This window comes from Centropristis striata, chromosome 17 (genome assembly GCF_030273125.1).
Source record: "Centropristis striata isolate RG_2023a ecotype Rhode Island chromosome 17, C.striata_1.0, whole genome shotgun sequence".
NCBI lineage: Eukaryota > Metazoa > Chordata > Actinopteri > Perciformes > Serranidae > Centropristis > Centropristis striata.
The window spans coordinates 27,812,610-27,945,205 of record NC_081533.1 but is presented as its reverse complement, the minus strand read 5'-3'; the positions used below and the strand labels follow the sequence as shown (position 1 = coordinate 27,945,205).

The 132,596-nt window shown below is 37.8% G+C and overlaps 2 protein-coding genes and 2 non-coding genes across 4 annotated transcripts; 2 read left to right on the top strand and 2 right to left on the bottom strand.

The window, feature by feature from the left end:
* Positions 1–37,800: 37,800 nt before the first annotated feature.
* On the top strand, positions 37,801–37,874 carry trnat-agu (transfer RNA threonine (anticodon AGU)). Its single transcript has one exon. It is a non-coding gene; the product is annotated as a tRNA-Thr (tRNA).
* A 220-nt stretch (positions 37,875–38,094) lies between these two features.
* trnas-uga (transfer RNA serine (anticodon UGA)) lies at positions 38,095–38,176 on the bottom strand. The gene has a single exon. It is a non-coding gene; the product is annotated as a tRNA-Ser (tRNA).
* A 14,471-nt stretch (positions 38,177–52,647) lies between these two features.
* Positions 52,648–96,619, top strand: zanl (zonadhesin, like). The gene is made up of 50 exons (XM_059354612.1): positions 52,648–52,854; positions 53,017–53,282; positions 53,431–53,515; positions 53,600–53,752; positions 53,947–54,114; positions 54,204–54,301; positions 54,395–54,473; positions 54,613–55,269; positions 55,705–55,898; positions 56,181–56,322; positions 57,641–57,885; positions 58,478–58,626; positions 58,720–58,848; positions 59,094–59,229; positions 59,803–59,944; positions 60,252–60,445; positions 60,590–60,728; positions 61,644–61,760; positions 62,279–62,403; positions 63,914–64,059; positions 66,155–66,298; positions 66,532–66,639; positions 68,941–69,110; positions 69,202–69,404; positions 69,545–69,689; positions 70,728–70,975; positions 71,851–72,028; positions 72,696–72,804; positions 73,957–74,051; positions 74,721–74,897; positions 76,297–76,505; positions 76,583–76,727; positions 77,721–77,818; positions 77,931–78,077; positions 79,438–79,602; positions 79,770–79,897; positions 81,897–82,168; positions 82,607–82,815; positions 84,579–84,723; positions 86,736–86,983; positions 87,068–87,197; positions 87,586–87,781; positions 89,702–89,863; positions 90,023–90,153; positions 91,165–91,367; positions 91,974–92,109; positions 92,751–92,888; positions 93,136–93,229; positions 95,586–95,629; positions 96,297–96,619. The coding sequence occupies exons 1-50, from the start codon at positions 52,713–52,715 to the stop codon at positions 96,350–96,352; spliced, it is 8,139 nt and encodes a 2,712-aa protein (XP_059210595.1). The 5' UTR covers positions 52,648–52,712; the 3' UTR covers positions 96,353–96,619.
* Positions 96,620–104,125: 7,506 nt separating this feature from the next.
* On the bottom strand, positions 104,126–124,898 carry trappc14 (trafficking protein particle complex subunit 14). The gene is made up of 11 exons (XM_059354614.1): positions 124,091–124,898; positions 120,924–121,007; positions 119,356–119,485; positions 116,788–116,874; positions 116,581–116,701; positions 112,862–113,009; positions 111,305–111,366; positions 110,983–111,155; positions 105,660–105,802; positions 105,378–105,550; positions 104,126–105,084 (listed from the first exon to the last, which is right to left on the bottom strand). The coding sequence occupies exons 1-11, from the start codon at positions 124,514–124,516 to the stop codon at positions 104,916–104,918; spliced, it is 1,716 nt and encodes a 571-aa protein (XP_059210597.1). The 5' UTR covers positions 124,517–124,898; the 3' UTR covers positions 104,126–104,915.
* Positions 124,899–132,596: the final 7,698 nt, after the last annotated feature.

The window sequence follows — 132,596 nt, the reverse complement described above, 5'->3', positions numbered from 1 at the left end:
AATTTATTTCCGTTTTTAATTTTGGAATTTATGCAGGGATGTCTTAATTTATATCTCTATTTATTTATGGATGAAATTATGAATGTCTTAATTCATATCTCTTTTTATTTATGAATGTCTTGATTTAAATCTCTATTTATTTATGGATTAATTTATGAATGTCTTATTTTATATCTGGATTTATTAATGGATTTTTTTAAATGAATGTCTTAATTTATTCCTCTATTTATTTTGACATTATTTATTATTTAATTTATTTATTTCTGTATTTTTTGGCATTATTTAATTTGTATGAATGTATTCCTGTATTTATTTCTGCATTTATTTAAGAATGTCCTAATTTATTTCTGTATTTATTCTGGAATTATTTATTATTGTATTAATTTATTCCTGCATTTATTTATGAATGTCTTAATCGATTTCTGTGTTTATTTATTTATTTATTATTTATTATTAAACATTATTGTTTTTATTGTTGAATTCATTTATTTCTGTATTCATTTATGCACTTATGTATGTATTCATTTATTTCTGCATTTATTTATGATTGTCTTAATTCATTCATTTATTTATTCATTTATTTATTAATTAATGCATTCATTTATACGTCTTTGATTCTCAAAACCATGTTTTTAGAAACACAGATTTTAAACATGTATATTTAGATCAACATTATGCCAATTTTACTTTATCTATTATTTTATCTTTATCTATAACTTTATGGAGTGCTCAAACAGCTTTAGTCCTTGTCAGTGGTGGAAGAAGTATTCAGATCCCTCACTAATTACTAAATCATTAAACTATTAAGTAAAAGAAATAATACAACACTGTGAAATGACTCCACTACAACAAAAAGTCCTGCATTCAAAACTTACTTCAGTAATAGTACAACAGTATAAGCATCAAAATGTATTGGTGATGGATGATTTCATTTTAACCACCAAGCAGAGCAATTACTGCTATTTAGCGAAGCTTTCACATTAGTATGTTCTTCATACAGTCACCCTCTTGACTCTCACTTTGGGGTCTGACAAATCAAAACACCAAATTTGGTCGTGGCTTCCAGCATTCCTGATCCCACTACTCACCAAGCATCTGCTAGAAAGAACAGAGATTGAGAATTAACACACTTTTTCCAAATCTACCAGGGATGAGGCCTCTGGCAGACCCACAAAAATCCTAATTGAAGCCACTTTTTCTCTCAGAAGTTCAAAATCAAAGCTTCCTGGATCTGATGTGTCAGCTATGGAGCGCTTGATGTTTAATTTTTGGTTTTCCATCAGTGAAAAAAGGACAAACTAATGTATTAAGAAGGCGTTAAGGCAGGACAAATACTAAGCCATAAGGGGAGGAACGGGCGGGGTCGCCCACATTACAAACAGACATGTTTTCTCATTTCTCTCTACGGCATCTATCCCTGCAAATAGTTCTTCATTTTATATGTCTAGGTTTTCTGATAGCTGTCTCGATGTATTCCTTCTACAATACTAGTGCGTGATGGCAGTCAAGGTTAAGGTCAGGGAAAGATTGTGGTTATGGTTTAACACACAAAGGCTAGATTGTGGCAGGACCACCCTGAACCTCCATACCCTTCACTTCTGCCATAAAGGACACAATAATTGTTACATTTGCACTAAATTTAGGCAAAAACGCAAATCTTGAGGGGCCAAATTGGCCAATATCAATATACACTACCGGTCAAAGGTTTTAGAACACCTCCATTTTTCCAGTTTTTTATTGAAATTCAAGCAGTTCAAGTCAAATGAACAGCTTGGAAGGGTACGAAGGTAAGTGGTGAACTGCCAGAGGTAAATAAAAAAAAGGTAAGGTTAACAAAAACTGAAAAATAATGTACATTTCAGAATTATACAAGTAGGCCTTTTTCAGGGAACAAGAAATGGGTTAACAACTTAACTCTATGGAGTCTTGGGCTATTTTGTCCATTTTTGAATGCTTTTCATGTCTTTGTAAGTCATTTTGTGTCTTTTTTTGGTCATTTTGTGTCTTTTTTTAGTCCTTTAGTCCAACATAAAATGTGATTTTGAATCTTTTTTAACTTTCAAAACACTATCATGCTCAATAAAGAATTTTAAATGTTGCAAATGTGCATTCATTTCAGAGTACACTGAGATATTAAACTGCATCATTTTCAATCAAATTCTGGAAAAGTTGGTGTGTTCTAAAACTTTTGACCAGTAGTGTATATTATGCAGATGCTGGGTTAGATGGTTAGATGGAACATTGTTGGAGATAAGAAAGAAATATAAGATATTCCTTTATTTGTCACACAATGAGGACATTTCTAGTTTTACAGCAGCAAGTGGATAGCAAAAATAGAAGAATCTAGTCTAAAGTGAAGGGAAACAAATTGTGTAGCCTACTTAGCAACTGCAATTTGGCAAACTAAAAATTATTAAAGTAGTTTATAACCCTAAACCTAGTGATGTTTGAATGCTGCAAGTCTGTCTCCTAACAATCACATTCCTATACATAAAACTGCATTGGTAATTACGTTTCAAAAGAAACACATTTACTCCCTGGTTATGGCCACCATTTTAATCCAAGCAACACAAGGGGTTTGAACATTGAAGCCAATGAAAATGTCTTTCCTGCTAGGTTCAAGGCTCCTTCAGTACAACATTTAGTAAATGATGTTCCCATTTAGAGTAAAATAGACAGAAAGGCATGCTTTAGCATGTGGCTACCTTGGGATCACTGCCACAGTGCACTTTGTGTCAATCATCTTAGAAATTTGAAAAAAAAAAAATCTTCACTTCAACAAAGTCAACTACATTTCATTAAAGATAACTTCAGTTCAGTTTTCTGTGAGACAAAAAAAACTCTATGGAGTCAGCTATTCATTTAGAAGAACTGTCCTTAGCTAGCCAAGCTAGCACTAGCGCTAGCTGACAACCTAGCATCATTCCGGCTCCAGATTAATTGTTTACATGTGCTAGTTGTAAAAAAAAAAAAAAACAATAAGTCAATGGCCAAAATATCAAACTGGAGGCTTCATCAGTAGTCCACAAATCATGGGTGATGTCACAGTTAGTGCATCCATTATTTTTATACAGTTTGTTTAATACATGGTCAATATTGTGAATTGAAACAAATGTTAGGTTATGTATGTAAGGTTCGAGAAAAGATTATGGTTTGGGTTAAAATTATTATTATTCATAACTGGTTAAAATATGTACTTTTGTTACAATACTTACGTTAAATATATAAATTAAGTACTTTATGTATGTTAACAAAGGTCAACATTGAATTTTGGTTTCAAAGGAACAGCCTGTTTGACTCATCCATCTTCCCCGAACTCCTCGATTAGAAACGTATTTGTGATACGTCAAAAGATAACGTAATCCAAGAGCAAATTTTTTTCCCTCGAAACATAATTGACAATGCAGTTTTGTTGCATGGGAACAGAATTTTTCTGAGAACAGGCTGTAATACCATTGTCATGCTGTAATATCAATTAGATTATCATAGACTCCAGATTGTCCAGAATTAAGCTGCCAGACTTTTAACGAGAACCAAGAAATATCCTCCTTACACAGTATGTTTTAGGATTGATTTTAAGATTTTACCAATTACTTTTAAGGCCCTTCATGGCCTCACTCCCTGATACATCCCTGACCTCTTAACACCTTACACACCAGTCCGTACTCTGAGATCCTCGGGCAGAGGTCTCCTGACTGCTCCAGAGGTCCGGCTGAAAACTAAAGGGGACAGATCGTTTACAGTCAGGGCCACGAGGCTCTGGAACAACCTGCCCGAGGAAATCAGGTCAGCTGAGTCAGTGATCTCTTTTAAATCTCTTCTTAAAACATACTTTTATCGGATGGCCTTTCCTGATTTTACCTGAACTTTACCTTCCCTTGAACTGTCTTTTAATTGCACAGAACTACAGTACAGACCAAAAGTTTGGACACACACCTTCTCATTCAATGCGTTTTCTTTTTTTCATGACTATTTACATTGTAAATTCATCAAAACTATGAATAAACACATATGGAATTATGTACTTAACAAAAAAGTGTGAAATAACTGAAAACATGTCTTGTATTTTAGATTCCTCAAAGTAACCACCCTTTGCTTACTAGACTATAAGACATGTTTTCAGTTATTTCACACTTTTTTGTTAAGTACATAATTCCATATGTGTTCATTCATAGTTTTGATGAATCTACAATGTAAATAGTCATGAAAATAAAGGAAACGCATTGAATGAGAAGGTGTGTCCAAACTTTTGGCCTGTACTGTATGTCATTTTTCTAACATTACTTTTATCTGTTGTTTTATATCTGTTTTCAACTTTGTCTTTGTAAAGCACTTTGTAATATGTGTTTTGAAAAGTGATTTATAGTCATCTAAGATTATATCATTGTTATTGTTATTATTATTATTATTATACAGGGGCTATATGAGGCGTGTTTTCTGTGTAAAACACAAAAGGACATTGCAAGGTAGCAATCAGGGCTGCTGATCGGTGAAGGTATTGGCACACTGACATCTGGCTTCAATAACTTAGGAACTGAAGGGGAGTTTCCAGTTATGAGGAGATGTTCAGTGCTCTCTGTGTTCAGTGACTTCTCTAATATCAAAGACAAGGACAAACCCAGGCTATAAACTGAGATGACAAGCTTTGAGAACTAGACTGCCCTGATGTCATTGTCTTCTGCCTTTTATCTCTGTTCATACAGAGACTACTATGTCTGTGAGGGACATTTATAGACCCGTTTACACTGTCTTGTATGGAGGACAGAATAAATGGGCGGTTTTCATTCTTTGTCTTGGTCACTGTGTTTGAGCATTGTTTCACTTTAACTGCCTTGTTAAACAAAATACTACAACTAATTTATTATCAAGCTTCAAGAGGTGCTGCTACCAGTAAATACCTTGGAAATGTAAGTGAACAAACACAACCACCAGCCAATGAGAAAACAAATGCTGTCACGGTGGGTCGATGACCCCATGACTCATCTTTGGAGGGTTTTGTTGTTCTTGCACTGTCATCCTGCTCTTTGTTTAAACAATGTTTCCAAAAATAGATGCATCAACACTTTTCTTTACAGTAACTTGGAATCACCCCCACAACCCCTGAGGACTTGGTTCATTCCATATACGGTTTTGAATGGAAATTTGGTGTGTACCACCCACCCAATTCTCTGTGGGGGCTTCAGGAACATGGGAACCATCTGTTGCCAGGACTACACACAACATCACACACACAGTATCACATCTGGTAGTCATTAAACAACAAACAAGGGGTAAACTAGTAGTTGTTACGTGACTTGTGAGTTGCATAAGAGCAATATAAAAAACAACAACATGAGAAATGAGAGCAAATAAGTACAAATTTGCAGTTGTTCTCATATATGCTATGTGGTAACTAATGACTTTATTATTGCTTCATATAAATATAATTTACTAATACCTAATGCTGATGAAAAGATTAGGGTTGCCAGGTTGTGAAAATGTATATTTGATTCAACTCCTTTTATGTATTGTGTCCATTTACTCCCAAAGTCAAGAGAGCCCGTTTTAAATTACGATCAGCAATATCCCCTTTTGGTGATTTGAAAATTGATGTAGAACCTTGCATCTTTTGTTCTTCAGAAGCTGGACCAGTGATTTTCTAAATGTCCATGTACTAATTTGTTTTTATCTGATATTCATAATTGGTTGGTGCGCTATCAGCAGTGATGCATACGTTGTACTGGACTGTTGTGAAGAAGGAGCTGAGCCAGAAGGGAAGTCCATCTATGTTCCAATCCTCACCTATGGTGATGAACTTTGGGTAGTGTACAGTGGCCCTGAAGTGCAAAACACACCAGCAATTCACACAGCACGCCAGCATTTCACCACAACACGCCAGCAATTCACCACAACACGCCAGCAATTCACCACAACACACCAGCAATTCACACAGCACGCCAACATTTCACCACAACGCGCCAGCATTTCACCACAGCACACCAGCAATTCATCAAACCGGAAAGGGTAGGTACATATTGGACACTGATCCTCCTCCTGATTGGTTCCTGCCGTCATTCACTTCTCCATAGTAAAACCAGTCGCCCATGTAGTGCGCCCGTATTGTGATATTTAAAGGACCAAAAGAATGAGATCACAGATACAAGCGGCTGGATTTAGTTTCCTCCGTAGACATAAGGTAAAGAGCTCACACATCCGGAGGGAGCTCGGAATAGAGCCGCTGCTCCCTCGTGTCAAAAGGAGCTAGCTAAGGTAGTTTGGGCATCTGGTAAGAGCGCCTCCCATTAGAGGTGTTCCGGGCACGTCCAACTGGCAGGAGGCTCCGGGAAAGACCCAAGACGGTTGAGAAGGCATATCTCCCATCTGGCCTTGGGGTCCCCCAGGAGGAGCTGGATGTTGTGGCTGGGCAGAGGGATGTCTGGAATACTTTAGCCTGCTGCCCCCGCAACCTGCTACCTGGATAAACGAATGAAAATGGATGAATGGCGTAACTGATTGTCATAAAAAAATGGATAACATACTGTCACTCATACTTAAACTACTGAATAGGTTGTTTGCAAGTGACTCTCAAAAGACACAAATTGGCTTACTTTTTAATAAGACGTTTCAAAGATACATATTTAACATCGTGAAATGGAAGTTCTTGGTCATGTTTAGGCAACAACACAGGAATAGATCATTGTTTAGGTTAGAATATGTCACTTGTGTCATTTAACCATGTAATGTAATTAACGCTTACTGTAAGGTAAGATAGGTCAGCTATGATTTTTGTTTCACATGGGACACAAACAGCATTCTCCTGGGTCAAAGTTCCCAATCATCAAACCCGAACTCCTCCCGATGCAGACCAGCATACTATAAACACAATCAATGTTCAATCAATCAATGCTTAATGGAAGGGCAGCATCTACATCTTCTTAGTATTATCTATTTCCTTGCTTTTTTTAATGGGTCATACCTTTTTTCCCAGTATACTGGTCTAACTTTATTGTATATTGTTTGTGTCAGATTTGGCGCGTTTCCATTAGGTACTTTTCCCTCTAGTAAGCCGCTAACGGGGGTGACTTGGGAGAGAGGACCCACCCAACTTCACCGGTTAGCGGCTCAGAAAGTACCTGCCTTGGTTGACCCTCGCTAGAGGGGTCTGAATAATCGCTAAATATAGAGACAAAGTCGCTAGGTTGGCAACACTGCTTGCCGCGTCGGTCTGTTGTCTCATTAACTCTGTTGGTTAGCTCCCAAAATGCTCCAAAAGTAACTGTATGGGAACAGAGGCCGAGGGGAACTCACTGAACCTGGTCTCACAGGAATCCGTGAAATAGCCACGGATTTGCTTAACTCAAAATCCGTGGAATAGCCACGGAATAACTCAAATTTCCGTGAAACTGACACGGATTTCGCTACAATGCAAGTTAATATTTTTTCCTATTGGTTTGTTCCAAGTCACGTGATTTTCAAGGTCCCGGCGGTCAGAGCAAAAAACATGGCGGACACTTCTCTCATTTTTAGTGAAAAAATCAATATTTTGACTTAGTTTCTGCATAAAAATGGATTTTGATCACATTTCTAGCGAGAAATATATGTTTTATTCTCTAAATATTCACTCAGTGAATGTACATAATCACTTTGTATGTTGGAATAGCCACGGGATATGACTGTCATTAACTTGCATCGTAGCGAAATCCGTGTCAGTTTCACGGAAATTTGAGTTATTCCGTGGCTATTCCACGGATTTTGAGTTAAGCAAATCCGTGGCTATTTCACGGATTCCTGTGAGACCATGTTGACTCACTGGTGGGCGTAGCCAAAACACTCATCCACTTTCCAAAAAGTACTCAGTGGAAACACACCTATTGTTTTGTAGCTTCATGTCCACCATTGTTGAATACCTTTTATCCTTCATCTTTGTATATTCATTTCCTGTCTTGTGTATATTTTCCTAATGCTAAAAATATATTTTTAAAAACTTACAGGAAACATGTGGCTCTTGTAACCACAGCCACTTTATTTGTAGTTGTCATAGAAACTTTACCGACCACATGCTGACATAAGTCCCACACCTTTTTTTCTTGCATTGGCTTGCATTAGGAAATAAAAGGAAAACCTTGTGCGAAACCTCCCACGATTTTCATAGCAACTGTGGTTTTCTCGTGACTTTTTTTTATATTTTTTTAAACGTACAACAGTAAAAATCACCCACGTATGATGCAGAGGAGAAAAAGTTGAACCAGTAAAGAAAGGCCAGTGAGCATATGGTGTCGGTATGTAAGAGAAGAGGGAATCCCCATGTTTCACTGGCTGACCTTTTGACCCTGGAGTTTTGGCTGTGTGGTACTGCGGTGAATGGACATTGTGGATTTGAGTTTTTGCTTCTGTGTCTGTCTTCTCAGCCTAACTTCCAACCATAAGGGCACACTTGTAAAAACACACTTAAAATCTACACTGAAGCAGGCAGAAAGGACCACACATGTGATGAGTGTGTCATCAGACCGGTCTGAACTGCTGAGCTTTGATTTGTATCAGCAATATTTTACTGTACTGCTGCAGTGTCTTTTTGCTAACTATGATGATGCTTTTACAAATTACATGGAAACACCATCAGACCACATGTCAGTGAGTGTTGGTATTCATGTGCCTGGATCAGAAAAACTGCAAAGACAGGACTGAGCTGTTTGTTAGTCATGTGTTTATTGGCCAGTTGGATGGATCGTAACCTGTAGTTTCACAGTCAGCATGAAGAGATTACTGCAATGCAAGATCCAGGAGCTGATGCACCTCGAAGTTCACCAGTTCAGACCACACTGTAAAAAAAAATCTGTTTAATTAACTGTAACCGTACTTAATGGAAAAAATATGTTTTGGGTTATTTAATCATTTAAGTTATTATTATATACAATAATTATTTCATTATTATTTATGGAACTTTCACTATAATTTATGTATTCATTTTCATGTGTTATATTTAAGTTGATTTTACTTGTCCCCTTGCCAAAGTTAATTAGTTCCTACCTGCCCTTGTTTTGGAGGACAAATATAGGTGAGGGGTAGTCAATCGGATGTGGTTTTTCGCGGGGTTTCTCTTGTGTTGTGACCCGTGAAGTGGAATGTTGTATGCTGTCCTGCCGATATTGGTTATTAAAGAAGATAAAGGAATAAGTGTGGAGTTATCTTGTAGCCCGCTCATCACCCATCAGCCCGAGAGACTGGAGAACGCTACCCCGACAAGAAATAAGGGTTACATTACCTTAAAATACCGGCAGCTGTGGTTGCCAGAACATCACCGTAAAAAATACAGTGAGCGTATGTAAATGTAAATATCAGCAAAAACTGTAATTTATACTGAATAATCCCATTACTTTTTGGATAATTGTGTCATTGTGGTATTTCTCCATTAACTTTACATGAAAAATGCATATTTTTACAGCAAAACTGTGTGTTTTCTACAGTTTATGGCGGTAGATTTTAAAGTTTTTTACTATTCTTTGATTGACAGTAGTTAAAAGTATCTACTACGGTGATGTACAATGTTTAATTTTACGACCTATTTCTGATGCAATTTGACAGTGTTTTACTGTAATTTCTACAAACATTTTTTACAGTGCAGTCTAATGCCTCACTCTTCACATGTTCATTATTTTTCTCTGTTTTAGTGTATATTTTCAGTGTTACTTTCAGGTGTATCCTGATGGAATGAATCGTCTCTAACTTACACTGTGCTTACTGGCCTTAACTCTTTAACTTTTATCCTTTACAACGGTTGCATGGTGGCATTATATGATTTTAGGACAGCATAACTACGGTGCGAGAGACATATGGAAGAAGTATGTACACTAAATATAATAAGTTGAAAGTTGAAAATCTTGATTTTAAGAAATTTAACTGGGAATGTGAGACACATCATCATAGTTCATAGTCAATGTAGATCTTTTCAGCTAGAGCAGCTGAATGATGAAATATTGGGTAATGATTGAAAGACAAATAAATGTAATCACAAAAAGGACATTTTAGAGGGTTTAAACATTTATTTTGTAAGCACAAATAAGAAATAATGACAAAATAATTAGACTAAATTATGCATTAGAATATTTAATGATAGTTCTTTCACTTTTTTACCAATAGTATTTTGAATTGCATAATTAAATCCAAATGTAATTCATACTGTTATAAATAGCTGATTTAAAAACTTGAAATACCTGATTATTGTAGGGAAGGGATCAATAGTATAATAATTCATCCAAAGGGGAACATGAATGTGTGACAATGCAACCTGTTGGTACTGGGGGAATCACCAAAGTCATCCTCTGGGGAACATGAACCTGTGTATACTGTCACGGTGATCCAGCCAATAGTGGTTGAGATTTCTGAGTCAGGACCAAAGAGGCGACAGTTTTACAGTGCGTTCAGACCGGACGCGTAGCGAATATTCGCGTCGCGTTACTCGCGCGAATTGATACGCCTGAGAATTGAATTGAATTCGCTTCACTCGCGCGAGTAACGCGACGCGAATTTTCGCCCAAGAGACTATTTAGCGCCAAATAATTGCCTCCATTTCATTCTGTCATCAACCATGGCTGACATTACAAGCATAGCGTCCCTGTACCTGCTCTGCCGTCGTGTCTGGGTGAGTGACATCATCCGGAGGCGCACTCAGCACGGAGAGAGGACCGCAGAGTACTTCCACCTTTTTCCTGTCCCTCCTGCCGACCCACTCCTCCTTCCTGCCTCTTTTCTCCTCTCTCTCATGTATGTATCTCGGACACTGTCGTCCAGAATCTCAACGCTGATAGGCTGTCCCGACACAGCGTCACGCGAATATTTCGCCAAAGTTGAATTTATTGAACTCACGCGAATTCGCGTTGTTTCATTCGCGCCGCGAAATTCGCGTCAATCGCGGCATTCGTGTCGCGCGAAACCCGCGATTCGCGCCGCCGTCAAAAATTCGCGTCTATTCGCGTGTTTGCATTGACTTTGTATGTAATCTTGTCGCGCGAAATATTCGCTACGCGTCCGGTCTGAACGCACCGTGAGTCCTCCATCCAAACTAAAACTGTGTTTTCTCCCCCAAAATGGAGATTTACTAAAACATTCTCCAGAGTGTAAAAATAATTTTAAAAGCGAGGAGAAATCATTTTCAAGTTTGGTTTGCACAACTTGAATTGACTATTGCCTGCATCAGTTTTTCACCTGATCTGGACATTATCACACTATTCAATAGTCATTTATCAGCACAACATTCAATTGTCTGCTCCACCTTCTAAGAGGTACAATATGTTGTTATCAGACCTGGTTTGGGCACAGAAAAAGTTTTGTTATGATCCATTTTGTTATGTTTGATTTGTTTAACCCTTTATCAGGCAAAGAACTATATTTGGTAACTTCAGGTAATATTTAGAGAAAAAAGTTGCAAATTTAAGCAATTTAAAGTGGCAAATATGCGCGAAAAAAGTTGCAGATTCACGAGAAAAAAGCAACTTTTTTCTCCCAGATTCACCATTTTAAATCTCATAAATCTACGCATTTTTTCTCGTAGATTTGCCACTTTAATCTTGCAAACTTTTTTCTCCAAATATTATTTTCGTATGTTTTTTTACACATTCTGGCTGTATAATATAGGGTTGAACTTTGGAATTCGCAAATATTTCAATGAGTGTCCTATATAAAGTTTTTCTCGTAAATCTGCGACTTTTTTGCGCAGATTTGCCACTTTAAATCTCTTAAATCTGCGACTTTTTTTCTTGTAGATTTGCCACTTTAATCAAGTAAATTTGCAACTTTTTTCTCGAAATATTACCTGAAGTTACCAAATATAGTTCTTTGCCTGATAAAGGGTTAACTGCAACATGATTGATCGATAGCATGCTAACGTTAGCGGGTGATCGCTAGCGTGCTAACGTTAGCGGGCTATCGTTAGTTTACAACATTACAACATTAACATCTTACATTCAGGGTTAATAAGAATGTATTCGATATCCATAGTGATTAAAATAAACAGCACAGATGTGTTGTAGAGACATAGTCTGCTGTTGTTATTATACTTGCCGAGAGGTCGGAGACATATACAGACGTTAACAGTGACATAATGACGTCCTGTGGAAAAGCAAAGCTGGGTCGCAAGTTAAACTTACTGTGAACCAGCACTAGCACCGACTCTGAACAGGACCTGAAACTGCTTTGGTTGGTATTAATGAGCTGATAATTACCTGCTCTACCTACTTGCCTATACTTATGGGGTGATAAGCACTAATAAAAAAACATTTAATAGTCTGACAACAGTATTTGGAGTGGAGCACCACCTTTGGGTTTGAAGCTCCAGTCAGCATAAAAATGCTCTGACGTGTTCCTTTGCAAGGTGCTAGTTTCTGGCAGTGAGGTGTTGGTACAGCTCTGTGGTAACTGTAGAACCCCCTCCTATGTGTAAGAGGAGGAACAAACAGGAACAGCTCTGCTTTTGTCAGGTTTTGTCATATCAGAAAACAGCACATCCCTCATGGGATTAAAAACAGGAAGTGAATCAAGGGGCGCAGAAAGTCACTTCCTGACATCCCAGCAGAGACTGACAAAAAAGGCTATCTTATTTGTTTTGGACATTCTTAGTACTGTGGTATGTTGGAAAACAAAAGACACTGAATAGAACTGTAGTGACGCTGTAGTTTAGGTGCAGTGAGGACTCAGGCTGTCCGAGGGGCAGGGGGAAAAATAAAAAATAAAAAGGGCACCAGCTGCATGTGGTTTTGTGGCATGTAGGGGATGGTATATGTTATATATGTGTGATATATGTCACTAAATCATGTTTTCTCCACTGGAATGACACCACTTTATAATCCTTAATGACGGATGGTCAGATCAGCCCCAAGTAAAAGAAAAAATAAGGTCTTAAAAAAAAAAGAAAAAGTAAAACTAAATAATTGAAACCTCATATACATCAGTATATATTCATTTATCTATTAATTTACCTCAAAGTTGCATATTAATTGTAAAATCCAGGTTATTACAGGTACAACTTAAGGTATATTTACCTGTAATGCTATTTTCTACACATTAAAGCAACATTATGTAACTATTTCAGCTTCAAAATAATCTTGATGCTCTTGTAATATGGAGAATGGTCATTGTGCACTAAATGTCTGTTCCGGCACCAACGCTTCTTTACTTTTTGATGTCCTCTGTCTGCTCTACCTCGACTCTCCGCGAGTTTCCTGATGGACAGAAATCATTGCTAACAGCTAACCATTAACTGAGCTGGACTTTTTCTGTTTTTCTGGACCAGTGAGTAATATTAGCTGGCTTGCTATGTCTTGTGTTAGTGCACTTGCTTGATGTTTGGCTGTGATGGCATATTTTTATTCATATTTACTTCAAGGGGTATTTTACATTTAAAAATAGGGTTTTATATTTTAAGGATGCAGGTTATCCATTAAAATGTACTGTATATTATGCCTCTCTGTTACCTGCAGTGTCAGAAGAACAATATTGATTTTTTACTGTGATCAGAAAACAGACAAAGGAGTAGGGACAGACAAACTGATCAGAGGTAGAGAATCATCAATACAAGAGGTCAGGTCAGGCACAAAAATATAGGCTGAAAGAAAAATAATAGACACTGCAGAAAGCAGCAGGGAAGTGCAAATGGGCTGATGTTTATACATACTACAGGACTAATGAGAGGAATGGGAATAAGGCTATGATTTCAATCAAAACATTAGTTAAGAAGGATCTTAGACGGAGGAAAACCGTCAGTCTGTAGAGTAGCATTCCTCTGCTCTGGGACTGATCCAGTTTAATGTGTCTTTTCTTAAATGTTTGTTATACAAAGATATGTATATGGACTGCTGTGATGTCAATTCTGTGACCCCCTGAAACATTAAGTATACAGATCTATTTTTTTGATTTATTTCAAGGTAAGAGGTTCCCTCATTTTTTGTTTTTAATTAAAAGTTACCTTCAGAAGTGGGGAAAAGGGAATCAAATAATTGAGACAATGATGATTGTTTATTGTTTATTGTATTAGTTATTACACAATTACATCATTACAGCATTTATACAGAGAATAACATGAAGTCATTCATCCTAACATGATTATAATGTATATTAACATGATTATAATATATATTAAGTAGTACAACATGATTATAAAAAGAGTTACATGATTATAGAAGAGTATACGAGATAAGCATAAATTTTACCATGACGTTCAATGCAGATGTATTAACATACTTGAGTTCAACTTAACATGATTTCATATTTGATTGATTTATTTGATGATTTCATGATTTCATATGATGAAAATGGCCAACAGTTCATCTGAGAGAGATATAAGAAATAATTTCTCTGTGTGGTGCCTGAGTCTTGAGAACAGTTGAGTTGAGAACAAAGGGGAAAAAAGAAGGTGATCAGGTGGGCGGGGCTTACAGAGGGCAGGAGGGAGTGGCTGGATCTGAAATGACTGGAGAGCTGCGATTTGACACCAAATGTAGTGGAAATGACCAGAACAATCACTAATCATTTATCAGCAATTTCCTAAACATTGTAGCAATCGCAGCAACTTCTGGTATTTCCAAAGGAACACAGTCATCATGTAAAGTGTTCCTGTATGAAGAAGGGGAAGTAAAAAAAGGGGGTCTGTGTTGTTGATAACAACACATGAAAGAGAAAGCTGTGAGCGGTAAATGCATCATCTCATTCTCAAAGAATCTGTCGAAATGACACATTCATTCTTGATAAGCAGTCGGCCATTTCCATGACCAACAATGACCAGACACCGTAGCATTATTCACACTGCTGAGTAAACCGCAACAGCCCACTGTGTGGCAAGAGTTTCCAAATAATGAAAGTTTATCAGGAAAGTGAAAAAATGAGTGAAATGAAATGAAAACCACAGTTTTTTTCGTAAATAAAACTGATATTAGATTCAAATTAATAAACCAAAATTAACAACAACAAAAAAGAAAAGATTTTGCTTACATGAGATTTAATAAACATTACATTTTGTTATCCGGCCTTTGTAATCTGTCTTTAGGCTGTATAACTTTTTATACACTCAAAAAAAGCAAACTGGGTGTCTGTTACCTTCTCCTTAGTCTAACATGTAGCTTCTACTAAATAAAATGATGTTTTGTGGTTGAACAGTTTTAAAACATGTAGTTTTAGCATAAAATGCAACACTTTAAAATGTACTAGAATACTTTATGTTAAAACAACCTAATGAAATTGCTGAATATAATACTCTTTAAAAATTATTTATTTCCTGAATAATTACTATTATGTTCATTTTCATATAATAAAGGTAATCTTTTAGGCTAAACCACTTCAACCTAACTTTGTTTTGTTGGCTCAGCACAATTAATTTATGTACTTCACTATTTTAAAAAGTAGTTGTAACTACCCTATTAAATAAAATAACTCTTAATAATGTCATACACGTTTAAATGGCCCATGAAAATTATGTTAGTATGTTACAATTACCCTTAGAAATCTAGTTGGACTGACCCCTGGTCATTAATTTACAGTAACGCAAATACATCATGTTGACCCAACATATTTACATTTTGTTCACTCAACAAAACTGTTTCTCGCTGAATTAAAGCATTTTATTTAGGTGGAAATTATTTCCATAATTTTATTTCGTTCTGGGAACAAGTTATTTTTTTTAGTAACTATCTCATGTGTGTATTTAGGTATCTACTAGTGGGAAGTAATAGTAATATGATAAAATCACTCAATACCATCTGTGATTTTTAAGAAAACATTGCATGAGACTTGAGGAAAGCCTTTACATTACTGTAGTTATTTCAAGTCGAATAGCTGACTAATCGCTCATTCTGATCTCAAACGACCATTTGCACACTAATTCAGCCTTCTTTGAATTAGTGGGCAAATTTGCATTGCTTGCATTGCAATTGCCATTTGCAATTTAGATATATTTACAGCTTAACAGCTCTACATCAGGAGAATATAGCATGTTGTTTAAAGTAAAGTATACTTTCCATAACAGATTTTAACATTTTTAACATGCCCAAGTAGTTTGGGCATGTGGAAAAGTTACAAAATATTTTTTCCTCTTTGACACCCCTCAAGCTCCTGGCACCAGCCCCGGTACACTCAAAAAAATAACTCATTGGATGAACTCAATTAAATTGTGGGCAGAATTTCCATCCAACAAATATTTGTAGCCCAAACTCAAAACAAGTGCATCGATGCAATATAATGTATTTGAGTTAATGTAGCTCACTTTTTTACATTTGGTCGAACTCAAATTAAAAACATGTATGTATTGTATTTAAATTGAGTTACCTCAACTCATTTATGTCAAGGAGAGCTAAAATAAAGAAATTGTGTTCGTTCAACCTAAAAACATAGAATTGGAAAACTGAAAGTCATTCTTTTTGGGTTGAAGGGAAGGACAGGGGAGTAAATTAATACATTTTAGGTTACACTTCTTAAACTACTTTTGATTTGATTTTAATTGATATATTTTCATTAGATAAACAATACATTAATGTGTCACATCTAAGAAGGGCTTCAATCATTTTTTTGAGTGTATTCCAAATAAAGAAAAATCTGGTGACTGCTTTGTGTGTTGCAGTTGCAACTCATGTCCGCTGCTTCCTGCTGACAGTGACAGCAGTGTGAGTAGTTAGATTGATGACAAATTTTCGCAGCTAAAATTAAAATATAGACATCACTGACCACCAAATGACAGAATGACAGTTGGAGTTTCAGATAAAGAAGTGACGTCCAGCCAAATGTGTCGGTGGTTGCTTGTAGTAACATGGTGGGCGTGGGTAATAAACATAATAAAGATAATGTATTTAAAGTTGATTAGTGTAAAATTAAATGATTTTACGAAGACACCTTCATGTTCTGTTCATGTTTTCAACTATGATTTCAATAGCTAGCATCACTACGAGTAACCACGGACAGATAGGTGTAGTCAGTATTTATGGGAACATCAACGACAGCAAGGACTCTATATAAAACATGACACCTTGTTGATGTCAAAATGTGAGTTTAAAATCTGCACTTAACCCTCTATGGTATGCATTGTGATGCCAGTTAGGAAAAAACTGGAATGTTTTTTGTCTTAAAATAGACTAAATAAACAATATCTGAAGAATTTCATAATTATTTTTTGGGAAGTTTTTGGGGTTTGTTGTTCGAAGGCAACATTGTATCATAACGGTGCACAAGTGAAAAAGAGAGTTTTTTAAAATAAAATTTAACATCATTAATTTAATAAACATTTGTAAAAGATTCAGTAGCTTCAACAGGGTACAATACATACACATTTTAAATTTAAAAACATTATAAAAGGAACTTTTTTAACCGGTTTCTTGTCTGAATGTTCCCTGTAGGCATTGAACCAACGACCCATTGGAAAGAATGTCTTGAACAGTGTATGAAACTATCAAAAAATGAAGGTTTACTCATCTATCAGTAGGAATATATATTTTTTCCAGATGGAAATGGGCCAGGAAATTACGTTTTAAGTGATTTTTTGTGGCGCAAAATAGCAAAGCTGTTTCCTTTGGAAAAGTCTGCAAAAAAAGGTTTCAATATGGCCTCCTGGAGGTCATGTGAAAAATTAAAGAATTGCTAGTGGTTCCCTATACTCTTCCCTCTTTTTTAAAGTATCGCATCACTGAAAAACATGCATTGTTTTATAACGCCCCCCAACTAACAAAGAGACAATGACTGTATCTATAGCTGCCAATTAACACAGTTCACAGAAACACCAGAGAACATAATACTGTTCTGTTTGTGGAGCTGACTGAATAATAATCACATTGCAGTCATTAGGTTGTCCTAGCTAGAGCAACTAACGTTATATTTCATTTAGTTTATTTATTTTGTCGGACCACAGCAGCCCCAAACATTGTGCTCGCTAATGTTAGCTAGCTAAGCAGTGTTAGCTTAACTGATGTTACTTGTTATTTCACTAGTAGCCTTAAATCATGAACCAACTCCTAGAAATTGATGTTAAAAGTAAAATTTTACATAAAATAAAGGTTAAATAACGGAATTGTACACTTCTCAGCCAATTTGCATTCATTTTTGATTATTGCAGGGAATCACAATTGCAGTATTAGCAACTTGATGCCTTCCAGTATTTCGACATCGATAGTGTACAAACGATATACAAATAATACAGTGACACTCTGTATATCATCCCTGGTGGTTATTTCAGGACAGACAGAGTGAAATCTGTGTAGTAGACATTTAAAACCCCCATACAAAATGTTCATGGATGACTGAGGACCTTTACCGTATAATTATCCTTTGACTGGTACAAAAAGTAGTCTTTATTTTTTCAAACCCATGAACACACACACTAAAAATCCCAGTTTGCCACAAGTATTTTTCCCAGTAAATCATATCAGGCATAGTTTCTCACTAAAATCTTAATCATCATCTGTTGTTGAATTTATACTGTTGTTACATAATCTTTCTATTTCTATGAGTAGGATCATGTTCAAAGAAGTCGGTGTGTAGCAACAGGATGTAGAGTATGATCTGTGATGGTGAACCACAAAGTAGGAGTTGAAAGGAAAAAGGAATGGAAAACTCTACTGGTTGGCCTGTGGTGACCTGCATGCGGTTAGAGTGAGTAAGTGGGTGAGGTTATGGTGAACCAAATGTACAGACAGAATACTGGCAATCATGAATACACTTGGATTAATCTAGACACCTAGACATGCAAAGTTATATAACCAAGCCAGATCCTGCTGACCTCCATGAAACCAGACCAAACAGGCACCTCACATACCTGCTCTCCAACACCGTAACAAGCATAAATCTAGATAAGCCCTGCAGTGATCTACAGATAACACAGACTGGACTCTTGGCATCTTGGCCCTGATCGGGACTTGGCCTGGAACCACCCAGTGTTTCCTTAGTTGGCTGGGTTTCTTCACAAAATAAACAAACATTACCAGAAACCTTTCAAACTTCTTCAGATGATGAACGACAACATGAATGCGCCAGAGGAAATTTTGCTTCATGCCTTTAGTTCCTGAGGGAATTTAGTTCTGATGACTAATAATTGACCAAATGTAGATTCTTGGTAGAAGTTGGTGACCTGTTTCAGTAAAATTATCTGGGTTGTTTTATCAAATCAAACCCTTCCAAAATAAACCCTTCCTTATAAATCTGCAAAAATTGCAAAAAATATTTATATAAGCATTGTCTGATCTGCCCCCCAACTTCAAATGTTACCCTTCAATTCAATATGCTTTATCAGCCTCATAGAAATGAGTTAGAGGGGATTTTCTACAGCAACTAGTAGGTTCAGAAAGCCATTATCATCTTCTTGCATAATAATGGTTACCGTTTTAACCCATTGAGGCCTAAAACGCCTGGAAAACCTATGGGTGATTTTGAAAGAACCCCCTAAAACCTGAAGTTTTTCTGGAAATTCAACAGAAGATTTTTCAGCCTCTGTAGCAGATAGAAATGAAATTCAAAAAGTATTTGAGAGCTTATACCCGTGGCTTTCATGAGAAGTTGAGTTTATTTGTCCAAACCTTCAATAAAGTTTTTTAAAAAATCAACAAACAAATCCTATGCATAATACTAATACATGCCATAGACATAGTTCTCATTACCCTACTGTAATAAAAAAAAATAGGTGGAAAAAAAACCAAATACTACAAAATGACATATCCGCTGTCCCGGCCTTAATGGTAGAGTGACGCAACATCGCTCCCGGTTTCAATGGTAGAAATGCGGTAATGCTTTCCCGGCGTAAATGGGTTAAACAAGTCTGTTCTAATCCACTGTTCTTATTTTTACCTACAAAGAACAATGCACTATGATTCGGAGAAAACCTATGTAATATTGAGCCAGGAGGCTCCACTTATTATGACTCATATTAACATATGTTGTCAGGCGGCAACCTCTAGTGGCTGTAGAAATTATGGCGGAAGCAAAGCAAGGAGTGAGGTGACGTAGTATAAGGAATGATAAAGTCCGCAAAGAGAGGAAGGGGAATGGATGTCTTGTAAGTTAACTACCGTACGTAACTACATCAGATTTTGTTGATCTTTACACCGCATCATCTCATTTATTTATTTCAACCCAAACCATGAACTTTTTTCTAGACTTATTTAAGCAGTTTTGTTACCCAAACCTAACCAAGAAGAAGAAGATTACTTTATTAATCCCACAATGGGGAAATTCAACCTCAGCATTTAACCCATCCTTGTTTACACACAAGTGAACACACCATGCAAGGAGCAGTGGGCAGCACATTACTGTGCCCGGGGTGCTGTGCAGGGGGGTTAGGTGCCTTGCTCAAGGGCACTGCAGTCCTAGACCTGTCAGTACTGGGATTCGAACCGGCGACTCTCCAGTTATAAGCCCGATTCCTAAACTCTAGGCCACGGACTGCCAAGTAGTACCATTTCACAATGTTATAATTTCTTTAAAATCGTGACCATGCAACTGTTTTAAAACATTAAATAGAACACTCATATTTTGATAGAGGTTTAAATGTGGTAAATGTTGTGAAACAAAAAGTACTTGGTTAGGTTTAGGAACTTATCATGATCTGGGTTTAAAAAGAAGAATGTTTGTTTGGTGAATGTCCTGTGTTTGTCTCAACCATTCCTCCACCCCGCCAACCTCTCCATATGGATTTAGTCAAACTTCACACTACATCACCTGGTGTCCCCACTGCCCCTGTGATAATAACTATGGCCAGTAGTGGTTTCCGCCCAAACTATTATGAACTTCCGAACCTGGTCTCACAGAAATCCGTGAAATAGCCACGGATTTCGCTTAACTCAAAATCCGTGGAATAGCCACGGAATCGCTAAAATTTCCGTGAAACTGACACGGATTTTGTTACAATGCAAGTTAAAGACAGTCATATCCCGTGGCCATCCCATTGATTTTTTTTCCTATTGGTTTGTTCCAAGTCACGTGACTTTCAAGGTTCTGGCGGTCAGAACAAAAAACATGGCGGACAGTTCTCTCATTTTTAGTGAAAAAATTAATATTTTGACTTTGTTTCTGCATAAAAATGGATTTTGATCACATTACTAGCGAGAAATATATGTTTTTTTTTCTAAATATTCACTCAGTGAATGGACATAATCACTTTGTATGTTGGAATAGCCACGGGATATGACTGTCATTAACTTGCATTGTAGCGAAATCTGTGTCAGTTTCACGGAAATTTGAGTGATTCCGTGGCTATTTCACGGATTTCTGTGAGACCATGTTGGAACTTCCCTATGGTGATCCAGCTTATCAATGGCTAATTACGGCCGACTGTGCCAACAAGGAGGTAGAGTAGGGCCCTACCACCTCCCATTTATGGTAATTATAATCACCGATAACATCCGTTCAATGAGCTGATAACATTTAAACCAGGTGATGCTGGTAGAATTGACTGTTGACTGGCATTAATAAGCAGTGGTCTCTAGTGTCGCAGGGTTTCTGCGCCCATAGATCAACTGCAACCTGAAGTGGCTTCATAATGCTATAACACCATCACGATACATCAGGGGTGGCCAACCTGTGGCTCCAGAGCCTCATGTGGCTCTTTAGGCCGCTGCAGGGGCTCCCCGTGGCTGAGACATAAAAAATTAGAAACATATTTTTTACAATAAAATGTTCATTTATCAATGGTGTAGAGACCAAAAAGCTATTTGTATTCCTCAATTGTAAACTTGTATAGCTTTTTTTTTTTTTACAGCATATTAAAAAAGTTTTGACATTTAAGTCAACTAAAATGTGCTTCATAGCTTACGAAAGTCTCCGGCCCGGCGCCTTAACCTTTAAGTTTTGCCAACTTTGAGTTTAGTTTTGAGTTCCCCGAGATAGACTAGTTTTCAAAACCATATTAATAAATAATCAATATGACTATTAATAATGTTGGTAGGCTAATTTAGACTTATTAGGCTGTTTAATTTTCATTTTAGGCTCAAAATAAGGTTTGCGACTCCATTTCGCGTTTTTCTCTCTTTTTTTGGCCAACAGTGGCTCTTTAGTTAGTAAAGGTTGCCCACCCCTGCCATACATCATCCCTTGCTTCAAAGAAATAACAATACTCACATGTTGTTTGTCATTTAAGCATCAGTTGATTTAGGATCTTAACCCAATGGCAAATGCTGATGTTTTTTCTTGTTCACTCCTCAGCGGAAATGCTTGAAATACATATTACCGTAATTGACTTGCACATCAAGTTCGTACTTACCTCCACCCCACCCTTTCCTTCCTACCTGCAGAAGAAAGTGACTCACTGTCTCTGTTGACCACATTTGCACCTCCAATGAGGGCCTATGAGTCAGTGTTAAGCGTGTACAGTTGTGCACCCTCATCTACCATTACTCTGATAACAGTGTCGTGCAAGAAGACAAAACAAATAGTGTGAAGTCTGGTGCTCTGTAGCCCAGTGGCCTTGGGTGTGTGTCTGTGTGCACAACCAAAACACATACAACAACATTTATATTGCCTTAGAGAACTTTCCACTGACCTCATTGACCCCGAACCCATCCCCTGCTGAATTTCTCGTCTAATGACACACCTAATCCTTACCACACGTAAATACAGGAAGTTATGTAACGTTTAAATGAATCAAAGTGCTGTTAATGGTACGATGTGAAAGAGTGAAAGAGTCCGGTGATGCAGTGGGTGTGTTGCGGTCAGAAGTACGATGCATTTCGTTGGAAGAAGCACGGAGAGGTGACAAATTCAAAGATAAAGTATGGAGTGTTAGTAATGTGTTGGTCGTGTTGGCTCATATCTCAATTTTAATTAAAGGTGTTGGCAAATTTGTGATGATTTGTCAGACAGGTCAAGTTGTAACAACAAATGTATTGCTTGGCAAAAGAAAAAAATTTGTATGATGGCGTATTAGGGCCATTATAAGTTTTGAAAAAAAGTAAGTTTTGAAAAAAAAAATTCTTATTCTTTTCTCTTCTTTTCTTCTTTAACATATAGCACTCCTTTAGCGATGACAGTTAGCTCTTAAAGTTCTGTACTTACTTGATTCCTGTGGTCTATGTCTAGTACCATCAGGTTGAATGCACTTATTGTAAGTCGCTTTGGACAAAAGCGTCTGCTAAATGACATGTAATGTAATGTAATGAGTATAATTACAAACACTTCTGATTGCAAAGTTAGGTCGCACAGCAAACTGTATGTGGTGTGATGAGGTTGATCCAACTTTGCAAAGTGCAAACGATGATGACGTCAGAAGAAATACCATAAATATAGCTGCCATACCATAAAAATACATATAATACAATAAAAAATACAATAATAAAGTAAAGAGAAGAAAGTAAGGAATTATAGATTATAAAGTCTTATTATAATATTATAATATTATTATATATTATATAATAATATATATATAATATAATAATAATAATAATAAATATATAAATAAAATAAAATAAATAAATAAATAAATAAATAATAAAATAAATAAATAATAAATAATAATAATAATAATAATAATAATATATATATAATATATTTTATAATAATATATATATAATAATATTATATATTATAATATATATTATAAAGTTTATTATTGTAAATGTATGACAATAATCTTAGTTGCACGGCAGCTGGATTCTCATGATATCACAAGTTTTTGAAAGTGTCTGACCTTTTCCAAACAGTTTCCAATAACAGCTTCTTAGACGGCTCTGACAGCATGGTTTGTGACGCATGCAGACAGAATCATATTTTTTTTTTTTTTTTTTTAAGATGCATATGAAATTAAGTTAACATTTTATTAATACAAAGAGCAGGGCGGTCAGTTTAAGGCACGTGGGAGTGAGGGTGGATGAGTCAAACGTTGACTTTGACCCAGGAGACTGGTCCTAGCATGTAACTAACAGAACACTAACACGTCCAAAACCAACACAAGACGGAGCCTTGCCCATTGGTATCAGACACCAAGGACCGTGACAAAGCGTCTGGTGTGTTGTGATGAGAATGCTTGGGACACGTGTGCATGCTGACCTTAGCCCTGGGTTGGATAAGAAGCATCCTTTTTTTTTTTTAAACTTTGTTTATTAAGTTTTTTCACAATAAAACACAGACATACAGGAACACTCAGAACAGAATCCCCACCCCAGAAAGCGAAAACAAATATATAGATAAATAAACAACAATAATAATCATGATCAATAGATGACTCAATCTAAGACAATGTAAGTTAAGTATGTTGTAAAAGAGGACATCTATGAACATAAAGGAGAGAATTTTACAGGAAAACAAAACAAAAAAACAAGCAAAAAACATTAGAAAAGTACAGTACATACTGAATAGTATTTAAGCGGGTTGTCATCTAAGCACAATGAAATCTGTGGCTGTCCTAATTAACTTGAGTCATGCAGCTCTGATATCTCTTCCACATATTTCAGAAAAGATTGCCAAATCTTATTGGATTTGCCAGCTGAACCTCTAAGTGTGTGTTTTATTTTTTCCAATTTCATATAATATAAAGTACTTCTGATCCAAAGTGTGTGGCATGGAGGGATGGCATCTTTCCATTTCAGAAGGATTAGGCGACGGGCGAGCAAGGTACAGAAAGCCAGAAAGTCACACTGGGAATTGTTTAAACTGTAAACAGCGGACGGCACTCCAAAAAGAGCTATGATGGGGCAGGGGGCTATAGTAACCTGCAGAACCTCAGAGAGTGGGATGAGAAGCATTCTTACAGATATTCCCTCGTTCGGTGTTTCGCTTCAGCCTTTGCTTTTGGAAAATCACTGACTCCTTTTTCAGATCTCGATCTCAGAGCTCCACCACCACAGCACAGCTGCTGTTGTGGCTCCAAGTGACTGTGCCTCATAACAGTGTTACATAAATGGACATGATTAGACAATAGACTCAGCAGAAGCCAGTCAGACTGATAATGGTCCCGGCTGTCTAACAGGCTGCTGTTACCACTGAGGACGCAGATGTTATGTCTGACTTTTTCTGGGAATTTGAAAACTTGTTGACATTTTATGTTCTTTCATTTAAAGATACCAATGGTTTTTACACTCCTTAGATATATAATAGAGACGATACAATACAGAATAGTCTGGGAAAACGACTTTCAGAGCATCTTGTAGACCAGTAGTTCTCAACCTTTTATAGTCGCGACCCCCAATTTAACATGCATGTTGTCCGCGACCCCCGCTCACTGAACATAATCTCACACGCACAGTTCAGATCACCCAAAAAAGAAACAAAATGAGCAAAAAAGAAAACAAAATGAGCAAAAAAAGACACAAAATGACCAAAAAAGACACAAAATTAGCAAAAAAGACACAAAATGACCCAAAAAAGAAATAAAATGACCAAAAAAGACACAAAATGACTAAAAAAGACTCAAAATGACCAAAAAGGGAACCAAAATGACCAAAAAAGACACAAAATGACCACAAAATGACCACAAAATGACCAAAAAAGACACAAAATCACCAAAAAAAGACATTAAACGACCAAAAAGACTAAAACACATGAACACTTTAACACAGTGGAGACAGAGCTGACTTCCAAAATGATTTGGCGACCCCCAGAAATCATCTCGCGACCCCAATTGGGGTCCCGACCCCAAGGTTGAGAATAGCTGTTGTAGACAAACAATGTGGAAAAAAACTCTTTTTTGGAGGCAGGGCTGCTGGCTACTGAATGACAGTTACCTGAATCACACGGTTTTTCATGTTCCAGCAGGACCCTCAGCCTTTCATTTTAATTTTAACCTGGCCTGGGTCCTGGTTTTCTACCTCCCTGCAGTGATTCACTCCTCACAGCTCGATGACAAACATGCCCCTTCACCCTCAGTCAACTTTCCCCTGCTGTGTTTCCCATCTCCCTCTGTGCACCGGTGAAGGTTCAATCCCTCAGAGTTGTCAGTACAAGTCGAGGCTCGACCTTGAGCACATTCTTCCATTTGCGCGATTCACAGTTGGGCTCAACAAACGCCGCGCACTTCCAGTAAAGCGAGAGCTTTACGACAATAACAGAAAGAGAGAGAACAGAGAGCTGCTTCTAATAAATGGAGCACACATTCAGTCCAACCTTCCTGCTGGTTGTAGGGTAAGTGTTAACCCAGCCCAGCCCACACCACCATCACTCATCTGTGCATGCTTGTTCCCCAAGGCATGACATGGAAAAACAGTGTGCACTCTGTTTATTTATAAAATCTTACTAATGTTTCCCATGCAGCACTTTTCTTAAGGAGAACCCCTCTGTGGCATACGTATTACTCACCGCATTCTGCTCCCTTGTCAATTCATATGAGCAACACGTGAAGAGGAACACGATCAGAAATCAGATCCAGCTGTTCTGCAGCTTTAACTATCATGAGAAAAGTAGCAGCAGCAGTAAGGGAGGCCCTGATCAACTGACTCAAATACAAGAATGATAAATGAAACCAACAAACTAACACTAACATAATTAAAAAATAATATTTCACTGCATTTCATCTGTTAATACTGTAAATATAACCATATATTAACACAGTGTATCTATATTTATATACATATTCAAGGCAGGAATTTCACGAGGGCTAAGAGGGCCATGGCCTAGCAATTTGGCCTCGTGCCCTTAAAAAACATATCTGCCCCGAGGCCACGGTGGCCTTGATGCCCCGCCCTAACTGCCCCAGTTAGTTTTGGGGTTTGCTAGTCTGCCTCTTTCCTGTCAACACAGCTTTGACACCTGCAACTTTTGAGAAAAAAAAGCATCTTTTGATGACATTCATCATCAGCGGTGGGTTTGATTTGAGCCTGGCATGAACCGCTCGGACGGGACGGGCTATAATGACAGTTTGACACGAATCTATCACCAGCAAAGCAAGGAGACTTCATCAGGCGCTCTAATCTGTCCCGCCACAGTCTCATGTGCTGCGTTAACATCACATTTCAAGCTAATGAAGGTTTTTTTTACATGATCTATAATATAAAGTTATTTTGCGTTGTGTTGTGTCACCCGTCAGTCAGTCAAACCCCGATCCACCTCTCGGTCCTCCGAGACATGCGAGCATTTACACACTTACACACACACACTCGTCCCCACATGATCGCTCCGTGTCTCACCGTCACCGCGCGCCAAACTAAATACTATCAACCTGTCCGGGCCGTCAGAGGTCCAAACGGTCCAAACACACTGTTGCATTATGCCGTTCGGTAGCTGCAAGCTAACGTTAGCTAACAGTTAAAGTTGTTTTAATCACACTAAACTGTGACCTACTGTTTTTAATAACTTTCTATCGCTAAACGCATGCAGCTTTCAAAATAAGAGCGCAGTGTGTTAACAGAATCGACCACAGAATTTACAAGAAGACTGTCAAAATAAGATACCTTAAATAAAATATACAAGAACCTTTATTCTTCTCTAAAATAATTCTTAAAATATGCAATCATTAAGATCAGTGTATATGAATGAATAGTTGCATTAGAATGTGTGAGAGGCACCAAATTTGGGCTTTTATCGAAAAGATTCTAGCCAGCTATTTTCCCACACTGGCTGGCTGCTCCATGTCCTAGTGGAAAGCATGTTGACAGTGATTAAAAATGACACAGTAGGATAACAAAGATTCTATAATACGGTATCTCCTGACTGTGAAAAATGTTACGTGAGGTGTTTGCTCTCATTTAGCTCTCAAAGAGCATGAGATTGATGCATTTTACTTTACAAGGAGATGTTTCTTTACCTGCTTGACAGTTTCAACTGAGACTCCAATCTTCCTCAGAAGTATCATAACTAGTCCTTAAATTAGTTTCAATATGAACATGGACTTAAAATCATTGTTTTATTTTATGGCCTTTGTGCCCCCCAAAACACAATGACAACACAAAAGGCCAAGTGGCCTTGTCCCTAAAATGACGAAATTCCAGGCCTGGTCATATTATATTGTTATTTTTAATATTGGTATTATAATTGCCTTGGCAACAACACAAGCCATAGTATAAAGCTTTATTTAAATTACACTATTATGCTACACTATTAAAATATGCCTCAATATAACAATTCAATAATATCTATTATATATTATAATGCATAATTTGTACTTTTACTGTATGTTTTTCTACTGAACATATTGTACTTATTTTCACATTCACATGTTGGTTTTCTTCTAGAACATGTTGACAGAAATAGTGCTCACTCACTGAGGGGAGACACTACAGGCCAACACAGTTTTTGAATGCACTGGTTTAATTTTGAGATTTGGCTTCCATAACATGTTGCTTTTCAGTCTAATAGAAAGAAGAAAAAAAATGCTCCTCTTCTTCTTCTTCTTCTTCTTCTTCTTTTCTCTTCTTTTCTTCTTTAACATATAGCACTCCTTTAGCGATGACAGTTAGCTCTTAAAGTTATGTACTTACTTGATTCCTGTGGTCTAAGTCTAGTACCATCAGGTTGAATGCACTTATTGTAAGTCGCTTTGGACAAAAGCGTCTGTTAAATGACATGTAATGTAATGTAAAAGAAAACATACATTTGTCTTTTTTATTTTACTACACTTTGTCTATTTGTGTCTGTGGATGTCTTCGAATTCCACTAATTAGAATTAGATAAAAATAATAATAAACTTTATTTAACTTAGCACACTATAAAACACAGTTACAAAGTGCCCCCTTTATATAGGATTGGCGGATGTGGGCAGTGGATGTTAAGGGGGAGATAGCAGGTCAACAATAAATGCCACATAGAAGTGATGGACATCATCTGAAAGCTGCAGGTCAGTGGTCTAATAAAATTATGCAATTAATGTATTAATTAAACCTTTTAAGGTGTATCAGAGTTCAGAACAATAATTTCTGTCTTTCTAAAGTCCATTCTGCATACCATTTGTAACACGAATTTGGTGCAGGATCAGGTAGTAGTAGTAGTAAATATTACAACAATACACCCATACTGAACACCATAAAAAATTGCCTTGCAAAAAAACCAAAAAACAGCAGGACATCGGAACATCAAGGGAAAGAACAGAACACATATCAAACACCAGGAGAATGGGATGAACTGAAAAGCCAAAGAATTAAACATAATAAAACACAAGAGTAAAACAAACTACAACGTTTTTAAAAGGGATTTGAAAGCTCACTTTAATTACTCATCTTGCTACAAGAAGTTATTGTCTGTATGTGAGTAACCAATGGGAGAATTTTAACGGTGCTATGTAAGTAAAATAATCTTTATATTTCACCTGGATCTGTTAGTATAGTTTCATAAGTGTTCTGTGTAATAACTGCAGTTTTCTTAAACTTTATTGACATGTAGAAAACATTCATGTTGTACAAATCATTGAATAACTACACTGTAACAAATTTCTGTAAGAAAACAGCCAAATTGTGACAGTAACATACTGTTTTCCATTAAAAAGGTGTTATACTGTAGAAAACAATGCATTCTGGGCAATATTTGTAGGTAGCTTGTCGTTTCCCATAAAATATAAGTCTCTTCTTGTCCACATTTTAATGGCTGTATTTTACTCACTAACTCATTCAGTATATGGTATATTAAAATGACTAAGGTTACAGTGAAGACAGCGCTTAATTCATAGTAATTGGCTATCAGACAGTAATATGCTCTATTTACAAAAAATGACTGCATTGTATACTGCAACAATATTTCAACTACTTCAGCTCTATACTGTGTTTTAGTCTACTGTAAAAATCAATGAAATGCAGGATTTTACTGTAATTCAGTATGTGGTTTTATCACAGTAACATACTGTAAAGTAGATAACAGTAGAAGAACTGTAAAATTAACAGTAGAATGCTGGCCACCCTGCTGGTATTGCCAGTATTTTACTGTTCATTTACAAGACAATTGTTTACAGTGTAGTTTATTAGTGTCACATTGTTTTAATATATAATGGGTGAATCGTTGTTGATTCAGTGTCAGTCATAATTAAAGTTAATGCAACATTAGAATGAGCACTTTTAATGTGGTTTCAACATCAGGCACCAAAATAGATGTAGTGAAAACTCCACACCAGAGAAGAAGAATGATGGATGATAAAGATGTGGGTCACATCATGATTAAAGATGAGTCAGAAACATGTTGTGTCACATTTATCGTCGTCTCCAGGTCTGTATTTTAATGACAAATGATTCCACAGAGTGTCTGACAGATGTGACTCATCACTTCCTGTGTGAAAACATACTATAGATTATATTTAGGTTGTTACATGATACACATGTGCAGGAAATAGCTGGAGCTCAGCTGTGGGACCAAACTAAAACATGCTAAGAAATGACACACATGCTTCACAACTCAGTTTTTGAATTCTGTTGACAGGATTTTAGAAATTCTGCTAGCTTAAAACTTAACCCTCTATGGAGCGGTGTTGCCCTCAGGCAACATACCCATTTTTGGCCTGTCAAATTCCTACAATGCATGTTTTTGAGTGATGCAATACTTTAAAAAAGAGGGAAGAGTATAGGGAACCAGACAGATTTTGCAGATTTTTCCAAAGGAAACAGCTTTGCCATTTTGCGCCACAAAAAATCACCCAAAACATAATTTCGTGGCCCTTTTCCATTTGAAAAAATATATTTCTTCTGATAGTTGAGTACAGCTTCAGTTTGAATAGTTTCATACACTTAGACTGTTCAAGACAATCATTTCAATGGGTTGTTGGTTCAATGCCTACAGGAAACATTAAGACAAGAAACCTGTTTTAAAAGTTCCTTTTATAATGTTTTTAAATTTAAAATGTTATGTATTGTACCCTCTTGAAGCTACTGGATCTTTTACACGTGTTTATTAAATAAATTATGTTTAAAATAATTTTAAAAACTTTCTTTTTCACTTGTGCACCGTTATGGTGCAATGTTGCCTACGGGCAACAAACCCCAAAAACTTTAAATTATAAAATTTCTTCAGATTATGTTTATTTAGTCTATTTTAAGACAAAAAAAACACTCCAAACATTTTTTTCCTAACTGGCATCATAATGCATACCATAGAGGGTTAAAACAACAACTTGATGTTTGGTTCACTAGGGACATGAAAAACTGGTCTCCTGGGTGAAGTCCTGTGTTTGTTTGACTCCTTACAGTTGGGACTTACAGTTTTTATACTGCGTATCTTCACTTACGCTATAGCTACGCACTTTTATCATCAGTCTAACATGTGTTAATATGCTATTTCTCTCCACAGTCGTGTTATTTTCTGGCAAATTAGTTGTTTTTTTGCCAACCTGGTAGCTCTGCAGTCACTAGCCAAAGTCTTAAAGTGGGCTCACTGGTTTCTTTAGGCTAACTCACTTAGCTTAAATGTTAGCTTGGCTAGCAGTAGGTAACTAGCTTTTACAGTCTGGCAACTCTGTGGTGAAGAATGGTCGGGAAACGTCATTATAAATGGAAAATGGAAGGAAAATGTCTAGATATCAGCTCTTAAATTAAACTCTTATGAGCTATTTTTGTTGATATCATTATAGTTGTCCAAAGCAATGTACCTTTAGTTGTACTAGGCATTAAAATGAACAAGAAATTGAAGAAAAAGGGTGGTCTAATAATTTTTTCCATGACTGTATGTGTGTGTGTGTGCTATTTTTAAAACGCTCTGCAGTACGGCGAGCCCTGAAACGCTCATATGGGTCATTTTGACTAACACCCATATGTGTAGTTATGGGCGTTATTGACATTAGTCTATTGTGTCGTTTAGGTTGGAGATGTTGCAGAAAGGATATATCCTGCAGCCTTAATCAGCTGTCTGCAAATGAAACTAAAAATAAATTAAAGCTTAGTTGGTGCATTAGACACATTTGTAATGGAAAGAACATACAGTTTGTATATATAGTGAGTTTCTTTTATCGGTTTCTTCGCAAGTCAGATGATTTTCCTTCAAGATCATCACTCACACAACAGATGTATGCCAGCTGGCAGTTTGACTCAGCATATTTTCAACAGCGTGCGTGTTCAACAGGAGGCTGAAATATGTGCTGTTCTGACACTGACGCCTGTGGCTTCTGAGTTTGACATCAACAACAGCTTCACTAAGTGTGAAATGTGATCGCTAACGTCAGCTGGCAGAATATCTTATATTTGCATATTTGAGGATGGATGATCACTGTCACCTACAGTACAGGACGTTCAACAACATAGAAGGTTTATATTTGACACCATGACATGCACTGCTGCATCCGCTGCCTGTTTACTGAGTTTAAAAGTTCATTCTTAACCTCAAAAAGACGTTTAACCCTTTATCAGGCGAAGAACTATATTTGGTAACTTCAGCGGATATCTAAAATGAGTAATAAATGAGTAATAAATAAAATAATATTTTGAGAACAAGCAATTAAAGTTATGGATAAAAAACCTAGGCACTATCATCACTGTGCAATTTTAAAAAAAAATACAGTATTTTAAATTGGGAGAGTCTTCAAACATTTGCAGACTTAAAACTGACCTATAAAGTCCTGCATAAACTGGCTCCAGATCCTCTACAAGAGTTCATCAGCCAAAGAAACAGCCTTGAGCGTGTTACTGGAGGCTCTGTCAGAGGTGACCAGGGCCGGCTCTAGCCCATTTGGTGCCCAAGGCGAGATCCATTCGTGTTGAACTGTAGGTGGAACTCCTGTTTTTGTTTGTCCATGGTGCCAACCAGGCTATATAATACAACTGTCTGTCTATATAATTATTAACTTACAAGTAAATTCTCAAAGAAGCACAGCTGGAGGCGCTAACAAAGTTAGAGACAAGAGAGACAATGGAAGTGCAAACCGTGCGAATAATGTGCTTAACTGTGTTAAGCTAGCGCTGCTTTATTTCAACCTAGCTAGCAAGCTAATACAAATGAAATGTCTTCACACAAAACAGCATTTAAAAAAAGATTGGGACTTCTCCTCCTCCTCTTTTCTTCTCTTTCGATACTGAGCACCGGAGAGCTTTGACGGTGTTTCATCTTGAAGATTTATCAAAACATTACGTGTCCTGACCTCTGTGACAGCGATCTGACCGTCTAAAGGGGGGCAAGGCAATGACCACACGTCACATGCCTCAGCACCACAAGTGACTAAATGTCATTGTTTATCTGTTTCTTTATTTTGTTAATATTTATTATTTTCAAGACAGAACACGAAGGGAGGGCGACAATGGGCATCGAAAATTATTATTGTTTTTTTTTCCTCCCTCGAGGGTAAGTGGCAGCGCCCCTCCAGCAGATGGCGCTCTAGGCGACCGCCTATGTCGCCTATGCCCAGAGCCAGCCCTGGAGGTGACGGTTATATTCCTCTGCGCAGGAGCACTTTCAGTAAGTCGGCCTGGTCAGTAAGGAGTGCAAGTGTGTGGAACTCAGTACCTGAGGAGGTTAAACTGCTAACAACATACAAGGCCTTTACAAAAAAGCTGAAATTGTGGCTTATCAACACCTACAGCTGCCAACACTAAAAGATAAGACTGTTGTGTTGTTTTGATGTTATGATAAAATGTTATGTTGTGATGTTGTATGTGATGTTGTATTTTTTCTTAATCGGATCGTAAGTGTTTGTATATGTATTTTGTATATTGTACGTATTTTTTATTTTTTATTTGTTTTTTATTTTTATTTTTTTGTTTGTTTGTTTTTTGTTTCGTAATTCTCTGCTTTTTTACATCATGGCCAGGGGACTACAGATGAAAACTAGCCTTCTGGCTAATCATGTGTTTTATGAAATTGCACTGTCCCCTTTTAAATAAACTAATAATAATAAAGAAAAAAGTTGCAAATTTACTACACTGTAAAAAAAGATAAACAATAGCTACTCAATAAAATTGAGGCAACAGATTGCACGCACTATTTTTAATTAAATCTAACTACGTTACAAGTTGAGTTAATAACTTAACAGGAAGTGCCTGTCAATTAAAAACTGACTAATTCTATTGTGTTGGATTCGTTCTTGATTTAGAATTACATACACATAAAGATTATATTTAATGTGGTCAAAATAAGTAGATTCTATCTCAAACATTTTTATATTAAAGTTACTTAAACAACTGCTTCAACATCAAGGACGCATTTATATTTAATACATTTTTATCAAATATATTAAGTCAAATAAAATGACTACAGAATACATTTATTACAGTGTAGATTAAAGTGGCATATCGACAAGAAAAAAAGTTGCAGATTTAAGAGATTTAAAGTGGCAAATCTGCCCGAAAAAAGTTGCAGATTTACAAGAAAAAAGTGGGGGAAAAGCAACTTTTTTCTCGCAGATTCACCACTTTAATCTCATAAACTTTTTTCTCAAAATATTACCCCCCTCCCCCAGGTCCGTATGTTTTTTTTTTTACACAGTCCACATTCTGCCAGTATCTAATATCCTCCAATATTCTCTAGTGTTGAAATTTGGAATTTGCAAGTATTTCAATGAGTGTCCTATTAAGGGTTAAAGCAACGTGAACAAGATTTTTCATCACAACTAAGCATCTCCGCCAGCTGATGAAGACCATATTATGCAACATGGTCTCACAGAAATCCGTGAAATAGCCACGGATTTCGCTTAACTCAAAATCCGTGGAATAGCCACGGAATCGCTCAAATTTCCGTGAAGCTGACACGGATTTCGCTACAATGCAAGTTAATGATAGTCATATCCCGTGGCTATTCCAACATACAAAGTGATTATGTACATTCACTGAGTGAATATTTAGAAAATAAAATATATATTTCTCGCTAGAAATGTGATCAAAATCCATTTTTATGCAGAAACAAAGACAAAATACAAATTTTTTCACTAAAAATGAGAGAACCAGAACCTTGAAAGTCACGTGACTTGGAGCAAACCAATAGGAAAAAATATTAACTTGTATTGTAGCGAAATCCGTGTCAGTTTCACAGAAATTTGAGCGATTCCGTGGCTATTCCACGGATTTCTGTGAGACCAGGTTCATATTATGTGACCAAAAGATTCAGAAAAGCTGCTAAATTGAGATTTTTGTTGTAACCTTGGCTGAAAACAATGCTGCAGGAGGGTTTTTTTTAAGCCTGTACACACTTTGTGTTAAGAGACAGTGAACATAGCGTTCATTCCAAACAGTGCGTGTGTTCAGTAATGTGGTCAGAGAGGAGGAAGCTGAGTGTCCTGCTGGTTGGGGGTGATTAGTAACAGGAAGTCACTCATGGAAAATGAAAGTTACACACACGAGAAAATATGCTTTCTATTTTTGGAATAATAAGAAATGTTGAAATATTTGGACCACTCAGTCATAACTTAATGATGTCTCTGAGGTATAAAATAACTCTGTAGGCAGAGAAGACTACAGCTACTGGAATCAGACACAGATGTGCATTTGATTGCAGCTACCAGGACATAAATTATGTTTTTTATATTGTTTTATTCCAGTTTCCAGGCATTGTCGTGGATTGTGTAAGGATGGGCCTTTTGCAGTTATGCAACTCTGTGATGATGAATAACACATTTCAAGATATAATGCCAAGGACAGACAGTGATTTCTGAAACAATATTCTAGACCAGTGGTGTCAAACTCTGGCCCGCAGTGTAATTTTATTTGGCCCACGAGGCAATACCAAATTATTATCTTATTATTGTACTATAAAAGCTGATATTTTATTATACGGCGCATTTGCAGCTAATACTACAAATCCCACAATGCCCTGCTGTTGTTTTGGCGCGTCAATCAGGACAGGACCCAGAAACGCTCCTCTGTGACAGTCGTCATAGCAACCTCAAGCTAGAGCTGTCTCCGAGCTACCCCTTCCCAAAAATGGTGAAAAGAAAGGCAGAATTTATTAACCTGTTGAAAAAGTTTATTTTGATATTTAAATCAGAAGGATGCAAATAGAAAAGAGGCATATGATTTATATTTAATTTTTATTTAATAAATTAATGACACTGATGTGTTTTTTATTTGAAATTTGATTTTGCATGTCTGCACTATTTAGTTATATATTTTATGTTTATAAGCGTTGCTGGTTCCATATTTAATGTTAAAGCAAAACATGTTTGGTATATATTAAAAGGTTTATTTGTTCAATGTTGGCCCGCGATTTTATTCAAGTTTTAAATTTTGGCCCATTGTGTATTTGAGTTTGACACCCCTGTTCTAGACCAATAATTAAAACAAAAATACATAATTAAAGAAATTACTCAAGGTCCACGTATTAGCTTTTCATTAAAAAAGAAAAAAGAAAGAAAATTAAACACTTTTTTACTGTTTTAGTAAAATTGTGAGTGCACCTTGTTTGCAAAAATGAACACCTCTCTATAGCATCACAGAAGTATGAGATAAAACCATCTCAGCTTAATTTTCCTGAGCTTTCTATTATTATCTCATGGTCTTCAGGTGGAGTGACGTGTGTCATCATGTGGCCTATAGTGTGGAGAGTTGGATTTGATATTATTTTGTCATATATAGTCTTATCAGGGTCTAGAAATGCCTTCATTGAAATAGAAAGTTTACAAACAAATGGGTGACGACACAGTGGAAGCATTCACTATTTTTCTACAATGGGGAAAATGAGGCAATCCTAAAAATGTATTTAAAAAGTTGAATTTCTCTGGAATGCAACCACCTAACATAACTACTGCATCAAGAAAACAAAAGAGGAAAAACAATTCCTAAACTAACATTTCTTCCATTTTATTTTATAATAATAAAAGTAAAGAGAAATTCAACCAACCAAAAATAAATCATGTAAACAAATATAAAACTGAGATGTGATTATAATTGTGTAGGAAATGCTTGGAACTTTTTTCAGTTTTTTTGTTTTTGCATCGTTTACACCTATGGTTAAAGTGTTCCTGTTTATGCTATATAATTTTTCCCCTTTTTGATTTAATGTCTTTTTGTTATTTATTTTTTATTTTGTACATTCATTTTGTAAATGAGAGGACCAAGATAAGTGACTAAAACTATTGCAGCTACGGTTAACAATAGGTATGATAAGCAGACTATACTGCAGTAACGACATTTTTGGTCAAATTTGAGTAATATCTAAAAATGAACTCTTTGATGTCTGTTTTATCTTGTGACAAAGTTTTAAATTTAAATTTTTCTTTTTTCAGATAAATAATTATATAAAAACCACAAAATCCAACTCGAAACCAATCAGTAATTGCACTTATCACAGTCTGCTTTGGAAATATATATACAGATTTAAACATAAAAATAATAGAAATTATAAGTCTATTTAATAGGGAAATTATTATCTAGATAGTGATGAAGTAAAAAAGTGAGAAAAATGTTATTAAGACTAAAATATAACATTCATTTATAATATTAAGTCTAAAATATGCACATCTTTGAATAGAGTTGTTAAACACTTTTAAATACACAAAATCTATTTGAAAATGTTTATTCTCTGAAAACTAAAGATAAAAGATGAAATAAGACAACAACACTGTAGTTACTGCACTCTGTTTTTGCATTACTAATATAACCTTTTACAGAAATGCAGTAACTAAGTTTTTGGGGTCAAAGGTAATTATTATTATTATAAAAATTAAATCATCATAATTTTTTTTGCATAAAAATATCAATACAGTAGAAATAAGTCTCATATCACTTACCTACATATAACCCATTTGGCTGGCCAGTTAATGGTTCTGTAGGGCAGTATAAGGTAATGAAAAGCTGCACATCTGTGATTCCGACGTTAATCTTATGGACTCTTAGCGCCACTCTGTGGTGTCATATAGTTACTACAGAAAATCAAAGGAGCCATTCAAGTCGAATTTCATCGATTTCTGTACAGTCTTCTGTAATATATACAAACCAAACCTTGGAAATGACTTATTACAAATAAAAATACAACTGCGAATTTACAACACGGTGACGTCACTGCATCTCTTACATCATACATAAATGATTATGTCAGCGGTAGAAGATAGGTGGCGCCGTGGCTTAGTTGGTTAAAGCGCCTGTCTAGTAAACAGGAGATCCTGGGTTCGAATCCCAGCGGTGCCTTTTCTTCAGGCAACTTCTTTCAAATGTTCCTGTGAGCGTACTGTACCTTAAGTAATGTTTAACTTTTGAATTTATTCCAGAATTCATTTATTGATTTTGCGTATTTAATCCAGTATTTATTTATATTTATTGAGTGGTTCTCCACTGGGTTTATCAACTACCCGTTTTAAATTTCCAAGAGAAAATTTCAAATCGGCCATCGTGTCTTGAGATAAAACATCGCTGCGAGCAGGGTTCGAACCTGCGCGGGAAGATCCCATTGGATTTCAAGTCCAACGCCTTAACCACTCGGCCATCGCAGCCAGTGAGTACATGACAGTATACCGTTTCTTCTTGACCCTCACAGATGATCCGAAAATGTCGGCGTGTTGTTTTGATTTCTTTAAAGAAAAGTGTTTCCAGAGGACACTAAAAAGTGGTGCACACGTCTGTACACACTTGCGATATCACGTGGTCATCTTCCTCTGATGACTCTGTAAGCTCATCCACATTGTCTCCATCATCGGCTCATGGTGTAATGTCCATGATGTCTGCTGCCACTACCTCTACAAATGTCTCTGCATCTGGGTTGAGTCCTACAGTTCTCTGACTTTGCTTTGCTCTGTGATTGCTGGTAGTCTGGGAACCGACACATCAGGTTGACATCCTCACTGCTCTCACTGTCAGAGCTCTCCACTCGCCAGTTTGTATTGCCTTAAGGTGCGTTCAGACCGGACGCGTAGCGAATTTTCGCGTCGCGTTACTCGCGCGAGTTGATCGCGCGAGTAGTTGAATTTACTTGCGTCACTCGCGCGAGTAAATAACTCGCGAATTTTCGCCCAAGAGACTATTTAGCGCCAAATAATTCCCTCCATTTCATTCTGTCATCAACCAAGACAAGCATAGCGTCCCTGTACCTGCTCTGGAAGTCCGAGATACGTCGGAAAACACGCCGTCGTGTCTGGGTGAGTGACATCATCCGGAGGCGCACTCAGCACGGAGAGAGGACCGCAGAGTACTTCCACCTTTTTCCTGTCCCTCCTGCCGACCCACTCCTCCTTCCTGCCTCTTTTCTCCTCTCTCTCATGTATGTATCTCGGACACTGCCGTCCAGAATCTCAACGCTGATAGGCTGTCACGACACAGCGTCACGCGAATATTTCGCCAAAGTTGAATTTATTGAACTCACGCGAATTTGCGATGTTTCATTCGCGCCGAGACATTCGCGTCAATCGCGGCATTCGCGTCGCGCGAAACCCGCAATTCGCGCCGCCGGCAAAAATTTGCGTCTATTCGCGTGTTTGCATTGACTTTGTATGTAATCTTGTCGCGCGAAATATTCGCTACGCGTCCGGTCTGAACGTTAGTCTCTTCGGTGTCTGATGCCTCTTCGTTTCCTGTTTTGAGTTGATCGTAGGCTCATTTAGAGGTAAGCTGTCACATGGGAGCAAGAGATTTCTGTGTAATACACGACTTTTGCCACCTCCTTCTGGAACCACTTCATACACAGGACTGTCACTCGACCTCCTTTTCACAACAACATGAACTTTACTTTCCTAGTAGGACCGCAGTTTACCACTACCTCCCTTTTCCGACAAGTTGCGAACAGCACTCTCCCACCAGGTTGATGGTCAGCCCCATTAACCTTTTTGTCATACCCCTTTTTCCCTCTGGATGCCTCTATGGCAGCTGTTTTTGAGGCTATCTGATAAGCTTGTTGCATTTTGGTTTGCCAGCTCTGGACATACTCTGCATAACTTTCCAGTTTCTCACTGGGCTGCAGGTTGATCAACAGCTCTATGGGCAAACGAGGGTATCGGCCATAAAGCAGGTAATATGGAGAGAACCCGGTTATTCTGCTGCGGGTGCAGTTACAAGCCTGCACCATCTTAGCTAGAGAGCTCTTCCAGTCTGCCTTTTGTGTGTTTGCCTTTATCTCCTGATTGCCTGTACAGGATCCCATCGTCATTTATTTTTTAACAGTTTTGGCCACTTTCTCAATCAGACTCTTACATCTGCAGGGTCTGTTTTAAGAGACTTTCTGGGAAATTGGTTGTTCTCTTTGTACTGCAGAACTCAACCAATGATAGGGTCTCTCTAGGTAAATATGCATCCCTCAGGCTGGTGGATAGTCTCTCTGCATCTGAACTCCCTGAACAGTTGCACTGATCATCTCCTGACTCACTTCCTCTGTACACTGCTTCATGAGTTCATTTATATCCAGTGCCATCCGAGAGAGAGACCATCTGGCATCTGCATCAGCATTGTGTTTACCAGGTCGGTACTTGATAGAAAAGTTAAAATCGGCCAGCTGGGCAACCCACCTATGGCCCGGAGGTGGGAAAACAATAACAAACATTAGCATTAGTACTTGAGCAAACAAGCACTTTTACTATAGTTAAGACAACAAATATAGCCACTAATATATATGACAGAAGAAAATAAACTTGACCAAACCTTGTGTCCTGTCAGTCAGCCACTACAGAAACCTTTTTGATACTTTAGATCAACTTTATATGAATTACTATGCACTCTTTATTTACCGTTCGTTTTTCATTTAACCGTTCTACCTGTTACTTCCTGTCACTACCTTTCAAAATTAAAGCACCCGTTTCACACTGGACAGCACCTTTTCAAAATAAAAGCATCACAACATTGTAAAACACCTAGAAAATGTACAAACATGAAAAACAAGCTATATAATACAAGAACACAAATAGGAAGCTTACTAAAGGACATTTACAGATGTGTTTAAAATAAATGGAATAGTGATATAGTGATTGGAGTATTTACTACTTTTTAATGATATATTTCATTTACTCCACATTAACAGTCTTATCATAACATGTATTGTTATCAATAGCAGCTCAAAACCAGATAATTTACTGTATTTCATAAAGTGGTTAAATTAATACTGAGCAGAATTTAGTTCAGAGTTTTGGTCCGGCCCCCGTAACCTTCGTGGTATTGGTCATGTGGCCCCTTAGGAAAATTAATTGCCCACCCCTGGTGTAGCGTCTGCTGGTGGCTAGGTGTCCAGTTAATGGGAGTGTTAGGTGGAAGCTTACCTTTATTCCTGGTGACAGTCTTTTTCTTGTTTTTGGTATCTTTGAGTGGCATTTTCTCAGGGGGCAATGAGAACAGCTGGTAGAGTGGCTTCGCTATCCTGGGGAAGTCTGGTATGTATGTTCGGTAATAAGAGAGGAATCCAAGCATCCCTCGCAAATCCCAGCAGTTGTGGGCACTCTGTTCTTTAATGCTTGTACTGGGGCCACTTCCACTGGGTCCATAGTCTACCCTTCATCAGACACCACACGTCCGAGGGACTTTTGTATAATGTAGTAATGTAAATGAAAGGTTGATTATTGAAAAAAACATGTCACTTTTTGTTCATCCGTGTTTTGATTTCCAAACGGATATGGATTGAACGGAAGGTACACAGATTTTGTGTGAACCTTTACCATAACTTGGGATTTATTTACAGACACAACCAAGAGTACAGCTGGAGCTGTTGAACCTTATTTACAGAGATTCATCTTGCAAGAACCGACAAATGGCGGGAGACTGAGGGCATTTTTACATTTTCCTTCAAAACTCAAGTTATCTTTTAACATAAGAAACATATATTTGTGCTCTTACTTACAAACCAGTGTATATATTTTTACTAATATTGAAAATAATATATTAAATGTAATGTTAAAAGTGTTACAGTGGTTTGGGGCAATAGTAACATTGAAAATTAAGTAATATTAACCCATTAAATCCAATACACAGACAAACTAAAGGAACTTTGTCTTTTGCAGATACAAATTTTTTGTCAATTAATCTCGTATGATATCTAGCAGCACCTATATTAGCATATGTTGTTCATGTTAATTTTTAACCAATAACTTAGAGATAACATTCATAACAACATAGCATGTTTCTGATTGGAGTCCTACAATTCAGGCCCTAACTGCACTCAATACATTTATTGCTTTGACATGCAAGAATGATGACCCACCCTCCACGTCCCTCTAGTTTAAAGAAATAGCCTCATATTTAAAAACGAATGTTTTTTTAAAGGAAGCAAAGTATTTTTGAGTATTTGTTTGAGAAATTGTGTTTCTGTCCACAGTGTCTCTCCCTCATCATTTTCACATTCACTTGCACTTTGCTTAAACACTCACACACACTTCAGAGTCACACCCAGTCTGTTGCTACGGCGCTGTTGAGGTGCAGTGTGTTGTATGTTGGTGCAAAGATCAGTGATTCATCTGCTGATTGGCACTCCCTTGGGGTGTTTCCATACATGTACATTATGCAAGAGGCTTATCATACTTTCTCTATATATAGAATGTTGATATATGAATCTATATTGCAGAGAGTGGTCGGAGCTTATTCAGTTCAATATGTACATCATGTTTTACGGTAAATCATGGTCACTTCTGAGTCTAGCCAACCCCCCAGAACAGCAAGGCACCTTAAGCCAGCTATTCTCAACCTTGGGGTCGGGACCCCAATTGGGGTCGCGAGATGATTTCTGGGGGTCGCCAAATCATTTTGGAAGTCAGCTCTGTCTCTACTGTGTTAAAGTGTTCATGTGTTAATGTGTTTTAGTCTATTTGGTCATTTTGTGTGCCTTTTTTGGTCATGGTGTCTTTTTTTGGTCATTTTATGTCTTTTTTGGTCGTTTTGTGTCTTTTTTGGTCTTTTTGTGTCTTTTTTTGATCATTTTGTGTCTTTTTTTGGTCATTTTGTGTCTTTTTTGATCATTTTGTGTCTTTTTTGGTCTTTTTGTGTCTTTTTTTGATCATTTTGTGTCTTTTTTTGGTCATTTTGTGTCTTTTTTTGGTCATTTTGTGTCTTTTTTTGGTCATTTTGTTTCTTTTTTGGGTCATTTTGTGTTTTTTTTATGTCATTTTGTGTCATTTTTGGTAAATTTGTTTCTTTTTTGGGTCATTTTGTGTTTTTTTATGTAATTTTGTGTCTTTTTTGGTCAATTTGTGTCTTTTTTTGGTCATTTTGTTTCTTTTTTGGGTGACCTGAACTGTGCATGAGATTGTGTTCAGTGAGCGGGGGTCGCGGACAACATGCATGTTAAATTGGGGGTCGCAACTCAAAAAGGTTGAGAACTACTGCCTTAAGCAAGCACACAGGAAGAGCATTAGGCTTGGATCCCAATTTGACATCATGGCAAAACAGTGGATTTTCTAATTTTCGGGTGCATCACAAGATGCCAGTGGCCCAGAAAGAAATTTCCCATTGACTCACATTACTAAAGAAATGTTTGGATATTTTTTTTTTTTTTTTTTAAACGTCACAACCCCCCCACGAAAAAACCCTTTACTAGCAGAATTTGATCTGTTATGTACGATAACAGTTAGAAAGTTTAGAAGAGCCCTAAGATTAAAATGTTTTATTCACATTCAAGTTAGCGGAGCACTAAACAAGAAGCAGCCGTCTTTAGAGCGCATGTGCCCAATAGATGCGGAAGAGCTGTGAAAGATCTGGATATTTTTATGCACAGAAGTCAAACTTCTTGGCTTCATGCACCAATGTGCAATAATAATAAGCAGGAAGGTAAGCAGGTAATAAGCAGACAACACTGTATCCACTTCTCCTCATACATCCATGGCTTTAAGGCCAACTTCCTAGTCTGTCATGTGATGCCATTGGGCATTCCTATCTATTTTTATTGTGAAAGAGGTTTCTGTAAATCACCAGATATTTTTATTTTTTTTATGTTCATCAACTTCCCAGATTCTACACGGTAACACTTTACTTGAAGGTATCGTCATAATAGTGACATGATACTGTCATAACTGTGACATGACACCATCATAAACGTGTCATAAACATTATGTCAATGTCATAAACGTTTATGACTGCTGTCATTAAGTGTCATTCAGTTTCTAGCAGTTTTGGGTATCTTGTCAGTATTCTGTCGAACATCTATGACCAAGTGCTAGAATTGGTCTGTAACCTTGCACATGTAATTATAATAATCATTATGCCAACTTGCCATAAACACAAATATAGAAACATATTTTGTTTATGTCAAGTTGCCATGACAAAGACATTTTCTGGTAATGTCACTTTGATTAAAGTCAAGTTGTCATAATCAAGACAACCCAAGGAATGTCAACTTGTCATGACAAAAACCGAATGACACTTAATGACAGCAGTCATAAACGTTTATGACATTGACATAATGTTTATGACACGTTTATGATGGTGTCATGTCACAGTTATGACAGTATCATGTCACTATTATGACGATACCTTCAAGTAAAGTGTTACCTTATACAAGCCTTAAACAAGCCTTACTTAAATTATTGTTTCCAAAAAGTTGTAAAGTTTGCAAAGAGCCAAATCCAATCCAGACTTATTTTCCTTCATCTGTTCATGTGAATGAACTTAAGACTAAGTATCTCGGTATTGGAGGTGATTTTAAAGGAAACAAAAGCCGAAGATCCAGATCATTTTATACATGCGAGTTGAGGCCCCAGGGGAAGACCCAGAACACGGTGGAGGGATCATATCTCTCGCTTGCCTGGGAACGCCTCAGGGAAGAAATGGACGTTGTGGCTGGGGAGAGGGACGTCTGGAATGCCCCGCTTATCCTGCTGCCCCCGCGACCCGGCCCCGGATAAGCGGAGGAAAATGGATGGATGGATGGATTTGAACTTTTTTGGCAACTTTAATAGGAATGAAGAGGGCCCGCCTCCAGTGCTGTAACCAGTTCTCTTTTTAGCTCTATGGTCCTAATCTTCAGTTTTCCCACTTGTCACTTGACTTAGTTGCTTGCTAGCACTAGCATGAGCTAGCAATGAAAAAAAAAACCCTACGTGCATAGTGTCCTCGGGTTCTAAGTCAGAGCCCCCCCTCACTCTTCATTAGCTCGACCCTCTCGTCCATATATGGTCACGTCTTGGCCAAACCAATTGGCCAAAATGCCAAACTCAAGGCTTCAACATTGGTTACTTGATTCCTGTGGTCTATGTCTAGTGCCATCAGGTTGAATGCACTTATTGTAAGTCGCTTTGGACAAAAGCTAAATGACATGTAATGTAATGTAATGTAACATGTTTATCCAAACACCAAGAGAGAGGGAGAGCATACTGTATGTAATTGACTGATAAGATAATGGGTTTTTAAACCAGTTCAGTGTGCAATATAACAACACACACACACACAAAATTCCTCTAATCTTGTGAGCTCCAAATATACATTTTGTAGCCAACTGCTTCTTTCCTCAGCACAAAAAAAAAATTGAAATTGAATTTTAAAAAAGCAAATCATTACTAGAATGCAACCACACCCTTTGGAAAGAAAACGGACTTGTCATGATGAGAACCAAAGCATATGTCCTCACCTCAGAGGAGTTCCCTCCTGTCTCAGTATCTTTATGAGGACTTCCACACGCATGTAGATAAGTGACTCATGTTGATGATCTTTTTATGATTTGTGAACTCCAGTCACCACCTACAGAAAGTTTACGAGTAAGGGTATTTTTATGTTTCATTTTTACGGGCTGCCAAGTAAAAACAAAACTGCTTCTTTATTACTTTCAATTCTTTCTTTTTTTAAATTTATTATAAATGATGCACATTTATGTTATATGACTATAGTATTTAGTTGGCCAATACATGAAATGTCATCAACACAGCGTCACTGTGAGCTCGAGAATTTCCAGCATTCATCAAAAGCACTTTGCACTCACACTTGTTCAAACATGAGAAAGTGCAGAATGTGACTGCTGCCATTTATTACACCAACGTGACACAAAGGGAGTCAAACCATCAGAATAGCTCTAAGGCCAGAAAAGAAAAAGAAAGAACATTCTTTTGATACACACCCTATAATCAAATACTGGCTACAGTGTACCAAGAGTTTCAGACTGGATTACCATCTTCACCCAGGCCCCTGGGAACCTGGGCCCCTGGATAAGGCTTTGTGGTCATTTGACTTATTCAAATTCAGTGTAATCACATAACTTTCATAACAACAGTGACTTAATAAAGCTGTTTGTGTCTGTGTGTTTAGTGCTGCCATAACCTTCTATGGCAGGTCCTTTAAACATTCCACCAGTTGGGCTAACTTGTGGATATTTTAGATTTTGACAAATATATTTCATAGGGTTAAAACTAATTTAGGATTTACAGACAAATTTTAAACAACTGCACATGCCACATTACATTGTTGATATCAACAGTTGGCATTTCCACAAGTAAGAATAGAGTTGTATTTTTAATTAACTCGGATTGTAACTAGCCAAAATGACATTATGGATAAGACAACTTGAAATAATAACATGCCAAAGTTGGCGTATAGTGATCTGTATTTGAGTTTGAATTGAAGTCAATGGTACAAATGTACTTGTTTTCTTAAGTTGGATATATCTACAATATCTACAATGGCACTACTAAGATGTTAATTGTTGATATCAAGACTTTACATTTTGACTAATTAGAAGAATTGCTACGACTTAAAATGACATTATGGCTTGGAATGTTCTCTTTGCGTAATCAAAAGCAATTGTTGTTATCTTCAATTGCTTTCAGGTACTGATTAAATGTTAAAAGGGCTTAAAATCAAAAACTGGTTGGAAACTTTTCTCGCAGCCAAACATCAAGCAAGTCCAACAACACAAGACATACCAAGCTAGCTAATATGATATACTAACGTTATTTCAGGAACAAGAAGACAAGCCCATTTATTTCGCAACGTTCTTGTCAACAACTAAAAACAAGTCCAAGATTATTACTCTTGTCTTGTAGCCTCTTCTTCAGTTACTTTCTCCTTTTCTGTAGCCTTCTCCTTCTACGCCACTATGCATAGAAAAGTTAACAAACACAATATATTTAATTAATAAAAACTGAAAAACTTAAAACTTAAGTTAATAATCAATTATCTGAATTCTTAATTATGCATTCTGTTTTAATTTACATTTTACATGGCATCCAAACTTTTATTAAATTTGGGTCATGCCAAAAACATTACCACTAGAATTACATTGTTGATATCAACAGTTGGCATTTCCACAAGTAAGAATAGAGTTGTATTTTTAATTAACTCGGATTGCAACTAGCCAAAATTACATTATGGATAAGACAACTTGAAATAATAACATGCCAAAGTTGGAGTATAGTGATTTGTATTTGAGTTTGAATTGAAGTCAATGGTACAAATGTACTCGTTTTCTTAAGTTAGATATATCTACAATATCTACAATGGACATTTCCACTACTAAGATGTTAATTGTTGATATCAAGATTCTACATTTTGACGAATTAGAAGAATTGCTACAAGTTAAAATGACATTATGGCTTGGAATGTTCTCTTTGCGTAATCAAAAGCAATTCTTGTTATCTTCAATTGCTTTCAGGTACTGATTAAATGTTAAAAGGGCTTGGCGGAATGATTTCTCCTCAAACATTGTATTCCCAAACTCCAACATCGGAAAGGTGTGGGTGGAGGAAGCTCCAGACAATCTGGCAGAAAAAAAACCTCACCCTACATGCCTCGTAAAGATAATTATCCACAGTTAGGGTTTGTTTGTTTTTCAACTTTCAACTAAAATATATATCTATCCAATATGTTTAATTTTCATATTTAAAAGCCAAGTGTCTTGACTGGATGCCTGTAGTGGCTACAAATGGCTGTGAAGCAAATTAAGCAATTTTTCTCTGATGTCCAGGCTACAAATTGTGTTTTAACATTGACTTAGGGAAAGTATTATGTCAGAGAGGATAAACACAAGCAGAAAAGTACAAACATGCCATCAATTTACCAATCAAATATCAAATCTGTCAAAGCTAAATTCCTGAGTTTACTAAAACTATATACTGTATAAAAGAAGCAGACATAGCCTCCGGATCTGCAAAAGTGAGGTCACTGCAGAAATGGCTTAAACCTGCATTCTTTCTAATGGCCAGCAGGGGGCGACTCTCCTGGATGCAAAAAAAAGTCAAGGTTAATAGAAGTCTATGAGAAGATGAGCCTGATTCCCACTCCATTTATTACCTCGGTAAATATTTTCCCAATGAGTTTATGGTTTCAATCTCTATGGTTTCAAATATTCTTCAAAACACCAATATTTGGGAAATTTTGGTTCCATTTAGACTAAAATAGACAATAAAGCAGTGTATGTGAGATCTAAATTATCTTAACAAACACAATATGATATAATATATGATCTGAATTCTTAATTATGCATTCTGTTTTAATTTACATTTTACATGGCATCCAAACTTTTATTAAATTTGGGTCATGCCAAAAATATTACCACTAGAATTACATTGTTGATATCAACAGTTGGCATTTCCACAAGTAAGAATAGAGTTGTATTTTTACTTAACTCGGATTGCAACTAGCCAAAATTACATTATGACTCTCCTGGATGCAAAAAAAGTCAAGGTTAATAGAAGTCTATGAGAAAATGAGCTTGATTCCCACTCTATTTATTACCTCAGTAAATATTTTCCCAATGAGTTTATGGTTTCAATCTCTATGGTTTCAAATATTCTTCAAAACACCAATATTTGGGAAATTTTGGTTCCATTTAGACTAAAATAGACAATAAAGCAGTGTATGCTTAAGGGTATAGCAACAGTGTTTCCCGTGTTTTCAATTGGATTTTCTGTCTTCAACCCTGTCACAGCGTGTTTTCACTTCAAGGAAAAGTTAATTGTAACATTTTTGTCACCTAAAAATGTCTTGTTTAGCATTTTGTTGTACAAAAAGACACTCTAAGCCGGTGACAACAGGTGACATCAGTCAATGACTGATGTCGTATCCTGCAGGCAGAAGGTAAATGGTTTCAAATGGGCTTACACTTGCAAACAAACAGCACAGCCCTTTAAGACAATGATTAGATCTCACTTTCACAGATAAAGCTCAGCAGTGTGAGCGTCACTGATGATGGAGCGAGTCTCTGCTCAAAGTGCACATGGAAAGTTAAATCAGCCTGGTTGCTATGGAAAACAAAGTTTAACAACAATTTTCTCTGTGTCTAAGTAACGTGTAACAAACATGATGATGCTGAAAATACAAGAAGGTAAAGATGCCAAACTAAAATTGCACATATATTATCTCTGTTTCTATAACTATTATATTATGGCATGAATGAATAAATCAAAAGTCAAAAACATAGTATAAATTCATTTACAATTACAATCACCTTGCTAATCCAATGTTACTGTATCATACAAATATATAAATGCCAAAACGTACATACTGTGTGTGTGTATATATATATATATATATATATAATCCAAGAGAGTACATTCTGAAAACCTTTATACTGTATATATATATATATATATATATGTATATATATATATATATATATGAGATAATCCAAGAGAGTACTTTTCTCTGAAAAGGTGAATCCATGTGATCAAAGTATTCTTTTTATTTATTGATGGGCACCCCCACCCACCATGTGAACTGCTGAGAGGTCAGAAACACACACACACACACACACACACACACACACCCAGAGAACACACCCTGTCCCTATCGATCACAGTTACTTATTTACACATTTTGCAACATCAAGTAATGCAGCAGCAAGCATCATGCACACCACCCACCCAACACATCCACCCTGGTTTCCACACATCACCCCCACCCTCACCCCCCGCACCTCTGACCATGGTGTCCCACTATATAAAGTCCTCAGCTCCGTCCTTCTGTCTTCCTCTTCTGCTAACCAACAGTTAGCCATGGGTACATTAAAGTTTCTAATTCTGCTCTTATGGATGTGTGGCTGCAGAGCTGGAGGACAGGAGCAGCACAGGTGAGTCACTGCCCCTAAATATCATGCTTAATCACTCTTTTTTAGATTTTTTTTTTTTATACAAACACGTTAAAATTAAGTGTCAGTTTTCAATCATGTGGAAAGTAACATATTTCTAAATATGACTAAATTCAATTGTCAAAAGGGTCAGTAATTAATTCAATTTAATCAATCCGCATTGATTTTTTTTTTTTGATACGTCAAAATATTCAATGATCTCTCTTTGATCAGATCCTTATATGACTAAGGAAGATGGTTAAAAAGAAATTTATGTTTCAGAACAAGACATTGCCTTTACTTTTAATAATGCTATCAGTATTCCTTAATTTATAGATCATTTTTCTTTTGAATTTGAATTTGTTAAGTCTAAGATCTATTATTGTACTGTTCTGTTCTCCATATTTGTCTGGGACGCCCTTTAAAATGAGATGATGCATGTCATAATGGTTTATCGTGAGATAATAACATTTCGGAGAATGAATTTTGTTGCAAATTATTAAAATCTCTGCATTTATCATCACATTACTGATTCAGAAGAGTGCCGACCACATTCCTGAGTATGTCTAAAATCCTGCCCGCGGCCCTGCATTTCTCTCGTCCTCAAGTCGGTAGTTGTTAGATTGTTGTTTCATTCTCTAGTTGATTCAACTGAAGCTTTTCAATCTTTAGTGTTTAAAAAATCTTACCTTTTTTTTCTCAGACTCTCAAATTGGGACCTGCTGTTCTGTGGTATCAGTGTGAATCCCTATTAAATCCCCATAAAGATAGTGCTTTAGTAAGAGTGAGTTTATGGGGACTTTATTGTCCTAAATTATGCTTTTATATGATGCCATATTACACAGAGGGCGGTGGTGACAGTGTCCAGTTTTACGCGTCCTATACAGCTCTCACATGCTCCTGCATGATGTTGGTTTTGTCATGTTCCTGTTGACGGACTATTGACATATAGGATTGTTCAATAGTTGCACTTGTTTCCTTCATCTTTAATTACCTCTGCCAAGGATGTTATGTTTTTGGGTTAGTTCAGTTTGTTTGTCTGTTTATCAGCAGAGTTATAAAAGCCCACTGGCCCGATTTATATGAAACTGGATGGAAACTAGAAACATGAATTATTTGGTACTTTTATTTACATTTCCAATAGGGCATTTAGCCTTCGGCCCTCTGTGGGTGCTCTTCTGGATACGTATTAATGTTAACTGCCCTTTAAATAAGAGTGCTTTAGATAAACCTACACTTTACATTTTAGCCATATTGAAATTCTTGTATCTTATATTTATATCATCATAATCTTATCAGAGTTATAGAATGGCACTCAGAGGCCTGTATCACAATGTTAATAAAAGTTTAAAATAAATAATTTGTGTGTTGCCCTGTGATTGGAACCAACATCAAAATTTATTGGGTTCTCCCTCGGGCTACGCTACACCCTTTCCACCTAAAAATTGAGCCGGTATTTTTCCATATTCTAGCTGACAAACAAATAAATAAATAAATAAACAAATCAAACACCAAAAGCATAACCTCTATGGTGAAGGTGATAATTCAGCCTTGGTAATGTTTGGATATCAGTGTTATACATCAAAAACAATAATCTAAATCTGTTCATGTGTCTTTCTCTATTTTACAGCCTGCAGAAAACACAAAGAGATGAAGGTGGGTTGGTTTTAATCATGCAATAAAATCTTTATCTTGAATCAGTGATATGTGAACATACAGTATGTATAGGTTGGTTGGCATGCTCCCACACGGCTGAGACAGTAGCACAGCACGTGACTCTATGGCGCTGTCCTTGGCATGAATGTGGACTTTACCTACCTCTTTACAGCTTCTTATCTTCACTATCCATAACCAACAAACACTGAGACGCTGTGCAGATGTGTTAACGCAGCCAAAACATACACACAGCAGCGCACTACAGAGAGATACCAGTCCTCGATCTAAGCATCAAAATCACTGTAAAATCACTCCGTTAGAAGAAGTGGTGGCTATGCTAGCATAGATGCTAACATTACTAGCCTGAGGTTTCTCCACGCTTGAGCACATTGACAAAATCCAATTAGTTTCAAAGTTTCTATCTTTCAGTTGTCATGACAGCAATACGTTTACATACAAGGCAGCAACCATAGACTATATATGAGAAGTGGAGGTAGCAATTGTGACATCACCCATTGGTTTGTGGACACAAATGCTTTGAAGCTTTGAGTTTGGCATTTTGGCTATTGCCATCTAGGTTTTTTGGTGCCAGAAGTGAGCAGATTTGGATGACTTCTCATCCAAATATGGTGATTTCTGTTTCGTGAAGTTATCAGCTAATGCTAGTGAGCTGGCTAGCTTGTTTAGCAAGGTGCAGAATGAACAGCCAACTTACACCTTAACAAGGTATTGCAGTTAACTCTCGTTAACTGAAAACATTGGAAAAAAGGAACACCATTGTAGTGACTTTTCAATCACAAAGGAGCCACTCTGCATTATCTTCTTTTTAACTCTGAATAGGACCATGATTTTAAAAAATAACATCACGCTGTCTTGAAGAAGACTTGAAACAAGCGATTAAGATCATAAACTCATTAAGGAAATGTTTATTATGGTAATAAATAAATAAATAAATAAATAGTAAAAACTAGGGTCAGTCTCCTTTTTGCAATCAGTGGAGTCGCCCCTTGCTGGCCATTCAAAAGAATGCAGGTTATAGGAACTTCCACATTGGTTTAAAATTTCAGACCAGGAAATTTGCAAATGTTTTGTGCCAGAGGTTTCACCTCTCAGGGCGACATGCAGACTGTCTCTGATTGGTGGAGGTTCAAGCTGTGCATGCTACTTCAGACACCACCAACGGCTGAAAAAAGGTCTTCTAGTGAAATTAAATTACAGACAGCAGTCATCCATTCATTATCGTATCTTAGACTGTCTCAGAATCCTTCAATGTAAGATCTTTCTAATAACAACAGTTTACCACAATGACCACAGATTGGTTGTAAATTATATTACATTGCTATTCTTTACCTAATTGACCTCAACCGATTAATTTGTCTTCCCGTCTGTCTGTTTGTGTTTGTGTTTGTCCAGCAGTAGTGATGGCGTCCTGTGACTTTAACCAGGACAGTGCACCATTTTGCAAGTTCAGTCAGGACAGCACTGACAATGGAGACTGGACGAGACACAAAGGTCCAACCCCAACACCTGACACCGGCCCAAGTGGAGATTACCCTAATGGAGGTCAGTCCTGAATGCATGGCCTATTTTAAATGTTCAATTTCTATACAACAAGCTCATTCTTAACCAGACCATAAATGAGGTTGATGAAGATTCCTAAGATGGAAACACAGAATTGTGACTCTTCACATAAAAGTCTTCTTTTTTGTCTCAATCTGCCTGCAGAGGGTTTCTATATCTACCATGAGTGTGACAATGTGGCTAATGGACAGAAAGTTCGTCTGCTGAGCCCTGCTCTCTCGTCATCAGCCTCTCAAGTCTGTGTTCAGTTTCGATACTACATGTATGGAGCAGACAATAACAATGTGTTGAGGGTTCTGTCAAAGAGGCATGGCAGTGAAAGCGAGGTCTGGAAGAAGACAGGTATCCAGAGTCCATCCTGGCTGAAGGGTACTGTCACCGTGTTCAAACCCAGCAGCCAGAGCATCAATGTGAGTATTAGCAGATCACTGTAGATGTTGCTTTAACAATCACAAACTGGAATCATAGAGTAAGAGAATAGAAACTGAGATTTTTATTGATGTATCAAGTTTTCGCTTCGTATTTTGTGGTGATAATGTTTGCTCTGTGTCTCTATAGATTGTGTTTGAGGCTCAGAGAGGCTTCAGTTCGTCCAGTGATACAGCCCTGGACAACATTGTCATCACTGAAGGAGCATGTCCCTGTAAGCTTACACACTAACACTCAAATACCACCACAAAAACAAATACTGCACTATCTTTGATTGTCCAAATGTCTTTTTTCACAGCTTGTGTGTCTGGCTGTGACTTTGACGTTATTGATGACCTGTGTGGATGGACGACTCAAACTGACAATCCTGATTTGTTTGGCTTCGAACAGTGGAATGGGCAAACAGACACTGAAGGCAGTGGCCCTAATGATGACTTCTCCAAACCTGGCTGTAAGTGGTTCTTCTTTTCGCATATCATGTATTTGGTAACAAAATGCATCAGCGCATGTACCATTTGCAAGCTTAATGTTAACATTGTTCTTCTCCAGACCCTGGGTTCATGAATCAGTGTCAGAACCTTCAATATAAACATGTTTATTTTTTATCGAAATGGCAGTTGTTAATTTTGGCCCTTCTATATGTAGTGGGCCTCTACATGTTGATGGACTCTTTTGAGGCTGTCCCTGGAGAAACGTCTCAAATTAGAAGTCCTGTAATGACCCCTTCCTCTGGATGTCTGGACCTCACCTTTCACTACTACTTGTACGGCACCAGCACCACCATGGAGCTCAGTGTCCACACCATCACCACAGGTAGACTGCAATTTATCATAATGTACACACAAGAACACAGAGAGCATGAAAGTGTCTGTTTCACTTGAACGTGTTACTTAATTTACCAGGTGGAAGCCTTGGACCTGCTCTCTTCACTGTCAGAGGAAACCAGGGTCAGGGCTGGAAGCCTGCAGAGGTCCGGTACGTGGGAAATGCTGCAATTCAGGTAATTATATAATTTTGTGTGTATGTATGTATGTGCATATGTATGTGTGCTTAGGTTTACAATAATCTTCTTTTCACATTTGTTTGTTTTCAGTTTGTGATCGTGGGAACCTTTGGAGAAACTCCTGAGACGGACATTGCTGTTGATGCTGTGTGCGTCATGGCATGCACAGGTAAGAAACTGACTATGTTCGATAAAGTAATTTAAGCTACTCTGCACCATAAAAAATATGTATGATGTGTCAGTGAAAGATGTGTTGACAACACACTATTTTTCCATTATAGCACTGCCAACAACTCCTCTACCACCAGTGACAACTCCTAAACCACCAACTGCCGGTCCATCAACACCTAAACCACCAACTGCCGGTCCATCCACACCTAAACCACCAACTGCTGGTCCATCCACACCTAAACCACCAACTGCCGGTCCATCCACACCTAAACCACCAACTGCTGGTCCATCCACACCTAAACCACCAACTGCCGGTCCATCAACACCTAAACCACCAACTGCCGGTCCATCCACACCTAAACCACCAACTGCCGGTCCATCCACACCTAAACCACCAACTGCCGGTCCATCAACACCTAAACCACCAACTGCCGGTCCATCCACACCTAAACCACCAACTGCCGGTCCATCAACACCTAAACCACCAACTGCCGGTCCATCCACACCTAAACCACCAACTGCCGGTCCATCAACACCTAAACCACCAACTGCCGGTCCATCCACACCTAAACCACCAACTGCCGGTCCATCAACACCTAAACCACCAACTGCCGGTCCATCCACACCTAAACCACCAACTCCCGGTCCATCAACACCTAAGCCACCAACTGCCGGTCCATCCACACCTAAACCACCAACTGCCGGTCCATCCACACCTAAACCACCAACTGCCGGTCCATCAACACCTAAACCACCAACTGCCGGCCCATCAACACCTAAACCACCAACTGCCGGTCCATCCACACCTAAACCACCAACTGCCGGTCCATCAACACCTAAACCACCAACTGCTGGTCCATCCACACCTAAACCACCAACAGCCGGTCCATCAACACCTAAACCACCAACTGCCGGTCCATCCACACCTAAACCACCAACTGTCGGTCCATCAACACCTAAACCACCAACTGCTGGTCCATCCACACCTAAACCACCAACTGCCGGTCCATCAACACCTAAACCACCAACTCCTGGGCCGACTACACCAAAGCCATCAACTCCGAGACCAACAACAACTAAGCCACCAAGTATGCCATGTCCCTATCAAAGTTTGGTTCAAATATAGGATACTAGTGAAGGATACTTCATTCAATAATTTCTTTCTTTCTTTCTTACATTTGCTTTCATCCATTTTTTATCAACAAAATTCTTTTCTTTCTATTGTACAGATCCATGTCCTCCTAATGCTGAGTATATAGAATGTGGTCCTGCTTGTATCCCTACCTGTATGGAACCTTCCACCAACTGTTCTGGTTCCTGTATCACTGGCTGTTTCTGCAAACCAGGATTTGTCTTCAAGGGACGGCGCTGTGTGCCACTAGAGAAATGTGGCTGTCTTGATGACCATAATAATTATTACGAGGTGAGATGTCCAGTTAATATGTCCATATGCATACAGTCCTGCTATATAATATCCAGATTCATGTCCATGTCCATCGTGGGGATCAAAGAACAGATGATGTCATACCCTGTACAGTCTGTAAAGCTATTTGAGGCAAATCTGTGATTTGTGTTTCAGGGCTCCATAAATAAAATTGAACTGAATTGAAAAGACAGTAACTAGAGGATTGAAGATCTACTATGTTATTTGAGTGGCACACTGTACATTCTGCCAATATTAATCCCTTGTTTAATTTTGTTTTAGCCTGGCGAGATTATATTTGGAGATGGCTGTTCAAAGCTGTGTCGCTGTGCAGGGAACTACACCTTGGAATGTGTTGATAACTCTTGTGACCCCACTGAAGAGTGTCGTGAAGTCAATGGTGTTGCAGGCTGCTATCCTAAAGGTAATAATGTCTGGTAAAAGGTCAAGGAATTGCTAGAATGATTTAGTTCTAACAATGTGTCGTCCAACCACATCGAAAGGCAAAGGTTTTTTAAATAGTTCCTAACAGACACACTCACAAGCAGTCTTCCAAGTCTGCCTTCATAAAGATAAAATATGGACGTAGTCTCCGTGAACTTACCCAAAGGCTTGGGGAATTAGCTTTACAGACCAAACAGGGGTTTTTTTTAATACCAGGCTGTAAACAGGTTGGTTTTTTTTGCTGTAGGTTTGGGCATTTTAACATGGATTCGAGGATTGACTCATTTTGGAGACAACCTTAAGTGTCAGTAGAGGAATTGCAGTTTTTGACACTTCCGCGTTAGCTTAGTTGTCAGCCCCAGAAGTGAGAAACGTCTAACTGAAGTTGTCCATTTTACTACAAGACACACCCCATTTACTATCTAAAATATCCCCTTAGAAAACATCCAGTATAACCTACTTTTATCCAAACAATGATCTTTTCCTAGACCTAACCAAGACTTGGCCCTGAACCTAACCTAATAGTTTTTGTGCCTCAACCTTACTAAGTAGTTTTGGTGCCTAAACCTAACCAAACTGGTACTGTTTATGAGGCATGTCATGTAGTGAGTGTGTCCTGTCAAGATCTCCAATCCAAACGACAGAATTGACTGTTATATATAACGACATATGAGCGTTTGTCAAAATGAGCCTTTCACGGCTCACGGTACCGCGGATCATTCTAAAAAGAAGCAAACACGTCATTACACATACACCACTTACAGTTCATGTTTGTAAAAAAGAAAGCCAGGGAAGTTACGTGAAAAAAGAAAGTTAAGTAAAAAAACGTGCATCACAAACTCGGAGCCACGAAAGTTATGTAAAAAACAGAAGTTATGTAAAACACTGAAGTTAAAAAAGTAATTTACTTTTGGTTTAGACACGGGACACAAACCCTGTTCTCCTGGGTGAAAGTCCACCATTTGTTCAACTCATCCACCTGTAGTAATGTGCATATTTCCATGTAACTGACCATACTGAGACAGTTTGCTGACTTTATTACTCTTCTTGTGCTACTTTTTGTAATATATTTTACCATTATCATTTTACTTTAACTCTCACAATGATGGCTGCTGTTCAGCAAAAGTTATACATCTCGCTTGAAATTGAACTTATTTCATTCCAGGTCATTTCTGCTGTATTGTATTCTATAGATACTGGAGTTTAATTACTGAAGTTCTTATTCTAATCTGTTTTAACTACTGGTCCGACCATTAAAAAAAGAAACAAACTGTTAACATTCATTTTCCATGCCTCAGGTACATCCTCATGCATTGCATCCGGAGATCCCCACTACACCACCTTTGACAAGCGCAAGTACAACTTCATGGGCAACTGCAGCTATTTGATGTCCGGACCCTGCAATGATACAACTCTGCCATACTTTGAGGTCCATGCAGACAATGAAAATCGCTTTAACAGGCCTGACATCTCCTACCTGAAGGCTGTACATGTATATGTAAGCACAGTGAAGATCTCTATCCTCAAAGGCGGCACTGTGCAGGTAAGAAAAGAAACGGAAACTCATGTCTTCTAACAGACAGCTTGGCAGGGTGACAACAATCACACTATTGGCATATCAATGCAGAGCTGTTGCTCAGCAATGACTTGACAGAAATTGTTTTTAGCAGGAAATTTTCAGTCACTATTGTTATTGTTATTGTGGCTTTAGAATGTAGCATTATGTACATTAAGAATTCTTTTTTTTTTTTTTTGAACTTTTTATATAACCATTTAAATAATTTTACATAACATTTCCTGACAGAATTTGAAGTAAGAGACATCACAATAAACATCCTGAGCATCATACAAGAAAAAAGCGTTAAGACATTACAATAAATAAATTAAATACAGAAATAAGTAGCTCTGACATAACATAGTTATAAAGTTAGTGTTAATCTTGTAAATAAATAAAAAGAAATAGTTGAATATTCAGACAATCAAAGAAATAAAATGTCAGAAGTATTGATAATTATGACAACAGGCAGAGTAGACAATATATATAATCTATATATCATTGAGAATTCTTAATAATTGACAGTTTCTATTTCCTCAGTAAACCTTTAATGTTATTTGCATCTGCTTTCCCCACACAGGTGAATAGGACGAATGTAAACCTGCCAGTGACTCCGGCCCTGGGTGTCTCTGTGTTTAAATCAGGAAAGCACTACACTGTGTCCATGGACTTTGGTGTGACTGTTCGTTATGATGGAAACCACTTCATGGATATTAAAGTGATCAAAGAGTGAGTGAAGACTGAAAAGAAATGCATCTCTAATTGAATTGATGCTCTCACCGCCACAAACTGCTAACTTATAGATTTGCTTGTGATCTACAGTTATAAAAACAAGCTGTGTGGACTGTGTGGAGACTACGATGGAGATTCCAAAGACGATTTCCGTAAACCAGATGGGTCACTGACCACCAATGCCAATGATTTTGGACAAAGCTGGAACACGGACCCAGAGTGAGTAGCATACATACTTCTAAAAACAAGCCATTATTTAACATATACAATTATGTAGTCTTTTATTTTTAAGAATATTTATTTTGAAATGCCTTTTTGATAAATTTCACATTGAATACATTAAGTCGACATACTAAACAAAAGGTTACCTAAAAATCACCCCTTCATTATAAGAAAAAAACAAGGACAAAAACTCAATAACTGACACATGCAGGGATTCTCTGACTGGCTGTCTGTGTTGACAGGTGTAATAAGAAACCCAACACCACCATCCCTGAATGTGAAGGAGAGCAGGAACTGTATGAGAGCTCTGGATACTGCGGCATGCTGCTGGACAAAAAGGGTCCTTTCGCTGTGTGCCACGCCAAAGTCAACCCAAATGTAAGTCACAACACACACACACATAGTACACATACATATGATGCAGTTTACATAATATATATACAGTACAGGCCAAAAGTTTGGACACACCTTCTCATTCAATGCGTTTCCTTTATTTTCATGACTATTTACATTGTAGATTCATCGAAACTATTAATGAACACATGTGGAATTATGTACTTAACAAAAAAGTGTGAAATAACTGAAAACATGTCTTATATTCTAGTAACCAAAGGGTGGCTACTTTGAGGAATCTAAAATACAAGACATGGTTTCAGTTATTTCACACTTTTTTGTTAAGTACATAATCCCATATGTTTTCATTCATAGTTTTGATGCCTTGAGTGAGAATCTACAATGTAAATAGTCATGGAAATAAAGAAAACACATTGAATGAGAAGGTGTGTGTCCAAACTTTTGGCCTGTACTGTATATAAGTCTGTGAAAAATCAGAGCTCCACTTGGACCACCCCTATCAAAAAAGTATGTAAACACCACTAGAAAAGACAGAATTAAGAATTGTTCTTTAACTCAGCAAACTCTGTGTGTGTGTGTGTGTGTGTGTGTGTTCAGAATTACTTCAGGGACTGTGTGTTTGACCTGTGTGAGCTGGATGGAGCCAAGCCCATTCTGTGTGAAGCCATAGAAGCCTACGTCAATGAGTGCCAGGACCGTGGGGTTAACGTTGGACCCTGGAGGAATGAAACCTTCTGCCGTGAGTGTTGGGTGAAAGAATGGATGGGGATAGGAACTGTGGGTGGAGGGAAGAAGGGAGGGTAATATGGAAGGCATGTTGTAAAACAAAGCGGTTGTACATTGCATATATGCCAATGATTTACATTTCTAAATATGAGTTGTAATTAAATATGGCTATTTTTACATATAAGCCTGGTAAGCGATTTGTCTATAGCCTACACATAAAATAAAAGTGGTGCCATTTTCTCCATTTTCTCTTGATGATACGCTTGATAAATGCAGGCTCTGGCCCTTTCACTAACTCCAGCCTCCCATCCTCCTCCTAGCTCTGAGCTGCCAACCCAACAGCCACTATGAGCCCTGTGCAGACCCCTGTCAGGAGACATGTACTGGGAAACCTCCTTCCTGCAGTGGGCCCTGCTCTGAGGGCTGTGTGTGTAACCCTGGCTACGTCCTGAGCGCCGGCAAGTGCGTCAAGAAGAGTTCATGTGGCTGCACATACAACGGCCAGTATTATGAGGTATAGTCGACTGGTTTTGTTACGTTTCTTTAGTTTTAAACCATCATAGGAAAGGAGGAAATGGCCTATGATGTAAGCCTTCTCATGTTAACACAGTTCAAATGTGTGTGTGTGTGTGTGTGTGTGTGTGTGTGTGTGTGTCAGCACGGAGACGAGTTTTATTTGAATGACTGTAAGCAGAAGTGTAGGTGCAATTCTCCATCCGTTACCTGTGAAACCACTGAATGCCCCCCAATGCACGAGTGTAAACTCCAGGAAGGAGAGCTGGGCTGCTATCCCACCAGTAAGTTCACACCCACCACACTGCGAGCCAAGTAATTGAACTGGTTTACATCATAGTCTACGTACAGTGGCAGCATGATGGAATAAACAGTGTCATTGGTACAGTTTAACAGAATATGACGTAATATCTAGGTCCAAAATGAATGAATTTAAAACTAAAAGCAACAAATTGTGGTACATACTGATCACTAGTCTAACCACAGACTGAAAAATATGGAGGTAGCCACTGTGATGTCATCCACTGGTTTGTGGCTTCAAGTTTGACATTTTGGCGGTGGCCACGTTGGGGATTTTTTTTAGCCAGAAGTAACCATATTTGTGCAAGAGGGTGGAGGTGTAGAGGAGTAGGGGGTGGATAAGATGGTAATCAGCTGACACTATCACTAGCTAGCTAGCTTGGATAGCAAGGTGCATCCGTGATTCAAGCTAACTATAATTACAATAAATAATTTGGATGCTAATGCATCAAAAAATGTATGTACTGGAACAATACATTTTTAGACAACCAACATTTTTTGAGTCAGATGAACTGAAAACATAGACAACACCCTAAAAAGAAGTTCATGGCAATTTAAATGAAAATAGCCTCCCCCAGCCTAGAAATTCGGGGAAAGGCGATTAGCTACCATGCTAACAGCACTAATAACTTTGCTCACCTGTGCTCCCACAACTTTTAAGCTGTTTAGTAGTTTGTTTGATATTACAAATGTGAGTGATTTTCAGTAGCATGTCTGCACTTCTGTAACAATCTCATAAAGCTCAGAGCACAATAGATGTACTGGAGGGTGAAATTTGGGTATTCAGAAGTATTTTTGTTGTTGTTGTTGTTGGCAACAAAATCTCCCTAATGTGATTCATTCAATATTGACTGATGATTCCCCATACCTTCAGCTGTGTTGTACTCTGATGTTCTCAGGCTCCCAGGACTGTGTGGTTTCCGGAGATCCTCACTACAACACGTTTGACAAGAAGTTCTACACTTTCATGGGAACATGCACCTACACATTGGCCAGAACCTGCCAGAACAACACCGGTAGGACCAGGCTTGGGCATTTACACATATTTTATCTCAATTGCACCTGAACAGATGTTTAAAGTAGAACCTGATCAGTATATGTGTTAAGCGATATTATGGACCAGTATTGGCCTATCAGAGACTTATCAGTTTCTATGTCAGATATGTGCTGATATGACTTTTTTAAGCAATATATCATGCAGAAAACACTGTTTAGACATGGTATTAGCCATTTAGATTCATTTTTGATTCCTTACTTAAATGGTCAGCATTTGACTGAGACCTAACAGCTCTAAACGCATTGTCCAGATGCAACCACATTTAGAAGACACATGAACAGATTGCCTTGTGATCCTGCAGAATGTTATGTTCTCACACCAGGAGGTGGCACTGCAACTACATGATAAATAAAAGATAACCCCTATGGTGTCTAGTCTAACTCAGCCATATTTCCACGACAAACACAACTTTCTTATGTTGGACATTTTACATAAACCCACAGCAGACAGTGAACTGTGCATGTGCTCCCTGTGCAGGTCCTTGGTTCTCAGTGGAGGCGAAGAATGAGGAGAGAGGAGTAAAAGGTGTCTCCTACCTGAGGAAACTCTACGTCACTGTGAACGGAGTCACCGTGACCCTGATGAAAGCCAGGAAGACACTGGTCAGTATGAACATTTACACCTGTTTGTACTTTTACAAGCTGTGGGACAGCTGGGACAACAGGTGTTTGCGCCACACTCACACCAGCTGTGTCACGCTCTCTGTTTCTTAATCTTCTTTAGTGAAATTAGAACCCAAAGCCTGGTTCTTGCCATCTCCACCTTTCTATTTGATCTCATCCTTGTTTCTTGGCTTTTATCTATTTTTAATGCCATAATCCCAGAAATCCATGCGCACTCTTCATCGTCTCCTGTACTCATCCGCCCACAGATCAAACTCAGCGTCAATGCTCCGTCATCTTATCCAGCCAGGGATGTAAATCCCTGTGTGCTGGGTTTTTAACTCACATGTTAGATTTATAAAAGCTGAAAGGAAATTGGAAATATGCAGTGTACCTGTAGCTTCTGTTTTTTTGTAAATTTTATTTATGCAAAGTTTTGGATATATACAGACACATACAGTACAAGAAACATAGAAAAAACCCAACAGAGAAAAAATAAAATAAAATAAAAGTAAACAAACAGATAAAACAAAACAGAAGCAACAGACAGCCAGCCACCACTTACTCGTTAACGTAAAAAGAAAATGTGCACAAAAACATGTCGGTCCAACAAAATGCCCCCAATTGTCCGCTCATATGAAAAGGGCCAGAGATTGAGTCCAGGAGGCCCGAGCCAGAGGGGAACAGCAAAGTCTCATAACCCGGATACATATCAAGAAAAAATATATAATATATATAACATATATTTATATACAATATAATATAAAAATAATAATAATAATTACTTAATAAAATAAAAATAAGAAAGCAGTGCGCTCAGGTCCCAGTTTGAGGTTTATCTTTTCTAATGTATTCAATAAAAGGTCCCCAGATCTTTTTAAACCTATCATGAGAATTAGACGAACCTGGTCTCACAGAAATCCGTGAAATAGCCACGGATTTCGCTTAACTCAAAATCCGTGGAATAGCCACGGAATCGCTTAAATTTCTGTGAAACTGACACAGATTTCTCTACAATGCAAGTTAAAGACAGTCATATCCCGTGGCCATCCCATTGATATTTTTTCCTATTGGTTTGTTCCAAGTCACGTGACTTTCAAGGTCCCGGCGGTCAGAACAAAAAACATGGCGGGCAGTTCTCTCATTTTTAGTGAAAAAATTAATATTTTGATTCTGTTTCTGCATAAAAATGGATTTTGATCACATTTCTAGCGAGAAATATATGTTTTATTTTCTAAATATTCACTCAGTGAATGTACATAATCACTTTGTATGTTGGAATGGCCACGGGACATGACTGTCATTAACTTGCATTGTAGCGAAATCCGTGTCAGTTTCACGGAAATTTGAGCGATTCCGTGGCTATTCCACGGATTTTGAGTTAAGCGAAATCCGTGGCTATTTCACGGATTTCTGTGAGACCATGTTGAATTAGACATAGAAAATCGAACCTATGTAGCTTCTGTTTAACACCTTCTTTATGTCATGTTTTCTTCTCTCCTCCCTGCAGGTGAACGGACGGCGAGTGGCCCTGCCTCACTCCCCCTCTCCTCTCATGTCTATCAGCCTCGCTGGTCAGTACATCACCCTGCAGACGCCCTTCGGCCTCAAGGTGCGCTGGGATGGAAACCATTACGCTCAGATCTCAGTTCCCAGGTCGGTATAGAGGTCACATGGTCACCCTCCTCTTAGTGATTGCTTGGAATACTTTGCCTTTTTCTTATCTTTTTCATTTGTTGACACATACAGTACAGGCCAAAAGTTTGGACACACACCTTCTCATTCAATGCGTTTTTCTTTATTTTCATGACTATTTACATTGTAGATTCTCAATGAAGGCATCAAAGCTATGAATGAACACATGTGGAATTATGTACTTAACAAAAGAAGTGTGAAATAACTGAAAACATGTCTTGTATTTTAGATTCCTCAAAGTAACCACCCTTTGCTTACTAGAATATAAGACATGTTTTCAGTTATTTCACACTTTTTTGTTAAGTACATAATTCCATATGTGTCCATTAATAGTTTTGATGAATTTACAATGTCAATAGTCATTAAAAGTAAAGGAAACGCATTGAATGAGAAGGTTTTTCCAAACTTTTGGCCTGTACTGTATTTATAAGATACACTAGATATTTTTCTTTTCATTTATCATAAGTTCTTAAAAAGTATGAACTAAGATATAAACAACAGATGTAAAAGTAACTTTGTAGTAGCGAATAACATTGAAGTATGTTGATCCAACATTTATCCCCCTCCACTCCACCCTTTTATATTTTTGTCTTTTTAAGTGAGGAACAGACAGATCTTTAGGGGGAGATAGCAGGTCAACAGTATCATCATCGGAAAACTGGGAACCTGAAGATTCATTTGAGATCCAGTTCAACACTATGTGTCAAGTCGTTCTAGTCTTAAATCTGTAATAAACATGAGGTTTTGGTGAGGCACCTGTTCAAATATTGAAAGTTTAGAGTTATTAGGGCTTAAAACGTTATGATATAAGTATATGATAGCCATTCCCAGGCTCAATTATAGCTCAAAAGGACAATTTTTTGGGTTGCTCCCATTTCTTACAGATTTGCCCCTAAATATTAAAATGTTTAATCACTCAAGAATTCATAAGAGTTGTCAAAAATCTCTCCTAAATACGACATTAACACAAGACATGGACAAATTTTGACATTTCGGAAGAACGACATTTTTTGGCATTTGAATGACAAGCACATCTGTTTTGTAAACCCCTGTATTGTCGACATAGAGTGTAAAGCCATTTGTCATCTGAATGCTCTAGGACTCTAGTTTGTGGTTATAAAGTTTCATTAGGCTGTGATTATCCTCACGGTCACAACAGGCTGTTTTATACAGCAAGGTAAAAAATTAAGGACACTTTGCATCACAGAAAATAGTCCAACACAACTACAACAATACTTTCACACACAACACTACCAGTTTGTTGTTATTTTTAAGACTAAAACAGCCAAACCAGCAAATCATAGAGAAGGAAAGGACAGATTCCATAAAAGAAGAATAAAATATTATCTTTAGTGTTCTGTAGACAATAAAACTTACTTAGCCCAGTTAACTAAAAAAAAATGACTTGCCTCTCTTGTCTCTCACATGTAGCAGAGACAAGGGCCTCCACCAGAAATTACTTATTTATTAATTATTGGGTCAAATTTTGGGGAAAAGGGTACTAAAACATATACATAGTGGACTCTTAAACAACCCGGGAATAGATTGATTATCTTTATGTCTTTGGAATCAAATAAAAAGTGAAAACACATGAAAACAATCATGCTTCAGATGAGACACATGTATAATTTAACATTTTATGTAGCTATGGACCCTTTTTCTTCTGAAATGATGCAGACTAAAAGTATTTTGAGCAGACATGAAGCAGTAGAGACACACCCAGAAAGACATAATGATATGGGTTGGGTGCAGTAAATACTATAAGATGCTATAAACTGCAGGAGGTCAGAGTTTAATCTCGGTGGCGGTATAGTTTATGAAATCAGATAGGCATGTGTCCAATCTGTAACAAATCCTACGACATTCTTAATACTTTGCTTTATTTTATCTTCTATCGATAAAAACGGTATGAGATGGAGAGATTTCTGCATTCTGTCTCTTTGTTTCTAGAATATTCCATCAAAGGGCCAAACACTGTTTGACCTTTTAAGTCTTCTTAAGACATTCGTCTCCATCTGTTAATCCCTTTGTCTTGTCTTGGCCTCGGCCCCTGCAGCTCCTACAAGGACCAGATGTGTGGTCTCTGTGGTGACTATGATGGGAACCCAAACAACGACTTCACCAAACCAGATGGCGTTCTGGTAGGAAATGTCAATGACTTTGGGAACAGCTGGCAGACAGAAGAAGATGAGGATGACTCGTGAGTTCACACGCATTAACGGTTGTGCTGGAATCTGAGAATTTACAGATTTCCTTTAAACTTCTTAGGGAATTTAAGCATGTGACTAAACTCCATGTGACTGGGCTCTATAATCTGTACATTCAGTTACCAACAGTTGGAATGGCATAGAGCAAACTAATGTAATATGCTACAAAAAGGAGGATAAATTAAATGAACAGATGAAACAAACCCTGTTGTGTGTGTGTGATCAGGTGTACCCCCGGCACCAAGCCTGACCCAGACTGTGACCCCAAACTTGAAGCTGAGGTGGTGAAACCAGACAAATGTGGCAAAATCAAAGACCCTGCTGGACCCTTCAGGTGAGGAAGCAGCTTTTTTTATTGACCTGCTCCAATTGCTGCTCTGCAGAGTGTTCTACGGTCTAGACCAGTGGTTTCAACCAGTGGTGCCAAGACCAGTCCTTGAGGGATTCCGTAGAAAAATGGGGAACAGTTTATTTTGACTATATTGTTCTCTGTAGAAGTGAGGCCAATGTGAGTAAGAGTTATAACATTGACGGTTCAGTTCATAGGTTTCTCCTTCCACAGTTTTTCTCCATTTTGCCGGATAGTCCGTTTGGGTTTTTCTGGTGTGAATGCGCAACCGAACTCTGGTCTGTTAAAAAATAGAGGTCTCAGTTTTATTATTAGTTTATTTAAAAGGGGACAGTGCAATTTCATAAAACACATGATTATACATGGTTAAAAAAGCCAGAGTTAGCCAGAAGGCTAGTTTTCATCTGTAGTCCCCTGGCCATGATGTAAAAAAGCAGAGAATTACGAAACAAAAAACAAACAAACAAAAAAACAAAAACAAACAAAAAATAAAAATACGTACAATATACAAAATACATATACAAACACTTACGAGTTTGCTTCCTAGTGCCAGAGTCTGGTTCGCTGCAGATGAGAATGCAGTGAAAGCGACCTCATTTTTATTTTATTTTTTACTATTTTACTAAATATTTTACTAGGAAGCACTGACAGAGCACATATCTTCAATTTCATGGTGTCGTATTTTCATGTATCAGTTTGAATTTTGAATTTGAATTTGTGAATTTTAAGTGAATTCTTTTGTTAGAGTTCATTAAGACATTAATTTAATATCTTCAGTAAAAACCTTGGTAAATTAAAGGTTGAGTGAGCAGTTATGGAGAAAGATTATTGATATTTGAAGCTGACACACAAAAAAATTCACCTCTTCTTCTTCAGAGATATTCACTGGATATAAACCTTTCTCTGTTCACCTTAAATCAATATTGGACCTCCCTGTTCAGAGCATTGTCAGCACTTATTCATCTGTTGGGTGTGTGTGTGTGTGTGTGTGTGTGTGTGTGTGTGTCAGATAACACACTGTGGATAAAGGCTAGTGTGAGGGTGTGGCTGTAGATACATCAGTTTGAATATTCTCAAATGACGCTTTATTGGTTCAGTTTTGTGTCATCTTTACAACTGCGCTGACGGTGGGTGTTTGATTATCTCACTCATTTATCTGTTTCAGATTACAGTTACAGCTTTGTTCTGGGAAAAACCCATGAATTGCACTGGACTTTAAACCACATTAAAACACACACTCACATACACGTGCATATTTCATTGGTATATATATTTTTCAACTGTCTGAATCTTTAATAAAAAAACATTATCTTTGCTCTTATTTACCACACAGTACACAGGAATAGCCTCGATTGGTTTGTTGACAAACAAACCAATCAAGGCAGCAGTCGACCAGCAACTAAAAATAATTGTTTTTGTCAAAATCAGCAAATGTTCTATTTTCTAACCTACTATTTATTTTTTATTTATTTTTAAAAGCATTACATTAATTTAATATTAACATATAACTCATTATAGAATATATTTTCACATTTTCATACTGTACTTTTCATAATAAAAAAAGAAACATAATTGCCCAAAAAAAACACAGACATGTCGATAATGGCTTTTTTCCCTCAACTATTAGTGAACAACTTTAAAAAAATAAAAATAAAAAGTCTGCTTCTGTCACATTATTTGCTTTACCGAATAAATTATTCAGATTCAGGTAAGATACAATAATAATTTAAAAACTATACCTTTGATTCAAACTATAAATATGACTTTAGCATTTCCTGTACCTGGCAATTATAGAAGGAACATATTTACAGTACAGGCCAAAAGTTTGGACACACCTTCTCATTCAATGCGTTTTTCATTATTTTCATGACTATTTACATTGTAGATTCTCACTGAAGGCATCAAAACTATGAATGAACACATATGGAATTATGTACTTAACAAAAAAAGTGTGAAATAACTGAAAACATGTCTTGTATTTTAGATTCCTCAAAGTAACCACCCTTTGCTTACTAGAATATAAGACATGTTTTCAGTTATTTCACACTTTTTTGTTAAGTACATAATTCCACATGTGTTCATTAATAGTTTTGATGAATCTACAATGTAGATAGTCATGAAATTAAAGGAAAAACACTGAATGAGAAGGTGTGTCCAAACTTTTGGCCTGTACTGTATATTCTTTGTCATCATTTTTTTCAAAGGTTGAGCAGAGTACAAGTGACATCATCAGCATGTGATTGTTTGTGATTTTCCGTGTGTCTGACAGTGTCTTCTCTGTTGCAGGGAGTGTATCAGTGTGGTGAATCCCACTCCGTTCTTCCAGAGCTGTGTGTTTGACATGTGTCAGTTCAACGGCCAGCAGCATGTGCTGTGCGACCAGCTCCAGGCCTACACCGACGCCTGCCAGAGCGCCGGAGCCAAAGTCCACCCGTGGAGGACTAAAGACTTCTGTCGTAAGTCCTCACTGTTTTCATTTGATAAACTTTATTCTTTTCATCCCGCCCTGCCTCCCTCCATCATCCCTCCCTTTGCTCCTCCGTGCAGCCCTGGCCTGTCCTCCCAACAGCTCCTACTCCCTGTGTGTGAGTTCGTGCCCTGAGACGTGCCTCGGCGTGGTCGGACCATCCGGCTGTGAGGACGTGTGCGTGGAGGGCTGTGAGTGTAACCCTGGCTTCATCCTCAGCAACGACAAGTGTGTCTCAGTGAGAGACTGTGGCTGTGTGGACCCCAGTGGAGGCTATCACCCTGTAAGTTCATCACATTCATGAAGTATTATTTTTAAAGCATGAACTCAATGATATCATTGTTTTGGTTTAGTTTACCACAATGAAGTAACTGATGTTGACTGTCCAATCTGTGTGTGTGTGTGTGTGTGTGTGTGTGTCAGGTGAATGATAACTGGTACTTGGAGGGTTGTGAACAGGAGTGTGTGTGTCACAGTGGAGGTTTGATCCAGTGTCACAACACCAGCTGTAAACCAGCCACTGAGAGCTGCCAGCTAGTTGATGGAGAATATGAATGTCGTCCTCTGGGTATGTTAAACACACACACACACACACACACACACACACACACACACAAAGATAGTCCTGTCATAATTGTTTTCTCTCCTGTGTTTATGGTTTAAGAATAGGACAAAAAAAATGCTTATTTTGTTTGATCTTTTATTTGACGAGTGTTTGTTACGGTGGCCCTGAGAGCTCACAGCACTGGGAAAAAAAGCAAAACATGCAAATACACAAAATACAAGCAAATTGAAAAAACATATTTATCAATTTGATAACACAAGCGCAGCATTTAGAAAACGCGCTGTAAAGATCACAATACAACAGAAGTGTTTCCAGAGGACACTTAAAAGTGATGCACACGTCTGGACACGCATGTGATATTATCATGTTATTTCAAGATAATGATAATTTCACGTCAAAACATTATAACGTTATTTTATGATAATGATATTTTCATGTTATAATGTGATATATAGCATTAGCCCGCTAGCGTTAGCTCACTAGCCCGTATCAATCACATTGCAGTTAAACAAATCAAATAAATTAATGATATGCTTTTAGCTGGTCTTGGTCTTGCTAGCCCGCTAACGTTAGCACGCTATGATCGTTATAACGTGAAATTATAATTATCTTGAAATAATGTGATAATATCACATGCGTGTCCAGACGTGTGCATCCTTTTCAAGTGTCCTCTGGAAACACTTCTGTTGTGTTGTGTTCTTTGGAGCGCAAATTCTTAATGCTGCGCTTGTGTTGTCAATTTGATGAAGGTGTTTTCTCAATTTGCTTGTGTTTTGTGTATTTGCATGTGTTTTCTTAAGTTGCAGCGCTGTGAGCTCTCAGGGCCACCGTAGGGTTTGTTGTTGTAATACTTATTCTGGCCACATGAGGCTGTAACGCACCACTACCCCAGAATATAACATATACACATGCAGAGGTATATAAAATCTGTGTCTGTCTATGTTTAATGGGACAGATTCCACTGACTGCATGTTACAGTAGTTCAGGGTTTTTTCTAGGAAGTCCACAGTGTAAAAAATATTTCTAACTTCTCTTGTTCAGGAAATGGTATCTGCTCAGTATCTGGTGACCCTCACTATACCACCTTTGACAAACACACCCACCATTATATGGGAGCCTGCTCCTACACCCTGACCAAACCCTGCAACGCCTCCTCCGGCATGCCGTACTTCACTGTGGACACCCAGAACGAGCACAGAGGAAGTAATAAGAAGGTTTCCTACGTCAGGGCAGTGGTGATCAATGTTAGTGGTGTGACTGTCATCCTCGGCAAGGGCCGCACTGTCCAGGTACGTTCCCTCACTGACACGGCTGCTTTTGGTTCTGATTATTAGATTTTTTTACTACACTGTGCACCTGGTCAGGATGTAATATTTAGTTCTGAAACAGTTATTCAAAATTCACTGGTCTCAACAATAAACACGACAGTGCTTTAAATACGGACACAGTCTTTTAGTCAGGCGGCTTAGCTAAATAAAGGGGACACGCTGGACAAAAGCACCAAATTTTTTCCACGTGCTCTCTATCACCATAGGTTTCAATTTTTGGTAGGAGCCACTTCATCAAGATGGCCGATCCGAGATGGCAGCCATATAAAATCTATGAGAACCAGTATATCTTCTAAGCCACTCAGAAGGTCAATCTTGGTGTCAAAATCTACATTTTCTGGGTCAAGGAATCATTTAAAGCTGTTGAGAATATCACTAGATGATTATTTGATCAAATAGAAATGTTCATTTTCACCCAGACTGGTAGGCAACTCGCTCCAAGTGCTGCAGCAGAGAATCCTGAGCTGAAAATGTTTGGAATCTAATAATTATGTAAATACATGGCCAAAATGAACATATCTATTTGATCATCTAGTGATATTCTCAGTAGCTTTAAATTATTCTTTGACCCAGAAAATGTATATTTTGACACTAAGATTGACCTTCTAAGTGGCTTCGAAGATATACCGGTTCTCATAGATTGTATATGGCTACCATCTCCGATCTGCAATCTTGATGAATTGGCTCCTACCAAAAATTGAAACCTATAGTGATAGAGAGCATGTGGAAAAAATTTGGTGCTTTTGTCCGACATGTCCCCTTTCTTCCCAAATCTGGTCCTAAGCCGCCGGACTATTTCCTTCCATCATCAGTATAAATATCTTTATGTCCTTCAGGTCAATGGGACAGTGGTCGTCCCACCTGTCACCTCCATCAGTGGAGTTAAGATCTACTTGAGCGGCAAGTTTGTTGTGCTGGAGACATCCTTCGGCCTGAGGGTGCGCTTCGATGGAAACCACCACGCTGACGTCACCTTGCCAACCTCCTACAACGGCCTGCTCTGTGGCATGTGTGGTAAGAACCGGCTGCGTCCCATTTCAGGCTCCCGAAACAATAATAAACATTATACTTTCTACATTTTAAAGCGTAACTCTCAGACCTATACTGACCTGTACCTATTGTTGTCCTCTTTTTAATTACAACTATGTAGTTTCTATTGCGTCTTTATTGTGCATCAAACTGAAAAGGTTTGAGAGCAAAACCTTCCAAACACCAAAAATGTTTTACTGATTTAAAATTTAAAATGTAAACAATGAAAGATGTAAAGCTTGTCTCTGTTGGTCAGTTTTGATCAGATTCAGCTTCACAGCTTGCAAAACTTTTTGTATATTTTTTGTAATGAAAACTTTTTGGTTTGTAAACAAAACTTTGAATTTGTGAAGTAAAATTTGATTTTTATAAAGAAAACTTTTGGATTTGTAAAAAAAACTTTAGGATTTTTAAACAAAATATATTTTTAATTACAAATGAACTTACAACAAACAAAAATCTGTGTCAGTTCCTCTGAGATATATAAAAACACAAAAATAATCCTTTAGAAAGCTACGTCCACTGTATCTGCTTCAGTGTACAGTTGTTTTCCAACCCCAAAACTACCAGGCCGAATAAAATATTATCACAAAAGCAACCCTGGAAATCATGTTATCCTGTCCTGTTGACTGAGTCTAATTGTTTGTTTCAGGAAATTTCAATGGAAACTCCAAAGATGACAACTTAAAACCAGACAACACACCAGCAGCTAACACCAATGAACTGGGAGACAGCTGGCAGGTTCCTGACCCGCGGCCTGAGTGAGTCACATCACAGAACACATTAACCCACTGAGGCCTGAAACGCCTGTAAAACCTCTGGGTGATTTTAAAATAAGCCCCTAAAACAGGGGTCTCAAACTCAAATTACCTGGGGGCCGCTGGAGGCAGTATCAAAATGACAGAAAAAAGACACAAAATTACTAATAAAAGACACAAAATGACCAAAAAAGACACACAGTTATTAAAAAAAGACACACAATTATAAAAAAAAGACACAAAATGACAGAAAAAAGACACAAAATGACTAAAAAAAGACCCAAAATGACCAAAAAAGACACAAAACGACCAAAAAAGACACAAAATGACAGAAAAAAGACACAAAATGACCAAAAAAGACACAAAATGACAGAAAAAAGACACAAAATGACTAAAAAAAGACACAAAATGACCAAAAAAGACACAAAATGACCAAATAAAGACACAAAATGACCAAAAAAGACACCATATTATTTTTAAAAAGACACTAAATTACCAAAAAAGTAATTAAAGGTACCTTCGACACACAACACGGTAAAGTGCCATTCATATAAAACTCACATTTAACTTTCATATCAAGGTGGGGGCCACAAAATATCATCACGAGGGCCGCAATTGGCCCGCGGGCCGCGAGTTTGAGACCCATGCCCTAAAACCTGAAGTTTTTCTGGAAATTCAACAGAAGTGTCAACGCTTCTACTAAATAATAGATTTTTCAGCCTCTGTAGCAGGTAGAAATTAAATTCTAAAAGTATTTGAGAGCTTATACAAATACTACAAAACGACTTATCCGCTTTCCAGGCTTCAATGGGTTAATACAACAACAATCATCGCTTTACTGCATTCTAATAAATCCTCCACCTCTGGATCAACATCATACAAGACATCTTCACAATGGAAAAAGTGACTTTTCATCTAAAGTTACAAATGGACTCATTTTACAAAACAAGTTCTGATTTTATATAAAACTGTCATTTAACTAACAACGACTGCTGCAAAGAATGATGATAGGAGAAAATGATGACGCTGTGTGATATTGGTACCCCCCACCCCAACTGTTCTTGTTCTTTGTTCTGTATAAAATGTTTAAAAAAATTCCTCAATAAAAAGTGAATTAAAAAAAATAAATAAATAAATCCTCCACCTCTTTTCCAGCTGCACCAACGGTGGAGGACAGGAAGACTGTGATGAAAAGGTGGAGGAGGAGGCCAAGAAGCCCACCAGCTGCGGCATGATAAAGGATCCCAATGGTATAACCCACACACACACACACACACACACACATTCTTGTACTTCTATCTTTGTGAGGACCCTCATTGTAATAGTGAATTCCCTTGAAAAGTTATAATAGTTTTTGATTTTTCATTAGTTTTAGTTTTATTTTCGTTGTGATTTTTTGTTTTCAAATTCAATTAGTTTTAATTAGTTTTTAGAGTCAGTTTGCCAGTTTTAGTTTAGTATTTATGTTTTTGAAATGCTTTAGTTTTAGTTTAGTTTTCATTAGTTGTAGTTTTTTGTAATGGGGTATTTGTTGGGTGGGAGATTAAAAGAGGTCACAGTAAGTTTTGCCTTCATTTCCTTTGTCTGATCCATCTTCATTATGTATGAAAAAAGTTGACAAAGACGAAAACAAAGGACATTTTCACTATAATTTTAGTAACCACACAAAACAGTTTCAGTAAATTTTTTAAACTCTCATTTTTGAGAGGACCGGCCAAAATGTCCTCACTTTGCAAAAATGTCCTCACTCTGTTGGTTAAAAATGTGGTCTGGTCCTCACTATGTAGGAAGTACAAGAACACACACACACACACACACACACACACACACAGCTCATTAACATTGTGAAAGTGATCACTGAGTTAAATGAGTTTGTCTGGCATCCACCTACATCTCCGTGTCTTTGATCTGGGCCTCAGGTATCTTTAAGCCCTGCCATGCTGTCGTGCCTCCCGAGCCGTACTTTGGAAACTGTGTGTACGACATGTGTGCCACTGGAGGTCAGACCGTGGCTCTGTGCCAGGCCATAGAGAGCTACGCTGACATGTGTGCTGCTGCAGGAGTCCCCATCGCATGGAGAAACAACACCTTCTGTCGTAAGTCTGACCTTTAGCAATGTGTCCTGTCATTACTTCCTAGTTTATTACTAAAACTGTATAAAATTAACTGAGATGTTAGTTTTGGCTAGCAAAAAACAAAAACAAAATGTGTAACTTACCTGAAAACTGAACAGCGACTCCTTGGAGTGTCTGTTAGTCCAACCAAACCCTGAACAAGACATTTTTAATAAACAAAATGTTCAAATAAACTGTCATTAAGTGAAAATACAGTGTGACAGGGTCAGAGTTAAACCGGTAAACTTCCTTTTCATATTTTTTACTCGCGATTGAGATCATAGTGTTGTCCTGAAAAACATTTCTGAGGTAATAAATCAAGTTTTTTCCATGAGCGCCCCCTGTTGGTATTTTTGGTAGAATGCAGGCTAAAGGCACTTCCTGGTTTGCCTCACTGCTCTGACCCGGAGGTTGCCGCTTGCTCTGAAGCCTTGGGTTTCATATTCTAGCTTTCACTGAAGTGACCATATTTTTATGAGCTAGCTTGGTTAGCTAGCTAAGTAATTTATCAATCATGCATCAATAATTCACGGAATTGGATTGAAATTTAATTTTAGTGAGCACAACACAAGCTTAAAAACAAAATAAAATATATGTCACAGAGAAACCAGCAAATTAGCACATTCTGTTTTACTTACATTTCAGAGAATGTCTCAAGAAGGCCTCAATTTTCAGACCCAAAGGTTGCTGTTTGATTTGGACACACTGACACAAGCTTTAACAATAATTAAATATTTGCTGGACCCAGCTTTATATATTTGAAGAAAAAAACCCCTCAGTAACGCTTTATATTAAGGTCATTGTAATAACCATTAATTAACAAGTAATAAGGCCCTTGTAAATCCTTACAAGATGCTTATTAACATTATTGTGTGTTTATAAGCTTATATAAGTGTTCATAATAGCATTACAAACACCCATGACCCACCCATTATGTCATTTGCCATGCCTTTATTAATCTTATCTTGTTTGCTTATTGATATTAAAATATACTTTATGGCATTACATTTTTTACATTACATTACATGTCATTTAGCTGATGCTTTTGTCCAAAGCTACCTACAGTAAGTGCATTCAACCTGATGGTACTAGACATAGACCACAGGAATCGAGTAAGTACATAACTTTAAGAGCTAACTGTCATCGCTACAGGAGTGCTATATGTTAAAGAAGAAAAGAAGAAGAGAAAATTATTATAAAAATATTGCTCATCTATTATAAGTTAACTATAAGTTAACTATGCTTTTTGCAACTACCGGATCTAAAGCGAGAACAATGCCTTATTACTTGTTAATTGATGGTTATTAAGGACCTTATTATGAAGCGTTACCAAAACCTCTACTGCCTATAAACATGTATGTGTATCTGTCCGTCCCCCCAGCTCTGAAGTGCCCCCCAGGCAGTCACTACGAGCCGTGCGGCCCCGCCTGCTCCCAGCCCAGCTGTCAGAACCCTGCAGGCTCCGGCGGCTCCTGCAACCAGCCCTGCGTGGAGGGATGCGTCTGCAACCCCGGCCTCATCCTCAGTGGAGATAAATGTGTGCCGCTCAGCGAGTGTGGGTGTACTGATGGAGATGGAAACTATAAACCAGTAAGTATGCTCGAGTGGAGGTTTTTGCGAGACATTTTGTTGAGATATGCATTAAACTTATCTATGTGTGTGTGTAGGTGGGAGACAGCTGGTTCACTGAGAAGGACTGCTCAGAGCGCTGCAAGTGTAACGGCAACAACAACGTCACCTGTGAGCCCTGGCAGTGCAGCCCTGCACAGGAGTGCAAAGTTGTAGAAGGAGTACTGGACTGCCATTCTACAGGTATATAGGCACTTGTTAAATACTTTTTTTGTGCTCATGCTGTAAAATGTGGAAAAGCACTGAAGTTCATTGCATAAATGTTCATATTTTCATTTTAAAAGTTACTGTTTTTGACCCGAACAAGAATGTTGCTGCATATTTTTCGAGTTTTGCTCATCATTTCTAGCCTGGGTATACCCAGACTGCCTTGCGCGCTCGAATTTAATTTCGAACCTCCAGGCGGTCTGGAAACCAGGAAGCTTTCTTAGCCCTGTTTTAGGGATCCAATCACAGAGCGGGGAGGGACGGCAAGACGATGACGCGTACTACTCGGCACTTGGAAGCTTGTAGTTTTCTTACGGATCCAACATGGCTGCTGCAGACGAATGAATGAATGAATTTTATTTAGTTTAGAGCGAAAGTTGAAAGGCGAAAGGTCTCTCGGCGGCTCCGCTGTCCCCCGGCTTGTAGCGAGATCACCGGTAGCGGGAATATTGGCACCGCTAGCGGCGCTAATCACCGGCGCTAGCGTAACGGCGGTGATCTGGCTACGAGCCGGGGGACAGCGGTGCCGCCGAGAGACCCGCAGCAGCTTGTTTATCGCCCATAAAATCAGTGGATGTGTGTGGCAGAATGACATGAGGGGGAATAAAGCGTGAAAATAAATAATCTTGCAGAAAGCGAGAACTGGAGAAGCAAAGCAGCAAGCAACACTCTCTCACAGACACACACACACAACAAACATCCATTTCTGTTGCTCTACTACGTCATCTGGTATAACTGATCTGATTGGCTAAGAGCTACCTACAGACGCTTTGATAGACATTCTAAGCGCCCAATAAACGGCTCCGGAGGATCGTAAACCACACCTCCTCTACGGAGAAATGAACGGCTGGTTCCCAGACCACATCTCATTTGAGATTAGTCTGGTGTTAGCCAGGCTACATCATTTCTCTTTGAGCCAATCATCAAATATATTTTTCGTATTTCACCGAGCCTCATTTCCCTCCCCAGGTAAAGGAGTGTGCCACGTGGCTGGAGATCCTCACTACTACACCTTTGATGGCTTGATGCACACGTTCATGGGCACCTGCACTTACACTCTGGTCGAGGTAAATTTGACCTTTAAATTTACACACATCTGATATGTTTATGCTACTTTTTCTTGTCTGCTGTGCAGTGTACAACTATCGGAAACAAAACAAATGTTTCTTAATCGTCTAGGTGTGTAATGCCACCATGGTAACTCCCTTCAAGATAGTGGCTAAAAACGAGGAGCGTGGTCAACCAGAGGCCTCCTATGTTCGTTCTGTCAAAGTCTACCTGCCTCATGACACTGTGGTTGAACTGCAGAAGAGTCGCAGAGTTCTGGTAAGGAACCTTTTTCTTTTTTTTTTATATTATATTGACTGCAAAAACAGTAATGGAATCATAAACTGTGGAAAAAAAGCAGCGAACGTAGCCACGTGACATCACAAATTGGTTTGTGGACAACCATTATGAAGCCTCGAGTTTTTATTTTATTTTATGTTGATCCATAAGTGACCATATATGGACAATAGGGTGGAGCTGGGAAAGCTAAGACACCAGTGAAGACTAGTGCTACCTAGCTAACTGGCTTAGCAAGGTGAATCTGCTCATTTTAGCTAGCAAAAACACAAGCTTAAAACAAAATGTACTTACTGGAAAAAATGAGCAGCCAACACTTTTGATTGTCTTTTACTCCAACTGATCACTGAACATTTTAGGCGTTGTTACAATTGTTACAATTAACTTTCATGAACTGAAAACAAACTCAAAAATTTCTAGGACAAAAACAGGTGCAACAACCCCAAAAAATTCATGACTATTTAATCGTACATTTGTACACAAAAGGATATGCATAGCTATTGCTCTCTCCTGATTGACAGGTCCCTGTTGGAGTGACTGGTACTTTTACTTTTACTCTGAATGGGACCATTATAAACTCAGTAAGAAAAAATGATTACCAAGGTAATAAATGAAGTGAGAAGTAGGCTCATTTTCTCATAGACTTCTATACAATTTGATTTATTTTTACTACCAATGGAGTCGCCCCCTGCTGGCTATTAAACAGAATGCAGGTTTAAGGCACTTCTTATTGATTTCCCTGTCTGGCCACACAGGATAAGCCCACTTCTTTTATATAGTTTGCAGTGGCGGTTCTAGACCAATTTTACTGTGGGGGCCAAGGAGGGGCCAGTGTTTAATCAGAGGGGCACATTAAAAGTCGTCAAAAATGATATTTAAGCATTCAAAACCTTTATTTTAGCTAAAAGTCTCATATTTGGAAGAACTATATTGATTGAAGCAATGAGACTTACCAACATTAACAGTTATTTTTGTACGATAATGACATTTCTCATTTTTGTGCACAATTACTTTTTTAATTTTGAAAGTGCAGTACAGTGAGAATGATCTTCATATTTAGCTTTTATTGCACAATTAAACTATTATACAATGTACACATTATGGTTTCCTTTTGTGTACAATGAGATATTGTTTGAACAAAAAATAGGTAAGAATTGTTCCGTTGTTAATCGTTATAAATTGATCATTTTATTATTAATTTGACACAGGGGCCACAGCAGGGGCCAAGGGCTTCTTCACAGGGGCAGTGGCCCCTGGAGGCCCCTGTGTAGAACCGCCACTGATAGTCTGTGAATGGGATACAGCATAGTGAAATGATCACCATCTTTATGTCTTGTGCTAGCTGAATGGACGGCGGGTGAAAACCCCAGTTTCCATTGCCGCGGCCGGAGCCAAGGTGATCACTAGCGGCTCCTACAGTCTGCTGGACACAAACTTTGGTCTGCAGGTGAAGTTTGACGGAGTCCATCACCTGGAGATCACTGTTCCTGGAGAATACTTCAACAAGGTATGAAGATATAAGATCAGTCTTATTGTCCCTCCACCAAAGACAAATGGTTTCACAATTCATATTATTCTATTTGGAGTCTGGATTATGGATGCTTCGAGATGCAACCTTGTCAAAACCTTGTATGAAACAATGTAATAACCAAGCTCCATCTCCTTTCTTTTAAGCTGTGTGGCATGTGTGGAAACTACAACCACAACTCCTCTGATGACAACCTGATGCCCAACAAAAAACCAGCCAAGGATGTGATAGAACTGGGCAACAGCTGGAAATCTGATGGAGACAGCGATCCTGGGTCAGTAGATTACAGCCTTTTAACCCTATAAAGCCAAATGTATCATATTTGATACACAAGTTTTTGAAACTGAAATCATTAGTGTGATCTTTTTTTCCCTGAAAAACCTTCTTTTCTTCATGTGTTAAAGAAGAAAAAAGAGCAGCAAATTGCACAAAAATACCAGATGTAGCAAAAAAATGATATGCAGGTTCCACTGGTGGATCAGTCATTGCTGCGAGAAAACTTCATATCAGCAGATGTATGATTTTGTGTTATATGGAAAAAAAAATATATTGCATGTTTGAGGAAAATGATAAAAGGAAGTCAAAGTCTTAATAGGTTGAAAATGTTTGATTTTATATGTTTTTTTTAGTAAAACAAACTGTGAGCAACACTGTGAGCACAAAAAGACCTGATGTATCGAATATGATACAAATTAGAATTCATATATGCCTATTGATATTGGATTTTTTTTAAATTTACTTATTTGTCAGCAGGTTCATCAAACACTTTTTTCATGGTTCAGGCTTTATAGGGTTAACATGGTTTACTGTCTGAAGGCTTCATCTCATGACACTTCATCTTTAGAAATAGCATCCCAGCACGTTTTTTTGACAAAATGGTAAATCTTGAAGTTCAATCTTTCTTTAACTTTTTATCAGTAAATGTGACAGAAATAAATAAATATTTTGATTAATTAATATTAATAAATAAATTGAGATTCATGTAATTTAATTGAATTTAATTAACATTAAATGTACCAAAATAAAGAAAAAATAAACGTAGGCATTAATAACTGACCATTTTTTTAAACCTTTAAATCAATTCCCATATTAATTTAATTTCTTTTTATATTTCACATATATATTTTATTATATTTTTATATCTATACTTATTTTTACATTTAGTTAAAACAAATTCAGCTTTGCATATATACAGAATGCATTTAAATGTATTTATTTATTTATATAAATTCTATATTTCTTTTATAATTTTTTTTACAAGGAATTTTAGTTCTGAATTTATCTATTCTTTTTTTCAGTCATTTATTCATCTTTAAACATATTAATTTATTTAACTAGGGGGATTTTTTTTTTTCCATTTCTGATTTATTTTCCCAAACTTATTTATTTCTATATTTTTTTTATACATTTCTTGTTTGACTGGCGTCATCTTTTTTCCCAATGGTTGATTGACCATCGACATTTCTTGCTCCAATCCCACCCTTACATATCATGCTTATTGAAAAAGCTATAGTACATAGTCCCACTAGCCTGGGTTTACCCATACTGCCTTGCACGCTCAAATTTAATTTCGAACCTCCAGGCAGTCTGGAAACCAGAGAGCTTTCTTAGCCCTGTTTTAGGGATCCAATCACAGAGCGGGGAGGGACGGCAAGACGATGGCGCGTACTACTCGGCAGACGGAAGCTTGTAGTTTTCTTACGGATCCAACATGGCTGCAGCAGACGCCAAACTCTCTTTAGCTGTAGATGGTGTTTTAAATAGTTTAGAGCGAAAGTTGATTTTAAAAGAAGAACAACGTTTGACTTTACACTCCTGTTTCACCACGAAAAAGGATGTTTTAGCCTTGCTTCCGACAGGGTTTGGGAAAAGTCTAATCTACCAACTAGCGCCGCTATCGGGACTAACTCCGGGACAGTGGATCCGCCGAGAGACCCGCAGCAGCTTGTTTATTGCCCATAAAATCAGTGGATGTGTGTGGCTGAATGACATGAGGGGGAATAAAGCGTGAAAATAAATAATCTTGCAGAAAGCGAGAACTGGAGAAGCAAAGCAGCAAGCAGCACTCTCTCACAGACACACACACAACAAACATCCATTTCTGTTGCTCTACTACGTCATCTGATAACTGATATATGTATAACTGATCTGATTGGCTAAGAGCTACCTACAGACGCCTTTGATAGATAGTCTGGTGTTAGCCAGGCTATAGTCCCACAGAAACAACACTTCTACATCCCTGACTGAACTATTTATCCAAACATTCTCTCCAGCTGTCAGCCAGACACTCGTCCGGACATCCACCCTAACTGCACCGCAGAAGAAGAGAAGCTGTACGAGGCTCAGTGTGCCGAGGTCATCCTCTCAGACCGCTTCAAGCCCTGCCACTCTCTGGTGCCCCCCGAGGCCTTCCTGGGTAACTGCATCTACGACATGTGCGAGTACGACGGCATGCAGGCGACGCTCTGTGACAACGTGGAGGCGTACGCTCAGGCCTGCCAGAGCGCTGGAGTCACCATCAGCTGGAGGAACAACACCTTCTGTCGTAAGTCACACTTACAATCTTTATCAGTTCAAATAGTTATAGGTGCAGTGCTGTGGAATGACATAAAACATCTAACAGAATCATGTTCCTCTTTAAATACTTGTAAGACCAAGCTCAAAAAATCCCTATGGATGTTCTACACCTTTGTATTTGTTTTGTTTGAATTTTGTTTGTATTTTTATTTTTATTTTCATCTTGCTATGTAATTTAAGTAAAGTATAGTTACTTATAGGTTTAAGAGGGAGGGTCGCGTATAAGCCCTTTGGGCTTTTTGATCTTTCCTGCATTGTCTTTTACTGTTTCTTGTACTGTTATTTCCTAACAATTGTATGTTTTTTTAAGTGCAAACAACAATAAATAAAAAAAAAAAATAAATTAAAAAAAATAAAGATGCTACATTCACATGTTTTCACACTTGAATTTGTTCCGTCCTTGCAGCCGTGCCCTGTCCTCCTAACAGCCACTACTCAGAGTGCACCGCCCCCTGCCCCCCCACCTGCTCCGACCTCTTCCCCATGTTCTGCCACCTCCCTCCCACCACCTGTGTGGAGGGCTGTCAGTGTGACGCCGGCCACGTCCTCAGTGATGGCAAGTGTGTTCCTCTGAACAAATGTGGCTGTCTGGACACAGATGGAGAGTACCATGATGTGAGTAAAGGGGGGTGTATACTGCTGCTGGCTGCTGCTCCTTCACAGGATGTGATGTCATTAAACAACAGAAATAAATGCATGTTTTCAGCATTAACCCATAAGAACCCAGACCCAGTTATCCGTAAAGGAAAATGATGGGGTTACACAACAGAACAAGTGGACCACATAGCAAGGTTATTATAGTTAACGAAAACTAGAATTGAAAAAACATTTTCATTAACTGAAATAAAAATAAAAACTAGAGTTTTTAAAAAAACGATAACTTACTGAAACTGTATCATGTGGTTACAAAACTAACTAAAACTAACTGAAATTATAGTGAAAATGTCCTTAGTTTTCGTTTTTGTCAACTTTTTTCATTCATAATTCAGTGTTTCTATTTGAACATGCAACACATGGTGAATATGTTTACTGAGACTGGGAACTAGAACCAAAATTCAAAACACCAAGAACTGTAAGAGTTAATAACCTTATTGGGGCTGAGATGGATAAACCAAAGGAAATAAAGGCAAAATTTATTATGATCTATTTGAATCTCGCACCCAACATATAGCCCATTACAAAAAAACTAAAACTAACACTAAAACTAATAAAAACTAAACTAAAACTAAGCATTTTCAAAAAATAAAAACTAAACCAAAACTAGAAAACTCACTCTAAAAACTAACTAAAACTAACTGAATTTGAAAACAAAAATTCACAACGAAATTAAAACTAAAACTAATGAAAAATCCAAAACTATTATAACCTTGCCACATAGAACACATTAATGATGTTTTAAAAAAAAAAAAATCTACCCCTAAATGTCAAAGATCTGTGATGTGACATAAACGTTACATTGGGCGTTTATGGTATTTATGTTTATGATATTTCTTATTTTAAAATAAAAAAGAACTAGACACATTTTCTGCTCACAGAAACACAAATGTGCCTTTTTCTTTGCATCTCCACAACATATATCAAAATTGTGACATTAATAGTGCTGTTTAACAACAAATTATTTGTCAGATTTGTTTTAAAGTAACAAAATAATAATAATAATAATAAATAAAAAAACAAATAACTATTTGCCTTTTTGTTTGCATCTCCATAACATATACCAACATTGTGACTTTAATTTGCGCAGTTAAATGCAATAGGATTGCATTGAAGGACACCCTATTAACGGATTAGAATTGTTAAATGGGTTGAAACAAAGTTTGTTACACGGGTGTCACCATGGGTTCTTATGGCTTAAACTTAAAATATAAACTTTTCTAAGACCGGACAAAACTTAGGGTCCACATCAGTAGTTTCCAGTCTGGGGTTAGGACCCACTGAGGGGCCCAAAGTTGTCTTTGTCTTTGCTACACTAGGTATTTTCCTAAATAATTCAATAAACTTTTTCTTGGAAAAAGACAAGGATATGCTGTGTTGAAACTTTCAAAAATGTGCATATAAGTTTTTACACACACACTGGTGTTTTTTGTTTTCTTCTAAAAATAGTGAGTGTGCTAAATGTGAGATATCAACACTTTTCCAGAAAAATGTCTCTTCTTCTTCTACTGTTGTAACCTATAGCAATACATTACCATTAATCTGCTTTTGCAGAGTATCTGACTGACAAGTATTAAGAATAACTATATAGACAGCCAGTATACCCATATACCCATATGCATTTCAGTCATATCAGGAATAAAAGGAAAGGTTGTTACATAAAGCAATCAATAATTGTGTCAATAAATGTATAAATGTGTCTTTGTGTGTGTTTCTCTGTGTAGGTGGGAGACTCCTGGCTGACAGATAAATGTGCTGATTTATGCACCTGTAACCTTGGTGGCAAAATCACATGTAAGGACCACAGCTGTAATTCCAACTCAGTGTGTGCTCTGGACAAATATGGAGACCTCTACTGCAAACCCACCAGTAAGTTCACCACTCTGATCTGTAATATTCCAGCATGGTGTACCTACTGTAAGCAGTGTGGAGTTTAGAACAGTAGTTCTCAACCTTTTTGAGTGGCGACCCCCAATTTAACATGCATGTTGTCCGCGACCCCCACTCACTGAACAGAATCTCACACGCACAGTTCAGATCACCCAAAAAAAGGAAACAAAATGACCAAAAAAGACACAAAATGACCAGAAAAGACACAAGATGACCAAGAAGCCACTAAATGACCAAAAAAAGACACAAAAAGACACAAAATGACCAAAAAAAGGAAACAAAATGACCAAAAAAAGACACAAATTGACCAGAAAATGATCAAAAAAAGACACAAAATGACCTAAAAAGACACAAAATGACCTAAAAAGACACAAAATTACAAAAAAACCCACACAAAATGACGAAAAAAAGACATTAAGTGACCAAAAAGACTAAAACACATTAACACATGAACACTTTAACACAGTGGAGACAGAGCTGACTTCCAAAATGATTTGGCGACCCCCAGAAATCATCTTGCGACCCCAATTGGGGTCCCGACCCCAAGGTTGAGAATAGCTGGTTTAGAGACTGTAAAGGGAGAGTTCTGACTTTTTTGAGATACTTATTCATAGTCAGTGCATTACATACAGTAAATGGTTGTTAGCACACACCATTTTGTAAGAAAACAGAAGTACAATTTACAGCTTAACCCTTTATCAGGCAAAGAATTATATTTGGTAACTTCAGGTAATATTTCGAGAAAAAAGTTGCAAATTTACTAGATTAAAGTGGCAAATCTACAAGAAAAAAAGTCGCAGATTTAAGAGATTTAAAGTGGCAAATCTGTGCGAACCCTTTAATCCTTAATAGGGCACTCATTGAAATATTTGCAAATTCCAAATTTCAACCCTAGAGAATATTGGAGGATATTACATACAGCCAGAATGTGTAAAAAAAAAAACATACGAAAATAATATTTTGAGAAAAAAGTTTACGAGATTAAAGTGGCAAATCTACAAGAACATTTTTTGTAGATTTATGAGATTTAAAGTGGTGAATCTGGGAGAAAAAAAGTTGCTTTTTTCCCACTTTTTTCTCGTAAATCTGCGACTTTTTGGAGTGTGTTTGAAGCGTTAGTTTAGAAGTAACATAAAAAACATAAAAAAACAAATAAGCTAACTAATCAAGGCAGTAGTCTCGACCAGCAACTCCTGTGCTCTACAAGGTAAAAGTAATAGAAATGTGGCATGGTTGGCGACCATACTCATATATTCTGGGACTGCCCGAAAGTACAAACATTTTGGAAAAATGTCAAAGAAGAACTGGAAAAAATTTTGGCAGTAGAACTTCCAATGGACTCTTTGTTATTTTTATTGGATGTGTTTCCTGACCACCTGTTTACCACAGAACAATGTTATATATTACACATTTTGTTGATGATTGCAAGAAAAATTATCACTATAAATTGGATGAAGAAAGACCCCCCCATGATCACTCAGTGGTTACAGAAAGTAAAACATGTCTACGTGATGGAATATATGACTGCCCAATTACAGCTAAAAGTACCTGTTTTTATGAGGAGGTGGGCCCTAGTTACAGACTATATTGCTTAAGACTCTGATATGCTATTATTATCTAAATTATCCCTTTTTATTTTTTATTTTTATTTTTTTTATTTTTTTTTGGAATACAGAACCAGATAAAATATATGTAATACCCTTTACAGTGCCATTTGTGTGACAGATGAGACCCAATCTCAAGATGTTTTGATTTGTTTTCCTTTGTGATGTTAATTGTCTGTAAATGTGCATAAAGGCAATAAAGTTAAAAAAAAAAAAAAAAGTAATAGAAAGAAATGGACCTGGTCTTGGACTAGATTTGGACATAATTTAGTGAATCTTGACTACAGCCTTGCGACCCCACTTCAAGAAATCCAAACTATTAATTTAGAAATGAAAGTAAGTTTAAGTCATAATCCATTTTGACCATTTTCTTTTCTAACCATCTAGAGTTCGACAAGTGCAGCATCTCTGGGGATCCTCACTACCGAACATTTGATGGTTTCACCCATCACTTCCAGGGTCCCTACACCTACGTCCTGACTCAGGGCCACAACCTGCAGAACTCTCTGTCGCCCCTGGTGGTGAGAGGGAAGAACATCAGACGAGGAGGGAACAGGAGGGTGTCGTTCCTGGATCAGATGTACATTGACGTTTATGGTGTCAATGTTTGCTTCCTGCAGAAAAAGAAAGTCCTGGTCAGTAGTTTGTTGTTTGTCTTACGAAAGCATATTTTGCTTGTAGTAAAAACACGTAGTGACATCATATTGTTTCCCTTCTAGCTGAATGGGGAGCGTGTTGCACCTCCTCTCACTCCAGTCGAAGGTTTGACCATCACCATGAACTCCAGGCAGGTCCAGCTCACCACTGACTTTGGACTCACTGTGCGCTTCGATGGCAGCAGTCGCGGAGGTGAGAGAAGAGAAGAAACCTCTGCTCTCACTAACTGACTTTGGCTGATAGATAGATAGATAGATAGATAGATAGATAGATAGATAGATAGATAGATAGATAGATAGATAGATAGATGGATAGATAGATAGATAGATAGATAGATAGATAGATAGATAGATAGATGGATGGATGGATGGATGGATGGATGGATGGACTTTATTTATCCCAAGCTGGGAAATTACAGTGTAGCAGCAGCATTACACACAGAGACAATAACAACACAATTAAATAATTAAATAAAAAGAACAACCTAGGCATACTTCAAGCAATAAAATATAAAAATACAATAAAATGTAATGTAAACATGCAACCATTCATTCCTCTCTTTTGTCTGTTTGTGTATCAGAAATCGTACTGCCCAGCACCTATAGAAACTCTGTCAGAGGGCTGTGTGGAAATTACGACGGCATCACCAGAAACGAGTACATGAAGCCGGACGGAACAGTGGTCAGGAACCTGGACACATTTGGAGAAAGCTGGAGGGTCAGTGACCGACAGGCGGATCCACTGAAGATCTTCAACCTTCCTCACACAGTCCACAGGTAGGACCACTTCCACAAACATCACAAACATGAGGGTTCCTGAGTGTGGAGGTTCATTCTTGGCCTTGGGAACACCTTGATAACATGATGAAAGGAGAGAGTTCGTAAATTGCTCTGTACTTATTTATGATTTATTATTATGGCACGACACAAGAAGGCTGTAGGATTATGTTTTTAAAAGCTTTAAGAATTTTTGAATTTTATACTACAGGTTAGGGCAGGCCTGGGCATTGGGCGGCCCGCGGGCCACATCCGGCCCGTTGGCTGTCCTTGTCCGGCCCGCGTGATGTTACCCAGAAATTAGAAATCAATATAACCGCAGTGCTTTTATTTTGAAAAAAATAGCAAACATTAGCACTAGCTAACAAGCACTTTTACTATAGTTAAGACAACAAATATAGCCACTAATATATATGACAGAATAAAATAAACTTTAACAAACCTTGTGTCCTGTCAGCCAGCCACTATAGAAGCCTTTTTGATACTTTATATCAACTTTATATGAATTACTACGCACTCGTTATTATTTACCGTTCGTTTTTTCATTTAACCGTTCTACCGGTTATTTCCTGTCACTAGCTTTCAAAATGAAAGCACCCGTTTCACACTGGACGGCACTTTTTCAAAATAAAAGCACCTCGACGTTGTGAAACACCTTGAAAATGTACAAATATGAAAAACAAGCTATATAATACAAAAACACAAATAGGAAGCTTACTAAAGGACATTTACAGTTGTGTTTAAAATAAATGGAAAAGTGATATAGTGATTGGAGTATTTCCTACTTTTTACTGCTATATGTGATTTACTCCACATTAACAGTCTTATCATATGTATTCCTATCAGTAGCAGCTCAAAACCAGATAATTTACTGTATTTTATAAAGCGATTAAATAAATATTGAGCAGAATTTAGTTCAGAGTTTTGGTCCGGCCCCTGCAACCTTCATGGTATTGGTCATGTGGCCCCTTGGGAAAATTAATTGCCCACCCCTGGGTTAGGGTGTTGTTGGCGACCATGAACATCCACAGCAATTTTTACGATATACCACTAAAGACTGTCCTCAACCAAAAACAGCCCTGTTGGCCCTCTTGTACAAGCAGTTTATAATGACCAATATTTATGTTTATTGGTAGGTGGCGACCTCTATTGACTGTAGTTATTATGACGGGCAAAGGAGGAAGTCAGGTGACGTAATGTAAAGAGCGATAAAGCCCACCTATAGGAGGAGGAAGTTGGGGTGGATGGATCAGTATGGGGACAGTAATTTGACCCAGGACACCACTGTCCATGTCCTGTGAGGGAAAAAAAAGTCTACGTTGACTTATTTTAACTTACTTGAATAAGTTAATGTGTAAGTTAAAGCAGCATTACGTAGAACATGTATTTTTTGGGCGATTTAGCAACCCTAACGTAACAGTTTCAGTCTTCTACACTGATGTCACAAATATTATTAAGAGTACTTATGATCAAAAACTAGCCAACTTTGCTAACACAGCCAAACATCAAGCAAGTGCAGCCACATAAGAAGACATAGCAAGCCAGCTAATGGTAGTAATAGTAGTTGAGGCAGAGCAGCAAGAGAAACATTGGAGGGAAAACCAGAAAGCATTTTCCCCATAAAATATGATCCAATTTTATCAAAATCAGTAGTGGAGTGTTAGAGCCACCTCCTTCAAATTAAAGTTTGTAACTGGCCCAAAAGTTCTATAGTGAAAGATATACCATCTTATTGGGAATCAGGCTTTTAAGTATGTTAACTTTATGTATTTAACTCACACAATCATTGTCATAATATCTGAACCTTCTGGATTTTCTCAGCAAGTTTCATAACAATCTGGTATGCAGTTATCAAGAATTCTTAAACACTGCCGCTTTGATAATTATTTTTACTCTATCCCTTCTGTTGTTTGTCTCCAGGCGAGAGGTGGAGACTGATCCAGATTCAGGATTTGAGACATCAGGCTGCTCTCAGTCTCAGCTCAATGACTACAGCAGTGTGACTAAGTGTGGAGCGCTGTCTGACTCCAAGGGGCCTTTTGCTGCCTGCCATGAGACGCTGAAACCTCAAACCTATCAGGAGTGAGTAGTCTGTGTGCGTACGTGTGTGCGTGGATCTGTCCTCTGCAGAGTTTTTTTTTTTGTGCACACAAAACACACAAATATGACATAATGTGTGAGTTTGCTGCCTTTGCTCATGCTCAGTATATCTGTGTGTGTGTGTGTGTGTGTGTCCCTCAGTGACTGTGTGTTTGACCTGTGTGCTGAGGATGGCAGTGCTGCGCTGCGTTGTGCGAGTTATGAAGCATACGCTGCAGCCTGTCAGGAGGCTGGAGTCAAACTTGGACCCTGGCGGAAGCAACTGGACTGTGGTAAGATGCTGAAGACGCTACACTCAAAAAAATAACTTGTTCCCAGAACGTAATAAAATTATGGAAATCATTTCCACCTAAATAAAATGCTTTAGTTGAGCAAGAAACAATTTTGTTGAGCGACAAAATGTAAATATGTTGGGTCAACATGATGTATTTGCGTTACTGTAAATTAATTACCAGGGCTCAGTCCAACTAGATTTGTAAGGGTAATTGTAACATACTAACGTAATTTTATTGGGCCATTTAAACTTGTATGATATTATTAAGAGCTACTTAATTTAATAGGGTAGAAGCCCGGGTTCTTCCCATCTGTCTCCCCCCTTCACACTGTCTCTCACTATCAATAAACCCTTGAAAATGGCCAAAAAAAACCCAAAAACTACTAATTAGGAATGTGCACATGACTGCCACCTACTGCTCTGGAGTTGTAAGCAGAATTGATTTGAAATCTTAACCCATTAGAATTAGGTTGTTTTAACATAAATTATTCTTGTAAATTTTAAATTATTGCATTTTATGCTCAAATTACATGTTTTAAAACTGTTTAACCACAAAACATAATTTTATATAGGAGAAGCTACATGTTAGACTAAGGATTAGGTGACAGACACCCAGTTTGCTTTTTTTGAGTGTACATTCACATTGTGTTGAAAAAACAAGAGTGCGGTGATTATCAGTGATGGACCTCCCCACCATAAACCTCAAATGATGTAATGTTTTGGAATGCATGCCAGTATTGTCCCACCTCAGGCCTCAAAGCCTTCTCCTACCTGCGGTCCAAAGCTCCTTTGCTAGCGGTGTAAACACCAACATCAATTTTTTTTTAAAACTTATTTAGTACACACATCTAGCAATGAATGAAAACTAATGGAGGCCTTAAACCCTTTCTACAAGGCTATACGTGGTTTTGGAAATTACAACCAGCTTGTTCAAAATAACCATAAAAACGTGAGTGACCAAAAGTGCCAGTGGTCAGCCATTAACCATTCACTTCTCTCTCTCTCCCAGTCCTCTCCTGTGTTGCCAACAGCACCTACTCTTCCTGTATGTCACCTTGCCCCGCCTCCTGTGCCGACCTGGCAGCGCCGTCCGATTGTGACGCCACTTCCTGCATGGAGGGATGCCAGTGTGCCGCAGGCTTCGTGATGAGCGAGGGAACCTGCGTGCCATACACACAGTGTGGCTGCACCTTCCTCGACAGATACTATACTGTAAGAGGCCTTATGGAACACTTATAGCGAACCTGGTCTCACAGAAATCCGTGAAATAGCCACGGATTTCGCTTAACTCAAAATCCGTGGAATAGCCACGGAATCGCTCAAATTTCCGTGAAACTGACATGGATTTCGCTACAATGCAAGTTAATATTTTTTCCTATTGGTTTGTTCCAAGTCACGTGACTTTCAAGGTTCCGGTGGTCAGAACAAAAAACATGGCGGACAGTTCTCTCATTTTTAGTGAAAAAAATAATATTTTGACTTTGTTTCTGCATAAAAATGGATTTTGATCACATTTCTAGCGAGAAATATATGTTTTATTTTCTAAATATTCACTCAGTGAATGTACATAATCACTTTGTATGTTGGAATAGCCACGGGATATGACTGTCATTAACTTGCATTGTAGCGAAATCCGTGTCAGTTTCACGGAAATTTGAGCGATTCCGTGGCTATTCCACGGTTTTTGAGTTAAGCGAAATCCGTGGCTATTTCATGGATTTCTGTGAGACCATGTTGCTTATAGCAGTCAGTTTGTCACTGTGTGATCATATGACCTCATCTCATCCTCCATCTCACCTCTCTCCCTCCATCCTGCAGCTGAAGGAGAAGTTTGTGACGGAGGACTGTTCTCAGGACTGTGAATGCACCGCCACCGGTGCTGTGTGCCAGCCCAAGACCTGCCAGGCCGGCCAGGTCTGCGCCATCTTTGACTTCAAACGGGACTGCTTCAAAGGTGTGTGTTTGTGCATCATTTCATTGCATATTTTACATAATACCATTTAAGTAAGCATGAAACACATTTACACATTTTCCAATGACTTTTAGTCATTTCAGGGGACTTTTATTTTTTAATTCTACATTTATTTATTTCAGGAGATTTTTATTTTGTAATTTACTTTTATTAAAATTCAAGGGAAAATGTGTAACAAGTATAAATGACTGAATTTGTTCTTAAAACCAAAATTAATTAGCAAACATTTTATTCTGGAAATATGAAGGTCAAATTTATAGACAATGAATGGCGGACGTATTAATTTGAAATGCAACATTCATGTAATTTGAATATCCTCAGTCTTACAATCAATGTGTGTAATTGGCACCTTATTTACTTCAACATTAACCCTATCTGGTCTTCAGAAAGGAGCTACCTGGTCTTGCTAGCTTATCTTGTACAGTACAAATTGACCCAGAAATTGATAAAACTCTACTCAGTGAAGAGGCAAATGCAGTAAAGCTTGTTAGTGTACTTGCATTTCTTTATTCTTTTACCTCTTTTTGGTGGAAGACCACTGAAAATGCTCAACTGATGATTGTGAGACAAACAAACTAAATCAAACTTTAATAAACTTAATAATGTCTTGTTTTGTGTCACAGCGAGTCCCTGTCTCAGTTACCCCTGTCTGAATGGAGGAATTTGTTTGGACGCCCTCAACAATACATACACCTGTCAGTGTGCAGAAGGCTTCGAGGGTGCAAACTGTGAGGTGGAGATCATAGAGAGCGGAGGATTGGGTACGTGATATCAACATGTCTACTGAATACACTGGTAACCATTTAGCAAGACAGTTCTGATTCTTTAACTGCAGACTGTAGAAGCTCTGCCAGGAAAAGAAAAGTATGCATGAAAAGTTAGGAATGATTAAACAAAAGAAAGTCTGGTATTGTGGTAAGGACTTATTGTTCCAAGATGACCTTTTCCTGATAGAAATGAAAATGTAGAGTCAAAGCTCAGGTTTAATTTAAGTGTTTTTTGTCACAGAGACTAAGTGGATTATCCTGATCGCAGTCCTGGCCGCAGTTGTCGTCATCATCATTGTGACCGCCATTGCTTGTGCTTGCAGAAAACAATCCAAGTGAGTATCAGCCGATTGCTTGCCCTGCCAAATATCAAAGTATTATATATTTGAAGAAGGATATGCATAGTTGTGTGTGTGGGTGCGTCACGACTTGACTTTGGCAGAATGTCCTAAACACAGACTGTATAAAAGAAGTGGATATAGCTATCATGTTGTCACCCATTGGCTTTTAGACCCTGGTACCTGGTACCATTAGCATAGCAAACACTGGGTCACCAGCTAGAGCTAGCTAGCTACCGAATTTCCCTTCGGGGATGAATAAAGTAATCTATCTATCTATCTAGCTCGCTTGGTTTACAAATAGCATCCATAACACATGTTAACTGTGATATTAATTGTAGCTAGCAATAAAACAAGCTTAAAAAAAGTATTCACCCCCAAAAAATGAACAGCTGTCTCCTTTGAGTGTCTTTTAGAATAAATCAACAAGACAATTTTTATGTGACCAAAATGTTCTAATTAACTTTCATGAACTGAAAACAAACAGTGAAAGGAACAAAAACAATAAAAAACAACCAAAAACAAGCATCATGGCATAACCCAGTGCCATGTATACGCATTGCTACAGCATAGAGACAGAACGTCACCCTTTGAAAACCACTCTCACCAGGGGGAAACGGGAGTGTGTCTATGTTCCCCGGGTCCTATGTTCCCCTCTTTGTATGAGACTTGCACAGCAGCTACTTTCTGGTGACTTTGCAGTTCATTTTTTGGCTTTTTAAATAGGGTTAGGGTTAGGCCTATTTAATTTGGCAGTAATGGTGGAAAAAATAACAGACCAAGGAACATAGGACTCTTTTTGGGAAAAGCGGGGGAAAAGGGTCCAAATTAAATAGGCCTAGCCCTATTTAAAAAGCCAAAAAATGAACTGCAAAGTCACCAGAAAGTAGCTGCTGTGCAAATGTAAGTTTTGGGCTGCTTGAGCTAAGGTGGGCCATGCGACGGTAGGCCTGCTGGCCATTGCTGAGAGTCTACTGTAGGGGTGTCAAACTCAAATACACAATGGGCCAAAATTTAAAACTTGAATAAAATCGCGGGCCAACATTGAACAAATAAACCTTTTAATATATACCAAACATGTTTTGCTTTAACATTAAATATGGAACCAGCAACGCTTATGAACATACAATATATAACTAAATAGTTATAGTATATAACTAACCTTCCGATTTAAATATCAAAATAAACTTTTTCAACAGGTTAATAAATTTCTTATTTTTCTTTTCGCCATTTTTGGGAAGGGGTAGCTCGGAGACAGCTCTAGCATGAGGTTGCTATGACGACTGTCACAGAGGAGCGCGTTTCTGGGTCCTGTCCTGATTGACGCACCAAAACAACAGCAGGGCATTGTGGGATTTGTAGTATTAGCTGTAAATGCGCCGTATAATACCGGCGGGTCAGCTTTTATAGTACAATAATAATATAATAATTTGGTATTGCCTCGCAGGCCAAATAAAATTACACTGCGGGCCAAATTTGGCCCGCGGGCCAGAGTTTGACACCCCTGGTCTACTGGTATGTAATGCTACAGGTGAACATAGGGATGTAAACCCCGGTAAACAGATTATTTTAGCAACTTACATCTAGCAGAGAGGACTAGTTAGTTGTTAGTAAGCTAATGTTAGCTATGTTTTAGCAAGCTAGGGCACTAGCAAACATAATACTGCATAGCTTTATGATTTATCCACATTCCACTATAACACAAGCTGCATCCTGTGAAAATGCTTCAGCTAAACCTACAGTAGTAAAGTTTTCCTAAATCTGACTTTTGGATATTTGATTTGGTGACAAATGTTTGCTGCCCACGTAACGTTAGGCATAATTCCAGGAACACACAGTTGTCTTATTCTTAATGCCTTACGTCTGTATAAACTTGTTTCCACTTTTACTGAGGTAATATATCAAGTTTTCTCTTTTCATTTTTGCAACCAGTAGAGTCGCCCCCTGCTGGCTATTACAGATAATCCACATTGGCTTTAATTTTCAGACCAGGAGGCTACATCCACTTATTTTTTACAGTCTGTGGTCCTGACTGATATTTTCCAATCTGAAAACAATGCTGCTGTCCTCTACTAAATATAGCCATAATACTCTTTGAGGCCCAGATCAAAATTTCATTTTCATTGCAGGTCAGACGTTTATGTAATTCAGAAGCAGCAGTCATCTCACATATGGTGAGAGCAAATTACAGTGTCACTGCTTTTTTGGGGAATTTCTGGGAGCATACTGTATCAGCACTGGGAAGGGAAGGGTTTACTTCACTCTACCTTCACTATCTGAGCCCTCTGCAGGCAGACGTGTTGTTAATCATGTTCATTTTGAAGCCTCTCACCTGGTTTCTTTCTGTCCACAGGAAATACAAGTGCGATGACAAGAAACTCCCTATGAAACAAACAAGTAAGAATTATCTTTGTTTTTCCGGAGAAATAGGCTTATGTTGATTACACATGAGGTTATAGGAATAGGAATGAAATAGCTGGAGTTTTTATTATTTACCAGATTGAGCAGTTTATTTGCTGCTGTATTATGGAGTACATGTTGTTGTTAATAATAGACAGATCCCAGACTGTAAAAAAAAAAATCACAATAATGATTTTGTATACAGAATATATATATATATATATATATATATATATATACATATCTATATATACATATATATATATATATATATACATATATATATATATATATATATATATATATATATAATGCACAAGCAAGCATCTAAAAGGGATACAATTCTGAAAATGAATATTAGTTAGTAAAAAGATTTAACTCTGTGAAAGACTGGAATTTAATATTAATATATAGTATTTCTATATCACTTTTGGGAAGGGGACATTTTTGTCCTTAGAGGTTACAAGTAGCAGTTGTTTTTCAGTTTGATAATTTAACTTTATTTTAAGGATCCATAAGTGCCTAAATGCCTCTAAATAATTAAAAGTTATTTATTCTTATATGGAGGAAAATCTCCAAACGTTTAATGGCTGAAGACAGATTAAATTATCCCTGATGATTTTTATTACTGCAGCTCTAATATCTCTCTTTTCTTTTCTTTTAGGTGTTCCATACCAAAACATAGATGACCAAAAAACTGAAAAAGCGTCTTCAATGTGATGACAAACTGTGTATCTGAATGTATGAGGCGAACATGAACACTGTTCTGAAGCTTATTTAATAGAAGATTAAAAGAAATGAAGGACGCCTTGTGAGAGTTGTGAATATTATAGATATTGTTCTGTTGTTGTTTTGCTTTCTTAACTTATGCTTTTGAAGATGTAATTTTAGTCAGATGTGTGTGTTTAATTAACAGGACAGTGGAAATCTTGCTGTGTGTACCTGCAAGTGAATATTTACTTTCGGAATTAAATGCGTATGTAAAAAAAAAAGAAAAGAAAAAAGTGTTTGTCTTTGTTAAAACCATTGAAACAATGTTTCCATCTATACTGATTACAGGTATTTACATTTACGTATTTTTTTCTTAATTTAGATTTATCATTTATCCCATACCCATAAAGTTAGTAGTATAGCTGTATAAAAACAAAATACTCAAAAAAAATACTTGAGTAAAAGTACTTTGGTACTCTCCAACCAATGTTTGTAAGTACGTTATGTATAATACCAAACTCTTTGTTACTATTGGCCTTTTCTACAAGTTTTTCCTTTAGACAGTTCCCTTTCTCTTTATAATTGTAAAAAAAAAAGAAAATTATTGAAAAAAAATTATGAAAGATGTTCTGTAATACACAGTCAACAACAGCCAACATACTTGTGAAACTATGAAACGAATGAGTTTCCCAACAGCCTCACAGAGCTACTGCGGCCTGTTTCACAGGAGTATGTGGGCAGAAATATATGCAGCTCAAAATCCACCTCAATAACTCATGAATATCAAACAAAGACCAACGCATCACCCAGCAATACTTTATTTATTATCAAAGTAGGCAGAAAACCACAGATACCTGACTTGATACATAACAATAAATGTACTCACACACTGAATATGTGTGGCCTTTTAATGGCTCAAATGTATTAAAAGGAGATTCAATACCCAGGAATAGAATAACAAGGTACATTCAGACAATTAGTCAGCCAGACTCAATACAATTCAGCATGTCCTGCTGATAGAAATCCAGTGTACAAAACTATTTCACTTCAAACTCATGAACAGTGTCCTGATAGTCATCATACACAGGTATGACATATGTCAGAGGTCTATAATGTGTAGTCGCTTGAACGCTGGGATGGTAAAATGGTACAGAGATACTGTATGTCAATTAAGTTTTGTTGAAGTGTTCAAGGTTCTCATACCCTTTATCGACTAAGGCAGTTCCAGGGCCGGTTCAGAGCAGGTGCCTAATCTTGAACCAGTTCTTCGCTTTTCGACTGCCAAAGAACCGGTTCTCAGCCAGGAAAACTGGTTCCAGAGCGTCACAGAGTCTTTGTTGGTCTTGAACCACGAACCACTTACGTCAGGGGCTGGGGGCGGGGTTATCGTGAGCAGCGTAAACAACTAAAACATGTATGGTTTTTTATTTTTTATTTATTTAACTGCAATGTGATTGTTACGGGCTTGTGTTGTTAGCGGGCTAGCATTACCGGGCTAGCGTTAGCTTACAACAGAGTCTGGCCTTAATGGAACACTCTTCCTTTAAGGCGGCGCCACTTGGCTAGCACTTAGCTTAGCCCAGTTCATTCATTAGGATCCAAACAGATGGACAGTTAGAAGCGACCAAACTCCTCCACGTTTTCCCTATTTAAATACAGCTACACGAGTAGTTAAACGACCAAGTATGGCGACACAAAATAAAACGTGGCGCTTTTCGAAGCGGATAAAAAGGATAAGTAACGCAGTAATATCATCACTTCCGCTCCCTCTCACTTCCGTCAGGAGTGATGATATTACTGTGCCGAGTCGAAGTGCTCCCAAGTGCTATTCCGCCATACATTATAGTTATCCTTTTTATCCGCTTAGAAAAGCGCCACGTTTTATTTTGTGTCGCCATACTTGGTGGTTTAACTACTAAACGTGGAGGAGTTTGGTCGCTTCTAACTGTCCATCTGTTTGGATCCTAATGAATGAACTGGGCTAAGCTAAGTGCTAGCCAAGTGGCGCCGCGCGCCAGGGCGATTGAGTGCACGCATTGAGACGCAAGAGGTCTGTATCAACTCGTCTTACTTACTCGAATAACATGTTTTAATATGAAAAAACGGTGGAGTGTTCCTTTAGCATCTTACGTTCAGTGTTAATAAGAACGTAATCTCCGTCCATCGCCGTATACAGTGAGGTAATGACGCTGCCCTCAGGCCTGTGGAAAAGCAAACTGGTTCTGAGGTGGTTCGCAAATTAAACCAACTGCGAACCAGCACTAGCACCAGCGCAGCAAAAGAACTAGGCTCACGTTGGTCGAAAAAAGGGTCTGAGGAAGATCCTATAACTGTACTGCCCCCATGACCTTTTGTTTGCCCTAACCAACACTTAGGTCTATGACCAGTCAAACTAATATTAGCAAGACATTTGCTGTGGACATTTATGGTATCAGAGGATAAACCATGATGTCTTGGTTCCCAGCCCTTTTTCAAGCGTATACAATAAATGAAGATCGCAATTGTTCTTGATTGTTCATTTGCATCAATACACCACAACAAATTCCTTGTATCTGAAACCTACTTGGCAAAAAAAAAAAAAATAGCATTGTATGAACGTTTAGCAAGGGTTCGAATGTAACGGATGCTTTTTTACATAGAAAATCCCTGCACTCTATCTTTAAAACTAATGTCATATTATACAACCGGTGTCAATACTGTATGTTAATGATCAGTATACACCTTCTTCTGTTACTGGATTACCAACCACACAGTCACTTCAGAGAAGCTGGTCCCATAGTTTCTACCTACAAAGGAATGATGTGTAACTGTAAATTCAATGCACACTTCCTGGAAAGAACTATTAGTTGGGCCAATAGAGACACACATTTCACCAACTAAAAGACTCATCTTACCAGAAGTTAATAAGAATTGGATACTTAGTCAACTGTCAATCTACTCAACACAAATATAAAGTTTCCAATCATATTTTCTTGTCAGTTTTTTTCCAGTGAAAATCTCAAAACAACTTCAGAAACTCAAAAAATGTCTTAAAACATGGTCTCAATTTTCTCCTAGTACCTGAAACAAATGATGACCCCAGGTGAGCTATGTGGTTTAGAGCACCCTAGGGTGTATTTGAAAAAAAAAAAACAGAAATTGCACAGTTCTCCCTGGCAAACAATCTAAGAATCAGTGAGTCTGTTGTAATTGTCAGTCTTATTTAAAGGCTTTAATTATTTCCTTTAGTGGCTTCTGAATGAAATGCTATCAATGTGGGTTCTAGAAACATAAAAGAAACTCAAACCAACATCAACCTCTCATACCAGCAGGACCCTGTTTCAGAAACGAAAGGCTCACATTATACATGCAGGACTGTATCAGCCATTAACATTGGCTAAATTGCTGCTCTTTGAATTACTGGACAATGAAATAAGGACACTGTAAAAGGTGCTGGTACACAGCTCCAGTGTCGGACCATGGAGTGTATGTGAAGGGTAAAAGAGACAAAAACACATCCAACATTAACAATAAATAGTAGTCATTAAGTCAAGTATATTTAAATAAATCAGCCAGTGTAAAGACTACTGTATAGAGCTGGATCACACTCATCCAGCTGTCAGCCAGTGTAAACCTACAACACATTTGTAGTCCACTTAAAAATTCACAAAACACATTTTTTTAACCTTAAATCTCTCAATATTAATTGAAATTACTAATGCATGTCCCCGACTCAGTAATGTAAAGAAGTAAAGCCTGAACTGTTTCAAATACTGATGAAACCTAAGCTGACTTTCCGTACAAGGAAAACTAAAGAGGCTGTAGTTTTAACCTATCAAATAGGAATGTCTGTCTCATGTTATTTAAAGGAACGTTTTGCTGTCATACCCAGAATCAGATTCAGTAGTCAGTTTCAGTTTCTACATCCGAGTTTCAGAACACGTTTAGCTTAGCTTAGCACAAAGACTGGAAGCAGGGGGAAACTGCTAGCCTAGCTCTGTCAAGAGAGGGAAAAACCTATTAAAACACCCCAATAATAATAATAATAATAATAATCTCACGTGAAGCAGTTGTTGTTGGAATTATATGTTGACCAACAAATGCTGGGGCAAACCAGTCCTGTCCTGCCCTCTTATGCTGTGTTCACACAAAACATGATTTTATACAAAATCAATGCAAAAAGGAAAGTCATACAAGATTCATACCAGATTCACATCATTTTTGGGACACTGAAAGCCTATCTGCATTGAGATTCACCTGCAATGCATAGCTTTGACTGATCCAAACTCCATTCAGAAAACATGCATTTTAAAAGTTTTTTGCTTGTGGTCTTGCAGACAGACCTGACAAAGCATGGATTCAGACTTTTTAAACATCTGCATCGGTTTCGTAATTTCAGCATAATTTTTAGCGGTTTATTGCAACTAAATCACACTAAAATCAGGTTACTTGGGGTTCACACTGCTTTAGTAGCAGCAGCCATCCAGACACGATTGCCGGAGAAGGCAGTGAAACTCAGCGAGTCGTGTACAACAGGTACAAAGCAACAATAACAGTAATTTTGGCCACGGTTGAAGGTGAAAAGTAATGACAGAAAAACGTTATATGTGACCAAAAGCCAGCCGACTATGAGGACTAGTTTACTGTAACCCGGAAGTTAGCTTCACCAGGTTTCCCTCAACCAAAAGCCAATGGGATTTTTCCATTGGATTTTGGATTATTGCAGAAAATAAGCTCCTTGGCAAAGCAACATTTCGATACTTTAATGTTACTTAGTATCAAAAGTTGCATGGAAACATTCCGAGTTTTGAAGTGCAAATACAATTGCAACAAAATTAAAAAGCTAATGTTGAGCAACGTATTAGCAACTGCCTCTTTTAAGACATTTAAAAGCTTCAAAGTCAATGAGTATTTACTGACATATTTTATGTTGTGAAAATCTCTGATACTTGCACTAACCACAGAGCTCATTTCATGCATCTAGCTAAAAAAACATTCAAAAAACAAGTCTGAAGCGAGGAAACTGGAATTGCAAAAACAATTGCTAATTTCTAGCTTTTGTTGAACCTGGCTGCAGAGGTTTGCTTTCACCCCCAGTTCATTATGATGGTTAAACAACAAAGGGTCATTAGTGCACATAGTGGAAGCAGGACTGGTGTAAGATCTGTTTGGAGATGCAGCTAGACCAGCAGTTTTCTCTTATCTAACGCTAAGTGTATTTCACAAAATGTTGGTAGCACCAACGACTAAGTTATCACCTGATTATATCCTACAAGAAAAAAAAAGAGCTGCCATAAAACAGAAAAACAGTCAACGATGATTTCCTAAATATCAACAAAATTACACAGGCATAGGAAGGCAATGAAAATAAACCATTAAGCAAAATGGAATTCTGGAAGGCTGGAAAGAAAATTGAAATGATGAACCAATGAAATGAAGGAGTGTTGTGGCTCCACTTTTCTTTTGTTCCGTCCTCTCAGGACCATCACTTTTCTCTCCACCCGTTTTCTCCTCCACGGCTCCTCCTTCCTTTCCTCCATCCACATCTCGTCTCCTTCAGGAGGGAGGCAGGACGGAGGGTCCAAACACTAATGTTTGTGTCCCCAGTCGAAACCTTCCTCTGCAGGTCATCTGAGGAGAAACAATGAAGATCTGTAAAGTTAATTTACAGTTTCCAGGAATGGTAAATGGTTTGTATCTTAGCCCAAGTCACATTCAGCACCGTGCAGGTTCTCCACAAGGGGGAACTGTTTGATCATTGTCACACAAATTTGACTTCTACGACCTATGCCAAATAGTGTCTGGCATCTTTGGAAATGTTTTAATATAAGAGCCATTTACTGCTGTTACAAACAGGGTTTCAAGCACTTTCAAGGTACCTAAACCAATATTTTCCAGACTCCTGAAGCCTTTATCATCACATCTAGACCTAAAGTAGTCAATAAAAAAGCATGTCTTCACACGATGTAGGGAGGAAAACGGGTGTGTAAAATGACAGTAGGTGGTTATTGTTGACGTTTTATTTTTTAAATGTGTTACTATTTTTTCTTTTTTGTGTGTTATTGTTGTTTGTTTGTTCATTGTTGTCTCATTATGACTACATGGGTGTATGTGTACTTATGTGTTTGTAAGTTAATAACAAGTTATGTGTGTTAATAATGGTAATAATGAGTTTATAAACTACATTACTATGTGTTATAAATACATATATATAAATATTATTGTTATATAACTGAATATAGTAAATTAACATAGGGAGAAGGGGTGGGATTTAATAAGCTTTGGCTTCTTCCCACTCCTTTTGAACACAAATAAGTGTTGAGTCTTGTTGTGGTTTCATTTGTGTTGTTGTCTTGTATTTATTGTTGTTTGTTTGTTTTTAAATGTTCATCTTTTATTTTGTGTTCAAATAAATTCTCAATCAATCAATCAATGTATGTTGACACTTTATTTTACCAGCTGCTATATTAGCTTTGATTGTATGCTTAGATCATGAATAAGGGATCAACAGAGAACGTATCTAGCTATTAGCTAGCTTAGCTTGTCTGGTGTGAGACGAAAGGAGACAACAAATATGACGACAGGATTGTTTCTTTTCAAATATTAAATTTGTGTAAAATTTTTTGGTTTACACGAATGTATATGAAACACCAGGTTATGTTGAAAATCAAACATTTCCAAAAGGTTATATTCAAATTCAATTTTATTCCTGACTTAGAACATTATGGATAAAATAAATCAATGTTTCAGGACTGGGGCCTTGTTCGAAAACCATGTTTTTCTAAATAACTTTCTTTGACATGTTTTTCTTCTAAACCCTTGATCATTAAAGGAAATGAGACAAAGTTGAATGCATGTCCCCGACTCAGAAATGTAAAGCCTGAACTGTTTCTAATACTAATGATGAAACCTAAGCTGATTTTCCGTACAACGAAAACTAAAGAGGCTGTAGATTTAACCTATCAAATAGGAATGTCTGTCTCATATTTGTATGTGACTATATTGATTATTCATATATATATATGGATATAGATATAGAGACCTGTTAAGGGGTAGGACTCGATACGTTTTTTTACTTCTTCCTACTCCCTTTCGAGCTTGCAGAAAGTGTCTGTTTTCTCAATTTTTTTTTCTTTTTTGTTTTGTTTTTTATTTATTCATCTATTAATATTTAAACTTGTCTTTTTGTTGTTTTTTTTACTTGCTTGCATGTTCGAAATAAAGACAATCAATCAATCAGTCAATGTTGTTTAAAGGAACATTTTGCTGCCATACCCACAATCAGAATCAGCTGAAATTGCGAAAGGCATTTTTAAAATTTTTGTATGACAACTACTTATCATCTGCAGACACTCTATCATTTGTTGTTCCACCGCTGGACTAATGGTAACATTGTAACATTTCATCACTTAAACAAAGAAAAATAAACATTCAATGGCATTCAATAACCACAGCTTCAATGAGCTTCTGACAGCACGCAAAAGGCTGATACATTTTAACTTGACAACAGTCATAAGGTTATCTCATTTTGTGGTTTCATATCTTATACATTAGGCTTAAAATGAAATACTAACGCAGTTATATACTATATTTCAACTGAATAAGGTTCAAAATCCTTACATTCCCTGGTTTTTCATCAGGTTTCCCATCAATTTAAATGTGTCAAATTGTAAAAAAGTGAGATTTCCATGTATTTTATTTTCATAAAGCAGGTCGAGGTGTTCTATAAATACTGTGAAATTACAACGTATGAAAAAGCTCAGTCCCTAGAGAAATGCACACAGTCACAAACTGTAACTTTAAACGAGTCGTCAGAACTTCTTTTTATGTCACAATCAAACTATATATAGGCCGAAAGGGCTGCAACATCGACATTACGGTAATTTCCCGGCTGCAATAATGGTGCAGAGAGCAAGGATGCAGAAGAGCCGGACACACTGGCCAATCAGAGCAGTAGGGATGTGACGATACTTTGTGAGACAATAGCTTCTCAGCTTCTGCCTGAAAATTCAGATATGCTGATATGACTTATTTAATTCCAAGAAAGGATCACAGGCAAAGCCTTAGTTAGTTTATTTGATTTCCTTTTTTTGTACATCTGTTAGATTTGGGATTTGTTTTTATATTCAGTTTAAATGTGTTTTAGTTATTTAAGACAAGATATTTTATTTCAAAATATGCTTTGTGTTGCATAGATAACAACCTACCTGAAATAAAAAAGGATTTTTTTGATGAAGAAAAGATTGGAGAAGGTATATTTTGTCGATTTTTGTCTAAGAAGATAAGGAACCTTTCTCACTCATAATTTTGTGTCTCATCCTGATCACACTAGTGAGTTTAATGTATCATTACATCCCGACAGAGCAGACTGGGCTTCAAAAACAGGCTTTAAAACAGAGTGTCAGACAGAGGCTGAATATATATAAGTTTTTTAGTTTTACTCCAGTGGCTGCTTGTGAATTTCAGGATTGGTTTTAAATGAACCTGATCACTTTAAAAGTTGCACCTCTGGCCTGTTCCTTTTGTACTTCTGAGATTTGTATATCAATGAACATTAGATCATGTAATAAACCCAAATACTCGTATGATTTTCTCACCTGCTGTGCACCTCTTGGACTGGTTCCAGCACTAACACCTTACATTCTCTCTTGGCTATCTTGTCCAGTGAAATGAGGTTGTGGTCGGGGGGCAGGTACAGACCTCTGCCCGCCGGAGGTCCTACGGGAGGGGTGATGGCCCGATGCTCCATCACACTGCCTGACCTGAAGCCAAGCAGAGACACGGTGTTACGACAGACTTGACGTCTTAAGCAGAAAGTCTGTCATTTTGTGTCTTTTTTTTTGTCATTTTGTGTCTTTTTTGGTCATTTTGTGTCTTTTTTTTGTCATTTTGTGTCTTTTTTTGGTCATTTTATGTCTTTTTTTGATCATTTTATGTCTTTTTTTGATCATTTTGAGGTCAATTTGTGTCTTTTTTGGTCATTTGGTCAAAAAGGTTCGATAGCTACTGAAGTAGATAACAGTAAGGGAACTTTAAACTTTAAAATCGTCCGTACCTGACGTGGTGCGACCTGAGCGGCTGTTGGTGGGAGAAGCTCTGCGATCGCCCCAGGCTGTGTCTCTCCAGCAGCTCCCTGACTGCAGGGCTGGATGAGGAGGACCGAGGCTCCACAGGAGGAGTGGACACCGAGGCCGTGAACTGGAGCTTCAGTTTCATGTGCTGGCTCAACTGCAGCGTTATCATAGAGGAAACGGGAGAGCACTTTGAGTATTGCTGTGTGTAGCGGTTTTTACTTTGTCAATTGCTGTTTTAATGTGTCAGAAGAACCATGCAGTACCTCAAAGAGCCCAGTCCTGAGGATCTGAAAGGCCACAGTGAAGGAGAGGGTGGATCCCTTCCTACACTGCCCCAGGTTGTTGAGAGGAGACTGGCACACCACTGCCGGGTGGGCAATGTGGTCCCGCTGGCCTCCTTTATCAGCTGATGGATGGATGGATGGATGGATGGATGGATGGATGGATGGGAAGAGTGGATGGATGGATGGATGGATGGGAAGAGTGGATGGATGGATGGATGGATGGATGGGTAGAGTGGATGGATGGATGGGAAGAGTGGATGGATGGATGGATGGATGGATGGGAAGAGTGGATGGATGGATGGATGGATGGATGGATGTATGGATGGGAAGAGTGGATGGATGGATGGATGGATGGATGGGAAGAGTGGATGGATGGATGGATGGATGGATGGATGGATGGATGGATGGATGGGTAGAGTGGATGGATGGATGGGAAGAGTGGATGGATGGATGGATGGATGGGAAGAGTGGATGGATGGATGGATGGATGGGTAGAGTGGATGGATGGATGGATGGACGGACGGGTAGAGTGGATGGATGGATGGATGGATGGATGGATGGGTAGAGTGGATGGATGGATGGATGGGAAGAGTGGATGGATCGATGGATGGGAAGAGTGGATGGATGGATGGATGGATGGGTAGAGTGAATGGATGGATGGATGGATGGGAAGAGTGGATGGATGGATGGATCGATGGGTAGAGTGGATGGATGGATGGGTAGAGTGGATGGATGGATGGATGGGAAAAGTGGATGGATGGATGGATGGATGGATGGATGGATGGGAAGAGTGGATGGATGGATGGATGGATGGATGGGTAGAGTGGATGGATGGATGGATGGATGGATGGGAAAAGTGGATGGATGGTTGGATGGATGGGTAGAGTGGATGGATGGATGGGAAAAGTGGATGGATGGATGGATGGGTAGAGTAGATGGATGGATGGATGGGAAAAGTGGATGGATGAATGGATGGATGGGAAAAGTGGACAGATGGATGGATGGATGGATGATGGATGGATGGATGGATGGATGGATGGATGGATGGATGGATGGATGGATGGATGTATGGATGGGAAGAGTGGATGGATGGATGGATGGATGGGAAGAGTGGATGGATGGATGGATGGATGGGTAGAGTGGATGGATGGATGGGAAGAGTGGATGGATGGATGGATGGATGGGAAGAGTGGATGGATGGATGGATGGATGGGTAGAGTGGATGGATGGATGGATGGACGGACGGGTAGAGTGGATGGATGGATGGATGGATGGATGGGTAGAGTGGATGGATGGATGGATGGATGGGAAGAGTGGATGGATCGATGGATGGGAAGAGTGGATGGATGGATGGATGGATGGGTAGAGTGAATGGATGGATGGATGGATGGATGGGAAGAGTGGATGGATGGATGGATGGATGGATGGATGGGTAGAGTGGATGGATGGATGGGTAGAGTGGATGGATGGATGGGAAGAGTGGATGGATGGATGGATGGAACGATGGGTAGAGTGGATGGATGGATGGGAAAAGTGGATGGATGGATGGATGGATGGATGGATGGATGGATGGGAAGAGTGGATGGATGGATGGATGGATGGATGGGTAGAGTGGATGGATGGATGGATGGGAAAAGTGGATGGATGGTTGGATGGATGGGTAGAGTGGATGGATGGATGGGAAAAGTGGATGGATGGATGGATGGGTAGAGTAGATGGATGGATGGATGGGAAAAGTGGATGGATGGATGGATGGATGGGAAAAGTGGACAGATGGATGGATGGATGGATGGACCGATGGATGATGGATGGATGGATGGATGGATGGATGGATGGATGGATGGAGTGGATGGATGGATGGATGGGTAGAGTGGATGGATGGATGGAACAGGTGGTGGGGGACAGGAGGGAGAGAGAATGGAAAAGTCAATAAAGATAAAAACTGGTTGATTAAAGATATTGTGTAGAGCTTTTCTAATATTGATTCAGAGGATGTGTAGCTTTCCTAGATATTTTGACAATAATTGGGTTTCTTAGCAGTTTCCAGAACAGAAGTGCTTGCCATCCAATCGCCTAAATGCAATTCTCATAGAAATCACCAAAATGTGGAGAGTTTTTGATACAAAATAAAATGATGGATTTTTCTGTGGTGTTCCTAAAAGTCTTGGTGTCTTGATGTGGTACTTTAGAGAGATTTTTGACAATTTCTGCCAATACTTGAGTAAAAAAAAAATATCTAAATTTAGCTCCAAATGTGTATGACAAATGCAATCAAACCCCAAATTGCTGCAACAACTAATGAGACATAATAGAGCATGGAAATTGCCATCATATACTGATGTCAAGATCTAAGCCCTTAACACTGTAATCATGTAATAAATTCTTTTTTAATCCATATTTATGACTATAACAACCACTCCGGTGTGATATCTATTGTTGACCTGCTATCTCCCCCTAGATATCAGCTGCCAACCATCCCGAATTTTCTCAAAAAGGGAAGCAGAATACGAAGGAGTAAATGTTTATAATGCTATCAAAATACGTAAACATTCTGAATTTTTATCTGATCCCTGAAAATGTAATTTAAAATAAGTTTTGCCTGTCCTGTAATATTTTTGTTTCAATATCAACCTGCTATGTAGGAACATTCATGAAGTGACAGCAAAAGTTTAAAGGCAATCTGAAATTTGAATTCTCCTCTGTTTTTGTGCCAAGAAGTAAAAAGTATGATGATAATGCAAATATGTTGAGCAATTTTACATTTGGCACATAGAAGGGAGGGGTCTAGCTAATCTCTATTCCAGTCCTCTTGTAGTACCCACCCACACAGCTATCAGGCCTGTTTGAACACTGAAGTATTGCTGCACTTCGCTGTACTGTTGGATTTCATCATAGCTGGCTTTTACCCTGCCACACCCAGCAAACACATCTCGAAGGCCGCAACAAAATGTTTCCATGCTGACTACACATCTGGACTCTGACCCAGCCTTGATCACAGCTGGATCACGCCTTTACCTCACACCAAGGCAGCAATACAGACAGCATGACACAGAGGATTTTTACACTACAAGTGAATTACATTAGGTTTATTAGTTTTACTCCAGTGGGTGCATTTTACTTTGAATGGGTGGGGTCGGGGGGGATGAGTAATATTTACCTCAACATTCATGTTTCAAACTTCAAACTTGATAAAGTTCTACTTAAAAATAAATCAGTTGCAATGTAAATGTAAATGTATTATTTTTGCATGGATGTCTGCTTATGACAAAACAAAATGTTTATATTTATGTTTGGATATGATACAGTTTGTTTTAATTACCCCCAATTTCCAGTTAATTCCCATAAATTCGCATAATTCCCATGGAAAGTTTCCGATTTTAAATATTTCCAAAATTTCCCAGCATAACTGCCCATGGAAAGTTTCCGGACTTTGCACTGCACAGTGCACTGTGGTACAAACCTGTCATTCACAAGATAACCCTGCCAGAAAGTATACCCTGCTTTACATCTTTATTATTGACCATTATTTACTAAATAACCATCATGATGTATTGAAAAAGACTTGAAACTAGCGATTGAGACCATAAACTCATTATAAGAACATTTACTCAGGTAATATAGCAACTGTTTTCCCATTGACGGACATACAAACAGACTTATTTTTAGCAGTGGAGTCGCCCCCTGCTGGCCATTAGAAAGAATGCAGGCTTCACTTATTTTTCTATTTTAAGCTTACTGTAACTATAATTTTGCTAAGCTTTTCACAGTAAGTACCTCCCTTACACATGTGCTGTTGATCTATTGAGCCTGGGCTTACAACACCACTGGGTCCCTTTAATGCTCAACTACAATCCCATCAAGAAGGTAGAATCACCTGACCTGAGAAAGGAATCAGTCACTCAAGAGGCTATAAAGGTTGAATTTAAATAATTTATCACAATTCATTTATAATAGATTTGGATTTCTTGTTTTGCTCTCATTTGTAAAGTATGAAACAATATCATAAAATTACTCTGCAGTGAAGCTTGAATTTCGGTCTGATCTTTACAGGCATCTGTCAATACTTGAGCCTGCCACAATTCATGTGAACAAACTTTATTACTGAGAAAAAACTAACTGGCATACAAATAGCAATAAAAAAGTAGACCACTTAATCACTGCTTGTGATGCTGATTGGAATATGCCCTTATAACAGCACTCAGCACAGTTATCTGTGATAGATAACATGTTCACTTTAGAAATGAGTCACAACTTTTCCCTTTCACAGAGTACGGTAAATAAAATTTGATCTGCATGTCACAGTGATGAATAGCTTTCTGTAACTGCATGAATCAATAATGACTTTACTTTTTCCTTAGCTCTTTAGTTTTTATAAAGCAAAGCACTTTGAGCTGTTGGTAACACACCCACTGCTGGAAGCAGCTGGCTGCATATCAAAATGTACCACTTCCAATGTACCGAAATATAAGTGATGAATAACTGTATTTCCAGGAGAGTGCAAATAATAAAGCAAGTAGCAATAAGAGAGCTCAAGCTTTGCCTCTGTGTGTTTCCACCACAGGGCAAACAGAGGAAAGGTGGGAGGACAAGTGCAAACAGACGTGTTTCACTGAACTGAAGCAGCACAAGATTAGACTAAGTCTAAGAGCCATGTGGAGACACTGGTTTGTCAAGTCGTGTCAGCTCTTTAGTGAGATGTTCCCTGAAGTAAGTAATTCTGGGTTTACCCAGTTCATCAGTTTATCAAAGGAGGATATAGGGAATAAAATATTCAGCATGTTCTTCGGAAATTTAATGAGTCATTCTAGCAACAGCCAAAATGCCAAACGGTAGTCCACAAACCAGTGGGTGGTGCCAGGTGGCTGCATCCACTTCTTTTATACAGTTTATTGGCCAACATGGAAGTAGCATGCCCATGGGGTCTATTGGGATTTCTCCTATGGGATTTTTGCATTGGATTTTGGATCATTGCAGAAAATAAGCTCTGTTTCTGATGCTTACACATTTTGTTCAGCAGGATAATCTTCCAAAATAATCTCCACTTTTATTATGTTTCAAGTGTTAATGCAGCAGACAGAAGTAAAAAGCTAATGTTATGCTATAATGAACTATACTGCTTCATAAGTTCTCTAACAAGCTAACGGTTTTGACAAGCTAGCCGAAGCGTAACCTAATAGATCATTGATTGTTGGTCTGTTGTTGTCTAAGGGGGGCAGGGAAGGACTGAGCTGAGTTATTTTTACACAATAATAAAGTACGAGGTAGAAAGTGAGACCGTGTAATGCAAAAGCTTACTGCTCACCATCAGAATTCCAGATCAGACGGACGGCAAGGAAGTCCTGCAAGTTGTTAAGCAGGGTGTATTTTACCCAGAAGTGCTCCAAGGGCCGGACAGCACTGGGACAGGAAGCCGTCATCACCAGCCGGGGGCGATCCAATCGGATACTGGGCAACAAGTAACAACTAGAGATGTATCTGGAGGAAAGCAAATTTAATTTAATTTAATTTGATTTAATATAATAGACACACCAGATATTTGACTTGTCATGGGGGAAAACACAGCTAGAATAAACATTCTGGGTATTTCATAAGAATACCCAATAATACTAAAGAGAAACAGTTACCTTGTTAACGGTAGTGTTGGATTGTACCATTGTAACACAGCCACCAACGGGATTTCCAACCCCTGCAGAAAATATAAAGTAACTGTATTAGGACACATCTTAAAATACTAAAAGCACTAAAGATGGATTAATCCACTGCTAAAACTAGTCCCCCAAATTACCACGTTTCCTTATGTTTAAGTAAAGTTTGTTAAAAAATACAGTGGACAGCTTTTAGGAAATGAATGAGCCTTTTTAAAAACTGTAATTTTATGTTTGTTAGATTTTCCTCTTCAGTGGGAACCAGTGGACTTGGAGCAGGGAGTAACAGCAACAATGCTGGTTTTTGTCTTTTCTAGGGATTTGTTGACAACTTAAAAAAGAATAATAATAAAGAATAACGCCAGCCTTATCCTTATATACCTTTAAACTTATATACAATAATGGAAAAAAAACTTATTAGAACACCCTTGTTTTCTCTAATTTCTTGTTCATTTTAATGCCTGGTACAACTAAAGGTACATTTGTTTGGACAAATATAATGATAGCAACAAAAATAGATCATGAGAGTTTAATGTAAGAGCTGATATCAAGACATTTTCAATGGTTTTCTTGATAATGATTTTGGTTATTATCAAGAAAACCATGGCCAATAGCTAGATAGTAGCTTTTAAATTAAACTCTTATGATGTATTTTTGTTGTTATGATTACATTTGTCCGAACAAATGTACCTGGTGGTTTTACCAGGCATTAATATATATATATATATATATATATATATATATATATATATATATATATATATATATATATATGAATTGAGTTTTTTTATTTTTTATTTACTTTTTGGTAATTTGGTATTAAATATAAATATTGAAGTTTATTATAGGAGCATAAAGTTCCCCTTCATTAAGCATTGTTGTGTCCCAAAAGACAATAATACACCACCCCGATGATATATAGACCTAGAACCACTAGATGTGTTGTATTTAGTAGCTCATAGCTTTAAACAACACATTTACAGCGGTTTCCAGAATTGACATGACAACAAATAGCAAAGGAAATGTAAAGTGAGTAAAGAAATATGATCAATTTGTCCCATCAATTCTATGAATACAGCACAAATGCCCAATCTCACATTTTTAATGAAACGGTAAAACCACCTTGGTGGAGGTAATAATCTGCTTGACACGGCAGATATCTTGTGATTGTCCAGTTTAAATTGTGACTTTTGCTGAAAATCTAAATGTACGTACAGACCTGCTACCAATTACTTTACTGTATAAAAGTCTGTTTACATTGGCTATTTAATAGAGTCAAATGAAAAAGAGCAGAGTCTTTGATCAAAATAAAACCCCTGGTCTGAACTATGACACATGATCACAAAGCTTATTTGGTCATAATGCTGAAGCTTTCATTCAATCTTTGATCTTGGTGTATTATAATTTACAGTTTGTGGCTCATTGTATTCACAACATGTCCTTTGATTGATGAGGAAACTTTATCATGTGACATAGATGTTGACCTCAGTGAGGGATTAAATAAAGTTGAACTGCCTCCGCATCACGTCTTCTCACCTCACTGGAGTCCTCCTCTGCTTTGTCTTGAAGCTGCAGCTGGAACAGGAAGTTCTGTTCCTCCAGGGCGCTGAGCATGCTGGGTAAACGTGATGACCCGCTGTCTATCCGGCAGAATGAAGCCACGGTGACCTCAGCTGATTGGTGGCTTTGGTGGGAAGTGGAAACAAAGGAGTGTTTGTTAGGAGACTCAAGGACTGGTTTGACCACATACAATAGACTGAATTCTATATATAACTAGAAAATTTCCTCTGGGGAAATTCTGAAAGGGCCACGGGGGCTACTGCCGGTGTGTGTACACTAATATGAGATTCTTCAGAGATTGCAAACAATTAATACTAGTAATGTTAAAATACTATATTATATACAAGGAGCACACCTCCAACAAGCATTCCTTTTCAAGTATTTAGTTATACAGCAACCTATGCCCTTTAACCTCAAAATGCGTGTGTGTGTAACGAAAATCGCATAAAGTTACCTGTGTGTGTGTATGTGTGTGCGTGTGTGAAGCATGTGTATCTGGAGGAGTGTGCGCGACGTAAGCTAAAAACTGCCCAAAATTTTGCATTGAAGTGAATGGGACGGCCGAAAAAAAATGAGCGAAAAAGAACATCTCTATTTAAAGAAAGACTCCATTTAAACTTTAAACAGTAGACACAAGTCTTGTGTATTGGTGTATTAATCCACTTTCGATAGTTCATATAGTTTTTTATCAATCCCTGTTCAATGTGCATGTGTGTGTGTGTGCGTGTATCTATAACTGTAATCACATCAAAGGATCAAAGGCAATCAGAGCAGAGCAATCAACAGAATAAACTGCCACCAACTGCCAGTGTTCCAGAACAGTGACAGCAGCCAGAGGTGGACAGACTGGAATTTATGGCCTCGAACAGAAAGCATTTTTGGCAAAACCATAATACCTATCATTGATCCGACTTCACTTTGAGCGTCCTGAGTTCTACCTGAACGTCTACATTTTTTTTAAGAAAAATTAAAAAATAGCTTTGTTAGAGCGATCTTAAAAAACTGTTACATCTCCCTTTTTCAGAAATCTTCCTGAATTTTTAATATGGGAGCCAATGAGGCTGTTGGTGAGTGTTGGTGGCGCATCTTTGCGTCCTACGCCCAAACTATAACTCTGATATCTTTACCAGAGGATTGTGAGTGAGAAGACTAATTTTCCTACGTTTCTATGTACAAATTATTTCTGTAGATTGGAATTTGCGGCCTGGAGCGCAGTTTTCAAATGTATTTTTTGACAATTTTTTCTCTCCCTCTACACTCTGGCGAATGTCACACACTGTGACACCAACAATCCGTGCAATACACACCCATTATAATCTCCGAATTTCTCCAAAAATGATCATGGTCATTGAACAGGGATTGATAGATTGGTTCTTTTTTGCTAATTTTTTTAGGCCGTGCCATTCATTTCATTGCAACTTTTGGGCAGTTCTTCGCGACTTACGTCATGAAAAATTCTTATTCTGTAGAGAAAAGTAATAGCACACCGATCCCGATCAAACCGCACGTTTTGATATATAATTTGTAGCGGGACGAAATTGCGTCCTGAAGAGGAAGAAGAAAAAATCCACAGTATAACAATAGTGCTTCGCACCGAACACTGGTCCCTACAGCTATTGCTGTATGGGACCAGTGCTCGGTGCTTTGCCCCGTGGCCCTTATAACAACTCTTCACATAAATTCTGGGAATTGCAGTGCTGTTTGACAACATCGCTAGTACGGCCAATGGCGCTGATTGATTAATCCTTAGTATATAAGCCAAATGAAATCTTGCTCAACTGACGTTTTTAGCTGGAAAAATGCTTTGGTGGACACAGCCTGATGAAAGTAACACAATTGACAGGCAGAATGATCATAATTATATCGGACCAAAGCTTAATTGACCAACCAATCGACCAAGCCACCAGAAGGCGTCAGCCCTAATCGCTAGTTTCCCCACTATGGCCATTGGATTGACTTGTTTTTAACCAAGAAACTACTGTTTTATGTCTTGATGAAATCAGTCAGCTCAGTGGAGTGGAAGCATTCAGAGATCTGGACCCAGGCAACTCCAGTCCCCCCGTCATCAATAAATTAACAACTAAATATGCTCATGGCAAGTTCAGAACTATAACACAGTGAGGAAGTGGGTTATGCTGCAGTAGGCAGTTTGGAAAGTTTCCCAGGATGTTTTGACACTATTTATAAATTTATTTTTTGTAAATGGCTCAGGGTTCCCAGTCCATTGTAGCTGCTATGAAGGTGATAACAATATAGCTGTTTTTCAGACCTCCTTTCAAACAACAGGTGTTGAGTAATGGCTAGAGCTTGACTGATTTTTTACAGATAAGAGACTGATATCAACCCATCACACAGACACTTGACATGTTGGGATCTCTGCATATGTTTCAAGATATGTGCCATTATGACAACCTATTTCACAGAACATTTAATGCAGAAAACTATGTTTGGGGACATTCAGAAATTATGTCTAATATCCCTCTTCGACCAAGGCAGTTTCAGGTCCGGAGCGGAGCCTAATGTTGAAATTGTTCCTCACATTTGACTGCCAAAGAATCAGCTCTCTGCCAGGAAAACTGGTTCAGAGCGGCACCAGGTCTTTACTGGTCTTGAACCACGAACAACTTACGTGAGGGGCTGGGGGCGGGGTTATCTGACCAACAAGACCAACTAAAATGTGTTTAATTCATTTTATTTTATTTGCAATGTGATTGGGCAGTCCTTGGCCTAGATGTCAGGAATCGGGCTTGTAACCAGATGTTTCTGGTTCAAATCCCAGTCCACTGTTCAACAACTGAAGAGCCCTTTAGCAAGGCCGCCACACTCCCCAGGCGCAGTTATATGCTGCCCACTGCTCCTTGCATGGTGTGTTCACTTGTGTGTAAAAAAAAGGATGGGTTAAATGGGTTAAATGCAGATGTTGAATTTCCCCATTGTGGGATTAATAAAGAAAAAGAAAAAGACACAGGCTCGTTTTAGCTAGCTAGTGGGTTAGCTTACAACAAAGTTAACATCTTACGTTGTACGAGCAGCACAAATGTGTTGTACATGTTGTGTTTGTATGCCAATGTAGGCTCGCAAAATATTCCTTTAAAGTGAAACAGCATAGGCTGTAGTTTGCAGCACTGCAGTGAGGGTGAGATGTGAGAAAGTTCAGTATAATGCAGAGTATTTTCACTTTCAACCCAGCTTATTTGTTTTTGTATACTTAGACCAGTAGTTCTCAACCTTTATGAGTCGCGACTCCCAATTTAACATACATTTTGTCCGCGACCCCCGCTCGCTGGACACAATCTCACACGCACAGTTCAGATCACCCAAAACAAGGAAACAAAATGACCAAAAAAGACACAAAATGACCAAAAAAAGACACAAAATGACAAAAAAAAAGACACAAAATGGCCAAAAAAGACACAAAATGACCAAAAAAGACACAAATTGACCAAAAAAAGACACAAAATGACAAAAAAAAGACACAAATTGACCAAAAAAAGACACAAAATGACCAAAAAGACTAAAACACATTAACACACGAACCCTTTAACACGGTGGAGACAGAGCTGACTTCCAAAATGATTTGGCGACCCCCAGAAATCATCCCGCGACCCCAATTGGGGTCCCGACCCCAAGGTTGAGAATAGCTGACTTAGCCTAAGCGCATCCCCTGCTTATAGACAGATGTGTTTTGTACTTACCAGACATTGTCGACTATGAGGACTGAACCATCTGGCATCATGGGGAGATAGGACGAGTTATAATTAGGAAGGATCTTCACATCTCTAACACAAACCTCATCCTGAGAGCTGCAGTTCAACACTGAGCAGAGAGGGAGGGAAAGTTAGCAAAAATCAAAGAGTATATCTTTGGAGATTTATGTTTTTGAGTGCGAGCTGCTGGTCTACCTTTGAGAACAGTCAGGTGTTTTCCTGAGACAGCCATGTGCTGACACTGAACACTGGGCGGAGGAAGAACATCCAGGATGGTGCTGACTGGTAACGAGACAGACACGACAGTTACAACCCAGATTCTAAAAAAAGTTTGGACGCTGTACGAGTTTACCGAATCATTTTTGACATACAGTATATTCAATTGAAAACAGAATAAAGACAACATGTTCAATGTTCAAACTGATCAACGTTATCGTTAGTTGTAAATATGCACTCATTCTGAAATTGGAAAAAAGTCGGGACAGTGGAAACAAAAGTCAGAGAATGTTTTAGCACCTGTTTGAAACATTCTTCAAGTAAACAAACAGCATTCTGGAAAGGCTCAGCTCTTCACAAGTAGAGGTGGGCGAGGTTCACCACTTTGTGAAAAAATTGCATAAGCAAATAATGCAACAGCTTAAGACCAACGTTTCTCAACACACAATTCCAGGAAATTTAGGGATTTTACACATCATTACATGATTCAGAGGTTCCAGAGAAAGCTCTGCATGTAAGAGGCAAGACTGAAAACAAACACTATATCAAAAGCCAGATATCAACAATATCCAGAAACACAGCAAACTTCTCTGGGCCCGAGCTCATCTGAGGCGGACTGACACAAAGTGGTCTGACAAGACCACATTTCAAATAATTGGAAATCATGGACGTCATGTCCTCTGGGTTAAAGGGGAAAAGGACCATCGTGATTGTTATCAAGTTCAAAAGCATCTGTGACGGTATGAGTGTGTGTTAGTGTTCATGGCATCGTGGGGACCTGTCAGATCTGTGAAGGCATCATTAACCTCCTGAGACCCAAGCTTTTGTTTGGTATGTTTTATTAGTTTCTCCTAGATATTTGATATTTTGGATTTGTAGGACATAAGTACAAAAACTAAGCAATGTCTTTGAACAGGAAGTAGTTTTTGAAAAAAAAAAAAAAAATTGGTTAATTTTATTGTATAACACAATTAATTCACCAGTGTATAAAACTTTTATTTCCTTACATTTACTCCCTCTCTTTGGAAGAACGATAGTAAAAGTCTATTCGTTCTCAAATGAGTACTTCCTGATTAGCAGAGTCGTAGCTTGTTGCTATTGCTAAAAATAGTCAAACTTGCACAGAATATCATGCTACAAACATTATTAAGCACAAATGAAGAAGTTCTAACCATAAATGTGATCAGATTTTGTACCTGGTCCACTTTTGTCAATGGATAAGCTGTTGATTGACTCTAGCAAGGTGCTGCCATCTTGTTTTTACACTAATTGATGTATTGTGCTTTTTCAAGAGTGTGTACTACTGAGGACAACATGTTATAGTTAAGCAGAATTAAGTATAAGGTCCATAAAACCTAAAATGAAATGTTCACATATGAGGACGCAGGGTCTCAGGAGGTTAATGAATGAATGATCTTCATTTTTCGGCTATATACTGCACATCATAATTTTTTTAATCACAATTAAAAAACAAAAAAAAGGAATAGGCTGAAGCACATGGCTCATTCCTGCTTATCCTAAATAATCAGAGGAAAAACCCCAAATATCGGAATTCGAAAGAACCAATAAATAAACATCTACATTATAGTCTAATTCATAATCCTTGATTGTCTTACATGTAAATCCATTTACATTATAATCATAATTATTTTACATTTTAAAGTTCTTTTGAACCCCAACAGAGAGCTACACAATTTCAACCCATCATAAAGTCCACAGTTTGACCACCAAAACTGAAACACATCTGTATTTTATATTCGTTCTCACTTTACATGTTTCAAATATAAACTGCCCTCTTAAATTACAATTTTCTTCTCTTAATTTAAAAATGTGTGAATACAAACAGGAAGGTACAAACAGGTTTCGTAGAAAAATGCAGCCACCCAGAAAATGTCTTTTCCAAGAAAGTCCCTGCTAATTTCAGCGCGACAATGCGGAGACACATTCTACATGTTACAGCAGCACGGCTTCAGAGGAAAACAGTGCAGGTTTTAGACTGACCCACCTGCATTCCAGATCTGTTTAACATGTGGTGCATTATGAAGCACAGCATACAACAATGGAGACCATGAACTGTTGATCAAATTAAAACTATATAAAGCAAGAATGGGAAAGTATATCACTTTCAAAACATGACCCTGTCCAAACTTTTGGAACACGTTGGCATCAAATTCAGAATGAGTGTATATTTACAACAAAAGTTTATTAGGTTCAACATTAATTGTTTGTTTTTGCACATTTTTCAAATGAATATATGTCAACAATGATATAGCAAATGACCGCACTGTGTTATATCCATGTCTGGTGTTAACCCATTGAGGCCTGAAAACCGCTGGGCGATTTTAAAATAAGCCTCTAATTTTCTGGAAATTCTGGAAAAATTCTGGAAAAAAAAGTGTGAACTCTTCTACTAAATAATAGATTTTTCAGCCTCTGTAGCAGATAGAAATGAAATTCAAAAAGTATTTGAGAGCTTATACAAATACTACAAAACAACGTAAACGCTTTCCAGGCTTTAATGGGTTAAGAGAAGCAGAGTGTGTGTACCCTGTGACTTGAAGGTGCTGAGGTCCTGTTTGAAGGTTTGTATTGGACTCCTGAGCTGCAGGAGAGTGAGGTATCCATGTTCCCTCACCTCCGCCTTCTCCTCCTCCTGCCTCCACACAGTCACTATGATCTGACATCACAGAGAGGCAGATAACGCATATTAAAGATTGGGTAATCTTTCTACGACACACTCTTGCTAGTCCCACTCGGCCAGTCAAGACTGTCACAGAAAGATGTGTTTTTCTCCGTGCAACTCTTCAGACAAACTGTTTTTAGCACACAGGAGCAGCCACTGTATGAACTTAATACCCTGCTGCCATGCAAAACATCAATGAGCCGTGACTTTGTTACATACTAAGAACAGTTTTTTTTCTTTCACCGTGCACCACTTACTACAGCAAATTACCAACTTGTACAGGAAAAATACCTTTTGGAATGTGACAAAGGTTTAAAGGAACACTCCACCGTTTTTTCATATTAAAACATGTTATTCGGTCAAGTAAGACGAGTTGATACAGACCTCTTGCGTCTCAATGCGTGCACTCAATCGCCCTGGCGCGCGGAGCTACTTGGCTAGCACTTAGCTTAGCCCAGTTCATTCATTAGGATCCAAACAGATGGACAGTTAGAAGCGACCAAACTCCTCCACGTTTTCCCTATTTAAATACAGCTACACGAGTAGTTAAACGACCAAGTATGGCGACACAAAATAAACGTGGCGCATTTCGAAGCGGATAAAAAGGAGAACTATAATGTATGGCGGAATAGCACTTGGGAGCACTTCGACTCGGCGCAGTAATATCATCACTCTCTCATCTCTCACTTCCCTCAGGAGTGATGATGGGAAAACTCCCAAGTGCTATTCCGCCATACATTATAGTTCTCCTTTTTATCCGCTTCGAAAAGCGCCACGTTTTATTTTGTGTCGCCATACTTGGTCGTTTAACTACTCGTGTAGCTGTATTTAAATAGGGAAAACGTGGAGGAGTTTGGTCGCTTCTAACTGTCCATCTGTTTGGATCCTAATGAATGAACTGGGCTAAGCTAAGTGCTAGCCAAGTGGCGCCGCGCGCCAGGGCGATTGAGTGCACGCATTGAGACGCAAGAGATCTGTATCAACTCGTCTTACTTGACCGAATAACATGTTTTAATATGAAAAAACGGTGGAGTGTTCCTTTAATACCCTGCTGCCATGCAAAACATCAATGAGCCGTGACTTTGTTACATACTAAGAACATTTCTTTCACCCTGCACCACTTACTACAGCAAATTACCAACTTGTACAGGAAAAATACCTTTTGGAATGTGACAAAGGTTTAACAAAAAGCTTTTTCCAAATAAAACAAAAATAAAAAAGATTGGGTAATCATTCTGCTCTTTACATTCATTTTGTCTTCCTGCTGCGGAGGTTTTCAACAGTGTCTCAGTGTCAACACCGCCCCCACAAGCACAGATATCAAAGGAAGAGTTACCACAGCAGAAAGAGATCATTTAAACATTTATATCATCTCATAGTATGTACTGTTTAATCATCTAACTCCATTTGTGTGCATGTGCATGTGTCTGACCTTGGCTTTCAGTGTGTTGACTGGCAGCTTGTCCAAAGAGACAGTGAGACAGAAGATGACCTGGTCATCCAACACCAGAGCAGACTGCAGGAGGACAAGAAGCTAGAGATTAAAGGCAGAGCATTTTTTTTTTTGGTGAAAGTGTGTGGAATAAATCAAGAAAATGATCGTCAACAAGCAAGAAGATCATTAACAGGCAGCCTACAGTTGCAGTCATCATGAGACCTAAGCCTGGAGAGGAACATGTGATTCACTGTGCGTGTGTGTATATCTGTTTGTCCGCAGCTAATCTCTCATAATACTGAACCGATCAGCCATAGATTTGTTTTATGACTGTATGCTCAAGGACCTCTAATGGTTGTTTTACGGATTGTTTTAGATAGATAGATAGATAGATAGATAGATAGATAGATAGATAGATAGATAGATAGATAGATAGATAGATAGATAGATAGATAGATAGATAGATAGATAGATAGATAGATAGATAGATAGATAGATAGATAGATAGATAGATAGATAGATAGATAGATAGATAGATAGATAGACTTTATTTATCCCAAGCTGGGAAATTACAGTGTAAAATTACAGTTTTATACTATCATAACTGACTGTCTTAAAAAGCATTTCTGGCTAGGGCTGGGCGATATATTGATATAAAAAATATATAGATATATTTTTAAATGTGATATGGAATTAGACCATATTGCCCTTACTAGGGTTCGTCATATTTTGTTCTTTTGTAATGTTCGTTATTCTTTTCTCAAATAAATATATTTATTTCAGAAAAAGATTGGCCTATGTTATTTCATAGGCTATTTTTATTTTAGCACTTTATGGAGCTTTGACTTAATAATAAAGGTACTCCTATTAAACAGTATATATTTCACTTAAATAAACGGTTTTAATAAAACTACTTGTGACATGTCATGTTTGACTTTGACTGAACATTTGCTCTCACTTTGCAATAAAAAAAAAAAACACTTTCTGTGGTTGGAGCCAGGTTGGACACATTTGAGGAGGTGGAGAGATGACCTGTCAACATGTTCGATGCCATCTTGAAATACCCAGATCATCTGCTACACAAAACCTTTATGGACCAAAAAAACAGCAGTGGACGGCTCCTTTCTCCCCGTTGAAGGACGGAGAGATAGAAAAGATCTTTCGCTCCTACAGCCATCAGGCTGTCTCATTCTTCAAGAGATTCTACCAGACTAACAGAATTTCCTCTCTGGGATAAATAAAGTAATTTTGATTTGATTTAAACCTAAGCTTCATGTCTTTGGACTTTGTGAAGAAGCTGAAGGACCTGGAGAGAACCCACACTGGCAAAGGGAGAACATGAAAACTACACAGAAGAGCTGCAAGCCGGAGTCGAACCAGCGACCCTCTTGTTAACCACTACACCACCGTGTCTGTTTACTGTGGGGAGTCTGGATCAACACAGCATCATGTGAGGGACGTGAATCTGGTGTCATTTGTATCAAATGTGGAAATTTGTGTCTAGTCAAGTGAAGACAAATTTATTTCAATAGCACATTTTTACCCACGCATGAGACTCTGCTCTTGTTTTTAGTGTTTTATGGTTTGCTTTTATTTATTGTTTTTTAAATTGTCTTTTAAAAAGCAATGAATCTATTTATTTTAGTGTTTATTTCCTGTTTTATTTATTTTATTGTCTCTTGTTCTGTTTGTTTATGTACAGCACTTTGTTGCGGCTGTTGTTGTTTTAAAGTGCTTTACAAATAAAGTTGAGTTGAGTTGAGAATTTATAACAACATGAGCTTCAGAATAAGACAGGTAGGCAGAACAGGCAACATTAACATGCAAAAACTAACAAACAAACATTATGAAAGGCCAATTAATAGTGACAATTTAAAAACATTGGCATGCCAAATAAAAGAGGTGACCCTTGAAAGCCTTTAAACAAGCATTTGGTGCCAACTTTTACTTAAAGTTTTAAACAGGTTCTGTACCCAGCCATTTACAATCAATGTGTCGAAAGCTGCTGCTGGCTGTCACTGACAGGTGGTTACTGAAGCTGGTTTAAAGCCCCTGGAGACATAAGTGCATTGTCAAGTCTGAACACATCTGGAGCTCAACGTTTATTGCAACAGGCACAACAATGACTGCTTGTCTCGGAGTCAATCGAATCAAACCGAAGAATAAAGGTCAGTGTAGAAAGGAAGTATATAAATGACTGTGGTTTGGTTTCTCCTCAACTCAGGAAATAGGTGAAGGTTACTTCCTATTAAGTAAAGATAGGTCAGTGTAATGAGTACTGATGATAACATTGAGTTGAAGTTATCCAATTGCTACTAACTGTTTAGTTCATGGGTCTCAAACTTGTGGCCCTCGTGACGATATTTTGTGGCCCCAAGCTTGATATGAAAGTTTAATCTGAGTTTTATATGAATGGCACTTTACCGTGTTATGTGTGGAAGGTCCCTTTAATTACATTTTTTGGTAATTTTGTGTCTTTTGTTGGTAATTTTGTGTCTTTTTTAAATAATGTTGTGTCTTTTTAATAATTTTGTGTCTATTTTAATAATTCTGTGTCTTTGTTTAATAATTTTGTGTCTTTTTTGGTCATTGTGTCTTTTTTTTGGTTATTTTGTGTATTTTTAAAAATAATTTTATGTAATTTTTGGTAAAACTGTGTCTTTTTTTGGTCATTTTGTTTCTTCTTTAAGTAATTTAGTGTAATTTCATGTGTTTTAGTCTTTTTGGTCATTTTGTGTCTTTTTTTGTCATTTTGTGTCTTTTTTTTGTCATTTTGTGTCTTTTTTTTGTCATTTTGTGTCTTTTTTTGGTAATTTTGTGTCTTTTTCTGTCATTTTGTGTCTTTTTTTGGGTCACTTTGTGTCTTTTTTTGGGTCACTTTGTGTCTTTTTTTGGATCACTTTGTGTCTTTTTTGTAATTTTGTGTCTTTTTTGGTCATTTGTGTCTTTCTTGGTCATTTTGTGTCTTTTATAAGTAATTTATTATTTTTTTCTGTCAATTTGGGGTCTTTTTTTGGTCATTTTGATACTGCCTCCAGCGGCCCCCAGGTAATTTGAGTTTGAGACCCCTGGTTTAGTTTATATAAACATTATTAGATAGTAAGTATATTGAGGAATAATAAAGGGGGGACCCCCTTCCATTGTATTTCTTCCATTGTCCTTACCTTCACCGGTTCCCTCCCACACTGTCGCCTATCACTGGCCGAGCTGTTCTGAATGAGCTGCGGGCTGCACTGGGTGAAAGTCCGGGTCCCTTCCCCTCCACACTCCCTCTCTCCGGGCTCCTCTTCCCCGCTGTCCTCGCTGCAGGTGCTCTGGATGTCCGGCTGGTACTCGCCACCGGGTCTCTGCTGCCGGCTCTCGGCGACGCACACGCTCGCCATAGCAGACAGAGAAGCAGCCAGCTCCTTCCACGGTAATAAAACCCCGGAGCTGTCATCCCTCCGGGACCGCAGGACCAGCAGGAACTGGACGACCTCCCCGAGGTAGACGTGCTTTCGCCGCGGAACACGTGCGTACTCCGCCGGGTCGGACAGAACCGTTATGGGAGTGGCGGGAAAATACATAGAATACTCGCATTGTGATTCCATCACGATAATAGAGAAGCTAACATATGCTGCTACCTGTCTGCTGCAGAGTAAATAAAGCCGGACTCAAGCGCCACGGGGTTTTCATGTACGGTAAAAGCACCGTATGTCAGCTGCTAAAAAAATAAATATCTAACTAAAACTGTCTAATACTTTCACTACTGCATATAATAGGATTAAAACTCCGTTTAAACCACTGATATTCATCTTCGCCGTTGAGCTTCCGTTTACCAGAGTTTACCATACAAACAAGTAACAGGGCGGCTAATTGAAACAGAGCTTTCTCCAGACCACACTAATCAATCACAGAGGCGAGCAGCAATTTCTTTTCACCAACAAAAGGACTGAGCAAAGCGACAGCACGACTAAACCAATAACTGACTGATACATTGCTTAACCCTATAAAGCCAAGTGTATCATATTTGATACACAAGTTTTTGAGACCTATACATCATCAGTGTGATATTTTTTTTCCTGAAAAACCTTCTTTTCTTCATGTGTTGAAGAAAAAAAAAAAAACTGAGCAACAAATTGCACAAAAATACAAGATATAGCAAAAATGATACGCAGGTTCCACTGGTGGATCAGTCATTGCTGCGTGAAAACTTCATATCAGCAGATGTATGATGTTGTGTTATATGGAAAAAAATATTTTGCATTTTGCAGGAAAATGTTAAAAGAAAGTAAAGTCTTAAAAGGTTAAAAATGTTGGGTTTTATATGTTTTTGTTAGTTCAAGAAAAACAAACTGTGAGCAACAAATTGCACAAAAAGAACTGATGTATCAAATGTGATACAAATTAAAATCATATACGCCTATTGTTTTTAGATTTTTTTTTTAAAATGATGTGTCAGCAGGTTCAATAAACAAAAAAAAAAGAATTTTCTGGCAATTATTTAATGGTTCAGGCTTTATAGGGTTAAAAAAACTGAACCAACATATTAGAGATGTAATTAAAAATATACACATATTTCATAAACCGAAAATGAAGTCAAACGCTGGAATAAAGTGAAAAAATGTATTTATCGACGCAATAAAAAAAAAAATTAAAATAAATGTAAACAAACGAACAATTAAACAGAAAACCCTAAATTTTATGATTGAAGTCCTGCAACCAAAAACGTTTAAACGTATAATCTGCTAAATGTTATAAAATGCCATTTCATCCAATGTTCAATGAATAAATGAATGTTCTAATAAAATTTGATATTTTTTCTCTCCAGTAAAAATAGTAATATTGTAATATAAAAAGTAAAAAAAAAGAATAAAAAATGTATTTCAAGGTAAAAGTCCAGCAAATTCTAGTAAAGAAAGATCATGTAATTATAATACACTAAATGTTATGAAATAGATTTTAAATAAAATGTTCTTTTGATTGTCCAATAAAAACAAAAAACGATACATTTGAAGGTAAAAGTCCTGCATTCAAAATTCTTGTGAAGAAAATAGAACTATAGTAAGCTAAATGTCATGAAATTCCATTAAAGCCAATATTCAATAAATAAATGTATGTGAAAATGAAAAAAGCAATAGACATATAGATAAATGCAATTATAAATAAATAAGACAGCATAGAATAAAATAAACAGGTTTTTACTTAAATAACTTTACTTAAATAACTACCAGTAATCATCAAACAATTCCTGTTTCCCTGAAATAAATCAAAGTAGGCCCCCCCCCCCACACATTTTTTAAACATAAAATCCTTTTTTATTTAAGCATATTATTTACTCATTTACATTTATTCATATATTTTTTACCTTCTGTTTTTTTCCCCAGGATTACATAAATAGGCATGTTCATTTATTTAATATTAACTGAAATGGCATTACATAATATGTACTCACAGTATCAAATGTATAGCTGGTCATTATTAGCAATGACCTGTTTTATATTGTTATATTATTATACATTCTATATGACTACATGTTGCAGCTGACTGAGGTGGAATGTATTTATTCTATAACAAGGTATCATATTCTGAGTGCTGATAATGTTAAGTATGGACAATATGAATTTAATAAATGTATAAAGTTACATTTCGTAGACTTGTCACTGCTCCCTCTGCAGTCATGTGGCTTTATATCACTGTTGGTGAACAACGTGTGAAAATCAAGGAGACAGTTAGTGCAGTTAAAGAAATGTTGCTTTTATTCAGTACAAGAAAAAAAACAACTCAATGGATGCACACAAAGAGCGTGACCTAATAGAAGTTTCCCTCCCCCCAAAAAAGAAACATTTTCAAGTAAGATCCAAAGCGAACTGTTGCTTTCCAAAGAAACTCTTGCACTTTCAGTTCAGTGAAATCTGTAACAGCTTGAGAGAATACCAGATCAATCGAGTACTTCCTGACAGTAATAGCCCAGTCTTGTGGGAATAGTAGAACAGAGGTGAATGATGTTCAAATGAAGTGATACACGAGGAATCCCACTGAGCTTCTGCTCGTTCTGATCTCTGAAAACTGAGATTTAAAGAGAACCAACACAAGATGCACCTTTAATTTTTACACATATTTCTATGTAACATACAACATGTTCACATATGACAAACTTTAATACGAGTAAATAGCTTGAAAATAAGTCACAGTACCAGATCAGTTACAACCTTTTACCCAGATTTCTCCCGAAAGAAAATTAAGTAGGTGGGAAGACACACATGAAAAATAAAGCACAGTTTTATCGACTTTCTGTCAGCAGAGAGCGGGTTAGTGGAACTGGGAGTGTGTCAGTAGGGACGTGTGCACAGAGTGTGTATAGAAACACATTGTACTCACCAATAAAGATAAATAATTGAAGACACTTGAGACTTCTGTATCTGTAATTGTGACATTTCATATTTTAGAAGAAATTCTTCTTTTGATTATCATAATTAGAAGATCCTTATCTCTCAAATATGAGATAAAAGAGGTTATATTTATGAAATAATAACTGTGTGGTTACTGGAGACGTAATTAAAATGTTGTCTTGATAAAAAAAATCACATCTGGAATAATCAAATTAATGTCCAGTGTCATTAATTTTTCTAGTGTTTTTCCTTACTGTGGACGTTTGCAAAACAACAGCATGATATAACAGTGAAATCAATACATGATAACACTGAATTATGACCCGGCCATAACTACTATGGAGGCATTTCTCATCAGTTTCCAACACTGACTGAACATATGGATGAGTGTGTGCAGATTCCAGGTTTTCTCATCAACATCAATAATAAATTCCGTCATACTGTAACAGATACACTCCTCCCTTTCATCATCACTGAACTCTTAAGAGGACAACCCCTGATAAATACAGTATGTACAAATGGCAATAATAAATACAGAAGGACACTGTTTTAAAGCCCTGGTCCATAATAAGACTGAGTCCTAAGCCATCTGTCTTGTCTGCATCTGTTCAGTGCATTAGTGTTCATTAAACAGTGGTGGCCCAGAACAGCAAATATCTAGATTTAGTCTAGTTCTTCATTGTAATACAAACATGTGGGGCTGGTTTATATTATGGCAATGAAATCATGCAAATAATATCCCTCCCTCATACCTAACTGTCTTAGAACATAATGGAGTTTGTCCTGATGGTGGCACAAGAGGAAATGCAATAAATAAATAGAAAGATGAATGTTTTTCATAAAAGGGTCAGGATTATCTATCACAAGAAATCCTCATCAAAGAGTAGAAATGGGTATATTTTAACTCTTGAATATCAGCATGGGCCTCAAATAACCGAACAATGAGCAGCTTATAAAAAATGTGAAAAAGTCACAAACTCAACCACATGGTAGAAAATATATTTTGCAACTTATTAAAATGGGGAAAGGATGTGCAAACAGCATTGGGCAGGTCTGAAAAGTTATTAAACCTGCATTCTTTCTGATGGCCAGCAGGGGGCGACTCCACTGGTTGATCCTATTTTCCACTTGATTTATTACCTAAGTAAGCATTTTATGAATTAGTTTATGATCTTAATTGCTGGTTTCAAGTGGTCTTCAATTCGGCATGACGTTCTTAAATAATGGGCCAATTTAGGAGTATAACAAACGATAAAGCAGGGTATGTTTTGGGGCGGTGCTACCATGTGATTGATAGAGGTGTAGCAGTTCGCATCTATGGCACTGTGTAGATTTTAATAGTCCTGTTTTTTTTAATTTGTTTTTGGGTGTCCATGTTTTCGTCTTAGAACTTTGAGCCTTTCACGGTGTGTTTTCATGTCATTAAAGTTAATTTTTTTTTTAATTGGTTGCTTAAAAATGTCTTGATCAGCGTTTGGTTGTTATCAAGACACTATGAAGTCGGTGAGCACATGTTGTCTTAAGACAAAATTATCATCCCAATTAATCATAGTTAATGTGAATTATAGACACACCTAGCTAACCAAACTAGCTAGCTAGCAAGCACAAGTGTTAGCCTGTAACTAGCATTAGCAATGACCAAATGCTAAACTTGTGGCTTCAAAACAGCAGTCCACAAACCAGAGGATGACATCATCTTGGTTACATCCAATTCTTTAAGACAGCCAATGACTCTGGACAAAAAAAGTTCCCTTCCATTAAATGCAATAAAAGATACTATACATAAAGGAAAGCATTTAATTTAAGTGTTGGTGTAATACAGCTTCCTGTCACTGGTGGCAGCACTGAACACAGTGATGGACACCGTGAAAGTTGGACCCCAAATTCCATACAAAGGTCACTATAATGATGAATTATTTAACTGAAGCAAATTATCTGCAAAGTGTATGTCAGTTTAAAGTTAAATAAACATGAAGCATTGTTTGCCTGGAAGGGGGAACATGAATAAACACACGCATGTCCCTTTAATTTTAAATCTTAGTTAATTCTTCATCATCCCTATGACTCAGAGTTTAAACTAGGAGACTGTAAAAGCTGATTAACAATCTTCTTCTGACTGGAGGGAACAGAAGAGGCAGACATGAAAAAATAATGCCGTACACCCAATCCCCCCAGAGGGCCGACTGCTGTAAGGTGACACGATTCACGGTGCACAGGATGGAGAATGCACTCTACTGTTCTGTGGAGAAGCTCTTTGTTTTGGACTGCTGGCATCAATCAGTCAACTATTCAGTGTTGGACGTTTTAAAGAGACTCACAATCAGAGCTCCAGCACACTGCAAGCTGTTTCCAGACCTTCAGTCCATAACAGCACCGCTTGTATATTGTGGCGTGACAGTGCCTTTAAGTTTTCAAACTCTTTTTCAAGACTTCTTTATACTTGATGTTGGTAAATATGCTCTTGCATATGTACAAAAACAATATTTCTAGCAGTTCTGATTTTTGTATCCAATATTTAGTTTTATCTGATCTTTACAATCTTGAGCTAAATTTATATCAAGGCCAAGGGGAGAACTCTCACTTCTATGGAAGCCCATTTCTGCCAGCAAAATAAAAAAAGATGAAGATGAAACTTTCTCCATAAAATACTTATCGCTAAATAATGAGTATCTGAAAATAAGAAAACAGTCTCAAAAGATAGATAGTTATAAAGTCATAATTTTTGAGATACTGTCTTTTATTTATATACATTCTTATTGTTTTTGAGAAAACTTCTAATCATTTGGAAATACCAAGTCATTTTTTAAATGCTTAGTCATTATTTTTGAAATATTATGTCATTACTTCGAATTACTAAGTGATTTAAAAAATGCTAAGTCATTATTATTCAATATTATTATATTATTCATTATTATTGAAATATTATTAATGACTTACAGGATCTTAAGCTTTTCATCAAATTGGCAGGAGAAGGCTTCCATACAGTTCTGACTGGTCGATAGAGTGTTTTTTATTTTTTTTTTTTACATATCAGCACTGTAATTTAATCCAAATTTCAGATGTAATCTGCGGCTCATTTAAATTGTAAAATCTGTTCCAAGGTAAGTGTCAACACAAATGTTCACTATGAAGAGCGGACAGCACCAGCACATCAAACAACACTGAATATAGTGATGTGGCATTACAGCCACAGTGTAAGTCAGGGGTGTCAAACTCTGGCCCGCGGGCCAAATTTGGCCCGCAGTGTAATTTTATTTGGCCCGCAAGGCAATACCAAATTATTATATAATTATTGTACTATAAAAGCTGACCTGCCGGTATTATACGGCGCATTTACCGCTAATACTTGATTTATTATTGTTATTTTATTTTTAAATGTATTAACCTGTTGAAAAAGTTTATTTTGATATTTAAATCAGAAGGATGCAAATAGAAAAGAGGCATACGATTTTTATTTAATTTTTATTTAATAAATGAATGACATTGATGTGTTTTTTATTTGAAATTTGATTTTGCATGTCTGCACTATTTAGTTATATATTGTATGTTTAGACAGGAGAAAATGTGTTTCCTACTAAATGTTATTCCCAATGCAGTTTCATTGTACAGAAATGTCATTTTTAAGAGACCATGCTGCAGTCTGAGATAATTTCATTGGCCAAAGCTGTAGAATGTCAAAAATGATATTTGCTTTTTTCTGAGATATTGTTTCGTTGTATTTTCAATTATTTATTTTAAATGTACTGTTTTTTTTTGCTGTCGTTTCTTTAGATGCATTATGATTGGCTTTCATTGTTTATTTTTTTTTTTTTTTATTGTATCGTTTGTCAGAAGGATTATGGAAAAACTTCTGGCCCGATTTTTTATTTAATTTTTATTTAATAAATGAATGACATTGATGTGTTTTTTATTTGAAATTTGATTTTGCATGTCTGCACTATTTAGTTATATATTGTATGTTTATAAGCGTTGCTGGTTCCATATTTAATGTTAAAGCAATTTTATTCAAGTTTTAAATTTTGGCCCATTGTGTATTTGAGTTTGACACCCCTGGTGTAAGTGAAATAACATGGTTTTTTTCTGACTCTGGATTCACTTTGCTGGACCTCCATATTATAAAATATTCTCAAATAGCTTGACTGCACGTCTGCAAAACACATTGGGCCATGGTGCGTGTATGGCTCATGTTGCTGTATTTTTTTCATTGTCACAGGAAGGACTGTAGTGTTGCTCTGACTGACAGCAGAAAAGTGGAAACCACAGCAGACATGTCTGGGTTTGAAGTGCTCTGACTGCACATACACAGACCACAGTCTGCTCACCAGTCCCACAGCAGCTTGAGAGGGACTCACATGGGTTTCCTGCATGCGCTCTACATTCCTCCCACACCACATGACAAGCAGGTTAGCAAATGCAGGTACAGAAGAGCAGCCGCCCACTGCTACTACACACAGATGCCCTTCCTACGTAAAGACCAATAAACTCAATTTTAAAGTGATTCTATTTATATTTCGTCTTGTTTAACCCATTGAGGCCTGAAAAATTGCTGGGCGATTTTAAAATAAGCCTCTAATTTTCTGGAAATTCTGGGAAAAAAAGTGTCAACTCTTCTACTAAATAATAGATTTTTCAGCCTTTGTAGCAGATAGAAATGAAATTCAAAAAGGTATTTGAGAGCTTATACAAATACTACAAAACGACGTATCCGCTTTCCAGGCTTCAATGGGTTAACTTTAGAGCCCACTTGCACAGAAATTTTAATTTCACAGAAATATATTTTCCTCATCTTTAACACTTGAAAAACCAGTCAGACAACATCAGCGAGCACACACTTGCACATGTGGTCTCAAGATCTCAAGTGAGAACCTGCCTGTGGTTACGTGGCTCTGACAAGAGAGGAAGCAAAGAATTTTTTTGTGTTATGTATGTAGAAACATTTGCATCTTCATGCAGCGGCATGTTAATTATGAAACATCAACAGGCTTTGCCAAGTCCCATGCAGGACAACATGTGACGAGCTGCACTTTCAACACACACCAGTGCTGAGATAAACATGCTGCACTCCAGAGAAGATCAAAAGCTTCTTACTCAAAACTCAAAAAAGCCGTTCTTGAACATTAGACAACAGCATGACCAGGCTGCAACACTGTCTCATAAACATGACGTTGCCATATAACAAAACTGCATTGTCAGTTATGCTTCGAGGGGAAACTTAGATTACAGTCACAGTTTTAAACAAAAAGTTAACCTTCGAAATTTAAACAGAACTACTTGGTTAGGTGTAAAAAAAAAACCCATC

Bases quoted from the DNA above. Each gene is read 5' to 3' on its own strand.
- zanl (XM_059354612.1), top strand. From the start codon at position 52,713: ATGGCGTCCTGTGACTTTAACCAGGACAGTGCACCATTTTGCAAGTTC. The intron at 60,446-60,589 runs GTATAGTCGACT...TGTGTGTGTCAG, and splicing joins ACAACGGCCAGTATTATGAG to CACGGAGACGAGTTTTATTT. The intron at 69,405-69,544 runs GTAAGTTCATCA...TGTGTGTGTCAG, and splicing joins CCAGTGGAGGCTATCACCCT to GTGAATGATAACTGGTACTT.
- trappc14 (XM_059354614.1), bottom strand. From the start codon at position 124,516: ATGGAATCACAATGCGAGTATTCTATGTATTTTCCCGCCACTCCCATA. The intron at 119,486-120,923 runs GTCAGACACATG...CTGTGATGTCAG, and splicing joins TCAACACACTGAAAGCCAAG to ATCATAGTGACTGTGTGGAG. The intron at 113,010-116,580 runs GTAAGTACAAAA...TTCCCACCAAAG, and splicing joins CTCATAGTCGACAATGTCTG to CCACCAATCAGCTGAGGTCA.